The 101,104-nt window shown below is 42.8% G+C and overlaps 3 protein-coding genes and 1 pseudogene across 5 annotated transcripts; 3 read left to right on the top strand and 1 right to left on the bottom strand.

Annotated features, from left to right (window-relative positions):
- Positions 1–36,630: 36,630 nt before the first annotated feature.
- Positions 36,631–47,073, top strand: tmc1 (transmembrane channel-like 1). Its single transcript, XM_070436851.1, has 17 exons — positions 36,631–36,755; positions 37,576–37,666; positions 37,851–37,932; positions 38,222–38,328; positions 38,822–38,920; positions 39,079–39,221; positions 39,561–39,705; positions 41,394–41,588; positions 42,034–42,213; positions 42,659–42,811; positions 43,000–43,128; positions 43,746–43,813; positions 45,196–45,435; positions 45,556–45,681; positions 45,782–45,860; positions 46,305–46,469; positions 46,576–47,073. Exons 1-17 carry the CDS (start codon positions 36,730–36,732, stop codon positions 46,741–46,743), a joined length of 2,196 nt encoding a protein of 731 aa, XP_070292952.1. The 5' UTR covers positions 36,631–36,729; the 3' UTR covers positions 46,744–47,073.
- A 7,517-nt stretch (positions 47,074–54,590) lies between these two features.
- tmc2b (transmembrane channel-like 2b) lies at positions 54,591–77,660 on the top strand. Of its 2 annotated transcripts, none has more exons than XM_070436949.1 (20): positions 54,591–54,633; positions 54,914–54,955; positions 55,295–55,733; positions 58,601–58,750; positions 63,109–63,199; positions 63,456–63,537; positions 63,640–63,746; positions 63,889–63,987; positions 65,026–65,168; positions 65,567–65,714; positions 66,783–66,977; positions 73,356–73,535; positions 73,954–74,112; positions 74,296–74,424; positions 76,045–76,112; positions 76,221–76,460; positions 76,536–76,661; positions 76,841–76,919; positions 77,077–77,206; positions 77,437–77,660. In XM_070436949.1, the coding sequence occupies exons 1-20, from the start codon at positions 54,591–54,593 to the stop codon at positions 77,658–77,660; spliced, it is 2,874 nt and encodes a 957-aa protein (XP_070293050.1). The 2 variants fall into 2 exon arrangements, with proteins under 2 accessions (XP_070293050.1, XP_070293049.1); XM_070436948.1 differs by having other exon boundaries at positions 55,295–55,738; positions 58,585–58,750; positions 77,431–77,660.
- Positions 77,661–77,957: 297 nt separating this feature from the next.
- LOC111958080 (aldehyde dehydrogenase 1A1) lies at positions 77,958–88,732 on the bottom strand. Of its 2 annotated transcripts, none has more exons than XM_023979265.2 (14): positions 88,330–88,732; positions 86,648–86,784; positions 85,053–85,157; positions 84,728–84,868; positions 84,407–84,536; positions 82,596–82,657; positions 82,259–82,387; positions 81,317–81,430; positions 80,981–81,083; positions 80,645–80,829; positions 80,192–80,356; positions 79,907–80,064; positions 79,519–79,593; positions 77,958–79,412 (listed from the first exon to the last, which is right to left on the bottom strand). In XM_023979265.2, the coding sequence occupies exons 1-14, from the start codon at positions 88,385–88,387 to the stop codon at positions 79,340–79,342; spliced, it is 1,635 nt and encodes a 544-aa protein (XP_023835033.1). In that variant the 5' UTR covers positions 88,388–88,732; the 3' UTR covers positions 77,958–79,339. The 2 variants fall into 2 exon arrangements, with proteins under 2 accessions (XP_023835033.1, XP_023835032.1); XM_023979264.2 differs by having other exon boundaries at positions 86,648–86,787; positions 88,330–88,731.
- A 4,408-nt stretch (positions 88,733–93,140) lies between these two features.
- LOC111958109 (cytochrome P450 1A1-like) lies at positions 93,141–98,332 on the top strand (annotated as a pseudogene).
- Positions 98,333–101,104: the final 2,772 nt, after the last annotated feature.

The raw sequence follows: 101,104 nt of genomic DNA, 5'->3' as shown, positions 1-101,104 counted from the left end.
GGTCTCTCAGTAAAGTAGTGAATTTCAAACACAGATTCAACCACAAAGACCAGGGAGGTTTTCCAATGCCTCACAAAGAAGGGCACCTATTGGTAGATGGGTACAAAAAAAAAAAAAAAGCAGACATTGAATATCCTTTGAGTATGTTGACGTTATTAATTACACTTTAGTTTAGTGGTGTAACGGACCGTAGTTGATCCGTGATCCGTACAGATCACCTCCTACGTTTCGGCACGCATGTGAACCGCTGATTAATTGCACATTTTAACCATCATAGTGTGAAATGGAGTTTTACTGCCGCTGTTACTTTTTAAAGTAATAATTCCCTAAATCTCTATGCAGAGTTGCAGTGAAAAGATAAAGACAAGACAGATGCTGTGTTTTACTCTGAAACCTGAAGGTTGATGTTGATTATTTAAAAAAAACAGTTGTGTGTACTGTTCACGTGAACGGGGCAAGTTGAATCCCAAGGAATCAGTCCTGGACGCTCGCATTGCAAAAAGCAAAGAAGACAAAAGAGCAGTGACAGCCATGGCTAGCGGAGGAGCTGAAGAACTGGAAAGCCTCCTGCTTCATTTAAGTCTCATGTATGGGAGCATTTAGGCTTCCCTGTCAAATATGATGACGGAAGAAGGGTGGTGGACACCACCACCATTACGGTGTGTAGGCATTGTGAACACAAGAAAGCCATATGATCATGGAAAAACATAGAGCATGGCCACACATTTAAAGCGTCATCACCTTGGTGTGTCAGTAACGGGAGGCAACTCAGCCAAGAGACAACAACTTCTCACCGCGGCATTTAAGCAGCCCTTTGCTGCAGAATCAGACCGGGCTAAAGCCATCACCAAATCTATTGGGATGTTTATCGCTGCAGACATGAGGCCATACTCTGTTGTGGAAAACAAAGGGTTTAAAAATATGATGAAAGTGCTTGAGCCACGCTAGGAAATCCCCTGGCGCACTGAGCACTGAAACTGCACCGTCTGTGTCCATGATCCTACCTCTGAAAACAAGGATTCTACAATCCATGGCCCCGAGTGAGGAAGACGGCACCATCACTAGAGATGTCAAGGCTGCCATTAGAGAGAACCTGAACCCCAGATGCCCTCCTAATGTACAGGACTATCTTCATAGATCTACTGCACTGGATCCAAGGTTAAAGTCCCTGTCTCACCTAGACCCTGCCCCACGCCAGAGGATTGTGGCCACTGAAGAGGTCCAAAAATAAGAGTGAATTACTTAAATAATAAATATATTGCAGTATAATCTTAGTCTATACTATTGCTATGAGAATCATCCATTTTTTATTTGGAATAATAATGGCTTTTTTTAAATGTTGTTGCCACAAATAAAGTTCTATGAAATATGAACATAAATCATTTGTTTAATAGATCAAGTCATTTTTTCTGCAGGGTCAAGAGACAGAGCCGACAGGAGCAGACTCAGAGGCATCTCCTCCACAAAATAATTCGGCCATGAAGGAGCTTTTCGGGGAGACCTTTGCGAGCAAGGACACAGGCAAGACGTTTGCCAACACCATCAAAGAGGAGGTGGCATCCTACAAGGCAGCAAGCGGCATTCCAGTGGATGGTGATCCACTAACATGGTGGAAAAGCAATGAGTGTAAATACCCTCACATTGCCATGATGGCAAGATGCTACCTGGCTGAGCCTGGCACTTCAGTTCCTAGCAAGAGGGTGTTCTCCACGACAGGGGACATAGTGATTGCAAAGAGGTCTACCCTCTCCCCAGACAATGTAGACATCCTCATCTTTTTGAAAAATAATTTGAAGTTATAAGCACAGGTCTGCTTTGCTTTCTTTCTTAACTTTTTTTTGATGATGTTGACACAGGCAATTTTTTCATTCACTATTGTTCATATTGCACTTTAATTTAACAATTGAGTATTGAATATTTTATTTTAAGATTTTATTTAAACATTGAAAAGTTCCTTGCTTTGTGTTCTTTAAGTAATAAATGGAAAGCAAAGTTATTTTTGTCTCCCTTTTTTTTGTTGCTGATCCGAAAAATGATCCAAACCACGACTCAAAACCGTGATCCGATCCGAACTGTGAGTTTTTTGATTCGTTGCACCACTACTTTAGATGGTGTATGAATACACCCAGTTACGTTTGCAATCGCAACAAATCTGCTCAGATCCCAATCAAGGAGCATCAAAAGCTGTGCTATAAATTCTATATTCCTAGATGCCCTTCACTCCACCTACCCAAGGACATCAGAGTACAAAATATACCCTAGATGCCCTAGATGCAGTCGCACCCCTAAAAACAAAAAAAGTTTGTCATAAGAAACTAGCTCCCTGGTATACAGAAAATACCCAAGCCCTGAAGCAAGCTTCCAGAAAATTTGAACGGAAATGGCGCTACACCAAACTGGAAGTCTTCCGACTAGCTTGGAAAGACAGTACCGCGCAGCATCGAAGAGCCCTCACTGCTGCTCGATCATCCTATTTTTACAACTTAATTGAAGAGAATAAGAACAATCCGAAATGTATTTTTGATAGTGTCGCAAAGCTAACTAAAAAGCAGCATTCCCCAAGAGAGGATGGCTTTCACTTCAGCAGTGATAAATTCATGAACTTCTTTGACGAAAACATCATGATCATTAGAAAGCAAATTACGGACTCCTCTTTAAATCTGCTTATTTCTCCAAAGCTCAGTTGTCCTGAGTCTGCACAACACTGCCAGGACCTAGGATCAAGGAAGACACTCACGTTTTTTAATACTATATCTCTTGACACATTGATGAAAATAGTCATGGCCTCTAAAACCTTCAAGCTGCATACTGTACCCTATTCCAACTAAACTACTGAAAGAGCTGCTTCCTGTGCTTGGCCGTCCTATGTTGAACATAATAAATGCCTCCCTATCCACCAGATGTGTACCAAACTCACTAAAAGTGGCAGTAATAAAGCCTCTCTTGAAACAGCCAAACCTTGACCCAGAAAATATAAAAAGATATCGGCCTAAATCGAATCTCCCGTTCCTCTCAAAAAACATTTTAAAAGCCGTTGCCCAGCAACTCACTGCCTTCCTGAAGACAAACAATGGATACGAAACGCTTCAGTCTGGTTTTAGACCCCATCATAGCACTGAGACTGCACTCGTGAAGGTGGTAAATTACCTTTTAATGGCATCAGACCAAGGCTCTGCATCTGTCCTCGTGCTCCTAGATCTTAGTGCTGCTTTTGATACCATCGATCACCGCATTCTTTTGGAGAGATTGGAAACCCAAATTGGTCTACACGGACAAGTTCTGGCCTGGTTTATATCTTATCTGTCGGAAAGATATCAGTTTGTCTCTGTGGATGGTTTGTCCTCTGACAAATCAACTGTAAATTTCGGTGTTCCTCAAGGTTCCATTTTAGGACAACTATTGTTTTTTCTATATATTTTACCTCTTGGTAATGTCATTCGGAAACATAATGTTAACTTTCACTGCTATGTGGACGATACACAGCTGTACATTTCAATGAAACATGGTGAAGTCCGAAAATTGCCCTCCCTGGAAGCCTGTATTTCAGACATAAGGAAGTGGATGGCGGCAAATGTTTTACTTTTAAACTCGGGACAAAACAGAGATGCTAGTTCTATGTCCCAAGAAACAAAGAGATCTGCTGTTGGATCTGACAATTAATCTTGATGGTTGTACAGTAGTCTCAAATAAAACTGTGAAGGACCTCGGCGTTTCTCTGGACCCTGATCTCTCTTTTGACGAACATATCAAGACTGTTTCAAGGACAGCTTTTTTTCCATCTACGTAACATTGCAAAAATCTGAAACTTTCTGTCCAGAAATTATGCTGAAAAATGTATCCATGCTTTTGTCACTTCTATATTAGACTACTGCAATGCTCTACTTTCCGGCTACCCAGATAAAGCACTAAATAAACTTCAGTTAGTGCTAAGCACGGCTGCTAGAATCTTGACTAGAACTGTAATATGGACTTGGTCGTTTACCAAATAGGGCTATCTTCTGTTTCCCACCCCTACCTTGTCACAACACACTGATTGGCTCAAACGCATTAAGTAGGAAAGACATTCCATAAATTAACTTTTAAGAAGGCACACCTGTTAATTGAAATGCATTCCAGGGGACTACCTCATGAAGCTGGTTGAGAGAATGCCAAGAGTGTTCAAAGCTGTCATCAAGGGAACGGGTGGCCATTTGAAGAATCTCAAATATAAAATATATTTTGATTTGTTTAACACTTTTTTGGTTTCTACATGATTCCATGTGTTATTTAATAGTTTTGATGTCTTCACTATTATTCTACAATGTAGAAAACATTAAAAATAAAGAAAAACCTTGAATGAGTAGGTGTTCTAAAACTTTTGACCAGTAGTGTATGTAATCAAGATATATTTGTCACGTTCCTGACCTTATTTCCTTTGTTTAGTCTTTGTTTAGTTGGTCAGGACGTGAGCTGGGTGGGTGTAGTCTATGTTATGTGTTTCTATGTGTAGGTTTGTCAATTGGCCTGATATGGTTCTCAATCAGAGGCAGGTGTTTTGCATTGTCTCTGATTGGGAACCATATTAAGGTAGCCTGTTTGCACTGTTTGTTTGTGGGTGATTGTTCCTGTTCGTGTGTGCATGTATTTTTGTGTTCCCATGTTCAGGACTGTAGCTTCTTTGGTTTTTGTCTGTTTATTGTTTATTTGTTCGTGTTGAAAATATTCCAATAAATATGGAAATGTACCACGCTGCGCTTTGGTCCTCCTCTCCTTCCAACGACGAATGCCGTTACAATATTAGTGTTTTATTTTTATTTATTTTTTTATTTTTATTTTTTACAAATGTTAGATTTTGGCTTCCACTTTGACATGAAAGTATTTTGTGTAGGTCATTGACAAAAAAAAGACAATTGAATCGATTTAATCCCACATTGTAACACAAGAAAAATCGGGGAAAAGTCAAGGGTGTGAATACATTCTGAAGGCACTGTACGCTGCTGCTACTGTCTTATCTACCCTTTTGCCTACTCATTTATCTAAGCCATACCTATATGTACATACACTGAACACAAATATAAATACAACATGCAACAATTTCAAAGATTTTGCTGAGTTACAGTTCATATAAGGAAATCAGTCAATTGAAATAAATAAATTAGGCCCTAATCTATGGATTTCACATGACTGGGAATACAGATATGTATATGTTGGTCACAGATACCTTTAAAAAAGGTAGGGGCGTGGATCAGAAAACCAGTCAGTATCTGTTGTGACCACCATTTGCCTCATGCAGCGTGACACATGTCCTTCACATAGAGTTGATCAGGCTGTTGATTGTGGCCTCTTCAATGGCTGTGCGATGTTGCAGGAACTGGAACACGCTGTTGTACACGTCGATCCAGAGCATCCCAAACATGCTCAATGGGTGACAAGTCTGGTGATATATGCAGGCCATGGAAGCACTGGGACATTTTCAGCTTCCAGGAATTGTCTACAAATCCTTGCGACATGGGGCCGTGTATTATCATGCTGAAACATGAATTGATGGCAGCGGATGAATGGCACAACTGTGGGCCTCAGGATCTCGCCACGGTATCACTGTGCATTCAGATTGCCATAAATAAAATGCAATTGTGTTCATTGTCCGTAGCTTACACCTGCCTATACCATAACCCCACCGCCACCATGGGGCACTGTTCACAACATTAACATCAGAAAACTGCTCGCCCACATGACACCATCTGCCCGGTACAGTTGAAACCGGGATTCATCTGTGAAGAGCACACTTCTCCAGCATGACAGTGGCCATTTGCCCACTGAAGTCGGTTATGACGCCAAACTGCAGTCAGGTCAAGACCCTGGTGAGGACGATGAGCATGCAGATGAGCTTCCCTGGCTGGTCTCAGGTGATCCCTCAGGTGAAGAAGACAGACGTGGAGGCCATGGACTGGCGTGGTTACGTGTGGTCTGCGGTTGTGAGGCTGGTTGGATGTACTGCCTCTAAAATGATGTTGGAGGCCGCTTATGGTATAGAAATTAACATGCAGTTGTCTGGCAACAGCGCTGATGGACATTCCTGCAGTCAGCATGCCAATTGCATGCTCCCTCAACTCCCTCATCTGGGGCATTGTGTTGTGTGAAAAAACGGCACATTTTAGAGTGGCCTTTTATTGTCCGCAGCACAAGGTGCACCTATGTAATGATCATGCTTTTTAATCAGCTTCTTAATATGCCACACCTGTCAGGTGGATGGATTATCTTGGCAAAGGAGAAATGCTCACTAACAGGGATGTAAACAAATTTGTGCACAAAATTTGAGAGAAATAAGCTTTTTGTGCATATGTATCTTTTATTTCAGCTCATGAAACATTGTACCAACACTTTACACATTGTGTTTATATTCTTGTTCAGTATATGTATATATTTTTTTTAATCTGTAACTGCATTGTTGGAAAAGGACCTGTAAGCATTTCACTGTTAGTCTACACCTGTTGTTTACAAAGCATGTGACAAATAAAATGTGATTTTGATTTGTAGGCGTCCTGCTTGCTTGTACCCATGATTCTGTGAAAACGGACTATAGTGCTGATAAAGGAATTTATATGTTTAAAGTAATGACTAAAGGATTCCACCCTGAAATCATATAATTGTATGAAATGTGTTAGAGTAATAATTCCATAATGTGTGTGACTTGACCATTGCGTTACTATTTCGCAATATGAGCTGGGTAGATTTGAGACATTCAAGGCCAACTGAACTGTCGACTTGTGATAACTCTGAAACAAAATAACAGGAAAGAGGCCTCCCCAACTTAGGTAGGGGGAGTAACTGTTAGGAAAGGCTTGTAGAAGATAATGAGAAATTATGTGTTAGTATTGTGAAAAAATACAGCCCACCTAAAGGGAGGTGGAGTTTCTACTGATGTGTGTGTGTGTGTGTGTGTGTGTGTGTGCTGTCTCTTATACACATCTAGATGTGTATAAGAGACAGGTGTGTGTGTGTGTGTGTGTGTGTGTGTGTGTGTGTGTGTGTGCAGCTCAGTTTCTACCTCATTTTTATGGGCAGTGAGCCTGTCTTCTCTTGAGAGCCAGGTCTGCCTACGGCGGCCTTTCTCAATAGCAAGGCAATGTTCACTGAGTCTGTACATAGTCAAAGCTTTCCTTAAGTTTGTGTCAGTCACAGTGGTCAGGTATTTTGCCACTGTGTACTCTCTGTTTAGGGCTAAAATAGCATTCTAGTTTGCTCAGTTTTTTTGTTAATTCTTTCCAACGTATCAAGTAATACTTTTTTGGTTTTCTCATGATTTGGTTGGTTCTAATTGTGTTGCTGTCCTGGGGCTCTGTGGGCTCTGTTTGTGTTTGTGAACAGAGCCCCAGGACCAGCTTGCTTAGGGGACTCTTCTCCAGGTTAATCTCTCTGTAGGTGATGGCTTTGTTATGGAAGGTGGATGTAGAATTGAACAGCTCTTTTCTGGATTTTGATAATTAGCGAGTGTGTTATTTGGTGTTTTACGTTGTACACAGAGGATATTTTTGCCGAATTCTGCATGCAGAGTCTCAATTGGGTGTTTGTCCCATTTTGTGAATTTTTGGTTGGTGGACCCCAGACCTCACAACCATAAAGGCCAATGGGTTCTATAACTGTCGAATTTTATGTTCTTTTTGATGGCCCTTCTTGCCTTGTCTCTCAGCTCGTTCGCAGCTTTGTGGAAGTTACCTGTGGTGCTGATGTTTAGGCCGAGGTATGTATTGTTTTTGTGTGCTCTAGGGCAACGGTGTCTAGATGGAATTTGTATTTGTGGTCCTGGCGACTGCACCTTTTTTGGAACACCATTATTTTTGTCTTACTGAGATTTACTGTCAGGGCCCAGGTCTGACAGAATCTGTGCAGAAACTCTAGGTGCTGCTGTAGGCCCTCCTTTGTTGGTTAGAGAAGCACCAGATCATCAGCAAACAGTGGACATTTGACTTCAGATTCTAGTAGGGTGAGGCCGGGTGCTGCATACTGTTCTAGTGCCCTCGCCAATTTGTTGATATATATGTTGAAGAGGTTGGGGCTTAAGCTGCATCCTTGCCTCACCCCACGGCCCTGTGGAAATAAATGTGTTTTTTTGCCAATTTTAACCACACACTTGTTGTTTTTGTACATGGATTTTATAATGTCATAGGTTTTTCCCCCACACCACTTTCCATCAATTTGTATAGCAGACCCTCATGCCAAATTGAGTCAAAAGCTTTTTTTTCAATCAGCAAATCATGAAAAGACTTTGCCTTTATTTTGGTTTGTTTATTTGTCAATTAGGGTGTGCAGGGTAAATACTGTATGTGGTCTGTCGTATGGTAATTTGGTAAAAAGCTAATTTTACATTTGCTCAGGACATTGTTTTTACTGAGGAAATGAACTAGTCTGCTGTTAATGATAATGCAGAGGTTGCTGTTGACGCATATCCCACTGTATTTATTGGGGTCAAATTTGTCTCCACTTTTGTGGATTGGGGTGATCAGTCCTTGGTTCCAAATATTGGGGAAGATGCCAGAGCTAAGGAGGATGTTAAAGTATAGCCAATTGGAATTTGTGGTCTGTATATTTTACTATTTCATTGAGCATACCATCAATACCACAGGCTTTTTTTGGGTTGGAGGGTTGATATTTTGTCCTGTAGATCATTCAATGTAATTGGACAATCCAGTGGGTTCTGGTAGTCTTTAATAGTTGATTCTAAGATTTATATTTGATCATGTATATGTTTTTGCTGTTTGTTCTTTGTTATAGGGCCAAAAAGATTGGAGAAGGTGTTTACCCATACATTTCCGTTTTAGATGTGTTGTTGTTTGTTTAGTATTTTCCAATTGTCCCAGAAGTGGTTATAGTCTATGGATTCTTCAGTTACATTGAGCTGATTTCTGTTCCTTCTTTTACCGTAGTGTATTTCTGTATTGTTTTAGTGATTCACCACAGTGAAGTCGTAGGCTCAGGTTTTCTGCGTCTCTATGTTTATGGTTGGATAGGTTTCTCAATTTCTTTCTTAGGTTTTTGCATCCTTCATCAAACCATTTGTCATTTTTGTTAATTTTCTTTGGTTTTCTGTTTGAAATGTTTAGATTTGATAGGGAAGCTGAGAGTTCAAATATATTGTTTAGGTTTTCTACTGTCAAGTTTACACCTTCACTATTACATTGAAACGTTTTGTCCAGGAAGTTGTCTAAAAGGGATTGAATTTGTTGTTGCCTAATTCTTTTTGGGTACGTTTCCACACTACTTTCCTTCCATCTATAGCATTTCCTAATATTATTCAGTTCCTTTGGCTTTGATGCCTCATGATTGAGTATTGCTCTGTTCAAGTAGACTGTGATTTTGCTGTGATCTGATTGGGGTGTCAGTGGGCTGACTGTGAACGCTCTGAGAGACTCTAGGTTGAGGTCGGTGATAAAATAGTCTACAGTACTACTGCCAAGATATAGGTGTAACTACCATAGGAGTTCCCTTGAAGCCTACCATTGACTATGTACATACCCAGCGTGGGATAGAGCTGCAGGACTTGTGACCCGTTTTTGTTGTTTATGTTGTCGTACTTGTGCCTAGGGGGGCATATGGGGGAGGGAATGCTGTCACCTCCAGGCAGGTGTCTGTCCCCCTGTGTGCTGAGGGTGTCAGGTTCTTGTCCAGTTCTGGCATTTAGGTTGCCACAGACTAGTACATGTCCCTGGGCCTGCAAATGATTGCTTTCCCCCTCCAGGATGAAGAAGCTGTCTTCATTAAAGAATGGGGATCCTAGTGGGGAAATACTGTAGGTAGCACACAGGAGGAAATTTTTCTCTGTTGAGATAATTTCCTTTGAATTTCTAGCCAAATGTAAAATGTTCCTGTTTTGATTAATTTAATAGAGTGAGTTAAGTCTGCTCCATACCAAATTAGCATACCCCCTGAGTCACTTGCCTGTTTCACACCTGGTAGTTTGGTGAATGGGACTACCAGCTCTCTGTAACCTAGGGGGCAACCAGTGGGACCATCTCCTCTATACCATGTTTCTTGTAGGATGACAATGTCTGATTTCTTTGATGAAGTCCAGGTTCCTGCTCTTTAGACCAAAGTCAGATGACCTCAGGCCTTGGATATTCCAGGATGAAATCGAAGGCTTTGTGTTCCATAAAGTGTCCAATGTTGTTAGTCGTGTGGTTTGGCCTCAGACCAGTAAGTGTGACCAGAGCCTTCTGAGCATCTGGTACATGCCATTGTCTTGGGCTAGTGTAAGAGTGGGGGTTAAGCCTGTTTGCCTGCTCACGGCCTGGGCATATGTGTGGCTTTCATGTCGAGGCCCTCTTTGCGGGAGTGGGGGGCAKGGGGTGGGCAGGAGGGGCATAGGTCTGATCTGAGGGGGCCTAAATGGGGTGTGGGCATGGTTGACTTGGGGGGGTGTTGCATTGTTGGGTTGGGGGTGGGGGTGTGGATGTGGCTGGTGGTGTTGTGGTCTGGATGTAGGTCCTCTCGGCGTGGGTCTTCTATGTGTAGGTCCGGGGGGGCTGTGTGAAGTGTGTGAAGTGTTGGGGCTGCCTTTGAGGGCGATGTCCTTTAGGGTCCGGGCGAAGGTGGGCACTGCTGCCTTGTATAGGTGGACCTGGTCGTAAAGGCTGTTCAAGTCCAGAGTGGAGTGTTGGCCCAGGTAAACATTTGGTTTTGAGGCACAGTCACGGGAAATACTTGCGTTTACCCGCTGTATGGTAGCAGGGTGGAAGTATTTTCGTGGTAGCAGGGTAGAGATAACCACTTGTGCGTTGGGGAAAGTAGCTTTTTCAATCACTCCTTTGAGTGCTCTGGCCACCCTTTCCTGCTGTGCTCTCAGGTCATTTGTGCCTGTGTGTATTATTATGTGGCTGGGGGACCCTAGTTGGTCCTCATACAGAAGGTCTAGGGCGCGCTGGGTGTTTGGACACCAGAGTTTAGACACTGTGTGTTTGGAAAAAAGTTAATTTTCTTGTATATATTTCCCGTTTGAGTCCCTAAGGAGTACAATCTGTGGCTTGTGTATGTCCTCAGTGGGTGTGGGGGGGTTGTCAGGAGGGCTATCAGGGTGGCTGACAGGGGGGTTACTCAGAGGGGCGGGAACCCCTGGGCTTGGGGTTCGTCATTTGTCTGTCCTGCTGTGATATCGAGGCTATGGTTTGTGGTGGACTGTTCTGCTGTGGTATCAAGACTTTGGTAGGGGTCTGAGGTGGGCTGTTCTGCTGGCTTCTCTGCGGCGGTGGCCAGCTCTCTAATGGGTTGTTCTCTGTCACACGCCACCCCCCTCACCCTCTCCTCCTGCACTCTGATCCTCTCCTCTAGTGCTCTGTTCTTCTCCTGCTCCTGCTCTTTCTCCTGTTGATGTTGTCTCACCACAGTCCAGAGCTCAGATAAACTCAGCAATAAAAGAAACGTCCTCTCATTGTCAACTGCGTTTATTTTCAGCAAACTTAACATGTGTAAATTGTTGTATGAACATAACAAGATTCAACAACTGAGACATAAACTGAACAAGTTCCACAGATATGTGACTAACAGAAATGGAATAATGTGTCCCTGAACAAAAGGGGGGTCAAAAGCAAAAGTAACAGTCAGTATGTGGTGTGGCCACCAGCTGCATTAAGTACTGCAGTGCATCTCCTCCTCATGGACTGCACCAGATTTGCCAGTTCTTGCTGTGAGATGTTACCCCACTCTTCCACCAAGGCACCTGCAAGTTCCTGGACATTTCTGGGGGGAATGGTCCTAGCCCTCACCCTCCGATCCAACAGGTCCCAAACGTGCTCAATGGGATTGAGATCCAGGCTCTTCGCTGGCCATGGCAGAACACTGACATTCTTGTCCTGCAGGAAATCACACACAGAACGAGCAGTATGGCTGGTGGCATTGTCATGCTGGAGGGTCATGTCAGGATGAGCCTGCAGGAAGGGTACCACATGAGGGAAGAGGATGTCTTCCCTGTAACGCACAGTGTTGAGATTGCCAGCAATGACAACAAGCTCAGTCCGATGATGCTGTTACACACCGCCCCAGACCATGACGGACCATCCACCACCAAATCAATCCCGCTCCAGAGTACAGGTCTCGGTGTAACGCTCATTCCTTCGACAATAAACGCGAATCCGACCATCACCTCTGGTGAGACAAAACCGCGACTCGTCAGAGAAGAGCACTTTTTGCCAGTCCTGTCTAGTCCAGCAACGGTGGGTTTGTGCCCATAGTCGACGTTGCCGGTGATGTCTGGTGAGGACCTGCCTTACAACAGGCCTACAAGCCCTGAGTCCAGCCTACTGCGGACAGTCTGAGCACTGATGGAGGGATTGTGCGTTCATGGTGTAACTCGGGCAGTTGTTGTTGCCATCTTGTGCCTGTCCCGCAGGTGTGATGTTCGGATGTACTGATCCTGTGCAGGTGTTGTTACACGTGGTCTGCCACTGCGAGGATGATCAGCTGTCCGTCCTGTCTCCCTGTAGTGCTGTCATAGGCGTCTCACATTGCAATGTATTGCCCTGGCCACATCTGCAGTCCTCATGCCTCCTTGCAGCGTGCTTAAGGCACGTTCACGCAGATGAGCAGGGACCCTGGGCATCTTTCTTTTGGTGTTTTTCAAAGTCAGTAGAAAGGCCTCTTTTGTGTCCTAAGTTTTCATAACTGTGACCTTAATTGCCTACCGTCTGTAAGGTGTCAGTGTCTTAACGACCGTTCCACAGGTGCATGTTCATTAATTGTTTATGGTTCATTGAACAAGCATGGGAAACAGTGTTTAAACCCTTTTACAATGAAGATCTGTGTTATTTGGATTTTTACGAATTATCTTTGAAAGAAAGGCTCCTGAAAAAGGGACGTTTCTTTTTTTGCTGAGTTTATGTCTCTCTTCACCTCCAGCTTTCCGGGTCTGGTTGAGGGGGTGTTGTTGAGCTGGACTATTTTTTTGTCATGACTGGAGTGTGTTCACCCGCTGTTCCAGCTCCACTTGCCTTACCTCCAGCTGGGTGAATTTATCCATCATTTACATGAGGGAGTAGTACTCTGTGCTGGGAGGTTGACTTTCCGCTTGGGGTTGCTCGTCTGTGGAGTTGTGTCATGAAGAGGTCTGGTCTGATACGCTCGGGTGGTGGTATCTTTCTCAAGAGAGAGCTGGAACCATTACTGTTCCAGATTTGTACACGATCACATTTGCTGACTCAGAGTCCTTGTTGTCTAGTATCCTGAGTTTCCACCCATCGGTAACCCCCCGCCCCTCTCAACAGAGGGGTATTGTGTTAATAATATAGCACTGCGCCATGCAAGGGGATGGTCTGTGTGGAAGATTAAGTTGCTTATGTTCCCATTTTTATAATAGTCAGCAAGAAGTGTCTCTGGATTTTCCATAAGGACCTTCTTTTTGTACTCTTTTCATGCCTTATCATTTTTTTTACATCCAGGGGGTACTGTATTGTAATTACCTCTGAACTACGGGAGGGGGCTTCAAAGACCTCTGCATTTGGGTTGGATAGGCTTTGAGAATCTCCTGCCATTGGCTAACAGTGGGGCTCAAGTGCTTTGTTGTGCTCAAGGGCTTTGACACCTGTCACTTCACACGTCAGTGCTAATTGAAGTTGGATCTCTTCTGTCCTAGCAAGTTTGGTAGCCTTAATTTAGCATTCAGTCCTTATAAAGTAAAGTAAAAATCCTCACAATAATTTTTTTTACTTGGCTTTAACATCGTTTCGGGCTAAACATTACTCACTCAGTTCCAGGTTGGATGGTGTTTTCAGGTTTCTGTTGTTGGTTTGCCAGAGCATTTGCTGTATAGCTTGGAAATAATAATCTTTGGTTGTAGGAATCCTTCCAGGTAATTTTGTCCGAAATCAGGTTGTAGGTTTGGAGTTTTGATTTGGAGTGAAGGTTATGTTGTGGAGGGTAGTATCCTGTATGACCTATCCTGTATATGTCAGAGTTTATCTAACTCTAAATCTATCATCTGCTCATGACCTCTCTCTCTGGGAAGCAAAAATAACGATTGAAACTGTGCCACTCAAGCTTTTGCTTTTGGCACGACATTGCCTTTCAGGGGCCACTGAGTCTAATACGGAGACTGATAATGTGCTTTTATCATACGAATATGGTGTTGTGTGCCATACACAGTCTCCCATTCCTTGACAATGAAACAAAATATGTTCATGCTTAACCCTTGTCTTAAGGGTTAAGGGTCAAAAAGTATCCGCCACTATGTTTAACAGCAGAGAACCCCCCCTAAATGATCCCTTTTCAACTTTAAATTTGATGACTTTTCCTAGATTGACCCCAAATTTAGAAAAAGTGAAACATCGCCTCTGTTCATATTTCCATGAAAGCTGTACACCACCAGGGTACAAAGATTGTGTTGGGATCATTTTTGTCCTGGCAGTTATAACATTTATACACCACAAAAACCACAAAGACACACACACACAATGAGAAATTGAGATTATSTGTGCTACTGATTGAACTCAGCTAGCAGCTCCTGAAGAGGAAGATCACCATGGTTGGCACAATTAGAAAGAACAAGCCTTAGCTCCCCCCTGCGCTTCTCGCAACAAGGGGGAGGGAGGCCTTCTCATCAAAGTTTGCATTCACCCCCACCACCACTCTAGTTTCTTACCTCCCGAAGAGGAACAAGAATGTGGTCCTCCTGAGCACACTGCACAAAACGGCCGAGAACAATGATCGTGAGGACAGGAAGCCAGCCATCATCCTGGACTACAACCACATCAAAGGAGGCGTGGACAACCTGGACAAGGTGATTGGAATATACAGAAGCAGGAGCATGACCGCGCGCTGGCCCCTGGTCATCTTCCATCACATCATTGATGTGTCCTCATACAATGGCTTCATGATATGGAACAAGATCAACCCTACTTGGATGCCTGATAAGCAGAACAAGAGGAGGGTGTTCCTGGAGCAGCTGCGAAAGGCACTTGTAACCCCACACATTCAAATAAGGGAGCAACTCCGCTGCACAGCAGCCTCTGCAGCACTTGTGAAAGCTGTTCATGAGGCTGAATCTTGTCCTGATCCACCTGAGATTGCAGCTGGGGCAGGCAAGAGGAGGAGATTCCAATTCTTCCCCCTAAAGAAGGACTGCAAAACAAATAATATGTGCTGCACATGTGAGTAATTACATCTGAAAAGTCCATGCACACACACTTGCATACTGTACTACATGTGCTAATTAGAGTTGATTGATTTATGTTCTTCACATTTTTGTTTTGTATCTATTATCTTATTTTGTTCTTATTTATTGTTGTTGTTTATACAACTTGTGGGTGGGGCAATGGTTAAAAAAATGGGAGAAGACTAGTATTTTGTAGTTAAATTTATCATTGTACAGTATATAAGAATATATCACTATGTTGCCCAAAAAGTTCAAGACTGTTATTGTTTCCCTTCAATAAAATGCATTCAAAACTACTTTCTGCACATTTTTGCTACTTTCTTAGTCTATACAAGTGCTATCTCTTGCTAAAAATGTTATGTTTACACCTATGCAGTACCTTTAGCAATAATAATAATAATAAACCTCTATTTTAGTAAATAAACAATTATGACAGGTGTGTTGTAATAAAAATGAGTGGTGTACACTGATTAAATGCAGTATTTCTGCATTGTTCAGAGGGAAAACACAGATATTCACAAAGTGTGTGATGAATGACAGGTTGTTTCTTTCATGCAAAATAGATTTGGGGTTTAAAATTCACTTAAGCGGGTCATTTTTGACCCTTAGGACAAGGGGAGTATACAGAATGTTAAGACTACACAAGGGTTAAGCCCTGTTTATGTGTGTGCCTGGGACATACGTGTGAGAGGGCAGAAGCAGGAACATTCTCAGCCTCAGAAGTGATTTATAAGGGATTTTGTTTGTGAAGGTTCATGGGTAACCCCATCCCCCAACTGTCATGTGTAGCATCCCCTATACTGTATGTGAGAATCTGTGGGGTATACAGTAGGTGACAACGTTGCCGTGACAACAGCAACATACAGTGTGTGTTTCTGTATGCATATCTGGAACTGCCTGCCTGTACAGCCCCTGAGCTAAGATAGGCACACACACAGATGGAGAGAAAGGGAGAGACACAGGGCAGTGGTCAGTTATGAGTGAGCGTGTCAACGTCCTCTGTTTATGTATATAGTGTGCTAGACCTGCTGTTTTTGATGTGTATGATGTTCAAAAACACGTTCGGGTTCTATTCTATTCACACACACAAAGGGGGAGAGAGAGAGAGAGACACGTCTAGAGGAAGACACACACAGCGTGTCTGTCTACAGTCAGTGTAGTAACACTGTTGGTAGTGTTGGTGAAGAATTTATTTACAATTGATGTGTACTTAATGTTTGTATCATGAGGTATATTTCATTGAAATATAATATAAGTAATGAAATTAAGTGTTAGTATTAGTGTCTTTTTTGGTGCCTGGTATTGTGCACAATATGAGTGTGTGTGTGTGTGTGTGTGTGTGTGTGTGTGTGTGTGTGTACACGTGTGCATCTGTGAGGGCAGCAGATGTCCTCTGTTCTCCAGACTGGCTGGTCTTTGTTGCTGCTCCCTCATGCAGACGGGGCTGGCCACGTGCATCTGTGTCTGCTGAGTGCTGCTCCGCCTCCATCGGTGTGTGAGCTGTCAATCAGAGCGCTCAATCTCCACCCCTAATCCCACCCTCTTACTATCTTGTTACCTCTCTCGCGCTCACACACACACACACACACACACACACACACACACTGACCAGTTGGACTTACAATCACATGCTCACACAAAGCCTCTCTCTCTTCTGCAGGCCTTCCCTTCCCCCTTCTCTAGCTCTCTGTAAACACAGCCCTCTGTCTTAGGGGACCTGTCATGATGTTTCATAGTTCTCTAGTGAAACATAGTAGTCTCTGCTCCCACTAAGTTCCCCCCTGCTCTTCCAGACTGCAAACTTCTATTATGCACATGTCTACCAAGAAGAGAAAGCTTAGAATAATTTGCACCCATTCTCTCTCTCTCGCTCTCTCCAGTCAATCATAACTACAGGGTCGTTCCACCTCAAAAAGCACAAGAAAGAGGATTTTGACTCCCAACATGTCAGATTGTTCTGAAATCGTTAATGTTGTTAGAAACATAAGATTAATATTCATGCAACACTATTTTGTTGAAATATAATTTGATCTGAGAAATTAAGCTAATTGATTGCATCAAAATGTGCCATTTTAATGTATGGGATTCATATAATATCAAATAAATATAGTACCTGACATTTTGGACCAAACTGTTTTCTAACAATAAGTTAGACATGAGGAATTCAAAGGAATGATGAAAAGGCACCCATGGACCCCCCACACCCCACACCCCATGCCAATCCAACCCCAACAACAAGTATATAGTATCAGTTCTAGTAGTATCAAATCAAATCAAATTGTATTAGTCACATGTGCCGAATACAACAGGTGTAGACCTTACAGTGAAATGCTTACTTACGAGCCCCTAACCAACAATGCAGTTTAAAAAATGACGGATAAGAATAAGAAATAAAAGAAACAAGTCATTAAAGAGCAGCAGTAAAATAACAATAGCGAGACTATATACAGGGGGGTACCGGTACAGAGTCAATGTACGGGGGCACCAGTTAGTTGAGGTAACTATGGTGTTGAACACTGAGCTGTAGTCAATGAATAGCATTCTCACATAGGTGTTCCTTTTGTCCAGGTGTGAAAGGGCAGTGTGGAGTGCAATAGCGATAGCATCATCTGTGGATCTGTTGGGGCTCTATGCAAATTGGAGTGGGTCTATGGTTTCTGGAATAATGGTGTTGGTGTGAGCCATGACCCGCCTTTCAAAGCACTTCATGGCTACAGACGTGAGTGCACGGGTCGGTAGTCATTTATGCAGGTTACCTTAGTGTTCTTGGGCACAGGCACTATGGTGGTCTGCTTAAAACATGTTGGTATTACAGACCCCGGACAGGGAGATGTTGAAAATGTTAGTGAAGACACTTGCCAGTTGGTCAGCTCATGCTCACAGTACACATCCTGGTAATCCGTCTGTCCCTGCGGCCTTGTGAATGTTGACCTGTTTAAAGGTCTTACTCACATCGGCTGCGGAGAGCGTGATCACACAGTCTTCCAGAACAGCTGGTGCTCTAATGCATGTTTCAGTGTTATTTGCCTCGAAGCGAGCATAGAAGTGATTTAGCTCGTCTGGTAGAATCATGTCACTGGGCAGCTCGCGGCTGTGCTTCCCTTTGTAGTCTGTAATGGTTTGCAAGCCCTGCCACATCCGACGAGCATCAGAACCGGTGTAGTACGATTTTATCTTAGTCCTGTATTGACGTTTTGCCTGTTTGATGGTTCGTCAGAGGGCATAGCGGGATTTCTTATAAGCTTCCGGGTTAGAGTCCCGCTCCTTGAAAGCTCTAGCTCAGTGCGGATGTTGCCTGTAATCCATGGCTTCTGGTTGGGGTATGTGCGTACGGTCACTGTGGAGACGACGTCATCAATGCACTTATTGATGAAGCCAATGACTGATGTGGTGTACTCCTCAATGCCATCGGAGGAATCCCGGAACATATTCCAGTCTGTGCTAGCAAAACAGTCCTGTAGCTTAGCATCTGCTTCATCTGACCACTTTCTTTTATTGATCAGGTCACTAGTGCTTCCTGCTTTAATTTTTGCTTGTAAGCAGGATTCAGGAGGAAAGAATTATCATCAGATTTTCCAAATGGAGTGCGAGGGAGAGCTTTGTATGCGTCTCTGTGTGTGGAGTAAAGGTTGCACATTTAACATGCTGATAGAAATTTGGTAAAACGGATTTAAGTGTCCCTGCATTAAAGTCCCCGGCTACTAGGAGCGCCGCCTCTGGGTGAGCATTTTCTTGTTTGCTTATGGCGGAATACAGCTCATTCAATGCTGTCTTTGTGCCAGCCTCTGACTGTGGTGGCTACGAAAAATACAAATGAAAACTCTCTAGGTAGATAGTGTGGTCTACAGCTTATCATGGGATACTCTACCTCAGGCGAGCAATAGCTCAAGGACTTCCTTATATACCGTGCACCAGCTGTTATTTACAAAAATACATAGTCCGCCACCCCTTGTCTTACCAGACGCCGCTTTTCTATTCTGCCGGTGCATTACATAACCAGCCAGCTGTATGTTGATAGTGTTGTCATTCAGCCACGACTCGGTGAAGCATGAGATATTACAGTTTTGAATGTCCCGTTGGTAGTTTAATCTTTCGTGTAGGTCATCTATTTTATTGTCCAAAGATTGCACGTTTGCTATCAGAATGGAAGGAAGTGGGGGTTTATTCGATCGCCTATGAATTCTCCGAAGGCAGCCCGCCCTCCGGCCCCTCCTCTTCACGCAAATCACGGGGATCTGCGCCTGTTCCCGAGAAAGCAGTATATTGTTCGCGTCGGGCTTGTCAGACTCGTTAAACGTTAAAAAGGATTCTGCCAGTCCGTGATGAGTAATCGCAGTCCTGATGTCTAGAAGTTATTTTCGGTCATAAGAGACGGTAGCGGCAACATTATGTACATAATAAGTAACAAAAATTAGTTGCAATCAAAAACCACAATCGGTTGGGGGCACGTAAAACGTCTGCCTTCTTCTCTGGCGCCATTTTATCAAGAGTATGGAGCTGCAGCTCAGAGTATTGTTTCTTCATCCTGTGTGATGTATTCCCAGTGAATTTGATGATTCCCCCATTCAGAGAAATGAGTCATTGAAGTTATTAGGTTTATGTCCCATACTACGTCCTGATATTACCAGGTTCCGACCACTAGATGGTGCTGTTGCTGCTGCTGTTACTAGGTGAAACAAGTTAGATCCCCCCAATGTTTGCCACTGTTTCAAATGCAAACTTTTTTGCGTTTGTGGCACAAATCCAATGCAAGTCAATGGTACCTATATTAGCATGTTCATAGGTACCATTTCACTTGCATTGGATTTGTGCCACAAAAGTTAGCATTTGAAACAGTGGCCAGGTAAACAAAACCAAAGCGTGGGTTGTTGTCATTCCTTATCTATAGACTGCTTACAGGGTAAAGAAACCAATGTCATTTTATAATTGAGCATCACCGCAGTACAAAAAGTGGGCTCCCACTTTCAAACAATCACCGCACATTTACCACATTTACCAACTTTTTCCCTTGTTAGTGATTTCTATGTCAAATTGGACAAAATCATTGCAAGCATTTTCCCCCGTAAATATCACCAAACATCCCGGTGAAATCCTGGAGAGACTGAAATACCAAAACAACTGCGCTACTAAGTTATCATTAACAATAGACATTAGAACTTACTGAAAGCCACCGTTAATATCTGTATGTATTCACTGCACAATTGGCCCAGAGTTGTCCGGGTTTGGCCGGGGTAGGCCGTCATTGTAAATAATAATTTGTTCTTTACTGACTTGCCTAGTTAAATAAAGGTGAAATAAAATAAAAAATGAAATAAAAATGTATTGCCAAGCCCATAATAGCCACAATGACTCCTCTGTAGAGGAAAATAAATTATGTCATGCTGAAACAACACATCAATTGTTCTGACTTCTTACAAGAGCAGTATGTGTGGAGCCCCGGGGAAAAATGTGCGCCATGCCTGAAACTCAACCCTCACCCAAACCCCTTCCCCCACCTGAGACACCTCTACCGTTCACTGAACTTGTCTCTCCCGAAACAAACAGCAGAGTTTGTTTTCCCCCGGGCTGAAACCCTCCATGCTTCTTCATGTTTAGTGTCAACAACTCTTCAGCACTATTGCACAGTAAAAGGTCACTGGTTATGAGCTCCCTACACACAAAGAAACACAGGCAGACACACAGACCCACACATGCATGTACACAGAAACAGACATAAGTGCAATCCTTCATTTACATTTCATCCCAACAGCAGCCCCACCACTTTGCTGTAAAGGCGACAAACGGAAGAAAATGGACTGAAACAGGGAAATATCTGAAAATATCCAAAAGATGCTCATTTTCGTTTTCATTGGCAAAATGTTTCCAAAGCTTTCCATTGTGTGCCCTAATGAATGCAACACAGTTTTCTTGCAATCTGTGTACACCACACACACCTCCCTTTTCTGTTGACGTTTATTCAACCCACATCAAAGAGAAAGTCAGTAAGATAGTTCTAAGGTCTGCACATGGGAACATTTTCTTCCCCCCACAATGGAATCGATATGACTTTTTCAGAAAAACTAGACTGGTTGTTCAACCAAGAGCTTCCTCTGTAAGATTCATCTCCTCAACAAACACTTAAATATCTACAGGGCAAATTGTTCCCTATAACAGATCTGTACCCGGTTTTCCACAAGCATCTTAAGGCTAAGTTCATCCTTCCGGAGACACCTGAAACCCCACCTCTTTAAGGAATACCTAGGATAGGATAAAGTAATCCTCCTAACCCCCCCCCTCCCCCTTAAATGAGTTAGATGCACTATTGTAAAGTGGTTGTTCCACTGGATATCATAAGGTGAATGCACCAATTTGTAAGTCGCTCTGGATAAGAGCGTCTGCTAAATGACTTAAATGTAAATGTAAATGTAAATCGTTAGAACCAATGAGCTCAATAGATCTAACAATGAAAAAGGAAAAAAAGGAAAAATCCACCCAAAACCCCTAATTGCTATAATTTACAGTGTTAAATAACACTAATATGAGAGAACAATATTTTTTGTGAACAAATGTTTCATTTTGTCGTTTTAATAAATTTGGTATCAACATGTGGAAATCTGTTGCAGCTCAAGTCGACTACAAAACCCACAATGCAATGCTCGCTCTATGGGCTGGCTGGCAAGCAAGCAAGCAAGAAATAATACGGAAGTCAATATCAGCATGTGAAGTAGCTTGTTAGCTGTAAAATCTCCCAAAAGAAATTGCACTATCAATTTAGGACTCTACAATCTCACCAGATCGATGTGCCTTGCAGAGTTGAGTCTGACATTTGCAATGGCACCATGCAAAGCACCCTGGACTGAAGAGGTAGACAAGAGGCAGGAGATAAACGATATCCTAACCGCCATCGATAAAAGACAGTACTGTGCAGCCATCTTCATCGACCTGGCCAAGGCTTTCGACTCTGTCAATCACCGTATTCTTATCATCAGACTCAATAGCCTTGGTTTCTCAAATGACTGCCTCGCCTGGTTCACCAACTACTTCGCAGACAGAGTTCAGTGTGTCAAATCGGAGGGCTTGTTGTCCGGACCTCTGGCAGACCTCCGCAGGGTTCAATTCTCGGGCCGACTCTTTTCTCTGTATATATCAATGATGTCGCTCTTGCTGCGGGCAATTCCCTGATCCACCTCTACGCAGACGACACCATTCTGTATACATCTGGCCCTTCTTTGGACACTGTGTTAACTAACCTCCAAACGAGCTTCAATGCCATACAACACTCCTTCCATGATCTCCAACTGCTCTTAAACGCTAGTAAAACCAAATGCATGCTTTTCAACCGTTCGCTGCCCGCACCCACCCGCCTGACTAGTGTAACGGATGTGAAATGGCTAGCTAGTTAGCGGGTACGCGCTACTAGCGTTTCAATCAGTTACGTCACTTGCTCTGAAACCTAGAGCATAAAGTTAAACTGTTACATTGGTGCCGTGACCCGGATCACTGGTTGCTGCGGAAAAGGAGGAGGTTGAAAGGGGGGTGAGTGTAACGGATGTGAAATGGCTAGCTAGTTAGCGGGTACGCGCTACTAGCGTTTCAATCAGTTACGTCACTTGCTCTGAAACCTAGAAGTAGTGTTGCCCCTTGCTCTGCAAGGGCCGTGGCCTTTGTGGAGCGATGGGTAACGATGCTTCGTGGGTGTCAGTTGTTGATGTGTGCAGAGGGTCCCTGGTTCGCGCCCGTGTCGGGGCGAGGATGGCATAAAGTTAAACTGTTACACTAGCATCACTACCCTGGATGGTTCTGACCTAGAATATGTGGACAACTACAAATACCTAGGTGTCTGGCTAGACTGTAAACTCTCCTTCCAGACTCATATTAAACATCTCCAATCCAAAATCAAATCTAGAATCTACCTACCTCATCCCCATATTGTTTTTATTTACTTTTCTGCTCTTTTGCACACCAGTATCTCTACTTGCAACATCATCTGCTCATTTATTACTCCAGTGTTAATCTGCTAAACTGTAATTACTTCGCTACTATGGCCTATTTATTGCCTACCTCCTCACGTCATTTGCACACACTGTATATAGACTTTATTTTTTTCTATTGTGTTATTGACTGTACGCTTGTTTATTCCATGTGTAACTCTGTGTTGTTGTTTGTGTCGCACTGCTTCGCTTTATCTTGGCCAGATCGCAGTTGTAAATGAGAACTTGTTCTCAACTAGCTTACCTGGCTAAGTAAAGGTAAAATAAATAAAAATGAAACATTAAAAAAATGAAATGTGGTGGACCCTATGTTAAATTACAAGTTTCTCTAGCTAGGAATATCGCAAAAAATATGATCAATTGCTCATTCGAGAGAAGACAACCTCCCAAGTTATGACACCGGCCAGTATTGAAATCTGACATGTATGATAGACGTTTTCGCGATCTAAAAGAAGTACAGAAACGATTAAAAAGACAATTGGCAGTTTGGGTGTGTGCAACAGGCTATGGAATGCTTGAATGGAATGGCAAACTAACAGAAATACAAAGAAAAACCCATCACTGTAAAGGCAGTCATTGTTGTTCTCCTCCTCAGACGAGGAGGAGCATGGATCGGACCAAGATGCGGATTGGTGATTAATCATACTTTTAATGAAAACAGCAAACAAGACACTACAAAACAACAAACGTGACTAACCTTCAACCGTCCTGTGTGGCCCAAACACTGACACAGGAACAAACACCCACAAAACCCCAGTGAAACCCTGGCTGCCTTAGTATGACTCTCAATCAGAGACAAACGATACACACCTGTCTCTAATTGAGAATCATACCAGGCCGAACACAAAACCCAACATAGAAATACAAAACATAGACTACCCACCCAACACTCACGCCCTGACCAATAAAGACATACAAAACAAGAGAAAACAGGTCAGGAACGTGACAATCACTTGCTTCAAAAGCTAAATAAGTTACTTTAAAATGAGTCGGTAGTCCAGTTGTCACTCCTTCACAATACCTCTCTCCTCTCCATCCCCACCACTCATGTACAAGAATCTAACAGAAGAACTCTACAGAACAACCAAAGGCAAGTGTACTCCTAGAGGGGTTTCATGATCAACAACATCTTTCCAGAGAAGAAGAAGAAGAAGGAGGTAAGGTAAAAAAGAGGTGAGATGGTAAGACGAGAGAGAGGAAGAAAAGGAGGGAAGATATACAAACACATGTTTTTTTTTATAATCAAATCAAATTTGATTGGTCACATCCACATTTAGCAGATGTTATTGCAGGTGTAGCGAAATGCTTGTGTTCCTAGCTCCAACGTTGCAGTAGTATCTAACAATTCACAACAATAATACGCACAAATCTAAACGTTTAAAGAATGGAATTAAGAAATATATAAATGCATTGACTAAAATACAGTAGAATAGAATACAGTATATACATATGAAATGAGTAAAGCAGTATGTAAACATTATTAAAGTGACTAGTGTTCCATTACTAAAGTGACTAGTGATTCCATGTCTATGGGGCAGCAGCCTCTAAGGTGCATTGTTGAGTAACCAGGTGGCAGCCGACTAGTGATGGTTATTTAACAGTCTGATGGCCTTGAGATAGAAGCTATTTTTCAGTCTCTGTACCAGCTTTGATGCATCTGTACTGACCTCGCCTTCTGGATGATAAGGGCTGTGGCTTGGGTGTTTTTAAAAAAGGGATTTTAATTAACTAGGTAAGTCAGTTATTAAGGACAAATTCATATTTACAATGACAGCCTAGGAACAGTGGGTTAACTGCCTTGTTCAGGGGCAGAACGACCAATTTTTTTACTTTGTCAGCTCAGTGATTTGATCTGGCAACCTTTTGTTACTGGCCCAAAGCTCTAACCACTAGGCTACCTGCCGCCCACAAGGCTACCTGCCGGTTGATGTCCTTGATGATCTTTTTGACCTTTCTGTAACAGCGGGTGCTGTCGGTGTCCTGGAGGGCAGGCAGTGTGTCCCCATTGATGCGTTGGGCAGACCGCATCACCCTCTGGAGAGCCCTGCGGTTGCGGGCGGTACAGCTGCTGTACCAGACTGTGAAACAGCCCGACAGGATGCTCTCAATTGTGCATCTGTAAAAGTTTGTGAGGGTCTTAGGGGCCAAGCTGAAATCCTTCAGCCTTCTGACGTTGAAGAAGCGCTTTTGTGCCCTCTTCACCACCCTGTCTGTGTGGGTGGACCATTTCAGATTGTCAGTGATGTGTACGCTGAGGAACTTGAAGCTTTTCACCTTCTCCACTGCAGTCCCGTAGATGTGGATAGGGCCATGCTCCCTCTGCTGTTTCCTGAAATCCACGATCAGCTCCTCGGTTTTGTTGAGGGGCAGGTTATTTTCCTGGCACCACTCCACCAGGGCCCTCACCTCCTTCCTGTAGGCTGTCTCGTCATTGTTGGTAATCAGGCCTACTACTGTTGTGTTGTCTGCAAACTTGATGATTGAGTTGGAGGCATGTATGGCTGCGAAGTCATGTCATGGGAGAACAGGGAGTACAGGAGGGGGCTGAGCATGCACCCTTGTGGGGCCCCTGTTTTGAGGATCATCAAAGTGGCGGTGTTGTTACCTGCCTTCACCACCTGGACCCAGTTCCTGACCACCTGTCAGGAGGTCCAGGACCCAGTTGCACAGGGCGGGGTTCAGACCCAGGGACCCAAGCTTATTGATGAGCTTGGAGGGTACTGTGGTGTTGAAGGCTGAGCTATAGTCAATGAACAGTATTCCTCTTGTCCAGATGGGATAGGGTAGTGTGCGATGGCGATTGCATCGTCTGACGATCTATTTGGGTGGTATGCAAATTGAAGTGGGTCTAAGGTGTCGGGTAAGGTAGAGGTGATATGATCCTTAACTAGCCTCTCAAAGCACTTCATGATGACAGAAGTGAGTGCTATGGGGCGATAGTCATTTAGTTATTTTACCTTTGCTTTATTGGGTACAGGAACAATGGTGGACATCTTGAAGCATGTGGGGACATCCGACTGGGATAGGGAGAGATTGAATATGTCTGTAAACACTCCAGCCAGCTGGTCTGCGCTACTCTGAGGACGCGGCTAGGGATGCCATCTGGGCCGAGAGCCTTGTGAAGGTTAACACGGTTATATGACTTACTCACATCGGTCATGGAGAACCAGAGCCCACAGACCTTGGTCAGCGCCACTGTTTGATCCTCAAAACGGGCGAAGAAGGTGTTTAGCTTGTCCGGGAGCAAGACGTCGGTGTCCGCGACATGGATGGTTTTCCCTTAGTAATCCGTGATTATCTGTAGACCCTGTCACATACGTCTCGTGTCTGAGCCATTGAATTGTGTCTCCATTTTGTCTCAGTCGACGTGTCCGTGTATAGGTCAATGTTATTCTCAGAGGCTAACCGGAACATATCTCAGTCCGCGTGATCAAAACAATCTTGAAGAATGGATTCCAATTGGTCAGACCATGTGGTTTCCAGTTTGCACAACGTCCAGTGTAGTTCCTTGAGGGCCGTCGTGGTATCGGCTTGAGGGGGAATATACATGGCTGTGACTATAACCGAAGATAATTCACTTTGGAGGTAATACGGTCGGCATTTGATTGTGAGGTATTCTAGGTAGGGTGAACAAAAGGACTTGAGTTTCTGTATGTTATCACAATCACACCATGAGTAGTTAATCATGAAACATACACCACCACCTTTCTTCTTCCAGGAGAGTTCTTTATTCTTGTCTGCGCGAAGTACTGAGAACTCAGCTGGCTGTTTGGATGGGGAAAGTATATCTGGAGAGAGCTATAATTCCGTGAAACAGAGTATGTTACAGTCCCCGATGTCTCTCTGGAAGGAGATCCTCGCTCTGAGCTCGTCTACTTTATTGTCCAGACACTGAACATTAGCGAGTAATATACTCGGAAGCGCCTCCTGAGACGGACTAGAAGTCCACTCTGAATAGCTCTTCTCCACAGGAGGCGTCTTGGAGCATTCTCTGGGATAAGTTAAATTGCACTGGGGGGTACGAACAAGGGATCCAATTCGGTGCTTTGAATCATTGTTCTTCCTCTGTCAACCATGGTTACTTGCAAGGAAACACGTGCCGTCATCATTGCTTTGCACAAAAAGGGCTTAACAGGCAAGGATATTGCTGTCAGTAAGATTGCACCTAAATCAACCATTTATCGGATCATCAAGAACTTCAAGGAGAGCGGTTCAATTGTTGTGAAAAAAGCTTCAGGGAGCCCAAGAAAGTCCAGCAAGCGCCAGGACCGTCTCCTAAAGTTGATTCAGTTGCGGGATTGGGGCACCACCAGTACAGAGCTTGCTCAGGAATGGCAGCAGGCAGGTGTGAGGGCATCTGCACGCACAGTGAGGCAAAGACTTTTGGAGGATGGCCTGGTGCCAAGAAGGGCAGCAAAGAACCCACTTCTCTCCAGGAAAAACATCAGGGACAGACTGATATTCTGCTAAAGGTACAGGGATTGGACTGCTGAGGACTGGGGTAARGTCATTTTCTCTGATGAATCCCCTTTCCGAGTGTTTGGGGCATCCAGAAAAAAGCTTGTCCGGAAAAGACAAAGTGAGCACTACCAACAGTCCTGTGTCATGCCAACAGTAAAGCATCCTGAGACCATTCATGTGTGGGGTTGCTTCTCAGCCAAGGGAGTGGGCTCACTCACAATTTTGCCTAAGAACACAGCCATGAATAAAGAATGGTACCAACACATCCTCCGAGAGAAACTTCTCCCAATCATCCAGGAACAGTTTGGTGACGAACAATGCCTTTTCCAGCATGATGGAGCACCTTGCCATAAGGCAAAAGTGATAACTAAGTGGCTCGGGGAACAAAACATTGATATTTTGGGTCCATGGCCAGGAAACTCCCCAGACCTTAATCCCATTGAGAACTTGTGGTCAATCCTCAAGAGGCTGGTGGACAAACAAAACCCCACAAATTCTGACAAACTCCAAGCATTGATTATGCAAGAATGGGCTGCCATCAGTCAGAATGTGGCCCAGAAGTTAATTGACAGCATGCCAGGGCGGATTGCAGAGGTCTTGAAAAAGAAGGGTCAACATTGCAAATATTGACTCTTTGCATCAACTTCATGTAATTGTCAATAAAAGCATTTGACACTTATGAAATGCTTGTAATTATACTTCAGTATTCCATAGTAACATCTGACAAAAATATCTAAAGACACTGAAGCAGCAAACTTTGTGGAAATTGATATTTGTGTCATTCTCAAAACTTTTGGCCACGACTGTATATATATGAATACACTTTTTAAAGTGATTCAAGTATAAAGTTCTCATAGATTGCCATATATTACCTGTTAATTACCAAAATTACTGAAGATTCTTTAAACTTTAGTAAATTACCGTTAGCTTTGCAACCTTTTTCATGCTATTTTTAGCTCTTTAAACTATCACTCTGCTTTCTACTGGACAGGTCTAGTTACTACTTCTACATTGTCAGTGACCACTGAACAAAAATATAAACGCAACATGCAACAATTTCATTTTCTTTTACTGAGTTACAATTCACATAAGGAAATCAGTCAATTGAAATAACTTAATTAGGCCCTAATCTATGGATTTCATATGACTGGGAATACAGATATGCATCTGTTGGTCAAAGATACCTTGTAAAAAATGTAGGGGTGTGGATCAGAAAACCAGTCAGTATCTGGTGTGACCACCATTTGCCTCATGCAGCGCGACACGTCTCCTTTGCATGGAGTTGATCAGGCTTTTGATTGTGGTCTGTGGGCTGTTGTCCCACTCCTCATTAATGGCTGTGTGAAGTTGCTGGATATTGGCGTGAACTGGAACACGCTGTCATACACGTTGATCCAGAGCATCCTAAACATGCTCAATGGGTAACATGTCTGGTGAGTATGCAGGCCATGGAAGAACTGAGACCTTTTCAGCTTACAGGAATTTTGTACTGACCCTTGTGAAACATGAGGTGATGGCGGTGGATGAATGGCACGGCAATGGGCCTTCATGTGCATTCAAATTGCCATCCATAAAATACAATTGGGTTTGTTGTCTGTAGCTTATGCCTGCCCATACCATAACCACACTGCCACCATGTGGCATTCTTTTCGCAACGTGTCACACCCTGATCTATTCCACCTGTCCTCGTTATTGTCTCCACCCCCTCCAGGTGTCGCTTGTTTTCCCCAGTGTATTTATCCCTGTGTTTCCTGTCTCTCTGTGCCAGTTTGTCTTGTATGTCCAAGCCTACCAGCAGTTTTTCCTGTTTTCCTGCTTTGCCTTTTCACCTTTTTCTAGTTCTCCCAGTTTTGTCCCTTGCCTGTTCTGGACTCTGTACCCACCTGCCTGACTATTCTGCCTGCCCTGACCTCGAGCCTGCCTGCCACTCTGTACCTCCTGGACTCTGATCTGGTTATGACCTTTTGCCTGTCCACGACCATTCTCTTGCCTATTCCTTTTGGATTTATTAAACATCTTAAACTCCAACCATCTGCCTCCTGTGTCTGCATTTGGGTCTCGCCTAGTGTCATAATACAACGTTGACATCAGCAAACCGCTCGCCCACACAAAGCCATACACACTGTCTGCCAACTGCCCGGTACAGTTGAAACCGGAATTCATCCATGAAGAGCACACTTTTCCAGCATGCCAGTGGCCATCAAACGTGAGCATCTGCCCACTGAAGTCGGTTACGAAACCGAACTGCAGTCGCGTCAAGTGTCCCTGTTGAGCACGACAAGCATGCAGATGAGCTTCTCTGAGACAGGTTGTGGACGTATTGCCAAATTCTTTGGCAGTACATCCACAACCGCAGCCCACGTGTAACCTTACTAGCCCAGGACCTCCACATCCGGCTTCTTCATCTGCGGGATTGTCTGAGACCAGCCATCCAGACATCTGATGAAACTGTGGGTTTGTACAACTGAAGAATTTATGCACAAACTGTCTCAGGGAAGCTCATCTGTATGCTCGTCGTCCTCACCAGGGTCTTGACCCGACTGCAGTTCGGTTTCGTAACCGACTTCAGTGGGCAGATGCTCACCTTATGGTGGAGAACTTAACATTCAATTCTCTGGCAATGGCTCTGGTGGACAGTTCTGTGTCAGCGTGGCAATTGCACGCTCCCTCAACTTGAGACATCTGTGGCATTGTGTTGTGTGACAAAACTGCACATTTTAGTGCAGCCTTTTATTGTCCCCAGTAGAAGGTGCACCTGTGTAATGATCATGCTGTTTAATCAGCTTCTTGATATGCCACACTTGTCAAGTGGATGGATTATCTTGACAAAGGAGAAATGCTCACTAACAGGGATGTAAACAAATTTGTGTGGAATTGAGAAATTTGAAAGAAATACGCTATTTGTGCATATGGAACATTTCTGGGATCTTTAATTTCAGCTCATGAAACATGGGACCAACACTTTACATGTTGCATTTATATTTTTGTTCAGTATAATACAATATAAAAAAATATAGAGCCTGCCTATCAATTTTAAGTTCAAGCATTTTTTTGACACTTCTCAATAAAATAAATGATCACATGCCTGTACTGCAGTCAATTTAACATAATTAACCTTTGGTTTTCAGATGTAACAATGTTTTTTAAAACCTCCCCACCTTAGTTACATTGACATATCTGGCTTGTAGTGCCTTTCACCTCTCTAAATCCACCCTGAATCCACGCTTCCAAAGGGATCAAGATTATCCAGATTTTCGGCATCAGAACTTTCCTAATCACTACCCTTGAGTTTTGAAAAAACATTTAACGTCATTTAAAGGTCAAATTTGAATACCAAACCGAATCCCAATACGGGTGATCAGATTGTCTTGTTTCAGATTTGAAATACCCAATTATAAGATTGAATTCAATCCGATTGCCGAAATCCGAGCAGAAAAGTTTTGAAAAACTGAGTCCAGGTTAACCCGTTTCACACATGTTGTATATTTTAACATATGCTGTGCCTGAGAGAGAACCATGTATTACAGAGGTGATTGTGAATTGATATACTAAGGAGCAACATGAAACCCATACATTTGATTTCTTCATGTTATTTTTGATGGACACTGCTTAGAAAAGCATAAAATGGCCAGTTAGAGGTAAAAATGGTAAATAGCAGGTTGCGCTGTGTTCTAAAAAGTACGTTTCACTCTCATGGATTTCTATTCTTTTGCTACTACTGGTAAAGTATGTATTTGACATCTGGTGAGAGTTGCAGGTGGAAATGTTACATGTAACTCATTTGATAATACATGTTCAGAGGGAACAAAATAGGGAAAATACTGTCACGCGGATTTTCGGACAGATCTATGAATTTGGCTGCGTTTGAGAATGGAGCAGAGCAATGCATAATGGAATCTGTGACTCCCATCAACACGTCCCACAGTGTTCCATCGGCAACCCTTTTTAAAGCATCTCCATTCTCCTTCCCTGTATAAAGGCAGTCATAACTCATGTATGAATTATTCACAGGTAGTGAAATTGCGTGGCTCTAGGGTTTCGGGCCTTGTATTGTCCCCGCCTTGGGTTGCTGAGTGGCGGGGGAAAAGTGAACTCCTCATGCGAGATGCCTTATCATGCCCCCCCTCCCCGCCTCCCCCCTCCTCTTCCTCACTCCCCTCCCAGTTTGGGTTGGGTCAGGGTGGGCCGGGATGGGGTGGCTGCTTTCTCCCCCTCTGAGGAACCAGCAGGTAGGTGTAGAGAGGTACATGTGGGACACACACTAAGCTACAGTCGTACTAGACCACTAAGGAGGAGGAGGAGGAGGAAGAGGAGAAAAAAGAGGATGCCACGGGAGAGTCTAATCACCTCAGAGAGTGACAGTAAGATTTCCCGATTTTGTTTCTGTTCATATCTTTCAGACTGCATGTTACCTGGACCCAGGGGACATTTGTAATGATATGTACTGTTTCCGAGCTTACTCAAATGGTAAAATGTTAAGGAGATTTATATGCTTAAAAACTTGGGTCCATTTGCTATTGCGTTTGTGGAATATGTTGTTTATAATGATGCCTATGGCCCTATATTGTTGAATGTCAGTATAATGTTACTGTTTCAATTTTTTTAACTTAGATTTTACAATGAAAACCAGCTCATATTATCAGAGCCCGTTTTATGATCATTTGCGCGATCGCATCGAGTCATGAGCAATAAAAAAACAATGAATTCAGTCCTCAGAATGTGATCACCTTTTGCAGTAAGCTGAAGACTAGAAGAGGATCAGAGGCTTATCCTCACACACACACACACACACACACACACACACACACACACACACACACACACACACACACACACACACACACACACACACACACAACACAGACACACACACACACACACACACACACACACACACACACACACACATATTTAGGGCAGAATTTAGGGCAGGTGGCGTAATGCCCCCTGACCCCTAGTTGCTCCCCTTCTCTCCTGGACTGCTTTTGCTGCAGGCCATGCATCATTAGGCTTCATTGGGTCCTTTGTGTGTATGTGCTCTGTATGTCTGTAATGACCCCTGTATCGCTCGCCACTCCGGTTACTCCGCGGACACACATACAAACGAAATAAAGCCTGTCCAGTGACATCTGTTCACTCTGTCAGAGGTCCCCCTTTATCTATCCCCCAGAACAATACAGTACAGGACAATGACCACGCAAACAATCCACATTTAATGCTAAAATCCGTAACTGTTTTGGTTAAAAGATGAGGGATGGGCCTGGAGAAATGTAACCACTCTCAAATGAATGTTCCGCTATGGATGCAGTGACTGACTATCCATGATATCACAATTATAGTTTTAACCATGTTTTGAGGCTATACAGTGTTTGTTTACATTTACTTTGTTTACAAACATTGGAGTTAAACAAGCTTATATTTTGAGTTCTGATCGGTTAAGACAGTTGAACTAAGCTCATGAGACATTTATAAGTTATATTCTTTAAGAATCAATAGGTAAATCTAATACATTAGAGTCCAAAAAGAATGTAGCAACTAAGGATTCTAGCTTTGATGCTTGACTATGTTTTATTTTGTATACCTTCGACCAAAGGAACGTTGAACACTAACAGCTTATATGAATTCAGACACATGATATGAATTTTGAAATCCCAATGTGGCTCTCGAGCCTCGATGTTGCCCACCCCTTCAGTCAATTATTCTAACATTACGTATACCTCTGGTAAGGTGGGAAGCGATCTTCAGGGGTGGAAGACCATACACCTCTCTGCCCATGATCGACTCAGCGGGCTTTTAAGTCAGATATTTAGCTCCTCTTTTAAGTCAGTCATGAGGATCCTGGAGGGTCTCTCTGCAGGGGGACAGTCACTCTGCAGAAACACACCTCAGCCTGGAGGGTGACAGACACTCTCTGCAGTAACACATCTCAGCCTGGAGGGTGACAGGCACTCTGCAGTAACACACCTCAGCCTGGAGGGGGACAGGCACTCTCTGCAATAACACACGTCAGCCTGTAGGGGGACAGGCAGCCTGAATCCCGTCGAACGTCAGCAGCTTTCTCGTCTGACCCAGACTCTCCTGGGCCCATATTCACAACATGTTTCAGAGTAAGAGTGCTGATTAAGGATCAGGTCCTCCCTGTTCTTATAATCTTACAACTGATCCTAGATAAGCACTCCCATGCCCCGAGACGCTTTATGAATACAGGCTTGAGCCCTCTCCTCCAGTTGACTGCCTTTGAGGTCCTCATATTGTCACCTCCCGCATCACTTTACCTGTCCCTTATTGAGGTCATTAATAAGTGGTAGGTAAAATGATACAGTGGGAGCACCGCACTGCGAATGTTTGCAATGGATTCAGTTGTTTAGATATCCTCGTCTTTGTCATCACCACCATGTCCATGAATATAACATATGAGATACACAACTGTTTTGAATGACTGTTTCTCTTCAACCCACAGTCAGCATTGGCTTGGAGGATGCAGGTGAGTAGATCCTTGGGCTGGGTGATTGTTGATACCTTCTTTCAACTGTCAATCACATGCAGCAGCATACCTTTACTCTCTGCTTCAGCAAGTACAGTAAAATGATGTAGTAGCTTTCACTTCACCAAGGCTGGAGGAGAATAAACAAATTGCATTTTCAAGCCTACAAAATGTTAACTTGGCGTACCTGCCCTGTACAACTGTTGAATTCGAATGACAAATTGAAAAAGTTTGGCGAGATGTCACAGACAGGATGCAATACGCAGCAGTGTGCACAGAGATTTGTTGGTCTTAATGGAAATGCTTTACGGTTGAATTCCACCCAGTCTCTCCTCTTCTGCCCCAGTGAAGGTCACCTGATTTGGCAAGACATGTCAATCCCTCTGGTTTACACACACTTCTAGTCATTCTATTTCTATGTAAAGTATACCAGCTTTCACAGTATCTTATCAGGGGCTGGGTTGGCTGGGGAATACTAGAGAGGGGCTGCTGGAGGTGTTGACATGTGGCATTGTGTCCAAGTCAGGAAACACTCCTTCTCTGCTCCCCACTCTTACTGCCTAAATCCTCGTCACACGACCCTGTGCACTCCTCAGTCCCCCTCTCACGACCTGTGTCCCCAATTACCACCGGATTAATAGGGCTCTCTGACAACAGCCTGCATCGGAGGAAGGGAGGGAGGGAGGGCAAAAAGGATGGGAGAGAGCAGAGTGGGTGGTATGTTAAGGAATAGAGTAAATGGACAGGAGTCACAGTTGATAATGTACAGTATCTTGTGTATGAAACGTGGCTGAAATGCTACCTCTGGAAAGCCAGTATGAAGGTCTGTGCTCGGGCTAGGACTGAATGGGGGCCGGTGTGTGAGGGAAAAAATATCTGTGGAGTTCTGTAGGTACTTGCACTCAAACCATAAAAAGGAAGAAAAAAACAAGACGATGCAAAAATATACTTAAATTGAATTCCCTGCCCGAAATAATACAAAAGGTAACATTGCAAAGTGCTAAAAAGGCTGAACAAAAAAATGAGCCGGTTTTATGGTTTGATTGAGTGCGAGTACCTACTAAACTGAAATGCTGCCTGTGCCTGTCCCTCAACAAATCACAAAACAATCTTCCATTTCAGAAGTGACTCTTGTGCCCAATCCCCAGTCAAGACCCTACCTCTATGAAATTGTGTGGAGATCTGAGAGGATTTGACAGGTAAAAGCCTTATGGTGAAAATTACACCTAGCCTATCAGAGGGCAAGGTGGAGCTAATATAAAATGAACATCTAAATTCCACTCAGATCTCACAGGGCTAGGGGTCCTTTTGGGGTTGGTTATCTGTCACCTACTGGCATGTCTATCTCTTTTCCCTCTCTTTCATCTTATTCTAGCAGTGAATGTGTTTTCAAAGAAACTTTAGGTGGCAGGAGATACCCCTTCATTTGTTTCCTGTTTCGTATTTTTTAATTCTAATATTATTGTTTGGTTAAAATATTAGTATGACGACTGCCATGTCTCTGTTTTGTGTTTTTACTGCAGATGAAGAGGACACAGTTATTGACTCTGATGGGAGGCAGGAGAGGGCAAAAGAGAAGGAGAGAAAGAAAGATAGGCACAGAAAGAGAAGAAGAAATGTAGCAAGAAGAGCTTCCAGTGCAAGAAAAGAAGGAAAGGAATTGGAGGACAGACCAGAAAGAGAGGAGAGGAGAGGACGAAAAAAGAGGGATAAGGAGGGGAAAGGGAAATGGGAAGGGGGAGAGGATGAGAGGCAGGAAGAAGTAAAGAATGACACGGTTGCTAAAATTCAAAAGAATTTCAGCAATGAAAACACCAGAAAACTGGAGCAAAAAGAGATAGAGGTTGTAGGAGAGGAGGATGGGGATACCGAGGGGAAGAGGAAAAATGGACACTCAAAAAAAGATGAGAAAAAGGAGGACAATGGAAGAGGAGAGAAAGTTGAGAAGAAACAGAAGAAAAGAAGGGTTGAGACAAGGTAAGGTCCTGTGCGTACAATCTGGCATTGCATTTTACATTTCAAAACATTGTGGCTAACATTTTGTATGAGCAAAGGGCAGTGAAGTTTTTTTATTTAACCAGGCAATTCAGTTAAGAACAAATTCTTATTTACAATGACGGCCTACCCCGGCCAAACCCTAACCCGGACGATGCTGGGCCAATTGTGCGCCGCCCTATGGGACTCCCAATCACGTCAAGTTGCGATACAGCCTGGAATCGAAACAGGGTCTGTAGTGACGCCTCTAGCACTGCGATGCAGTGCCTTAGACCATTGAGCCACTCTGGAGTTATCCATTGCACGTTTATATACAGCTCACAACCCATCATCACATGTGCATCATGACATTCCTTGTGCAGGGTATTAAACTCTTCATGGTTAAATAATCGGCTCATCATAATGCACGTTGTTTAAAAAGGTTTCACATTAAATTGCGGATTGCAGATAAGAATCTCTATAATTATCTTTTGTGTGACAAAAATGTTGCCCTCTACCTTCACCAACCTTACAAACAAAAACAAAACTACTTTTCTTGCTGTCTCAGTTCAGAGCATGAGTCAACTGAGGAAGAGGAGGATGAGGAAGAGAAAGAGGGAGAGGAGAAACCAGAGGTCTTGTCTCCCGAGGAGTTGGAGAAGCTGAAGGAGGAAGTGGATGAGAGGAAGAAACTTATCTCAACCCTAAGAGGAAAGCCTTGGGCCATGAGGAAGAAACTGCTAACTCTACGGTGCTGAGATAACCCCAACTCTAAAGCGAATGCATTTCCCCCCTAAACTATTACCCCTTTCACACTATTGTGTTGAGTTGACCCATAAAAATGGAAAGAGGGTACACCTATCTTTGCCATTAGACGCCTCAGTGGGCAGTGCCATTGAGTGCTATCGCCTTTTTAATGTTGTCCATTTCTTCTACTTCTGTGGATTAATTGGCGGTTAATAAACAAACTGAAAGGGACATCTGGCTTCCTCATCCAATGGACTTTGAGAAAGAGATGAGGAGAGAGGATGCGAGGAGTATGCAATTGAGAAAAGGCCATCGTCTGAACAGGCATAAAGCCTGGTTTAGTAATTTACTGCCACCTGCAATGCTGGGATGGTTGCCTAGGAGTATGATTCATTGGCTGATCTCTCCTAGTGACCTGGATGGAATTGAGTGATCCTTCCTTAACCCATGGAAAGTCTCACCCAGTTGACTAATGTAGAATGTTGAAAGCCTTCCATGGCACTGTCCATGCTAAAACAGGCTTTGTGGCAAGTCCATCCATCTCTACAGTATGTCTCCATTCCGAAACATATTTTGTGGTCTCAGATATTTCCCTGTCACATTGTCCTTTCCAGCATGGTCCCTGCAATTATAGTCGATGCATAGCCAGGCCAGCACATTACAGCCCGGCTTTGTTTGGCTCTGCTCGGTAGTGTGAAAAGGGTATTAATGTTTAGCACGTTGGAGGAGCACAGAGTAGCCAGAGCATGGAGTATGGTGCAATATGATTATATTTATTTTACCAGTACCGGTACCAGTAACTAATCCTGCCTCATATTTCACAGGGAGTCCCATGAGTTTGTGGAGAAATATGAGGGAGCTCTTGGGAAAGGAAAGAGCAGAAAACTGTACGCATATAAAGTCATGATGTTGAAGGTGAGGACAGTCATCTGTTATAGGTAACAAAGGCATTGATTTGTCGATACTTGGACCAATGTTTTTATGTGTTCTTTATTGTGTCATGTTTATGCTACCAGTTATCTATGATCCTTTACAACACAAGTATAGTCAGCAAGCCTATGTGGGATCTATTCCATGACACTGCTGGTTTTGCTGTTAGAAATGGATGAAGTTTCAGAGGGACTTTGAAAACTTCAAAACTGCTTGCGTTCCATGGGAGATGAAAATCAAAGAGATTGAGAGTAAGTATGTCTCTTACCTCTTCCTTTTGTATCCCTGCAAGGTTTTGTTGGTGCTTCCTGGTTGTCTTTTTTCTCTCAACTTGGCTGAAAAGGTTAGCACACAGCTAGCTACCTCTGTTCCTTACACCCTGTTTCTCTAATTTGTGTATCACTTTTTTGAGGACCCCTGGGGCCCTCTTGCCGATCCCCTTGGAGTCCTTGGAAGTCATTCTGTGATCGACTGATTTATGTAAATCTCCTCAGTGTGATGAAACACAGTACCATGACTGTGTTTTTGTGCCTCCTACAGGCCATTTTGGCTCCTCGGTTGCCTCCTACTTCATATTCCTGAGGTGGATGTATGGCATCAACATGATCCTCTTTGGGCTGACGTTTGGCCTGGTCATGGTGCCAGAGGTAGGGGGCCATTTGATCTTCAAATCAGAATTGGGGCCCGAATTTAAGGCCCGAATTTTGTGACTTCGGTGTAGACATGATATAATTCACATTTCCTCATATACAGTAATTTTATATGAAAATGAAGAATTTGTATTTACTGTATTTATAAAGGAGGCCCCACCCACTGAGCAAAAACTGGTTGAATCAACGTTATTTCCACATCGTTTCAATAAAACAATTCAATGAGATGACATTGAATCAATGTAGAAAACTGATTGGATTTGCAAAAAGTCATCAACGTAAGGGAATTTCATATTATTTTCTCCCAACTTTTCACCTAAACCCAATGACATGGTGACGTTTTTGTCATTGATTTCAGGTTGTATTCATGTTAGTTGACAACTCAACCAAATGTAAATCAAAACTAAACATTGAAATGATGTCTTAGTGGGCAGGCTCTAGTAGCATCTCAAGCACCTACACATGCTTTAAACTCTTTATCTCTGTCTAGGCTCTGATGGGCAGGCCGTATGGTAGCATGCCCAGAAAGACTGTCCCTAGAGCTGACGAAGCCAACGCCATGGACTTTGCTGTCCTATGGGACTTTGGGGTCATTACTAATTGTTTATTTGTGTAATGCGACCACTGTGTAATGTTACCACTAACATGACTCTTTATGTGTGTGTGCCGCACAGCGTGCATGGTGTTGTTAAAGTTGTCAAGAAGTTGTTAATACTGAATGAAATCTGAATCATGTGTTTGTCGCAGGGCTACGCCCAGTATTCTGTCCTCTTTTATGGCTACTACAACAGCCAGCGTGCTATTGGCTGGCTCAAGTTCCGCATGCCCCTCTCCTACTTCCTGGTTGGCGTGGGAACTGTGGCCTATAGCTATATGGTGGTGATAAGGACGTGAGTACCTGTATGTTTACTGGTCTCTCAGTGGTCCTCAAAGCCCCCCCTCCCCCACACACCAGGGGACTTCGACAAGGTTGTGCAAAAACAGGAAATTAAAATAAGCGTTTCGTATTGAACAAGTCCAGGTCCTTCTCTGTTTCAGTCTGTTGTATTCCATTTGGTGCCTATTGAAAATGACCCTGGTGTGTGCACTTTCTGCCAATTGTGACATATATTTTTTTGAAACATTGATGACATTTCCAGTGAGAAACAGATAGAGTCTCAGTCAAATCCGATGATTTCTGATGATGTTATTGTTGACGCTTCTTCTGTTTATTATGAAACGTGTTAAAGTATGGCCCGGAATGCTAATGAGGACGGGGGCGGAGACAACAACAACTTCAATTTCAGCTGGAAGATGTTCACCAGCTGGGATTACCTCATCGGCAACCCTGAGACAGCCGACAACAAGTTTGCCTCCATCACCACCAGCTTTAAGGTAAACACATGTTAGTGTAACAACCACAGGTACTAGGATAGGGCAGGGTCAATAGAGACCTAGGGGGGTATCATACGAAACAGGGTTGAGGAGTTAGCGAGGTAACTTTGGTCAACTTTTGAGTTCAACTCGGGATAACCAGTCATACAAGAGTGGCTCACCTTTTAGCCATGTACATTTCTATGGCAACGAATCCTTCAGAACTAACCGCTCCGGGGCAGGCTAACTCACAGCTGACTCCACTTACCCTGAATGAAATGACTGAGCTGCGAGTAGAGGACCAATGAACTCAGATTCCCTCCCTCAGTCCCTCTCGCAAGGATTCTGTCATCATCCCCTTCATTTGAGGAAGACGACTGATTCAATATTTTATTAAATGTTTTTTTGTGTGTTAAAAATAGTCATGCTAAAATATCACATGACACATTTAGTAATGAAATAATGCACTTTAAACTTCACACAATGTAACTTTTGTATGACTGAATAAAATATAAATAGTGATAGGCATGGGGAAAAGGTGCTAATATTAATAGCACCTTTTTGTATTAATAAACACCCCCCAAATGTGGTAGTCTGGCCCTTCCCTGAGTAGATCTAGCTTGCTTCATAGCATACCCCTCTGAACTGGGTACCGGTATGGAATTCACACAACACAGGATTATCAAAAATATTGTTTATTACAAACAACTAAGGTTAAAATAGTTTACAAGCTGTACAGGCTGACGGGCTTAAAGTGGCAATCAAAAATCAGATATAATAATTTCAGTGTAACATGCAATATGCAATTCTCAAGTAGTGTAGCTCAGGTACAGCACATATCAGGATAACAAGTCTAAGCACAGCAAACTTCACACAACGCATCTAGTAAGAGTACATATCAAAAGGGTCATAAAGACTTAAAGTGCTTTATGCAATAGATAATCAAGCCCCTGTACAATTACACCTTTGCTGGCGGTCTCCAAGTCCCCACAGCTACCAAACACAAGTTGTACTCAGGATATGTAAATCACAGTCCACAGATGCTGAGACGAGATAGTCCAGAGTCCCATTGTGAGGTAGGTATGAGTCCCATATCTGCGTCTCCCAGTACTCGTCCTCTATTCCTTTGAATGTGTTGACAGAAATGTCTTGAGCTGCGCTGATAATTCGAAAGTAGGAATGCCAACCATCCAATATTCTAGAACACTGCTGCATACGTGTACACGTTTGGTACTCTGATAGACCCTTTACAATGAACACATACACAACACAGAGACTGGACAGAAGATTTGTCAACTGTGAATGAATGTCAGTTTGCAGCTAACATAGGTCTGGTGTGGGACTCGGAGACAACAGCAGTTCTATCCTGTTCAGGAAAGGCAGTACCATTTTGTAGGAACAGGTAGATGTGCATTCTCCAGAGCCACTCCTGCAACAAATCAGGTGCACACAAGCAATTAATTCAAACGGACCAATAGGAAAGCATACACATTTCACATGACAACTCTGTATACTTTAATAAAGGCACCTCCACCCTGTTATACATTAGTATGGTAATGTTTGATTGGTTGTCTCTCTCTATGCGTGTGTGTCTGTGTATGTGTGTACATGTGTGTCTGTGTATGTGTGTGTGTGTGTGTGTGTGTTTGTGCATGTGTGTCTGTGTATGTGTGTGTGTGTTCTCTGCCCTTGTGATGCCAACTTCCTAGGAGGCCATTCTGGAGGAACAGGAGAGCAGGAAGGATGACAACATCCACTTGACCCGTTTTCTGCGGGTTCTGGCCAACTTCCTGGTGCTGTGCTGTCTAGCAGGAAGTGGATATCTCATCTACTTTGTGGTGCGTCGCTCCCAGAAGTTTGCTTTAGAGGGACTGGAGAGCCATAGCTGGTGGGAGAGGAATGAGGTACATGCGTGTGTGTGTGTGTGTGTGTGTGTGTGTGTGTGTGTGNTGTGTGTGTGTGTGTGTGTGTGTGTGTGTGTTTGTGTGTGTGTGTGTGTGTGTTTGACTTAGAGGAGGCTGTTGGGAGGGAGTATAGGAGGATGGGCTCATTTTAAAGGCTGCAATGGTATAAATGGAACAGATATCATACACATCAAAGATATAGAAACCACCTGTTTTACTCCGTTTCATCGATTCCATTCCAGCCATTACAATGAGCCCGTCCTCATATAGCTCCTCCCACCAGCCTTTTCTGATTTACATGTGTTTGCAATCAGTACCTTGATTAATTATGTTTATTTGTGGGATCTGTATGCTCTTGCGTGTCTGTGTGACTGAGTTTATATTCATTTATTCATAGGTGTGAATAACAGTATACTGTATTGTATTGCGTGTTATTGTCTGTCAGGTGAACATGGTGATGTCCCTCCTGGGGATGTTCTGTCCCATGCTGTTTGACGTGATCAGTGCACTAGAGAACTATCACCCCCGCATTGCTCTACAGTGGCAGCTGGGACGCATCTTCGCCCTATTCCTGGGGAACCTTTACACCTTCATCATCGCACTCATGGATGAGATCAACCTCAAAGTAAATCTGGAAGCCTGTGGCTAGTTACACCACGTACCCCCATGAAGAGTTCTACCTACAATCCTTTTATCTTCTAATGGTTCTACCAACAACCCTCTAGGGTTCCTTGAACACTTTGTAAAGGGTTTTATAACAATAGGAATACGAATGACCCCAAAACGTATTCTATGGTTATTTTCAGATGATTATTTTACACCATTTTATCATCATCTAGTTTTCACTTTTATTAGAACAAGTGTAACCCTCTCATGTTCCTTTGTTTTTTTTCCCCACAAAGGAAACAAATGAGTTACTAGTCTTAACCTGCAGCCTGGTTAAACCTCTGGTTTAAACCTGAGGTTTTCATACGCAAGTGTCGGCCCACTGTTACTGTAGATGGGAAACAGGCTGATACGACGCCTGTCTTTAAATTGAGCACTAAATGTTTTGTTGTTGTTGATTTAAGCGGGAGGAGGAGGAGGTGCTGAAGCTTAATATGACTATGTGGGAGGCCAGTCTGTACAATGGGACCTTGGGAGCGAATAGCACAGTTCCTCCCATCACCGTCCACCCTGCCGACATCCCACGAGGACCCTGCTGGGAAACCATGGTGGGACAGGTAATGAATGGTAAATTACTATTTGAATCCAGGTCTGGTAATGATAAATAGCTTTTTGTTTGGGTGAATTGGAAGGGGGGCTTGCATTCATGATTATTTTGTGTATGTTAGTGTCGTTTTTACAGCGTAAATGTACTGTGATGATGTGTGTATTATTTGCCATTTAATATACTTTGGGTAATATGTAGGAGTTTGTCCGACTCATTGTGTCGGATACTATGACAACCTACATCACGCTGCTGATCGGTGACTTCTTGCGTGCTGTGCTTGTGCGTTTCCTCAACTACTGCTGGTGTTGGGACTTGGAGGCTGGATTTGTAAGTCTCTGGATTGACCACTTTGCTCTACTCTGTATTTTGGCTTGCCCTCCGTTTAAGCCACACTTCAAGTCCATTTTGTCATTGCATTGACTTGCATTGATATTGCTTTTGGGGCAACACTTTACTTGAAGTCTGGTCTGTTGAATAATGTTGAATAAATGTGGGATGAAGGTTGTTATGAATGATACTGCAAAACCCATAAAGGTGCCATGACTGGTTTCAGAGATGTGTTATAATTAAGCAATAAGGCCAGGGGGGGTGTGGTATATGGCCGATATACCACGGCTAAGGGATGTTCTTAAGCACGACACAACGCAGAGTGCCTGGATACAGCCCTTAGCTGTGGTATATTGGCCATATACCACAAACCCCTGAGGTGCCTTATTGCTATTATAAACTGCTATTATAAACTTAATTAGAACAGTACAAATAAATGTTTTGTCATACTCGTGGTATACAGTCTGATATACCACGGCTTTCACCCAATCAGCAATCAGGGCTCGAACCACCCAGTTTATAATGCCTTATGTATAGCCCCTTCAAGTGTTACTGATTTGGTCATTGATTTGATGAATTGCACCGACATTGACTATTCTTGTTTTCCTTTGTGTAAGCCCTCCTACTCAGAGTTCGATGTCAGTGGGAATGTCCTGGGCCTGATCTTCAACCAAGGCATGATATGGTAGGCAGTTGCTGCTGTAATCTTATTGTGGCACCTCCACGTATGAGAGGCCTTCTGATAGTAAAGTAAGGCTAGGTGTCCCACTGGTATGTAGAATTAAATGAACAGATACAGGGACTGATGTACAAAAATAGACAGATATTATCCATTTAAAAACAAGGCAAGAGCTTCTCAGCAACAACTTAGGGGCTGCAAATGTGCCTTGCATTTAGGCAACCTGGTCATGCATTTGAAGGCATTGTAGGACATTTGGCAGCAGTTTTGCCTTGTGACGTTTGTATATTCAAACCAGAGCGCCCGCGGGTGCAATACACACTTATGCCTTGTAGCTTCTGCGCTCTGCAGTCACATACTCAAAGTCTGCCCCCCGGTGGGGCTGAGAAGCAAGTGTATAGATGATTTGTGAAGCTGCTTATGAAGGTTTAATGTAAGCTATACATTTTTGGTTTGTTTATAGTGGGACTGTCCATTCTATTAATTATAATGTGTGTGCTCTAACTTGTCACAGTAGCCCATGATAGACTAGATATTTCAGGGGAATACACTTTTTGGCCGGTGCTGGTCAGAGCAGTGGTCCAAAATGTTGGCATTTTAAATAAATAAATTGAACTTGCAAGTAAGCAGTGTGGATATCACATTCCAACACACCTGCTCTACGTGACAGTCCATCCCCTATCATATGCAGTTCTTGTTTAAACCCCCTAGAGTCGATGTGCGCGCCCCGCATATATCTAATAAGCATAATACAAAAAATCCCCATAAAAATCTGTCTGTTTAAACTAGAGATATCTATCTTTGTCCGTATCTCAATCTACCGCATCCACCAATGCCGACCTTCCGCATCTGCGGTGGAAGGTTGCGAGCTACAGCGATGTTTGTCAGACCATGAGACATCCCGATAATCGGTCTTCTCACAGAAACGTCTGCAGCGTCCGAACGGTTTGGCCTACAAACGAATAACTCGTCTGAAGTTAGTCCGGTACCAGTTGAACAAATTAATGGAAGTATGGAAGTGGTTTAGAGACAATTTATATATTTTTTTATAAGGTTAAAAATGAATAATTTGGATCATGATCTTAATAATGATAATACATTTCTTGTATCTGTAAAACAAACTTCCTTTTGATAAAAATGTTATTATCTGTTTTTCCATTTCTGAATCTGTAATAAAATGTGTTTCTATGGGCTAATAGTAGTAAGGCCAAATTCAGTGTTTCATCAAATATTTTGTATATCTTTTTTGGTGGATACTTAAAGGATCCTAAAAATCACAATCAAATAGCTAAAATGATCCTTGGTATGACCATCTTAAAACAACTCCATATGTTTAGTAGAACCCCCAACCCCTTAAGGGTTAACTCCCTCCTTTCTCTCTCTGCTAGGATGGGTGCGTTCTATGCCCCCTGCCTGCCTGCTCTGAACGTGCTGAGACTGCATGTGTCAATGTACCTGCAGTGCTGGGCCGTCATGTGCTGTAATGTTCCTCAGGAGAGGGTGTTCAAGGCCTCAGGCTCCAACAACTTCTACATGGCCATGCTACTGGTCATCCTCTTCCTCTCAACGCTGCCCGCCATCTACACCATAGTCACTATCCCCCCCTCCTTCGACTGTGGCCCCTTCAGGTAACAGAAAAACACCTGCATTCTGTATATGACAAGACATGCATGTAAACACACACACACACACACTCCAGTTGTTTGTTGTGTGATGACAGTTTCTCATCTCTGATTGCTCCACTGCAGTGGGAAAAGCCGCATGTTTGATGTGATCCAGGAGACGCTGGAATCTGATTTCCCTGCCTGGTTTGGGAAGGTGTTCAGCTACGCCTCCAACCCTGGCCTGGTGCTGCCTTTCCTACTGCTGATGGTGTGAGTAGTCAGGGCTAATGACCCACAGGGCAGTCCCCAGGCTATATACAAGATAACAATGTAAAATAAAAGATTTGGTATTTGTTCCCCCCCCACACAGTTTGGCCATTTATTACTTGCAGTCTACATCCAAAAGCTACAAGCAAGCCAACCTGGAGTTAAAGAAGAAACTTCAAACCGTAAGTCAATAAGGTTCTGACGCTGATACAGTATCTATTATATTCCGTGTGGTACTTGCACTGACATAGTCTGTCCACCAGAGAGCAGCAATTGCCAGAGTATATAATTTCTCTAAACTGATCAAATCTACACACCTGCATGCAGCTGAGGTTACATCATCTGATGGACAGCCCATTTTGCTCCGATTTCAATAAATATTTCAAAATGTTATAGGGAAGTGTCAGTTATTTAGGATATGAGAGTATATTTAAGCTACAATATTACAAATATCACAAACATAAGCAGGAGGCAGAGAGGCCGGTCATGTATTTTTTCAGGTGGGGAATTAGAGGCAGTTATGGATCCACATCCACACTGCTTAAACTAAACATTCCGTGATCCCTGTAATCTCGATCAGAAAGTTTTGGGCCATTCCTGTATAGTAGCTGCTTCTTTACTTCCAGCAAAATGAAGAGAACAAGAAGAAGACTAAAATTGCAGCACTGAAAGCTGCTATGGATTTAGAGGAGGCTCAAAACGCTCGTTCAGAAGCACCGCGGCAACAGAGAAACAACAACGCCTCTCAGCAATCTTATAGGGGTGAGAAGAATACTGTGACAGGACATTTAGTTAGCAGTTTTGTTTATGTTTAGTATCTGAAAATGTGATTCACACCAAGTTATGTCATCATACCTCTCCTCTCATCTTGTCCCTTTCTAAGAAGACAGAGAAAAGAAGGGTGAGGAACACAGAGCACATCAAGGAAAGAGCGACCATCAAATTCCCCCTTCTGCCACCAGCCCCCCGGCCCCGAGGGGCCACAGAATCCCTGGGCCCCTACCAGGTAACCAGCGGCAACCAGCACCCAGTGTTCAGAGGGTCCCAAACTCCCAGAGACACTGAGTATGACTACTGTCACAGATGTGGAAATGGCAAGCACTTTATAGACAGACACAGACCTCCCTGAATATACAAACGTCACTCTGATTTCAGAGGCAGACCCGAAAGTAAAAGACTGCTGAAGTGACTTTAACACCAGAGGTATCATGACTGGTAATAGTTGATTCCTTATTACCAGGTTGTACATTACAGTTCTAATGGACCTTTATTCAAACAGTGTTATGTGAATTGTGACTGTAAAAATGTAACTTTTTGAACTGGTGATAGATGAATTTCTTGAATTTCTTATTAATTTGTACTAACTATTCTGCACACCAAGCAACATAAAATGTATTTGGCATTGACAGGACCTGATGAGTTCATACATAATATCCTGTGTTATTACATTATCCGGTTTTACAAGGACCTTACATTGTACAGAGTTATTAAAGCACTGAACCAGGGTTTCTCTGTCCTCAGAACCCCAAGGGTGCACATCTTGGTTTTTGCCTTAGCACTACACAGCTGATCCAAATGATCAATTAATCATCAAGCTTTGATCATTTGAATCAGCTGTGAGGTGTTAGGGCAATAAACCCTAACACCTCACCCTTGGGGTCCCCAGGACTGAGTTTGGGAAAAACCTGTATTAAACACTGAAAGACCATCAATTCAGGGAATGTTCTTGGTTGGCCAGCAGTTTAGAAGTTGTCTGTGAGCAGATTATAGGAATAATTCCCCCTCTGCCAATTCTAATTTGAACTGCAGGGTTACATCATAGGGGGAATATCATTCAATGTATGTCACTTTGTACATTTATATTCAAAACAGGATACAATGATCAACTTGAAATGCTGACTGTTTTCAGTGACTTGGTAATGAGAGACAGCTCACATCAACCAACCCTATTAAGGAAACAAGGACACAATTCCCACAAATTGAAGCGTTGGACATGCACCGCAGTTAACTTTACCAAAGGTCCTTGGCCTGAACAAGTATCTCTGTAGTAATCCAAGCTTCACATACTCATTGAGTGTCCCTGTCCTCAGATCCACATACTGAGTGTCCCAATATCTTAACTCTGGTGCACTGATTGGACACAGTTTTTTATCTGTTAATCATCCTGTAATTCCTCCTCTGTGAGATCGGGGGTAATATAGCTACCAGCATCTAATTACTGTAGCTTGCATGGCTTTATAAACCTTAATTTGAAGATGTTGATCTTCATCCCAAACAGTCAAACACAAACTTATTGTGCACTGCTTCTCTGACTTATTTCAGTGTAACCCAACTCAACCAATTCAAAGGAACCATGAGAAATCAATCCTATAATGTCATTAACATTTATTCATTCCAGAACTGGCGCATAGTACAATCCATTAACATTGCAAATGCTCATGTTCAATTCATAGACAGTTATCATTAAGTATTAATTTGAGTTATTTGAGATCTTAAGAAACCGCAGGCCCTTAAGCTCCATTTTTTCCACACAAATGTTTAAATGATTGGTGGTCCGGTTGGTTTCTTTGGTGAAGAAACATTTGTCTTTAGTCACAACAGAAGACACGAGCGTGGTTCATGCATTTCTTGAGCTCATTGTCAAGGTTAGCATAGTATAATCTGGATCATCCAAAGGCACAGTTACCTTACCCCCAATATGGGTAATCAGCTACCATTGTGCCCGCTGTCTCAACCCAACCTCGCTCTGTTTGGCTACCTCCCAGTCTCCCGCCATGTTTGTACAATGGGCAGGATATCTGAACCGTGACCGCATGGTTCTCGATTACCGGATATCTCAATGTTATAGTACAACCACCGGTAATGAAGAGCAGAGTGAAACGTCAGAGCATCACAGGCACTGATTTCTCTCTCCCACCTGGCCTCCTGTCTACTTTATTTTCTTGTCCAATTAGATATCAGAGATTGTGTGCAGAATTTCATACGTTCTCAAAAGGTCCATGACTCAACAGGTCTATAAACAGTAGTTAAGAACTTTTTGTAAATGGAACCATGATCCCCAGGTCAACTGGTCCAGGAAAACATGCTGAACAGGAATCACCCTGCATCCAATTGCTGGCTTGCCTTTGAAGTTAGCCGGATCGGTCCTGGTCGGTCCCTGGATGGGATACCAGATGTTACTGGATGGGGTGTTGGAGGTCCCGTAGGGGGAACTCGTCCCTCTGGTCTAAGGAGATCCCAATTCCCCAGGGTAGTGAAGGGGACATTGCCCTTCGAAGGGTTCTGTCTTTCGGATGGGACGTTAAAATGGGTGTCCTGACTCTCTGTGGTCAATAAAGATCCCATGGCACTTATGGTAAGAGTAGGGGTGTTAACTGTGGTGTCCTGGCTAAATTCCCAATCTGCTGCTCATACCATCATGGCCACCTAATCATCCCCAGACCTGCTAACTACTGCTCCAATAAGGGTTAAGGGGGTAATTGTAACAAGCCTACCTATGCAAGTTTTTTTACACCACTTATAGAGACCACTTAATCCTCAGATTTCGATAAACACTGGCAAACACCTTACTTAGTTTCGCGCTCATCATCATTATCCTCCTACTCCTTACTTGATAGATACTGTCCTTACAGGGCCGTAACCGTGGTTTGCGTTTTAGTGAGGTCCGGAAGTGTCCCCAGCCATTATCACCTTGGCTGCTGTAGGTTCATTCCCCTCAGTCCACCTATAAACACTTAGCCTATTAGCTATACAATTGTGATGTTATACTCCTGAAAGGCGGGGAATATGAGAAATGATTCACTGACACGTACAGTAGCATCAGCGGCTAAACAAAAACCTACGACATTTTTACAACTGTATTGTTTGCTTGTTGATTGCGTTTTGATGTCGGCCTACAGGGAAGATAGGCCACATGGAGATGTTCATATTGAAACGTCGTTTTTTTCCCTCAATTTTTTCATAAGATAAGATTTTCTCAGGGGATGCTACATGGGCCCCAAGTTTGGGAACCACTGTACCATCTTCTTTCTCGCTTTCTGTCTCCTCTGCTTCCTCCTGCATGCATTGCAGCCTGCCTCAGCCTCATCAACACTGAGCGCTACATCACTGTCAGTCTCAGTAACCTACTCTCTGTAAAGCAAAGTTATTATACTGAACAAAAATATCGATGCAACATGCAACAATTTCAAAGATTTTACGGAGTTACAGTTCATATAAGGAAATCAGTCAATTTAAATAAATTCATTAGACCCTAATCTATGGATTTCACATGACTGGGCAGGGGTGTAGTCATGGGTGGGCCATGGAGGGCATAGACCCACCCACTGGGGAGCCAGGCCCAGCCAATCAGAATGAGTTTTCCCCCACAAAATGTCTTTATTTCAGACAGAAGTACTCCTGAGCCCCCCCCCCCCCAACCCCCCTCAGACAATCCCGCAAGTGAAGAAGCAAAACTGCACAATTTAAAGTGGCCTTTTGTCCCCAGCACAAGGTGCACTTGTGTAACTGTCTCTTATACACATCTAGATGTGTATAAGAGACAGATGCCACACCTGTCAGATGGATAGATTATCTTGGCACTAACAGGGATGTAAACAAATTTGTGCACAACATGGAAAATGTCTGGGATTTTTTATTTCAGCTCATGAAACATGGGACCAACACTTTACATGTTGCATTTATATTTTTTGTTCAATGTATACACTTAGTAGTGTATTTTTTGCTCCTGCTCCATTTAAAGTTGGCTTCATGCTTCATCCTTCTAGACAGAGCCCTTGAACTTTACTGCAATATAAGTCTCTGCAGGCAGCTAGCAACCTGACTGGCTGACATATTATCTATGAGTGACTATTTGTGACTATCTGTCTAGCGGAGTCAATCACCACCTTCCGGAGACACCTGAAACCCCACCTCTTTAAGGAATACCTAGGATAGGATAAAGTAATCCTTCTAACCCCCCCCCCCCCTTAAAAGAGTTAGATGCACTATTGTAAAGTGGTTGTTCCACTGGATATCATAAGGTGAATGCACCAATTTGTAAGTCGCTCTGGATAAGAGCGTCTGCTAAATGACTTAAATGTAAAAATGTAAATGTATTTACCAGTTGTGCATTCATTCTCCGAGACAGTTTTTGTTTGTTTTGGTAATGTAATGTCTGTAGACACACTGTCAGCAGCATCTCTAGTTGCCTTTTTGAACCAACTACGAGCTGGGGTAGTTTGTTTTACGTAGCGGTCGGAGTTAGCCGTTTGAGAGAGTGGTGAATGTGCTGCTAAAAAGGCAAATCCGGGAGGAAAATTCGGCGAACATAACTAACAAACTATTGTTCATGATTCAACTGGTTCACAAAGAAGCAAACGCGATTAGAACTCAGTCAGATCAAGAATATAAGTATTCTGAGCTTTGATCAACGCTGGGAGCAGTATTTAGATTTTGACCAGTAATTGATTTCCTTTATTGTGTCCTATGTAGTTACATAAGGCCAGTGGCGATTTTAGCATGTCAATCTTGGTAGGGGAAACTCCCCCAATTTTTTTGATGCATGCCAGCAAAGCCACTACACAACACAACACCAAACAATACATTAATTGCACTATAACGGTGCCAAACGGTGCCCACAAACTGTTAGGGCCTTCATAAATCTGTCCCAACAGCAGAGCTTTCTTTTCAGAACTATGTAGGGAATCCTTACCACTGCTACACCTGGCTATCAGTGGAGCCTTGTCTGGCAGCGAAACAGTTCATTCAGCCTCATTTACTGCCTTTTTAGAAAACATAGCTTATATGGCTGACATTCTTAAACAAATGTGGTTTCTACTGACAATTGAGATGTACAAACTCTGGCATAAGGTGACGACGAGCGGATGAGAGGCAATCTGTAATTTGGATTAAGAGATTAATGAGCGAGCTGGGACGGACGAAGTCAATATAACTATTTGTTCAGCACTATTGAAATGTACAGCGACAGAATTCAGAACATGGGCCGTTCTTACAGTTTTCTCCCTGTACACCAAATCAGAACCGTAGGATAAATATAGGGGGCATATATGCAGACAAAGAAAGCTCTTACAATATTTGATGATGACATTTCTCTAAAACAGGCTATAGGCTACATGTACACCACCAAGTCAGAACAGTAGGCTAAATTATGAGGGGGAAAGGAACCAAATTATTAGGGTGATGCACATGGGCTACTAACAGCTTACTACACAAAATACACTTAGTTGTAATGAACACGAGGGGAGATAGAGAGCTGGTTTCAAGCGCAGGGCGCAGCAGGTGTTTATTGAAAAGGACCACTGTCACGGTCGTCTTGAGGTGAATGAATGGACCAAGGCGCAGCGTGATATGAATACATCTTCTTTTATTTTACGACGAAGATGAACACGAAACGAAACACTTATACAAACTATACAAAACAACAAACAACCGTGAAGCTACAAACTAAAGTGCACACACAAGCTACTTACGTTCAACATAGACAATCTCCCACAATCACCTAAAGCCTATGGCTGCCTTAAATATGGCTCCCAATCAGAGACAATTAATGACATCTGTCTCTGATTGAGAACCAAACCAGGCAACCATAGACTTTCCTAGAACTCTCTCCTGAACACAACCCCATACACTATACAACACCCCCTAAACAATACACACACCCTAAACTAGACAAAACACACAAACTTCCCATGTCACACCCTGACCTAACTAAAATAATAAAGAAAACAAAGAATACTAAGGCCAGGGCGTGACAACCACAGGAGGAGGCAGGTAGCTGGGTCTAGGGGCAGGCAGAAGGTCATACACAGGGGTCCAAAAGGGCAACAGTACAGGCAGGGAAAATGCTAGTAACGTAGTCCAGGAGATCAGGCAATAGGTAGATAACAGGAAATCTGTTAGGCTAAAGTACAGGCAGGGAATAGGCAAAAGGCATCATTAGTGAGGCAGGCAAAAACTATCATACACGGGAGGAGTAAATCACAGGAAAAACAGCGCTCAGAAAGACGTGTGTCACAAAACAACCAATACCTTACAATGATGGGGTGCAAAGAACTGACCTAATAGTGTGTGATAATGACATACAGGTGTGTGAACAGGTGATTAGAATTCAGGTAATTGGGATCTGGAGAGTGAGCTGCGTTCGGGGGATCTAGGTGTTTTACGTCATTTATGCAGCAGCCTTACATTCCTCTTTTGATCTTAAAGGGCTCACTGTATGGTTTGTACTGTTCATCTACAGTGGCGTGTCTCGACAGGAACTTGAGAAGGACAGGGGATGGGAGAAGAAGAGTTACCCAGAGGAGGAGGGATACAGCGGGGCTTAGGTTTCAGCATCATGCCCTATTAATTCCCACATAATCACAGGAAGAGTTGCGTTAGCTGCTTTCGCTACATGTCTCCGGTTGCCATGCATTATTCACCAGGTCATCCCTGACATGTCACCATAAGCACACAAGCTATTCTTGTGATGAAGCTTAATGCGCGAGTGCATTGTGTATTCTTTGTGTAGTTTCAATTTTAAATTTCAAGTTTTTTAGTCGTATGTATGGGATACGCATGGTATACATTATCCAACGAAATGTTTACTTGCAGGTTCCTTCTTGACAATGCAACAACAATAATAAATAATAAAATATAACAATATGAAGATAAAGTAAATGGCTCAGTAGAATAGAATAAACATTTTAACATAGGTATAATACAGGAAGGCACCATTTATAGTCCAATATATACACGTGTATTGGGGGATGGGGCAAGTGTATAAATTGAGCAGTATAATAGCAGTCTGGTAGCAGCAGTTGTGATGTGTGTGTAGCATGAATGTATATAGAGTGTGTGTGTATGGGGGGGGGGGGGCATGAGGGAGTGAATGTGTGCTAAGGTGTGGAGAATCAGTGCAGGTGGTCAGTCCAGTTTAAGTGTTCAGCCGTCTGATGGCTTGTAGACAGAGACTGACTCTGAGCCTGTTGGTATCAGACCTCATGCTCTGCTACGTCTGTCCGACGGTAAGTGAGAGAACAGCTCGTGGCTGGGGTGTGTGGGGTCCATGATGATGCTGCCTGCCTTTCTCAGGCACCGTTTCGAGTAGATGTTCTGAATGGACTTATTGGCGACGAGAGCAGAAATGCATTTTGAGACATGTTACACTAATCTTACAATGGCATGATCTAGTCCTGTCCAAGATGTCCAAGAGGTATCACTAATGGTTATGTTGCAAGCCTCATTCTTTTCAGCCCAATTCCATCTTCACTTTAGCGATATTTCCATGTCAAGAGCCCATGATAGTATTTGTATAGCACGATCATGTCATAGAGGCTGCTTGTTGTCTCACTTTCCCCTCAAGCTTACAGTACTTAAGAGTTCATTGAATTTTAATGAGAACTGTCCTTTATTTCAGCATTTGTGCAATGGTTTCGAATTTCAGGGTCAGAGTTACGTACTGTACATGATGGAATATATTGGTGTGAGTTTTCCAACTGTTGGTCAAAATGAATTATCGCTGCAAAACAGGTGACTAATGGTTATAATGCACCCATGAAGGCATTCAGTTGGAACTTATGTGTGTGGGTGTGCATGTGGGTGTGTGTACTGTATCTGTGTGTCTACACGCATGCTGTAAGTCATATCAACTGATGTTTAAAAAAAATTGACATCCCTTTTGTACCCCTTTATTGTCCCTTTAGATTTTGTCTTTCTCCTTCAGGTTTAAATATTATCATCTCTTGGGCAATATCATTGGTGGTTGTCAGGGAAACAGCCAGTCAAGTAGCCCAAACACAGGTGTAACTGTCGGAGTATGTGAGTGCCTGCACAGGTGTGATGGCTATCTGCTTAGCTGAGGTCTCCATGGCCTGAGAAGGAGAGAGCAGGCTGACCCAAAGAAGATAGTAAGAGGACAACACTCAGGCAAAATGCCTCAGAAGAAAAATGACATTGCAATTATAATGGAAGATGGTGAGTTGGATTTATTCTGTTCCTTTTTCCTATTTTGGATTTCTCTTGAATACTGAAGAATATTCAGTTCTTCAGTTTCTTTGAGGTGTTCGTGGTAAATATGGAAGTAGTACATAGATGTACTACTAGATGTTCTATAACATGTAACAGAATCCATACTGTTAAACCGTAAAGGAACAGTAAGATTATGGTATTTCTGTTGGTTCAAAGACAAAATACAATATTTGTGGATATTCTGAGTGACTGTGGTGTTGCATCACAACGTTTTTGTATTTTATAGTGGGAATTGAAATCGATGGAGAGTTAGACAGTGGGAGTGAGGGTAAGTCATATGATGGAGAAAGTGTTTGATGCGTGTGTTTATGTGAGTTTGCTTACTTCCTGCAAGTGGGTGTATGTACAGTCAAGCTCACTTCGATTGATTGTTGATATTTAAAAATATATTATTTTGAAAAATATGACATTCCAAAGGGGAAACACACCTCGTCAAAATGATGACATTTAGTTGTCAACATTATGGAACAAACATAAAAAAGGAAGTGGGAGGCTACCAACCTGCCTGATTTATATGTTTGTTTAATTGTTCAGGTTTGAATGCAATCTATGGATCTATGAAGCCTTTGTCTCTCTGTTAATATTTGTGTGAGTGTGTGTGTATCAGATGAGGCCAGGTGGAGGGACAGAAACAGGAAAGCCAAAGCCTCTCCACGAGCCGGGGGACGGAACGGCAAACCGGCCACCACTGAGGACGAAGAGGAAGAGGAGGATCAGGACGAGGCACCGAGGAAGAGGGCTCGTAAGAAGAAAGCCAGGGCCCAGGACAGCGAGGATGAGGAGGAGGAAGACGACAGAAGCGTCAAGCGGAAGGGCACAAAGGCTGCGGGCAGAAAGAAAAAGGCAGTCAAGGAGGAGAGTGAGGAGGAGGAGGAGGAGGAGGAGGAGGAGGAGGAACGAGGGAAGAAAAAGAAAGGCGGAAAAGTGACTAGCAAGAAGCAGAAAGACGAGCAGAACAAGGAAAAGAAGGGAGATGCCAAAGGCAAAGGAGGGAAGGACAAAGGGAACGGGAAAGACAAGAAAAAGAAGAATGGAAAGTACAGCAGGTGCAGTATCCTTTGAGAGGGCCATCTCTCTCACGTATCACCACACTCCACGCACCCTCATGTATGAGGGAGGACTCTGACAGACTCTGTTGGTATATGCCCCTTCATTGTATTGAGTTATTGCTTCAGGGAGTTGAGTTATGAAATTGGGTTATGGGGTTGCGCTAAAGTGTTCCAAAATACTATGACAATGACCCAAGCAATGACCCAAGCTCAATGGTTTGCCGCTAACGTTAGCATGACAACGTCCCTGACATATTTTTTTTAAATGTCCCCGGAAAACAGTATTTGATAAACATTAGTAGAAGGACATGCTGTAATGGTTATAACAACATTTGGGAAAATTATCCAATTATGTTTATTTTTTTTACATTTCTAGAATGTGTTAACTAAACTTTTATGGAGAAATCGTTATAGCCATGTGATGGGAACATCCCTAGGGACATCCATGGAAACCTTGGTTACAAACGTGTCAACATGATCAAAATGTCACAACTAAAGTTTTGGAAAGGGACAGTCAACCAGAATTTGTTACCAGAATAGAGTTGGGTTGTAGTGGTATTTGTGCTTGCTCACACATGGGGTAGTGTTAGGTCATAGCATTGCGTTGAGGGATAACATGGTCAGAATGGGGTTGGAGTTTAAGCTAGATTCCTGAATTGAAACAATAACAAAGCGGTACCCCGCCTCTGTTTCACTAGTCTCCTAACCTGCCACGTTAACCTGCTGTGTAAATTCTCCTAACCTGCTACGAAAAGTCACTTCCGGTTGTAGTTGTACACCCTCTAGTCAGAACCCAAATTCTTAGATGCAAGACTGACCATCTATGATATCACAATTATAGTTTTGACCATGTTTTGAGGCAATACAGGTCTGGTTAAAATGTACATTGTAAAAGAGTAAAAACAAGCGTATATGTTGTGTTCTGATGGGGTATGACAGTTGACCTAAGCTCATGGGGCATTTACAATGCATTCTGAAAGTATTTTACACATTTTGTTACATTACAGCCTTATTCTAAAATGTATTAAATTTAAAAAAATCTTCATCACTCGACACACAATACCGCCTAACGACAAAGTGAACACAGGTTTTTAGAAATGTTTGCAAATGTATAAAAAATATAAAGCAGAAATACCTTATTTACATAAGTACTCAGACCCTTTGCTATGAGACTCGAAATTGAGCTCAGGTGCGTCCTGTTTCCATTGACCATCCTTCAGATGTTTCTACACCTTGATTAGAGTCCACCTGTGGTAAATTCAATTGATTGGACATGATTTGGAAAGGCACACACCTGTCTGTATAATGTCCCACAGTTGAGAGTACATGTCAGAGCAAAAAACCAAGCCATGAGGTCGAACGAATTGTCCGTAGAGCTCCGAGACAGGATTGTGTTGAGGCACAGATCTGGGGAAGGGTACCGCATCATTGAAGGCTCCCAAAAACACAGTGGCCTCCATCATTCTTAAATGGAAGAAGTTTTGAGACACCAAGATTCTTCCTAGAGCTGGCCGCCTGGCCAAACTGAGCAATCGAGGGAGAAGGGCCTTGGTTCCTCTGTGGCAATAAGAGAACCTTCCAGAAGGACAACCATCTCTGCAGCACTCCACCAATCAGGCCTTCATGGTAGCGTGGCCAGACGGAAGCTACTGCTCAGCAAAAGGCACATGACAGCCCGCTTGGAGTTTGCCAAAAGGCACCTAAAGACTCTCAGACCATGAGAAACAAGATTCTCTGATCTGATGAATCCAAGATTAAACTCTTTGGCCTGAATGCCAAGAGTCAAGTCTGAAGGAAACCTGGTGAAACATGGTGGTGGGAGCATCATGCTGTGAGAATGTTTTTCAGCGGCAGGGAATGGGAGACTGTCAGGATCGAGGGAAAGATGAATGGAGCAAAGTACAGAGAGATCCTTAATGAAAACCTGCTCCAGAGCGCCCAGGACCTCAGACTGGGGCGAAGGTTCACCTTCCAACAGGACAACGACCCTAAGCACACACCCAAGACAATGCAGGAGTTCCTTCGGGACAAGTCTCTCTATGTCCTTGAGTGGCCAAGCCAGAGCCCGGACTTGAACTTGATCGAACATCTCTGGAGAGACCTGAAAATAGCTGTGCAGCGACGTCTGTATCCATCCTGACAGAGCTTGAGAGGATCTGCAGAGAAGAATGGGAGAAACTCCCCAAATACAGGTGTGCTAAGCTTGTAGCGTCATACCCAAGAAGACTCTGTATTCACTGCCAAAGGTGTTTCAACAAAGTTCTGAGTAAGGGTCTGAATACTTATGTAAATGTAATATTTCCGTTTGCAAACATTTCTAAAAGCCTGTTTTTGCTTTGTTATTATGGGCTATTGTATATAGATTGATGAGGGGAAAAAACGATTTAATACATTGTAGAATAAAGCTGTAACGTAACAACATTTGGAAAAAGTCAAGGGGTCTGAATACTTTCTGAATGCACTGTATATAAGTTATATACTTCAAGAATCAGTGGGTAAACATCATTCATTTATAAGTGCAAAAATAGATGTAGCAACTAATGATTCTAGCTTTAATGTCTGGTTGTTTCAATGGATGGACATGCTTACTGGATAATTCTAGGATGTCTGTCATTAGACTTGCATACTGTATACCCCCTCTTGTCGCCTAATTTCTCACTCTGTTCTCTTTTTCTATTTTCTGTTGGTCTTCCAGATGCTTTTCAACATTATGTGACAAGTCCAAAGTCCTTCTGAGTTTGTACCATGATAATGCGGCACTGTGTAAAGCCACTGGCCACCTCAACTAGAACTCTACTCTGGTTGACACATGATTGACCCTGACTTGACCCCTGGCACTTGGTGACAGCTCTTTCTTCTGACAGCTCTTCTTCTTCGGGCGAGTCAGGGGACGAGGATTCTCTGTCGGAGGGGGAGATGGCTTCTCTGAAGGAGGAGGTGGAGGAGAAGAAGAAGCTGATAGCCACACTCAGGAACAAACCGTGGCGCATGAAGAGGAGACTCAAACTCCTCAAGTAAACAAAATGGACGCATTTCACATGACGTGCATTCCTCTGCCGATTTCCCATTGGCTGATTGCCTTCATGACAGCTCTTGCTGTGCTGTTTTTCTCTTTCCTATAATAGTTTACACATTCCTGAAGGTTTATACCGTCACTTGGCACACATGTCAAATCAAATCAAATCAAAACAAATCCAATTGTATTTGTCACATGTGCCAAATACAACAGTTGTAGACTTTACAGTGAAATGCTTATTTACAAGCCCTAAATCAACAATGCAGTTTTAAGGAAAATAAGTGTTACGAAGTCTTTTGGACCTAGACTTGGCACTCCGGTACCACTTGCCGTGTGTTAGCAGAGAGAACAGTCTGTGACTAGGGTGGCTGGAGTCTTTGACAAATTTCAGGGCCTTTCTCTGACACTGCATGGTATAGAGGTCCTGGATGGCAGGAAGCTTGACCCCAGTAATGTTCTGGGGCGGATGCAATACCCTCTGTAGTGCCTTGCAGTCGGAGGCCGAGCAGTTGCCATACCAGGCAGTGTTACAACCAGTCAGGATACTCTTGATGGTGCAGCTGTAGAAAGTTTTGAGGATCTCAGTACCCATGCAAAATCTTTTCAGTTTCCTGAGGGGGAATATGCTTTGTCGTGCCCTCTTCACAACTGTCTTGGTGTGTTTGGACCATGATAGTTTGTTGGTGATGTGGACACCAAGGAACTTGAAGCTCTCAACCTGCTCCACTACAGCCCCGTCGATGAGAATGGGGGCGTGCTCGGTCCTCCTTTTCCTGTAGTCCACAATCATCTCCATTGTCTTGATCACGTTGAGGGAGAGGTTGCTGTCCTGGCACCACACGGCCAGGTCTCTGACCTCCTCCCTATAGGCTATCTCATCGTTGTCAGTGATCAGGCCTGTTGTGTCATCGGCAAACTTATTGATGGTGTTGGAATCGTGCCTGGCCATGCAGTCCTGAGTGAACAGGGAGTACAGCAGAGGACTGAGCACACACCCCTGAGGGGCCCCCGTGTTGAGGATCAGCATGGCGGATGTGTTGTTACCTACCCTTACCACCTGAGGCAGCCTGTCAGGAAGTCCAGGATCCAGTTGCAGAGGTAGGTGTTTAGTCCCAAGGTCCTTAGCTTAGTGATGAGCTTCGAGGGCACTATGGTGTTGAACACTGAGCTGTAGTCAATGAATAGCATTCTCACATAGGTGATCCTTTTGTCCAGGTGGGAAAGGGCAGTGTGGAGTGCAATAACAATTGCATCACCTGTGGATCTGTTGGTGCGGTATGCAAATTGGAGTGAGTCTAGAATTTCTGGGATAATGGTGTTGATGTGAGCCATGACCAGCCTTTGAAAGCACTTCATGGCTACAGACGTGAGTGCTACAGGGCGGTAGTCATTTAGGCAGGTGACCTTAGTGTTCTTGGGCACAGGGACTACGGTGGTCTGCTTGAAACATGTTGGTATTACAGACTTAGTCAGGGACAGGTTGAAAATGTCAGTGAAGACACTTGCCAGTTGGTCAGCGCATGCTCGAAGTACACGTCCCGGTAAAACCGTCTGGCCCTGACGGCCTTCTGAGTGTTGACCTGTTTAAAGGACTTACTCACATCGGCTACAGAGAGCGTGATTACACAGTCGTACGGAACAGCTGATGCTCTTATGCATGTTTCAGTATTACTTCCCTCGACGCGAGCATAGAAGTAATTTAGCTCATCTGGTAGGCTCGTGTCACTGGGCAGCTCGCGGCTGTGCTTCCCTTTGTAGCCTGTAATAGTTTGCAAGCTCTACCACATCCGACGAGCGTTGGAGCCAGTGTGGTACGATTCAATCTTAGTACTGTATTGACACTTTGCCTGTTTGATGGTTCGTCGTAGGGCATAGCAGGATTCCTTATAAGCTTCCGGATTAGAGTCCCGCTCCTTGAAAGCGGCAGCTCTACCCTTTAGCTCAGTGGGGATGTTGCCTGTAATCCATGGCTTCTAGTTGGTATATGTACGTACAGTCACTGTGGGGACGACGTCATCAAAGCACTTATTGATGAGGCCAGTGACTGATGTGGTGACTGATGTGTCCTCAATTCCATCGGAAGAATCGCGGAACATATTCCAGTCTGTGTTAGCAAAACAGTCCTGTAGCTTAGCATCTGCTTCATTTGACAACTTTTTTATTGACCAGTCACTGGTGCTTTAGTTTTTGCTTGTAAGCAGGAATCAGGAGGAAAGAATTATGGTCAGATTTGCCAAATGTCGGGTGAGGGAGAGCTTTGTTTGCATCTCTGTGTGTGGAGTAAAGGTGGTCTAGAGTTTTTTTCCCCCCTCTGGTTGCACATTTAACATGCTGGTAGAAATGAGGTAAAACGGATGTAAGTTTCCCTGGATTAAAGTCCCCGGCCACTAGGAGAGCCACCTCTGGATGAGCATTTTCCTGTTTGCTTATGGCCGTATACAGCTCATTGAGTGTTGTCTTAGTGTCAGCATCGGTTTGTGGTGGTAAATAGACAGCTAATAAGAATATAGATGAAAACTATCTTGGTAAATAGTGTGGTCTACAGCTTATCTTGAGATACTCTACCTCAGGCGAGCAAAACCTTGAGACTTCCTTAGATTTCGTGCACCAGCTGTTGTCTACAAATATACATAGACCGCCACCCCTTGTCTTGTTCTATCCTGCCGAAAATGCTTTAAAGCTGCCAACTGTATGTTATTTATGTCGTCGTTCAGCCATGACTCGGTGAAGCATAAGATATTACAGTTTTTAATGTCCCGTTGGTAGGATATACGTGCTTGTAGCTCGTCTATTTTATTATCCAATGACAGTACGTTGGCTAATAGGTAAAGGCAGATTACCCACTCGTCGTCAGATCCTTACAAGGCACCCAGACCTACGTCCCCGATATCTCCGTCTCTTTCTCCTGCGAATGACGGGGATGAGGGCCTTGTCGCGTGTCTGGAGTAAATCTTTTGCATCAGACTCGTTAAGGAAAAAAATATATTCTTCCAGTATGGGGTGAGTAAACGCTGTCCTGATATCTAGAAGCTCCTTTCTATCATAAGAGATGGTGGCAGAAACATTATCTACAAAATAAGTTACAAATAACGCAAAAAAACACACACAGTAGCACAACTGGTTAGGGGATCGTAAAATGGCAGCCATCTCCTACTTATCACTACCGCCATTATTTCACGTTGTTTCAACTTAATTTTATTGAAATGACGTGGAAACAACATTGATTCAACCTGTGTGTTATTTATCATCTTATTTGTGATATATATGTTTTTGTTTAATTGAATTAAAGCATAATTGTGTCTGATGCTACATTGCCTGATACATTTTCCTATTTTCTGAGTGTGTGTGAAATCCTTTAAACTACTTTGTGGAACCACAAAGTAGTCAGATTGTCCATCACCTTTTGAACTATTTAGGAGTTTCGTGAATTGGCTTTGCTGATTGATGTTCTTTGAATTGTTGTTTTTTTAGACAGTTTCTCACTTGTATCTCCAACGTGAGTGTATCTCCACTGACCAGTATTAACCTATCATTCACTCTTAAAAGGGTTCTACCCAGAACCATTTAAAGTTATTCAGTTTGTCCCAGTAGAAGATCCCTTTTATGGTTCCAGGTAGATCCTTTTAACTTAACATAAAACTCTTTTAGAACTTTTTTTGTTTCTAACAGTGTTGGGTTACATTTAAAAAAACTAAACAAGGCCTGCTGGACTTGTGCCCTCTGGGACCTGTGTTGAAAAAACACTGTATTCCAGCCAGGGTTGTGAGCTGACAGTCACTTACAGTTCAGGACACAAGCACTGTACAGAATTAAGACAGATGAGACGCCTTGACTTTTTCATGAGCTCAACACTGTCTAATATGCATGCAGTTGTAGCTGCCTGTAGCTTGCCAGTCCCCTCTCATCACTGGTCTTTCCAGGTTGATAATCTTTCATCACATGGCCTCCAAATTTCCCTGACTAGTAATTTACAGTCTTGATTGATGGATTGGTTGTTTTCTCATCTACTTAATTTAATCATGACTAATTCATGATTGGGTCGGCAGGTAGCCTAGTGGTTAGAGCATTGGACTAGTAACCGAAAGGTTGCAAGATTGAATCCCTGAGCTGACAAGGTAAAAATCTGTCATTCTGCCCCTGAACCAGGCAGTTAACCCACTGTTCCTAGGAATAGTTGAAAACATTGAAAATAAGAATTTGTTCTTAACTGACTTGCCTAGTTAAATAAAGGTAAATAAAATTCACCCGTTATAAATTTGAAAAGTCGATTCATTGGTTGGCGGTTCTTCAAGCCAGTGATTGATATATTTTTTTGTTGGTTGACGGGTCATCCTTTTTTATGGGTTGGAATTGTAGAGAATGCCAGGCGTTTGTGGAGAAGTTTGAGGGGGCTCTGGGAAAGGGCAAAGGGAGGAAGCTCTATGCCTACAAAGTCATGATGGCTAAGGTAACTTTTCTCAGTCCACACATACTTCACGCAATTATGCATTTATATACTTTAAGACTTAAGTTATAACGTGCATACAATACAACTTTTAATCATAAGTTCATCATTAGCTTCATGATTTGTCATGACCATAATATAATTAGCAGAATGTTTGTTGCCCTCATCAGTTACAACCTGATATGTCAGTCAGGAACTATACTTTTGTGATAAACTTATCTTTTCAAATATTCTCTCATAACCTTTTTATTTTCCTCAGAAAATGATCAAGTTCAACCGTGACTTTGACAATTTCAAAACAGCCTGTATTCCGTGGGAAAGAAAGATAAAAGAGGTGGAGAGTGGGTACTGTTATTAAACCTATTTGAGTTACTATCTTGTTCATGTCGTGTAGTTTTATCTATTCATCATGTAACTTTTGGAGTTTGACCTCTAACCCTCAGGTCACTTTGGGTCATCTGTGGCTTCCTACTTCATCTTCTTGCGGTGGATGTACGGTCTAAACCTGGTCCTGTTTGCGTTCATGTTTGGTCTTGTGGTTCTCCCAGAGGTGAGCAGCTTTTTACCTTAAGCGCAGAGTCCATTGTTTTGCAATACTGTTGTAGTACATTTGGTCAGTATATGGAGAGATATCTCATTCTCCCAATCCCCACTTCCCTCTCTTTTTGTTTCTCTTTTCCTACTGTCCGGAGGTGATGATGGGTCTTCCGTATGGGTCTATTCCCAGAAAAACTGTTCCCAGAGCAGAGCAGGACAGAGCCATGGACATCTCTGTCCTCCTTGATTTTGGTGTGAGGATCTTGGAGTGACTTACTACTTCCTTTGGAGTGACACACTTCCTTCCAAGCAATTGCCTTGTGATGTCACATTTAGAAACCTTGTTTAGACTTAAACTACTGGATATGACTGGTTCAGGTTTACGTGACATGATTATAGCTATGAAAAAACATACATACATTGTGATGTCATACAGTACTTTTAAAATACAGGTACAAATGTGATTTTAAGACATAAGGTGTCATACATGTTCATGAATAACTGCATGATAAAGCATTGTACTTGCAGGCTTTAAGTTAAGTGTAACACATTTTCAGTAAGAATATATGCCATTTAGCAGACACTATTATCTAAAGCAACTTACAGTCATGCGGCATACATTTTACATAGTGGTGGTCCTGGGAATCAAACCCACTACCCTGGCGTAACAAGCACCATGTTATACTAACTGAGCTACAATGGAACATGTCAGGTTAACTGCCAAGACCCTGCCCAGTCTTAATGTTAATTAAGGCTGTTTGGGCCTGGGTATTGCTATCTTATCTCAGTGCCAGTAACATCGACTGACAACAGGCAGCAACGAAAAGTAAGTCGAGGAAGTTGTCCAAATGAACGCAACTCTGTATTTTACTCTTTTCTGATGGACCCTTGATAAGTTATTCAGTGGGATGGTTTTGCAGGCAGTTTGGTTGCTTGTGTTCTCCCTGTATTTCAGATCTCTGTCGGCTGGTAATGACAGAGGTATTGCTGATTAGAATATTAAACACATTGTTATGCTCTGCAGTTGATGAAAGGAATCCAGTCATATCCACCACACGGTGGATATGGGGGGTCCTGCTAACTATACATAGACCACTGTATCGCCATCTGATCCTGCCATTCTTTGATTGGGTTTGTCGTATGCCTATGTACTTGGTTTGCTGGTGTGTAATGTGTTCGGCAGGGCTGGCCCTAGGCATAAGAACCTGTCACTATCATTTTGCATCTACATCAGCTTTCTTTGAGATGGATTGCTTTCATACATCCATGATTATTTTTGTTAATTTCAACAGGGTTACTGCAAGTACTCTATTCTCTTCTATGGTTTCTATAATGCCGAGCGCACCATCGGAGTCCTCCAGTTCAGACTGCCTCTCTCCTACCTACTAGTTGGTGTAGGCATCTTCGGCTACAGCCTGATGGTGGTCATTAGAACGTGGGTAAAACACACACACACACACACACACACACACACACACAACACACACACACACACACACACACACACACACACACACACACACACACACACACACACACACACACACACACACACACACACACACACACACACACACACACACACACAACACACACAACACACAACACCACACGTACGTGCACACAGTAAATACTAATCCACATTCACACCCCGTATCTAAAATATTGATGCTAGCAACCCTTCCATTGCCAGCTCACTCCCTCCGCATTTTTCCAGTCAGCACTTGGATTCGAACAGCAACCCTCCAGTTACTTGCCCACATCTCTAAAATCAAGCCCCCCCCCCCGCCTCCCAGTACAGTGTATGTCACATCCATCTTCTGTGTTCCTCAGGATGGCCCGTAACTCGGACGAGGGAGGAGACGGTGGGGATGACGGACAGTTCACCTTCGCATTTAAGATGTTCACCAGCTGGGATTACCTCATTGGCAATCCAGAGACAGCCGACAACAAGTATGCCTCCATCACCACCAGCTTTAAGGTAAACACAGCAGAAGCTAATTCCTATCCATAGCTAGTAGGCCAACCTTCTACTATCTTGACGCTGTTGTTTATGACGATTCCACACCAGGACAGCCTGGACATATTTTGTCTATCTCACATAGAAACTTCATTGGGAGGAGGGGGAATCATGATGACAGTGGGCATTTTATGCCCTTTTTAGACCTATATATGCCTCCTGTAAGACCCTATGATCCGTACATGACACAGACAACACCTTGGTGTCATTATACTCCTTATAGTGTGCTCTAACATATGGAGTATGTCAACATTCTGAAATAAAAAAATGTATGACCCATTTTATACATAGAAATGGACGTTTATGTAATTAACCAATCACAGTCCTCCTTTAGGATTACACATTCAGCAAATCTCTAGCAGAAGGAGTTCCGTTTGAATACGTTTTCCCATACACTGTGTTGGTGGTGCTGATAAAATGTATTATAACTTCAAAATTAGCAGAGAGCCCACTCTGTAAATGTGATGTACTTGTAGAGTATATTGTTCCAAACAATATGTCCTAAAATTAACAAAATCAAAAAGGCTACTTTTGAGATTAATATTAATAGTTTCAACTTTGAATAAATGAATGTGAATAATTGTATTTCAGAATCTAGACATACTCCATATGTTAGAGCACACTATAAGGAGAACAATGGCACCACGAAGTTGTCTGTATCATTTACGGATCATAGATCATAGGGTCTTACAGGAGGCATGTATAGGTCTGAAAAGGACACTTTTTTCATTATTTTCTGAAAGATGACTCTTGATACAAATGTAAAAATGATGTCAAACATCTTCCTGCATTGAAGTTTATATGTGAAAATTGCCAGAACAATCTGAGATACCTAAAATATTTTTGGGCTGTCCTGGCGTGGAATCTCCCCATAACATTGTTCTGCAAATATCCGTTCTCCTGCTCTTATCTTCAATCTCCCAAGAATCATATGCACATAAAAAGGTACTACATGTATGAGCCTACACACTTACTATCTTCAAACAAAATATTCTCTGTGTTTCTCACTGACCGGACTGTTCTTGGTAGGAATCCATAGTAGACGAACAGGAGAACCAGAAGGATGAGAACATCCACTTGCGGAGGTTCCTGCGGGTTCTAGCCAACTTTTTAATCCTCTGCAGCCTGGGGGGCAGCGGCTTCCTCATCTATTTTGTGGTCAAGAGGTCTCAGGAGTTTGCCAACCTAGATCAGGATGAGCTTTCCTGGTTTGAAAAGAATGAGGCAGGTACAGTTGTTTTGATCAGATACAGTGCTTTGCAAAAGTATAAAGTATTCAGCCTGTTTGTTTAGGCAAGTCTAAATTAGTTCATAGGCAAAATGTGGCTTAACAAATCACATACAGTGGCAAGAGAAAGTATGTGAACCCTTTGGAATTACCTGGACTTCTGCTTAAATTGGACATAACATTTTATCTGATCTTCATCTAAGTCACAACAATAGACAAACACAGTCTGCTTAAACGAATTACACACAAACAATTATACATTTTCATGTCTTTATTGAACACACCGTGTAAACATTCACATTGCAGGGTGGGAAAAGTATGTGAACCCTTGGATTTAATAACTGGTTGACCCTCCTTTGGCAGCAATACCCTCAACCAAATGTTTTCTGTAGTTGTGGATCAGACCTGCACAACGGTCAGGAGGAGTTTTGGACCATTGCTCTTTACAAAACTGTTTCAGTTCAGCAATATTCTTGGGGTGTCTGGTGTGAACCGCTCTCTTGAGGTCATGCCACAGCATCTCAATCGGGTTGAGGTCAGAACTGGGCCATTCCAGAAGGTGTATTTTCTTCTGTTGAAGCCATTCGGTTGTTGATTTACTTCTGTGTTTTGGGTCGTTGTCCTGTTGCATCACCCAACTTTTGTTGAGCTTCAATTGGCGGACAGATAGCCTAACATTCTCCTGCAAAATATCTTGATAAACTTGGGAATTCATTTTTCCGTCAATGAAGGCAAGCTGTACAGGGCTTGAGGCAGCAAAGCAGCTCCAAACCATGATGCTCCCTTCACGATACATTACAGTTGGGTTGAGGTTTTGATGTTGGTGTGCTGTGCCTTTTTTTCTCCACACATAGTGTTGTGTGTTCCTTCCTAATAACTCAACTTTAGTTTCATCTGTCCACAGAATATTTTGCCAGTAGCGCTGTTGAACATCCAGGTGCACTTTTGCTAGCTTCAGACGTGCAGCAATGTTTTTGGACAGCAGTGGTTTCTTCCGTGGTGTCCTCCCATGAACACCATTCCTGTTTAGCGTTTTATGTATCGTAGACTTGTCAACAGAGATGTTAGCATGTTCTAGAGATTTCTGTAAGTCTTTAGCGGACACTCTAGGATTCTTCTTAACCTCATTGAGCATTCTGCGTTGTGCTCTTGTAGTCATCTTTGCAGGACAGCCACTCCTAGGGAGAGTAGCAACAGTGTTGAACTTTCTCCATTTATAGACAGTTTGTCTTACCGTGGACTGATGAACATCAAGGCTTTTAGAAATACTTTTGTAACCCTTTCCAGCTTTATGCAAGTCAACAATTCTTAATCTTGGGTCTTCTGAGATCTCTTTTGTTTGAGGCATGGTTCACATCAGGCAATGCTTCTTTTGAATAGCAAACCCACATTTTGTGAATGATTTTTATAGGGTAGGGCAGCTCTAACCAACATCTCTAATCTCGTCTCAATGATTGTACTCCAGGTTAAAACTTCTCTAGGATAGGGGGCAGCATTTTCACGTTTGGATGAAAAGCATACCCAAATTCAACTGCCAGCTACTCATCCCCAGAAGATAAGATATGCATATTATTATTAGATTTGGATAGAAAACACTCTGAAGTTTCTAAAACTGTTTGAATCATGTCTGTGAGTATAACAGAACCTATTTAGCAGGCGAAACCCCGAGAACAAACCATTCAGATTTTTCTTTTTGAGGTCACTCTCTTTTCAATGGGTTTTCATTGGGAATCCAGAATTCTAAGGGACCTTCTTGCAGTTCCTACTGCTTCCACTGGATGTCAACAGTCTTTAGAAATTGGTTGAGGGTTTTTCCTTTGTGTAATGAAGAAGTAGCCCTGTTCAGAACAAGGGTCAAGTGAAGTGTACTGTTTGTTAGAGGCGCATGACCAGAAAGCTAGCTACAGTTTGTTTTAATCCGGTATTGAACACAGATTATCCCGTCTTCAATTTGATCGATTATTTACGTAAAAAAATACCTAAAGTTGTATTACAAAAGTAGTTTGAAATGTTTTGGCAAAGTTTACAGGTAACCTTTGAGATATTTTGTAGTCACGTTGAGCAAGTTGGAACCAGTGTTTTTCTGGATCAAACGCTCCAAATAAATGGACATTTTGGATATATATCGACGGAATTAATCAAACAAAAGGACCATTTGTGATATTTATTGGACATATTGGAGTACCAACAACAGAAGTTCGTCAAAGGTAAGGCATGAATTATATTTTTATTTCTGCGTTTTGTGTCGCACCTGCAGGGTTGAAATATGCTTCTCTCTCTTTGTTTACTATGGTGCTATCCTTAGATAATAGCATCATTTGCTTTCGCCGAAAAGCCTATTTGAATTCTGACATGTTGGCTGGATTCACAACCAGTGTAGCTTTAATTTGGTATCTTTCATGTGTGATTTAATGAAAGTTTGATTTGTATAGTAATTTATTTGAATTTGGCGCTCTGCATTTTCTCTGGCTTTTGGTCAAATATCTGCCTAAGTACAATGTGATTACTAGGTGTTACACAGGATTTAGCTAGTTAAAATGAAGTGTATCTTGAGGGGTACTTACTTGTAATTATTGTGTACATACATAGTATATTACCTTCATATATAGTGACCTATGAGAATATGAGCTTCTACTTTAGTCTATTATGTAGATTTTAACTAAGCTAGCTAGCTATCTAGACTAGTTGGTTGGCCTACCAAAAATGGCAGCTAACGTTTGCTAGCTAGCTTGCGAGCTAGTTCTTGGTATTTTGCTGGACAATTTAGGTAGCTAGTTTTCCAGCTAACCAGCCTAGCTAATTACCTATACTAAATCGTCCAGCACAATTTCTGTATCCAAAAAGCTAAGCAAACATGGAAAACCTACCTTCTCTAACATGTATGGGATTTTTTATCTCGTTTACAACACTTTTTTTAGTTTGTGCCAATCTCTTATGTTTGGATTTTGATTTTGATTCAGGTTCTTTGCTCTTTGTTATTACTATGGCGTCACAACACAAATTGTGGGCATGTTCGAGGTCGTCGTTATTTCGAATTCATTGTGCAGATGGACAGATCTTGACATTATGCCTTTATTCCTGGGATAAATAAATAAGTGCACAAATGCATCCTGTCCAAAAGTTAGAATGTTCTTCAACCGTGAAACCATTGCAAGGTTACATGATGAAATAAGCTTTGGTCTTTTAAATACACTTAAAATTGTCATAAACCATTATTCAACCAAGCTTAATTGACACTTGGCTAAGCCTCTCACCCTTGGTTACTGTTGCAACCTCGGACAAGATTTTCCCGGGAAGCCCAATTCAACACTCAAACCGCTGGCGAAATCCATTCACAATTATCTCAAACTGTGTTTTTAATACACAGTCAAATGAAACACAGACAGTGGTGATTTTAGCATGTAAATCTTGGTGGGGCAAACATTTTTAAATGTGGGATGCATACCAGCAAAGCCACTACACAACACAACATTAAATAATACATTAATTGCACTATACCAGTGCTACACCTAGATATCAGTGGAGCCTTGTCTGGCAGTGAAACATTTCATTCAGCATAATTTACTGCCTTTAAAAAAAACATAGTTGATATGGCTGACTTGCTTAAATAAATGTGGGTTCTACTGACAATTGAGATGTACAAACTATGGCATAAGGGGACAACAATCGGATAAGAGGTGAACCGTAATTTCGATTAAGACGTTAATGAGCGAGCTAGGACTGACGTAGTCAATATAACTATTTGTTCAGCACTGTTTAAATGTACAGCGAAAGTATTCAGAACATGGGCTGTTCTCACAGTGTTCTACCTGTACACAAAGTCAGAAATGTAGGATAAATAAAGGGGGCATATAAGCAGACAATGGAAGCTCTTACAATATTCAATGATTACATTCCTCAAAAACAGGTTGTAGGCTACATGTGCACCACCAAGTCAGAACAGTAGGCGAAATTATGAAGTGAGAACAGACCAAATTATTAGGGTGAGGCACATGGCTACTAACAGCTTACCACACAACATACACTTAGTATTACTTTCTTAGCTACAGTATACATATTTACCTGGCATATTATATAATTTATGCAGCAGCATACAAGACATGTTTGGACTCATCTTGTTGTGCTGTGCTCACTTGAACAGGAAGGTGGCGTGGCGGTCCTTCGTGGACAAATTTTGTCATCAAACTTTGTCATCAAAGTCTGGCACTCCCTGGATTTATTGTGCTTTCAAGACAACTGAGAACGCAAAGAAGAAAAAAAGGTTGAATCATTATGACGTCAGTGATCTTCAGGTCGTAGCTCTAGAAAGAGGCCCGAGTTCCTGATTTACAATTCCGAGTTGGGTGAAAGTTCAAAACGTATTTTCCCAGTCGTAGCTCGTTTTTCCTGAGGTCCCAGTTGTCTTGAACTCACTAAAGTCAGATTTTGCAGTTCCAAATCCTGCTTCATTGACAGCATAATTTTAAACTAGGAAAAGAGACCCTTAATCTTAGACTTGGGACCACACAGCCACTCCACTGAATAGCAGGCTAGTGATTGCTTTGCAGTGCTTGCAGTTAGCCACTGATTCCTTCCAAACCACTCAACTTATTGTGTAATGTTTATGTCCAATGGCCGATGAGCACTAATACGTTTTATTTATAATTTCTCTTCATTATTTATCTTCATATGACAACGATTAAAAAGGATTTGCCAGTAGATTGTCGACTTGATTCATGATGATGACTGCTAGCTAAGATTTTGAAAGTATGATGCTGACATGATCAGTCAAATCAAAGCTACTGTAGATATAACGTGATTTGACATCATTTATCTGTTGCCAATGACATTGAGCCTTCTTGGATGGGCACCTCTAATGTAACTCTGTGGCAGCACCCAGGGGGATAGCATTTTAGAACTCTAAATTTAGACTTGGCGGTGACGTAGTGTCCCCATGAGTGAAAGAACACTGAGCCAATCACGGCGCAACGCTCTGTATTTTCTTCTGGCTTGCCCCACCACCATAGAAAGCACTGAGCTAGGCTGAAACACCTGCATTTTGGAGCTGCCTTACTCAAGAAAACCAAAAAGAGACCGTGTTTGTATGCGGCTTTAGTAACTCAATGACATATATTTTATTTTACATTGTTTGCAAACTGATATGTGACATGAATTAATGCCAAAATAACATTTAGCACATTTTTCTTTTTTGTGTAAAGAAATGTGGGGCTCTGCCCCACCTGCACTGAATGACAGGTCGCCAATGAACACAGACTACCAATTGCTAATCACTGTCATTACAACTGCTTCACGGAAACCTGGTTATATTACGTGTGTAGTATGGCTAGCCACTGAATGGCTCTGAATTCACTGTCAGCAAGCAGTCAAAGCTTCTAACCACTTTTGGAGTGAACAAGTGCTCTCAAATCTTATCCTGATGTCAACAGTAGATGGGAGTTGTATTCACAACATGGGTAACTTAGCAAGCTAATATACATTTTGAGAAAAAATATATATGTTAAGTGGCTAGCTAGTTAGCATTAGCAATGTTTGGTGGTCAATGAGACTAAGAGCTAACTGAGCTAGCAAACAATATAACAAAAGTTTAATTTCATATTAAACAATACTCCATCAGCAGGCTCTGCATTTCAGGAATCACAGTAACAAGTATCCCTGGTGAAAGGTAAAATTATTTAGCCATTTAAACAGAATTATTTTAAAGAAAACTCAGTTTTTGCCATTGTGCTCACCGGTTTTCATGCATTTGAAACGTGAGCTTGTCTGAGGTGTTGGACTTGACAACAGTTGCTATCCATTGGAGCGCTGCGATTGCTAGAAAGAATTCTGGGGCGGGGATTGGTGAAGGGTCATTAGGCTCACAATTTGGCAAGCACTGAATGACTCTCACAATTTAAGCCAAAACTGTTTATTAATATGTTAAAAATGTTTGATTGGTGGTTAAGGAAGTCATTCACCCATTGTCAAGCCCCATCCTCATTAGCTACTGTTGCTATCCTGGTCAAATGTACCATTAAATGATTTAACAATTAAAAATGTTGTTTTATGTAAACCCCCCCCGTTTTTGCCATAGCGCTCAATAAGCTTCCATGCATTTCAAATTACATATGTAATTACACTGAAATAAGGACCACTTAAAATGAAGTTTTACCCTGTAAAATGTTACCACGCTTCGGTTACACCGAATACCTTTAATGAATAAGCCATTGAAATGCTTATACAAATGTTATAAATACTTTATAAATTAAATGATATAGGCTATGTTATAAATGTTTATGATTTTAAAGCTTAAAATGCTAATGAATGCTAATATCTCTTTACAAATAAAGTTTTTTTCCAGCCTTCATCCCGATGATTGGTTGTGTTTTGCCTTCCAGGTGGAGTTTGTGATGTCACTGCTGGGGCTGGTGTGCCCCCCTCTCTTTGAGACCATCGCTGAGCTGGAGGAGTACCACCCTCGTATCGCCCTCAAATGGCAGCTGGGCCGCATCTTTGCCCTGTTCCTCGGAAACCTCTACACCTTTCTGTTCGCCCTTTTTGACGAAGTCAACGCAAAGGTACCAGACAGTATGTCAGTGGCATGTACCTGCAAATGCATATGTGTGTGTTTATTCACCTGTATATGTGTATGTGTATGTGTGTGTGGCAAGATGCCACCCAGGGCGGCATCTTGCCGGGGGCGGCACAGGGCGCCCGCACAAAAAAAATTAGGAATGGTGACATTTGCGCAATCGGTTTTCTAGCGCTCATTTGCACATCACGTCAATGATATCATTTCACCGTGTGGGACTGTGGGTCAATTAACCTTGTCGGAGTGGGTGCCCTGATTCTAGTTTGTGAGCTAGGCAGGCGGTTCTAGCCATACAAGCTAGAACTGCCACTGTGTGTGTGTGATGGTGTGTTCAGTACATATTGTGTGCATGTCTATTTGACTTACTCACCTGAACCTGTCTTTGTGTGTTAACATGTGTACAGTTGGAAAAGGAGAAGTCTATTAGGAATGCCACTATCTGGGGACTGAATGAGTACTATTCCAACTATAGCTCCTACCACAACACTACTGACATCCCCCCTCCAGACATCCACCCTGCTGATGTCATCAGAGGCCCGTGCTGGGAGACCGCCGTTGGCATAGTGAGGCTTCCATGCGTTCTTCCTCCGTTTTCCCTTCGTCACTGAGTTTTTCATCCTGGTTTTTCCTCCACCTGACCTGAGCAGGATAAAGTTCCCTTCATTGTGCATCAGTGATATGACTGAGGCTGTCTGTGACATGCCGGGTGTTTCCTGTTTAGTTTTTTTTCTGTGCTGTATCTCTAGGAGTTTGTGAAGCTCACCGTCTCTGACATCCAGGTGACGTATATGACCATCCTGATTGGTGACTTCCTGCGAGCCATGATCGTGCGTTTCCTCAACTACTGCTGGTGCTGGGACCTGGAGGCTGGATTTGTACGTGCTAGGCTATCAAAGCATAACAGAACACTGACATTCTGCTGTGCGTGTGTGTGTTCTCATTTTATTGTAATCGTTTTTGGTAGCATTACATTTTTTACATTTTAGTCATTTAGCAGACACTTAATTAGAGTTACATGCCTTGCTCATGGGCATATCAACAGATTTTTCAACTAGTTGGCTTGGGGATTTGATCCAGCTAGACTACCTGCCACCTTTTACATTACAATATGGGATAAAGTGGTAATAACATGGTAATAGTATGGTAGCAAGGTATAGTTACTCAATATCAATACATCATTCTTCACAGTTACCCCTTCAATTATATTCTTATTTCAAGGTTATACACCGCATAGGTAAATACTCAATACTAGTGTTTTTCTTAGCTTATTGTAAGTGTGAGTACATTATGTGTTTGTTCCAAGTAAAATTGATACCTCACAGCGTTCATTTCGTCAACACTAACTATGACAGAAAATATTCAGCAACAACCTATTTTTCCTTATGAAAACTAATGACGATAACGAGACAAGATGCCCTGAAAAAAAAGACAACTATTACAAATTACTTTTCATTTTAGTTGATGACATTGTAACGAGACGAGACTTCCATGTGAGACTAATGGATATTCATTTGCACATGAAGCTCCGTTTGATCTGTTTGTCCAATCATAACCATGCCTTTTCAGAATATAATACAATCCTCTCATTGGTCTTTCAGTTGCGCGGGCTGCATGAGCTGAACTGCCTGGCCCTCCTCCACGCACAAAGCTACCAGGCAGTCACTTCAGTCACTCGTCTCGCCTTTGAACGGATACAGATTGTAACTAACTTCAACTAGAAAAATGATGTTTCTTACTTTCATATAGGCTATTTTTGCTTTGATCACATCAGAAGCTCAATTACTATGTGCGCTTTTGTTAATCTGTGTTTTGCCGCTCTCGTGGTCGGCTATTGAAAATGCTAATGTTATTGGCTGAATATTAGGAGTACAGTAATAATTCTGGCATCGTTGGAAAGCTTAGATTCCCCATTTTAAGGGAATCGCTGTTATTTACCCCCCATCACAAGGTTATGATGGGGAGAAAATCAGAGCTGTAGGCCTAAATGTTTTAACCTGTAGCCAAGGCTTTGTAGCCTATACATTATAGTAAATCATGGCTGGCATTGGTTAAAATCTGCCACAACAGCAATGTTGCCAGCTATATGAGGGGATAGTAGGCCTAGTTGGACAAGGCTATGTGCACGTGATGGAAATTAGAGGTAAATATGAATGATTTAATGGGGGAAAATGAGAGTAACATTTTACTGAAACAAGACTAAAATTGTCCAGAGTTTTAATCGACTGATAAACTAAAACTACAAAGCATGTAAGGACTAAAATGGGACTAAGATTAAAAGGTATTTTAGTCAAACGACTAAGACTAAAACAAAAAAATGCTGACAAAATTAACAGTGATACCACACAGACATCCGGCAAGATAGGTGATCCTTCACGTAGTGACACAGGACACTGCCCTGTTAAGTTAATTACTATGGGAGAGAAAGAGGGAGAGAGAATAGAATTACGTTTACATTATTTAACATGATTTGCAATATTTTCTGTATGTGATTCTAGCCGTCCTATGGAGAGTTTGACATCAGCGGCAACGTGCTTGGATTAATCTTCAATCAAGGAATGATTTGGTGAGTAAATATGAGACACCACATAAACCATCAACGCATTTCCACAAACCCTGTAAGTTGTGTTGATCTGCGATAAGAGTTACATTTCTATATTTGTGTTTGTTTCAGGATGGGTGCGTTCTACGCCCCTGGCTTGGTAGGGTTGAACGTCTTGCGTCTCCTCACCTCCATGTACTACCAGTGCTGGGCAGTGATGAGCTGTAACGTTCCTCATGAGAGGGTCTTCAAGGCCTCTAAATCCAACAACTTCTACATGGGCCTCCTCCTCCTGGTGCTCTTCCTCAGCCTTCTGCCTGTGGTTTACACCATAATGACCCTGCCGCCCTCCTTCGACTGTGGCCCCTTCAGGTGTCTCTCATACACACGCACAGACACACACACACACACTAGGCACACGTCTAATGCTGATCTCTTGTCTACCAGCGGAAGGGAGCAAATGTATAATGTCGTCATGGAGACTATAGAGAACGACCTACCAGCATTCATTGGGGATATCTTCACCTACGCAACTAATCCTGGGCTGATCTTACCAGCAGTGCTGCTGATGGTGTATGCGCACGCACACACGCACACGCACACACACACACACACACACACACACACACACACACACACACACACACACACATTACAGCAACCCACATATGGTCGTAGTAAAATACACACGCTCATCATAATACATGCCATGTTTAAAACGAGTTAAATAGTTTTCTGTGATCCTGTGGCAGGTTGGCCATCTACTATCTGAATGCGACCTCCAAAAACTATCAAAATGCCAACCTGGAACTGAAGAAGAAGATGCAAATGGTAAATGAGCATTATCAACTAAACTGCTGTCTCTCAAGACTTAAATGATTTACTGTAAACAATGTAATGCTACTAAGTACTTGTTGGTCAATGTGTGCACACAATGCTGATGTGGTGATTGTAGAAACACCAACAGTATTATCTGCGTTGTGTTTAGGCTAGAGATGAGGAGAAGAACCGGAGGAACAACAAGGAGAACACCAACCAGGTGATGCAGGACCTGGAAGACCTCCTGCCCAACCGCTCTCTGCTCCCCCCTGCTGCGGAGGAGGAGAAGCCCCCACCAGGTCAGTTCATATAGCCTACTCTACCTACCTACCTATCTACCGTCTCCACTCAGTGCCACCTAGTGGCTGGATGTTTTTTGGGCGTTCACAAAAAACGACCCACTTAATAAACATAACTTAAGAAACAGTTTGTTTTGAGTGAATTGTATCATAATATCGCTCCTCAGCAGAGCTACATGTATACAGGTGTACATGCACATCCACTCTGTTTTTCGCCTTTTCAGAGAAAGTGCACGAGAAGGGAAGCAAATCTCCCAAAGTGGCAAAACGTCCAGGAGCAGCAGCCAATGGCAAGGGGGTTAATCTTCAGATGGATGTTTTGTTGGATGCACCAAACCCCAAAGCAGCTGTGACCCATCCCCCAGGCCCTAGGGGGCCGTCTGGAAACGCCAGAGGACCACCCCCAGGGCCGGCGAGGGGCAGAGGGAGGGGCACACCTCCCTCTAGACGCTAAACTGGTAAAAACCAGGGTGCTAGGATGTCAATACCACCCTGACAAATCAGGCTGTAGACAAGCAGGGGAAGAGCAGGGTTGTGTTCATTAGGTACCAAACGTAAGAAAACAGACCGAAACTCCAATAAGAAAAGTCCCTTGTTTTCCATTGCAAAAAGTTTGCGTTCCATATACTAATGAACATGACAATAGGAATCTGGCCAAAGATCTAAAGCCTGATTTGTAACACCCTCACAATCATGACATAACAGCATCCTAAATCCCATTTATAAACAAACATGATCAGATATTCTGTGACCAATTTAGGGAACGTTTATTTCTTTTTATTTGTCTCAGCAGAGATCTAAACTTCTACTCATTTCAGTCTGAAATCGTACGTTAATAGTTTGTAAGATATTCATTTGTAGTACTATTTTTGTGCCAGCACTTTACATTCACACTCGCTAATAACAGGGTAATAACTATGTTTTAACTACAGTAGTAGTTACCAATGTAGTTTCCCCCCAATCCTTTCCTGTCATCCCAATTAGCCCAAGGTTTGTTAATAGGAAGATGGAAGTTTCTATGTAATAACGCCGAATCAGTGCTGGAAAATGCAACATTACCTGTTCGTCTTTAGTTCTGCACTGTTAAATCCATTCCCCATAAAACTGTCATGTGGCCTTATTTAGTGCACAGTGTCTTAAAGTGTTCAAGTGACAAACAAAGTCCAGTTCATAATCAGAGGTTTCTTTATTGATAAAAAAAGATATGCACAAGATATGACAAGTGACATTCGGTGACGTGCTGTAACTTAACTAAAAGGAAAAAGACTTCTCGACGAATGAGTTATTGAGCTATTGGTTGGCCGGCGATTTGGTGTCACTTTACACTAAATAAGGCCACATGACGCGTGTATGCGGAATGGATATAATAGAAGAACTAAAGAGAAATGGGTAATGTTGCACTTTCCTGCACGGATTCAACGTTATTACATAGAAACTACCATCTCTGTTTCCTGATACAAAACCATTGGCTAGTTAGAAAAGGATTGGATGCCATGTTATTATGCTGTTTTCAACAACCTGGAATGTAAAAGAGCTACCTTTTTGGTATGACAACCAATAAAATACAAGAGTTACAAAATATGTCTACGAATCTCTATGCCAGATATATCAGGTTTTATATGCTTACTTATGGGAGATTTACAAAAGCAAACACACACACATTTACAGAAATACACAGTCACTATCCATTGACAATAACAACGACAAGACAGTATGCACTATAAACCACACAATTATGATTCCAACGGATCTCAAACTACTGGACTGTTCAAATTGATCACATACAGTGTACCAATTATAGATTATACCAAAAACATTGTCTTTCTGTCGAATTGGACCACAATAACCAGTGGGATGCAGTTTCTATGATAAATCAATGATTCCAATTGATGACAAAGTTAACCGACTGTGCATGCAAACTTGTTTCGGATTAAGTGCTGTCCCGTCTAATGGTGATGATCATTTTGGGCAACCTTGAGCACCGTGAGAGCTGTTTTAAGCAGAAAGTGACTCCCTGTTTTGTCTAATAGCATACAATAGTCTGTGGGTCGTTGCTGAGAATTCCCAGTTGGTCCATAGAGAATTTCGGTGGAAGTCCTACTGAAATACTTGAATGGGACCGTACAGCAAATCTTAGGAGTTCTTCTGTGAGATTTTGATAGTTACAGCCTTGACCTCTGTGTACTCCTGGAGGGCATACTCCCCTCTGAAACCCAGACACATGGTACAAACAATAAGGAAACTAAGATAAACGAATCGTATCAATTAATGTTGGTCTTATTCTAGAAATCTGGAAATCTGGAGTCACTCACAGTTCCCTCCCATTCCCGGACATTTTAAACCCACCGAAGGGACATTGGGTACTCATGGCATTGTAGCAGTTCACCCTATGATAAAGAGGAAATAAAAGGACCAGCTCAAATACCTTTGAAATACAAAATCTGGCAGCGTAAATTCACTTGAAACATTCCTTCAACAATGTGCGTTATAAGGATGTGATTATTGAACTACATTTGAGTAAACTGAATAATCCATAAATAATCACTTCCTTATAACCTACAGTGTTGAAGAGGTGTTTCATATGAAATCACGCTGCCAGATTATAATGAGGTTTACAGTATTTGCACAGACCTGTGGTCTTTTGCCAGATCAAAATGTTGCCCGAACTGGTCAAAAGCTTTTGGAGGTGTCCATACATACCACACCATGCCGGCCTGTAAAGCTGAGGACACGGTGAGGGCTTTGTCGATGTCATTGGTGAAAACTCCGGCAGCCAGGCCGTAATGGGTGGCGTTGGCCCTCTGAATTACCTCATTCACGCTGCGGAAACGCATGATCTGCTGCACCGGTCCAAAGATCTGAGCGAGAGAAGAGAGAAAGAGAGGAGGGGGAGAGAAAGAGAGTGAGACAGATCATTTGTGCATTCTCATGCGTGCACGTATGTATGTGTGTGCGTGCGAGAAAGAGTATGTTGTGTGTGTTTACCTCTTCTTTGGCAATACGCATGTCGTCAGTGACATTAGAGAAGACAGTGGGTTGGATGAAGAGGCTGTTCCGGTCCCAGGGCCCCCCCCCACACTCCAGTGTGGCCCCTTCCTTCTTCCCACTCTCGATTAGCTCCAGGATCTTATCAAACTGCTTCTGATCTATCTGCACCAACAAGGAGAACATCCGACAAATCATCACCACACAAGCTTTGACTGTCATTCTAAAAGTGTTAATATGAAAGCCTCACATCTTGCGACTTTGATATTAAAACTCACTAGACTGTCCTGAAATGTTCGATGATATTCAAATTTACAGATGTACGCGCTGCCACACGGCACGTCTCCTTCATCAAGGCGAGGGTGGCAGGAAAACAAATGTTTCAGGTCCCCGCAACTGTACTGTTATTGTTATGCATTTGAGGAATAACTGTGTTCTACCACAATACCTTACCTGTGGTCCCTGGTCCACTCCTGGTACCAGTGGGTTTCCCAGGACCTTGTTACGGGCCTTTTCCGCACTGCGACAAACAAACTCCTCATAGATAGAGTCCTCCACAAACACCCTGGAGCCAGCCAGACAGCACTGGCCCTGGTTGAAGAAGAGACCACTATGGGCCTGCTCCACTGCATACTCCACTACAACACACATACACACTCATGTTCATGAACACTTACTTGTATACACAGACACAAACTCAACGCATTCCAAACACATATAAACATAAACACACACAGACAGCCAAGCATACGTATGCACAAACACACGCACGCACACACGCACACTCACAGTCACAGTCTGCGAAGACAATATTGGGGTTCTTGCCGCCCAGCTCCAGAGTGACACGTTTCAGGTTGCTGTCACCAGCAGCCTTCTGGATGAGTTTCCCTACCTGGAAACCACCACAGGGAAAAATGCTCAATTTACAACATAACTAATACCAAAACCCCCATCCTATCTGGCAACCATTCACACCAAAGGGGGAGGGCACTGGGACGGTGGTTTAGGAGATAGCAGATTACGTCAGAATCTGGTCTAACAGAAAGGAGATTGTGAACTAAGGGTTGGGTGATCAGTGAAATGTGTCACGATTGAAAGTGAATGGGTCATTCTCTGAATACGTACAGCAGTTGATCCAGTGAATGCTATTTTGTCAATGTCCATATGATGAGCAATGGCACTGCCTGCTGTTGGACCGTATCCTGGCAGCACGTTTACCACGCCCGGAGGAAAACCAGCCTGGACACACACACACACACACACAGAGACCAACACAACATGATCTTATTAACTCAGGTCTATACTTTAAAATGTCTGATTTTGGAATCATTAATTATGGACGTGCCTCAACAACATTATGCCATTAGCTAGTTCTACCAGCTCTCACAGTCTCACTTCAGAATTAGATGTTCCTCCATGTTTCTCAATCGTCAAATTCCGAAGATCTTCCAAATGTCAAATTTCAAAGTGTTTAAGGTTAAGTTTAGGCATTATTTTTAAGGTTAAGGTTAAGTTCAGACATGAACTGGAAATGCTTTAGGTTAGGCATTAACTCATAATGGTTAAGGTAAGGTTTAAGGTTTGGTTTGGGATATCAAAAACAACTTTCTATCACTTGATTGAAACTTGCAACCTTTGGAATCAGAAGCAGATGCTTATGTCCATCCGCCATCCCCGTCCATAACGCCGAAACCTACTTGAAGGTAACAGCGCTCACTGTTGCCCTAGTGGCCGGTTTCCACGTCATCTCCCGACGTCCTCAGACATGGATAGACGTCGAATACTGACTTACACAATGGGGGACCTGGCTGAGCTAGTCAAGGCAATGACTACAATGACCGCAGGAGCCTCTAGGGACAGAGTTAGGCGTAACTTCAAAGGTTTCACATAAGGGTAAAGAGCAGGGCCAGATTAAAACGGGAAAAAACACACTTCATCCTTGAGGTTGAGGGTGAGTAATAGTTGTTGAGTTAAGCGAAACATATCTTGAGGGTACGGCTAATGTGTTGTGAGAATACCTCTGAAGTATTAGAGGTGGATGTGCGTGTTCACATGTGTGTAGTCTACCTCTTTGATAAGGCAGGCCATGTGCAGGGCTGTTAGTGGTGTCTGTTCAGCTGGTTTGATGATTACAGTGTTTCCACAGCACAGAGCTGGAGCGATCTTCCAGGCAAACATCATCACAGGGAAATTCCACTGCATTCAGAGGAGCAAAGGTATGGGTTATATGAGAGCTGAGGACACGCGTGCGTGCTGCGCGGCCCACACACACACACACACAACACACACACACACACACACACACACACACACACACACACCACCACACACACACACACACACACACACACACACACACACACACACACACACACACACACACACACACAGGGCATTTACTTACTGGAATGATTTGTCCACACACCCCTATGGGCTCGTGTCGTGTGTAGGTGAAATACTCTCCATCTGAAGACAATGACATGTGAAGGAATTTGGGCAATAAGTCTGCTGTTCTGTCCTTTGAAAGTATTTCATCATTGTTACAGTACCAGTCAAAGGTTTGGACACACCTACTCATTCAAGGATTTTTCATTATTTTGACTATTTTTTACACTGTAGAATAATAGTGAAAACATTAAAACCATGAAATAACACATATGGAATCATGTAGTAACCAAAAAAAGTGTTAAACAAATCAAAATACATTTTTGATTTGGGTTTTTTCAAAGTAGCCACCCTTTGCCTTGATGACAGCTTTGCACACTCTTGGCATTCTCTCAACCAGCTTCACCTAGAATGCTTTTCCAACAGTCTTGAAGGAGTTCCCACATATGCCGAGCACTTGTTGGCTGCTTTTCCTTCACTCTGTGGTCCAATTCATCCCAAAGCTTCTCAATTGGGTTGATGTTGGGTGATTGTGGAGGTCAGGTCATATGATGCAGCACTCCATCACTCTCCTTCTTGGTCAAATAGCCCTTACACAGCCTGGAGGTGTGTTGGGTCATCTAAGCGCAAACCAGATGGGATGATGTATCACTGCAGCATGCTGTGGTAGCCATGCTGGTTAAGTGTGCCTTGAATTCTAAATAAATCACTGACAGTGTCATCAGCAAAGCACCCCCACACCATCACTCCTCCATGCTTCACGGTGGGAACCACACATGCAGAGATCATCCGTTCACCTTCTCTGCGTCTCACAAAGACATGGCGGTTGGAACCAAAAATCCAAAAATTTGGACTCATCAGACCAAAGGACAGATTTCCACCGGTCTAATGTCCATTGCTCGTGTTTCTTGGCCAAGCAAGTCTCGTCTTCAAATTGGTGTCCTTCAGTCGTGGTTTCTTTGCAGCAATTCGACCATGAAGGCCTGATTCATGCAGTCTCCTCTGAACAGTTGATGTTAAGATGGGTCTGTTACTTGAACTCTTCTAAGCATTTATTTGGGCTGCAATTTCTGAGGCTGGTAACTCTAATGAACTTATCCTCTGCAGCAGAGGTAACTCTGGGTCTTCCTTTCCTGTGGCGGTCCTCATGAGAGCCAGTTTCACCATTGCTCTTGATGGACTGCATTTGAAGAAACTTTCAAAGTTCTTGACATTTTCCGTATTGACTGACCTTCATGTCTTAAAGTAATGATGGACTGTTGTTTCTCTTTGCTTATTTGAGCTGTTCTTGCCATAATATGGACTTGGTATTTTACTAAATAAAATATCTTCTGTATACCACCCCTACCATGTCACAACACAACTGATTGGCTCGAACGCATTAAGAAGGAAAGAAATTCCACAAATTAACTTTTAACAAGGCACACCTGTTAATTGAAATGCACTCCAGGTGACTACCTCATGAAGCTGGTTGAGAGAATGCCAAGTGTGCAAAGCTGTCATCAAGGCAATGGGTGGCTACTTTGAAGAATCTAAAATATAAAATATCTTTTGATTTGTTTAACACTTGTTTGGTTACTACATGATTCCATATGTGTTATTTCATAGTTTTGATGCCTTCGCTATTATTCTACAATGTAGAAAATAGTAAAAATAAAGAAACACCCTTGAATGAGTAGGAGTATCCAAACTTTTGACTGGTACTTTATGTAAATACAATTTTTGATACACGTAATTTAATACAATAGATATATATATTCATGTCAACCAGGTGGATATGATCTCATATTTGTGAGATGGTCAAATTAAAGTGTTTGCGGAGTAACTCACCCACAGGAATGGTTTTGCCTTGTATCTTGTCGGCCCATCCTCCATAATAACGCAGGGTTTTAACAGTGGCCATCAGATCCACAAAGTACGCCATGAGGAAGATCTTCCCTGAGTCAAGAGCCTCCAATGTCTGAGTACATATACATTAAACAGACTCATGAAGAACTCCTCAGCAACATCTAGCAAATGCATAACAAACATTGAGCCCAGGTATGGGACATGTGGGACATATGGCTGTTGAGCACTTGCAGTGTTACACTGTGTGTGTGTGTGTGTGTGTGTGTGTGTGTGTGTGTGTGTGTGTGTGTGTGTGTTCCTCACAGCCAGTCGGAGGCGATCCCTCTCCACCAGGTCAGCCAGCCTGTTGAGCAGCAGCCCTCTGTCGGACGCGTCCATGCATCGCCATGGAGACCCCAGCTGGAAGGCTGCCCTAGCACTCTGGACCGCCTTGTCCACATCCTCCTGGGTACGAAAGTAAAGTTAGACACACACATGCACACAGACAGGCACACATACGAAAGTCACACAGATACAAAAGCACAAACACACACCCTCTTTCTTTCTCTCTCTCTTTCTCAGCCGTACTCAAAGAACCACACAAAAAATGTATTGATTGATTGTTTGACTAATTGACAATGTCACTCACGGTGTCTGCCTCCTCTACCTCACACAGCAGGTCTCCAGTGGCAGGGTTGTGAACTGGCATCTTCCGTCCGCTGCAGGACTCATGCCACTCGTTATCAATGAATATCTGATCTCCCCAAATCACATAAAGACACAACAGCAAAACAGATGACGTTAGTAAAAACCTCACTAATGAATATGCCATGCACACAGACCCAACAAACCCCAAGCTGGTGCTATACACTGAGTGTACAAAACATTAAGGACACCTTCCTAATATTGAGTTGCACCTCCCCTTTGCCCATTCACCCTCTGAATGGCACACATACACGATCCATGTCTCAAGGCTTAAAAATCATTCTTTATGCTGTCTCCTCCCCATCATCTACACTGATTGAAGTGGATTTAACAAGTGACATAAGTAAGTGATCATAGCTTTCACCTGGATTCACCTGGTCAGTCAATGTCATGGAAAGAGCAGGTGTCCTTAATGTTTTGTACACTCAGTGTATACTGTACACTACACACAAACACTCCTGTGTCAATGAACTCCTAACCTGATCCTAGATCTGTTTGTGTTGTCTTGCCAACTATGGGAATTGACATGCCAAAACATAACAAAACAGCGACCATGGGAGTTGGCTATATAGAGAAAACAGATCTGGGGCCAGGCTAATGAACGCCCTCCCTCCTGTCATCCATGACCACGGGCCTCTGGCAGAGAGCATAGTTTTCCATTTCAGGGAACAGACTCCATAACAATGAGTTAGATTTTTATCCTCAGTAGAGCATGTTTTATAGCTTTGTCCTGACCAGATCTCTGTTTATTGTAAAAGAAAGATTAACCTTTGATTAAATCCTTTCACTTGATTAGATGCATCTGAGTGTTGTTAGTAAGTCAATATATTAAAATAATAAATCGTGGTTACTCTACTGTAATAAACTTTCTGATAAGATCACAGTAAACAGTTTACTGACTTCCTCTGCTCCTGGGAACCATCTTGCCAAAGGGATGTAAATACCACACTTATTCTACTACATCTCCAATAGACAGACACACACACACACACACACACACACACACACACACACACACACACACACACACACACACACACACACACACACACACACACACACACACACACACACACACACACACACACACACACACACACACACACACACACACACACACACACACACACACACACACACACACACACACACACACACACACACACACACACACACACACACACACACACACACACACACACATAAAGTATGAAGAACTATTAATGAAATACGCAATTATAAATAAAATGCATCAGAGCATGTAGACGTTTAGACAGCATTTTGTAGCTGAAGATTTAGATAGGGGACATCTGGAAAAAGACTGGACTTCACAACATACTGTGTGATATTCACTGTAGCAAAAGCTTTTTCACCAGCAAATATACTACAAAACACTCCTAAAACTAATAGTGCATAGATGATTTTAGCAGCAAAGTACTCCACAAAATTCAACATTTAAAACAAAAAGCAAAAGAGAATACATAACCTTCACAAACATAATGACATACTACATTAGCTATGAAGATTGTTCCAGCTGACCTTAGTGTACTGGACCTCCAGGTCAGGGACGGGCATGGGCATGGTCTGTTTGGCTGGCCCGGCGTCTCCGTGGCCTGGATCATGGTCCTGGTGGTTCTGGCAGTTTCCTGGCTCGGAGCTCATGTTGCCCTGTTTTCCTACTGGGACAGCAAAAGGTGAAATTGTATGACACTGGGCTGAACACATGCCCCTCTCCCATCCCACCTACCGTCTCCTGCCCCTTCCTCTCATTGAGAGGCACTGATTGGACAATAGGCAAACCTGTGGAAGGGGGTGATTTGCATAGTTCAACCTGATTGGAGGGATGGTAAGAACCTGTGAGAACTTCACAGTGTCGGGTTCTATCAAAGAGATGTGGTTGGTGGACATTTAAGTAAATCAAACCGACCAATCAAGTTTCCAAACTACAAAAAGAGAAAGGCTACACACGAAAGTAAAAATAACACAGTAAAATCTACTAAAAGCAATACAAGCAATGTGTGTGCCCGTGTGAGCGCGCATAGTACACGCAAGAGCAAGTGTGCAAACGTTGTCATCCCTATATAATTGTCTTCCCTGCAGAATATACCATATGAAAATTGTGCCAAATTAGATATTGGCATCTGCTACTGCCTCACACTAAGGGGTCAGAGGTCGCGACTGGCACCATAAAGTCGGGGCTGGCGGTGCCGGCTCCAGAGCCCTGATCTCATCTCATTAGGCTACAGAGGGAACCTGAGGACAGCAGGGTCATGTTTATTAGGCACTAAATTAAACAAAACAGAGTGAAACATGGAGGAACTACCTGGACAAAATGCTGATTTTAGTTTTCCATTGCAAAATGTTTTGAAAATGTTTTCAGTCCACTTTTTCAACCATCATTATCATGTCACCTGGGTTGCGTTCTTTTGGCATCACATGGACTGAAACAGGGAGGAACTACCTGTTGTGTCTCCTAATGAACACACCACTGTTTAGTTATTGTACATGAATGACAAATGTATCTTGTCGGACAGTAGTAGGGCAAATATGTTGATAGAGCTGTTTTTTTTGTGACACAAATTTTTTGACCACAATAAAATTTGACTGTTTTAGTGACCCAGGATTTCATTACTAGTCATGTGTGTAACATTTTCAATTTAACCATTAGTTCAAATTGTGTCTTAAAAAAGTTTATTTGGAAAAAATACTTTAGAAACAATGCATCATATTGACATTGTGTTTGCATGAACAGTATTCTGATTGTAACTGATTGTAACTGATTCTGCATTTTGAAGCACTACTTGAGAAATACACAGAATTCAAAATATATATTAGCCTATTATATTTAATAGATAATACTTCACAGCAGCCTTTTTCATAATCGGCTGACATTCTTATAAAAACCAAAGTCACCTATACAAAAACCGGAACCATTTGCATGTACTCCTGAAGAAGAAAGTTAAAGTTATTTTACTGTCTTCACTTGATGTGAAAAGTATTTTTAGTTTAATTTTAAAATGAAATCCAAATTGTTTCTGAAACCAAACTTTATACCTAACATAATTATGGTATGAGAAGAAAAACAGGTTATTTACACAAGAATAATGTACATTTATTATAACTTAATTAACATTGACTTGTGACGTATGGCATTAGCAGACTGTGAGAAACAAATAAATGACTGGACGCAGTGGGTATGGACCTGAGTTTGGCTGTCTTACCTGTGCATGCAGATGATGCACCTGCAGATTGAACGTTCTCAACTCCAATCACCGGCATGTCTTCAACTCTCCTCACTTCAGCCCCAAATTTCAGAAAGGCAAAAGTACCCAACGCAGACCCACCACCCTTCTTATATAGTTGCACTCACTGGTAAAAAAAAGCCCCACTTCTTACTGGGACCAACAGAGAACCACGTAGCTGTCGCACCCACCAGGGACCCACGCCTTTGGGCCCATACGCTAATCACTGTTCAAACAGAACCAATCCCTATTTTCCACTTTACACACCACGCTTGTTGTACACTGGCCGCGAGGCAAGCACGCATACCGCTCAGCTTCCATGACCGTGAAACGCAGCATGTCATTTTTGATGTGAGGGCCACCTCTTGTCTTTCCCCGTCACCTTTGCATTGGTCCAATCCACTTATCTCTGCCGAAAGGGAAATTTAAAAAAGGGACTAGTTTTACACCACTTTGGGTTATTGCACGCCCGATTTGGAGGCGGTAAACGTAATAATTGGGAAGATTTTAGCTTTGATAAGGGCCCCCTGCTGGCCCGCTGTCTCCCAGGAACAATACCATCGCATAACTGTGTCTGGTGCGGCTCTATTTTGGTGTAGCCTGTCTGGAAAGACGCAAAGTCCTTTGAAAATTACCCCTGGGCTTAGACAACATAACCTTCGTAATTAACCCTAGTTAAATAATGAAAAGCACAGCGGAGCTGCGTTTTGGAGTGTTGTAATGTGCCATGAAAAAGAGCCATACGCTGATGTATTTTTCTCCTTATCGCAAACTCAGCACACATTTTGGACTCACTTAGTAGGCTGATTCTTTGAGCCAATTGCAGTGGCGATGTGGATGATGATGAGGATGATATCCTTGACAGTGAAATTAGGCTCGATGGTGTCTTATAAAACTGAACATCTGTACGCCAGAAAGAAGCAACAAAAGCCCCATCAGTGCTAATTGCAACTAATGACCGCATCCCAACCCAATAGACATTTAATCAGCTCTATGTATGTGATGCGTGCGTGCATGTGTGTGTGAGTATGTGTGCATCTGTGTTTGCTGTGTGTTGTAATGTATGTGTTTGTGTGTGCGTGCCTGTGTGTATGGTAGGGTCCTGGGAGGTTCCTTGGTGGTGTCTCCAGTGAGTCTGGTCTGTGTTGGTTGTCGCCATGGCTCCGTGACACGTGTTGCCCCAGTGGCTGTGCTAATGACGGGAGGGAGGAGGAGTGGCGGGACTGCCGGATCGCTCAGCCTGGACTGGGACTGGGACTGGGCCTAGGTCGGTCAAAGGAGGCGTCGCAGCCTGACAGCACCGGGTGTCCCACAATTGAGCCTGAGTGGAACCGACGACCCATTGGAGAGAGGAAGAGAGGGATATGGAGGGATATGGAGAGAGAGGGGATTTGCACAGACGCCAGAAACATAGAGAAAGCAGGGCAAGTCAGAGTTACAAATAAAGTAAACATGCAGCATAGAGACAAAATGCTGAGTCTGGATTGGTGGCCTGCTTTCAATGTTGATACTGTATCATGAAATAAAAAAGAGTGTTTCCTGCAGTCAATCCTGTACAAGTCTTCCTCTTTGCATTATCTTGTGTAGACTGGATTCCTCGTATGATATTATACACACTACCGTTCAAAAGTTTGGGGTCACTTATAAATGTCCTTGTTTTTGAAAGAAAAGCACATTTTTTGTCCATTAAAATAACATCAAATTGATCAGAAATACAGTGTAGACATTGTTAATGTTGTAAATGACTATTGTAGCTGGAAACGACTGATTTTTAATGGAATATCTACATAGGCGCACAGAGGCCCAATATCAGCAACCATCACTCCTGTGTTCCAATGGCACATTGTGTTAGCTAATCCAAGTTTATCATTTTAAAAGTGTAATTGATCATTAGAAAACCCTTTTGCAATTATGTTAGCACAGCTGAAAACTGTTGTCTGATTACAGAAGCAATAAAACTGTCCTTAGATATATGTATGTAGATATACCATTAAAAATCAGCAGTTTCCAGCTACAATAGTCATTTACAACACTAACAATGTCTACACTGTATTTCTGATCAATTTAATGTTATTTTAATGGACAAGAAAATTGTTTTTCTTTCAAAACAAGGACATTTCTAAGTGACCCCAAACTTTTGAAAGGTAGTGTATGTGTGTCTAAGATAATTCCTTATTGTTTCTTAACCAAAAACTTTTGTTCAAGGTCAACACATTATATTCCAACTCCAAGGATCCTGAGACTTACCAGAGGAACATACAGATGTAGGATCTTAATTTGATCACACTGTTGTTGCAGGAAATGTCCTGTACAGCTGGACATAGAAACTTAGCGTATTCAAGGTTTAAAAAGGCTTTTAAAGTTTATAATTTCCACAAACATTTCAAGCTTCATTTGCCCTAACTAAAAATGTATTGACCCCTACAAAAATGTAAAGTAATTATAATCCACACAATAATTCACATTTCCTGTTGCTGCAGGATTATTTTCCTGCTGTGAGAAACTGGTCAAATTAAGATCTTACATCTGTACCTTATCTGAAAACAAATCGTAAATGTTCCCAAATGTGTGCTGTTTCTATGCTGCAAGACTCAGTCCAGGGTCATATATGCTGCTGTCACTGAATCATTTGATCCCAGACCCACTCTTTTCATGGTAACTCTTGACATTTTAAACCATTTAGTCTTTCAACTTGTTGTTTAGGTTGACATTATACAGATCTGCCAGCTAAGTTAATAATACATTTATCTTGTTTTTCTTCTGAAGGAGGAAACAACCATTTACAAGAGCAATGAAAAGCAGGTATAATAAACTAAACACATAGCATAGATATTTGCATTTGCCAAGGTAGCTGCTACTCTTCCTGTGGTTCAGCAAATTCAGGCAGTTAAACATTACAACAGATTTCACAACACATTAAGTGTGTGCCCTCAGGCCACTACTCTACTACCACATATCTACAACACAAACTCCATGTGTACCTGTGTGTATAGTGCGTATGTTATCGTGTGTTTGTATGCATGTGTCTGTGCCTATGTATTACACAACACACAGAACATTGTCAATCAACAGGGATCTTTTCCACAGTTAGGTGTGTAGGGTTAGGGTAACGGTAAGGGTCAGGGATAGGGTTAAGGGTTTGGTTAAGGTTAGGAGTAAGGATCAGTTTTGATTTTGGTTAGTCTTTTTTTGCAGGTCAGCAATGTCATTATAGTATCTCCTCTTTTGCTACACCCCCAGTGGAGCAGGTAGCTATGTAAGCTCAACTTCCTGGGTTGTTCTGCGGCTCCCTTGATGCAATTTTGGCAGAGATCGCGTAGAAATCTTTGTTTGAATCCAAAACTATGGATTTCAACACTCACTTCACACACTTGCTCAGTGTCACGGGATTAGTTACATGTTGTCAGTAAGTTCATATCAGTACCATGAGCTGGACCAGCTCCAAGTGCCATGTAGGCTCGAAACCAACCAGTGGTTCAAACTACTGGCTCTGTCATTCCCTACGACTACACAGCTGAATCTCACTGACTTACAGAACATGTTAACTGAAGACGACATGGGCGATGAAACTTGGGAAAGCATTCATTTACAATGGAAGAAGTGAAGTGGGCAGGGGGACTGTTAGGCATTATGAGCACGGGCGAGGGATGTAAACAGGGCGTGACCAAAGTTTGGGAAAGCTGAACTTTATGCAAATACACTGTGACATTGCTGCGCTATTGACCAATCAAAGCTCACTATAGCTTCCAGAACCTACTGGATTGATTGGGGATACCTAGCAGTACCTAACATGCTTGCTAGCTTGCAAGCAGCCAAACGAGGGGAAAGCTAGTGTGGAGTGGTGAAATGCAAGTGCTAGTCAAGATGTACTTTGAGTGTACAGTAGTATAGTTTGCGTGTACAGTAGTATAGTTTGTGACTTAATGAATTTCATGAACACCTGGGGCCTCTGTTCCATGGTGTGCTATAAAATATTCATTAGTTTATCTAATTACATTCAATTTTTGGTGTTCCATAATTAAATTGTTATGAATTGAAATATCAAAAGTTTGATGTTTAGATTAATCATGTTATGTTTTCAACTCTCTAGAGACCGCAGGAGCGGTAGAGATACTCTTAATGATCGGCTATGAAAAGCCAACTGACATTTACTCCTGATTATTATTTGACCATGCTGGTCATTTATGAACATTTGAACATCTTGGCCATGTTCTGTTATAATCTCCACCCGGCACAGCCAGAAGAGGACTGGCCACCCCTCATAGCCTGGTTCCTCTCTAGGTTTCTTCCTAGGTTTTGGCCTTTCTAGGGAGTTTTTCCTAGCCGCCGTGCTTCTACACCTGCATTGCTTGCTGTTTGGGGTTTTAGGCTGGGTTTCTGTACAGCACTTCGAAATATTAGCTGATGTACGAAGGGCTATATCAAATAAACTTGATTTGATTTGATTTGATTTTCGCTCTTCATGTTGGGCAGGCTAGATTGCAGTTAGTCAGACAGTCCATACATTTTTAGAGTGAGGAATTCCAAACACCAATTTACAATAATTGTGTATGTTTGGCCACTGCCAAATGTGTGCGGTCTGCAGCCGCTTGTACACAAAATGATGAGAGAATTAAGCTACCGTGGACCACACAGTTAGCACTTGACACACATATTGGGCACGCACAATAATGTCTCATCCTGTTAAAACAACGCAAAGAACAAGAAGAAAATGGAATGCTAGATCAAGCTCTATGAAGCTGTTCAATCGACCGCCCGCTGGTTCGCAGTCTATGTTTAAATAGGCTAATATGTCACTGCCTCTCATGGTACTTGGACCTGCCTAGTGCCAGTCTTCTCGCAGAGTGTATCCAGTCATCGGCCCCTCTGGCAATTTGCTTTGCTGGGAGTCAAACTGCACTCATTAGACCAGTCTCCAACTTTAGAGAACTTCCACTCCTGGAATCCGGTGAGTAACATACAGTATCCTGGCTGGGGCGCTCTGAGACTGCAATATGAGGCTGACGTTTGGGATATTCCCAAAGGATGGCTCCTGTATAACCTTCTCTGGAATCACCTTGGCTCTCTGTACCCTCACCCTGCTCCTAGTGGCTCTCAGGGGCTGAAAGCGAGAAGGCGGGAGCGGCCCCAAAAGGCACTCTGCCCTTCAGGGCCGACCCTGTTGCCCTGGTGGGTAACCTGTTCCAGATGGGAGACCAGATGCACCTGTCACTGACGTGTCTCCGTCTGCAATACGGAGATGTCTTCCAAATGCATGTGGACTCCCTTGTGGTGGTGGTGCTGCAAGGCTATGCCACCATTAATTAAACAGGCGCTGGTACGGCTTGGGGAGGCTTTCGCCAGACACCCTGACCTCTTCACCTTCTCCGCCGTGTCCAATGGCACCAGCATGACCTTCAGCGAGTACGGCGCTGCCTGTGTGCTCCACAAGAAGCTGTGCAAGAACACCCTGCGCTCCTTCTTGCAGGCAGAGCCGCGGGGCGCTGGCACCATATGTCTGCTAAAGGAGCACATGTGCGCCGAGGCGGCTGGTATGGTGGAGGTCATTTGGGAGCGCTCAGAGGGGAGCGAGGGGCTAGGTCTGGACCCTGTTGTCCCGCTGGTCACGTCGGTGGCAAATGTGGTGTGTGCCCTGTGTTTCGGGAAGAGGAATGACTACAATGACACAGAGTTCCTCACTATTGTGCACATCAACAACGAGGTGTTGCGGATCTGCAGGAAACCTGGCAGACTTCTTTCCTGTGTCCCGCTACCTGCCGAGTCCGTCTATGAGGAAGATGGTCGAGCACATCAGGAGAATGAACAGCTTCATGGAACACAACATCGAGGAGCACCTGTAGACCTTTGAAAAGGTATGAGCCACATCTGGGTCATGCAAATTAGAGCACGCCACGGAAATGGTTTAAAACAGAAAACAAAACATGAGTGCTTCTTTTTGGGTCACTCCCTGTAGTCACCCCCTGTTCCAGTCAGTTTTCTTCTGTTTGGTGCCTAATCCCAAGCGGGATTTTATTTGTATTTTTTAAATATGCTTAAATCATACTTCATGAGTATATTTAAATTATCTAAATTGGAACAATTTTGAATACATTTAATGTCCAGTTTATTTTTTATTTTATTGGAATTTAAGTATATTAAATAAATGTAAAGTTATCTAAATTGGGACACTTTTTGTACTTAAGTATATTTTTAGTATATTAGATAAAGAGCAAAACAAATATACGTTGAATACACCTTAAGGTGTATTCAACGTACACCAAAATGGTATTTGAATTAGAATTCCTGTATTTTCTTTACAAAAAAGTGTATTTAAAATTTACATCTACAAATACACTGCTACTCATTAACCACATTAGCTATTGTAATTTACCATGTAAAGGTTACCTTGATTGACCAAGGCATCTTCTCAGCCAACGTTAACATGCCATTCACAAAGCAGTTGTGGCTGGAGCATACAAGTAACACTTTTGAGAACTGTGCACCATTCACATTTCACACTTTAGTTGTTCACATAATGGTAATAAATTAACATTTAAATAAAATGTGTAATGTGTTACATTTGAATGAGATAAATATGAGGAACAAAACTTCAACAGAAAAAGATGCTGGGGGATATGCACATTTCTGTGCCAATGCATTTTTGACAGTATACTTTAAATATATTTTGTGGACATTTAAGCTAAATATACTTTTTGAAAGTATACTTAAGTATATTTTTTTGCAATATGAAAAACTATACTCTCAGGAAGCATGTTCCTCCACTGTGCAATAAACAATCGTTATCATTGTCAACTTTGCACTTTTCTGAACAGAATTTCAGAAAGTACTTCAAAACTCATTATTGGCACTGAACCTACAGTGTAAAAGTACTCATACCCCTTGGATTTATTCACATTTTGTTGTTACAAAGTGAGATTCAATTGGATTTGTAATTGTAATTGGTAACTTTTTGACAACAATCTACACAAAATGCTATAATGTCAAAGTGGAAGATTTATATTTATTTGTTTTCAAAAGATTGATAGAAATAAAAAAACTAAATTATAGTCGTTGCATAAGTATTCAGCTCCCTGAGTCAATATTCTAGAAACACCGTTGGCAGCGATTACAGCGTCTTCTTGGGTGAGTCTCTAAGAGTTTTACACACCTGGATTATGAAACATTATCCCTTTATTCTTGGAGGCAGGGGTAGGAGGCAGGGGTAGGATATGTTGATAGACATGCTATTGAAACTATGGGCTAGAGGCGTATAATCTATCATGTGTATACAGTGAAAAAATGAGTTGACGAGGATAGTTTTTGCAGACATCTCAACCTGGAGAGAAATCTCAGCTTTCATGTGTGACTTTGAGGCTGAACTTGGTAGATTAGTAAACTGTTAGATTAGATGTGATCAGTGCTATCAGATGCTGGTACAGAGGCACAGAAAACCAGTCAGCCATTAAGGGATTTGTTTCAGAGGGATAGATTCTGCTGGGGGGATACACAGAGAGTAAAGGAATAACTCAGGGGTAAAAGAAAGGAAGAGATGGGAGAGAGGGAGGGAGAGATAGTCTGAGGAGAGGTACATGTGGAAAAAGCAAGGTTACTTTTTGGAAAGCATATTTTTGCTTGTGATTTTGCCTCTTCGGGTTGTATATGTGAAAAATGGAAATAGTTGGAAGCTGAAATCGAAGCTACAATATAAGAGACCTATACTCTAGGACAGGGCAGACCAGGCTAATATATACCGAACGAGGCTTTGTTCTTGTGCACAGTGTCTAAAACGCCCGTGCATACTCTTTAATTAGGAATTATTAATCTGCTGGAAGACATGTGCTCACATGTTTTCTAGAAGATGCGGCCATTTTACAGTCAGTCTCACTCTCACAATTTGAGGGTACATTTGATTAGCGGGTCGTGTGCTAAAGTTTTGAAAGGATTACATTTCATTGTGAGTGTATATGGAAACGTAATGGATGTATATAGGCCCCAGATATAACCTGGAGTGGCAAGGTTAGGACTCGTCCTGCGCATTTAATCTGAATCTTAATAGCTGCAGGCATTAAGTAGAGTGTAAAGTAAAGTGTTATGTAACGTTTTGATGATATGTGTGTTTCCAGGACTGTATCCGTGACATCACAGATGCTCTGATTGTACCTTGTGAGGAGCGGCAGGAGGATGAGGACACAGCAGTGCTGTCCAACTCCCTCAAATCCAGATGAGTTCATTTTTTTCTGGAGGATCTCTAAGCCTGGCAGGGATGGGTTGAAGAATACCTTTGAACAGACCAATACTACAGAAATCTCTTAAAGTTGGCATTCATCATACCATGGATATGATGATGGTAATAAAGACGATTGTAACTGATGTTACAATTTTTATTACCCTTTTACATTTCAGGACTCGATACCATCATAGGTGGTTTGCAGTGGAGCCTCTTTTACCTCATCAAGTTTCCTGACATCCAGGTCAAAATACACCAGGAGATCCTCTGTATAGGAACAACACCTCCTGACTCCTCCTGACTGAACAGCACTTCTTATAGAAAACATTAATAGCTTATGCCCTTATAGCGCTATATGGTCTTATTGTCTCCTCATACCTTGTCTCTTTGTATGTCTGCTTGGGTGTCTGCTTTACCTGCTAAGAATAATTCCTTTGTTTTATAAAAATGGATGGGAGTTCAGCTGTTTTATTCCTGACAAACAGCATGTCCTAATGAGCAGAGATCCCTGCAGTACCGCCCAGTTTGACAGTTTGATGGTGTAGATGGGCTGTCCGTGCAGTTCCATACAATGATCTAATCTTTCATAGACAGACCCCCCCCCCCCCCCCCCCCGTTCTGTCCTGTCCTCAATGGCTAGAGACCATTGCTTGCCAGGGTGACACGCAAAAGGTCACTCTAATTTGCTAAAGCCCAAGCTAGTTTTGATGTGGGCTGAGAAAACTGGTGCAGTCTTTTCAGTAGGCACGATGCATTCACAGAGAGAGAGAGATTTTGGATACTTGGACAGTCTACTCAGACAGACACAAAGGGGATCACACACAGGGATATTGCACCGTACGTGAATCACAATCACACAAATCATCCCTTTATTTGAAGATGGAAATTCCAGAATAGATGGCAATAATCCAACAGTCTTTCTTTCTTCTTGGGTCTCACTTTTTCTGTTCGACTCGGCATTGTATCTGATCCTTTTCTCTGCATTTTCACTTTCAGGTACAGTATCTTGTTGTCTTCACCCGAGACATTTAGTATGTTGCCTTTGTATGGTTTAGGCGACCACCTGGCCCTGCCAGACTCCATCGGTTTGTGGACAAGACCAAGATGCCTTTTACCAAGGCCTTCATATACAAGGTGTTCCATCACGTATCCTACGCCCCCTTCACCATACCACACTGGTGAGGCTCTGATAACAGTTACAGTAACAACTTGTAATGTTTATTTCTGCATGGTGCCTGTCTGCTAGTATGTGCAGATCAAAGTGTTAGCTCTGGGAATGGAATGTTGCTATTCACCCAGTTGGTCTCTTTTGTCCTTCTTTTCCTCCCTTTAGTACCACAGAAAACGTGGCGCTCAATGCATACTTCATTCCTAAGGACACGTGTCTTCGTCAATTAGTATCAAGTTAAACATGACATGTGAGTGTTATCTGTATGCGTCTCAAAACACACTTGCAGCGATGAGACAAGACTGTAACTACCAATTGGATACCACGAAATTGGGGAGAAAAAGGAGTAAATAAAACAATTCAAAAATAAGAAATGCTAATTTTTGTTTCCAAGTTGCAAAACATTTTCCGTTGTGTCCCCTAATGAACACAACTCTCTTGTGGTGGTCATCACTGGTTTTGACCGGTTGGAAATGTTTGTCTTCCTGACTACACTGCTCCACCGGCTGTGTATCGAGAATGTTCCAGGACAGGAGCTGGATCTCAGCACCGATTTTGGGCTCACGAAGTCCCGCCCCTACAGGATCGGTGTCTCGTCACGCCTCTAGATCCGTCCTGTCCATTAAACCATACGGCATCAACTACAATAAGGCCACAACTGGCTTGACTGGGCAGCCCCTCGCCCACACCATCATAACGCACAGAAACCATGGCTACTCAGACACCAAAACATAACTACTATACAGACTGAACACAACATCTCTACCTGGCAGTGGCGTCATTATCACTGTAATGCAAACACAGTTGCTAGCTGTCAGAGTCAAGACAGAGTTTAGCCGATACAAAGTGAGCAGCCATATCCAAGGATTTGTCCAGAGCCATTTCCTCATTGGTAATAAAATTGATTGATATTGATATTTACCTAGAAGCATGTTATGTGCTATTGTAGTGATTTAAGATAGGCCTATTCTATATATAACTTAAGTACTTTTATGATATCTGAATACAATGTTAGAATATCTATGCATTCCAAGATTTGGAAAAGTGTATTGTACAGGGTCATCCCCAGTATTATTTTGACTATTAGGGATGGTGATTGGTCCTTCTACTTTCATCAAATGGAATGAGTTTAGAAATGCCTTTTATTTAAACCCCTATCTGGTTATTAATCACAACTAAATGCTTAGGAAGACAGGGAGTGTTGTTTTAGATAAGTGATCAGAGCCTTGGGCACCACGCAGCGTTCACTCAGGGTTCATTCCTACCCGACTCACTCCTCCCCTCCTCTCCATCTGTAACTCCGGGGTTTAAAGAGATCTCTCTATCTCCCTTTCTCTCCCCAATCCCCATCTGAAGTAGTTGCCGGGGCTACTCATAGATAGAGTAGAATCGCCTTTTTACCAAATGCTCTCCCGTCTCTCCAACAGACCGATTAGTCACAGTCTTTGGATCTATCAGACTTATTCCAGGGAGGTTAAGAGGACAGAAGACACACGTCTGAGAAATTGAAATTTGGATCATGTGATGTTCTATTTTAATATATATATATTTTTTAGATAAAACTAGAACTGAAAAGCCATGACAATACATTTGAATAAGATGAGTATCTGATTTCCAGTATATGCTTAGAGAATAATTCAAATCAAATCAAATCAAATCAAATCAAATTTTATTAGTCACATACACATGGTTAGCAGATGTTAATGCGAGTGTAGCGAAATGCTTGTGCTTCTAGTTCCGACAATGCAGTAATAACCAACAGTAATCTAACCTAACAATTCCACACTACTACCTTACACACACACACAAGTGTAAAGGGATAAAGAATATGTACATAAAGATATATGAATGAGTGGTGGTACAGAACGGCATGGCAGATGCAGTAGATGGTGAACTTAAACTTTCACCTTCTCCACTACTGACCCGTCGATGTGGATAGGGGGGTGCTCCCTCTGCGTTTCCTGAAGTCCACAATCAATCTCCTTTGTTTGTTTGACGTTTGAATATGAGGTTATTTTCCTGACACCACACTCGGAGGGCCTCACCTCCTCCCTGTTAGGCCGTCTCGTCGTTGTTGGTGATCAAGCCTACCACTGTAGTGTCATCCGCAAACTTGATGATTGAGTTGGAGGCGTGCATGGCCACGCAGTCGTGGGGGTGAACAGGAGTACAGGAGAGGGCTCAGAACGCACCCTTGTGGGGCCCCAGTGTTGAGGATCAGCGGGGTGGAGATGTTTGTTACCTACCCTCACCACCTGGGGCGGCCCGTCAGAAGTCCAGGACCCAGTTGCACAGGGCGGGGTCGAGACCCAGGGTCTCGAGCTTGATGACGAGTTTGGAGGGTACTATGGTGTTAAAATGCTGAGCTGTAATCGATGAACAGCATTCTCACATGGGTATTCCTCTTGTCCAGATGGGTTAGGGCAGTGTGCAGTGTGGTTGCGATTGCGTCGTCTGTGGACCTATTGGGTCGGTAAGCAAATTGGAGGTGGGTTAGGGTGTCCGTAGGTGGAGGTGATATGGTCCTTGACTAGTCTCTCAAGCACTTCATGATGACGGAAGTGAGTGCTACGGGCGGTAGTCGTTTAGCTCAGTTACCTTAGCTTCTTGGGACAGGAACAATGGTGGCCCTCTTGAAGCATGTGGGAACAGCAGACTGGGATAAGGATTGATTGAATATGTCCGTAAACACACCAGCCAGCTGGGTCTGCGCATGCTCTGAGGACGCGGGGGTGGAATGCCGTCTGGGCCTGCAGCCTTGCGAGGGTTAACACGTTTAAATGTTTTACTCACCTCGGCTGCAAGTGAAGGAGAGCCCGCAGGTTTTGGTAGGGGGCCGTGTCAGTGGCACTGTATTGTCTCAAAGCGGCAAAAAAGTTGTTTAGCCTGTCTGGGAGCAAGACATCCTGGTCCTCGACGGGGATGGTTTTCTTTTTGTAATCCGTGATTGACTGTAGACCCTGCCACATACCTCTTGTGCTGAGCTGTTGAATTTCGACTCGTTTTGTCTCTGTACTGAGACTTAGCCTGTTTGATTGCCTTGCGGAGAGAATAGCCACATGTTTGTATTCGGTCATGCTTCCGGTCACCTTGCCCTGGTTAAAAGCAGTGGTTCGCGCTTTCAGTTTCACGCGAATGCTGCCGTCAATCCACGGTTTCTGGTTTGGGAATGTTTTATCGTTGCTGTGGTACGACACTGTCAATGCACTTCCTAATGAACTCGCTCACCGAATCAGCATATTCGTCAATATTGTTGTTGGACGCGATGCGGAACATATTCCAATCGCGTGATCGAAGCAGTCTTGAAGCGTGGATTCAGATTGTCGGACCAGCGTTGAACAGACCTGAAGCGCGGAGCTTGTTGTTTGAAGTTTTTGTTG

Source organism: Salvelinus sp. IW2-2015, linkage group LG33 (assembly GCF_002910315.2).
Source record: "Salvelinus sp. IW2-2015 linkage group LG33, ASM291031v2, whole genome shotgun sequence".
NCBI lineage: Eukaryota > Metazoa > Chordata > Actinopteri > Salmoniformes > Salmonidae > Salvelinus > Salvelinus sp. IW2-2015.
This window is presented reverse-complemented; position numbering and strand designations above follow the sequence as displayed.

Bases quoted from the DNA above. Each gene is read 5' to 3' on its own strand.
- tmc2b (XM_070436948.1), top strand. From the start codon at position 54,591: ATGCCTCAGAAGAAAAATGACATTGCAATTATAATGGAAGATG. The intron at 63,988-65,025 runs GTGAGGATCTTG...TAATTTCAACAG, and splicing joins CTGTCCTCCTTGATTTTGGT to GGTTACTGCAAGTACTCTAT. The intron at 73,536-73,953 runs GTACCAGACAGT...ACATGTGTACAG, and splicing joins TTGACGAAGTCAACGCAAAG to TTGGAAAAGGAGAAGTCTAT.
- tmc1 (XM_070436851.1), top strand. From the start codon at position 36,730: ATGAGGAAGAAACTGCTAACTCTACG. The intron at 36,756-37,575 runs GTGCTGAGATAA...CATATTTCACAG, and splicing joins AAGAAACTGCTAACTCTACG to GGAGTCCCATGAGTTTGTGG. The intron at 43,129-43,745 runs GTAAGTCTCTGG...CCTTTGTGTAAG, and splicing joins GGGACTTGGAGGCTGGATTT to CCCTCCTACTCAGAGTTCGA.
- LOC111958080 (XM_023979264.2), bottom strand. From the start codon at position 88,387: ATGCCGGTGATTGGAGTTGAGAACGTTCAATCTGCAGGTGCATCATCT. The intron at 80,065-80,191 runs GTAAACACACAC...TCTCTCGCTCAG, and splicing joins TGCGTATTGCCAAAGAAGAG to ATCTTTGGACCGGTGCAGCA. The intron at 79,594-79,906 runs GTATGTATGGAC...TCTTTATCATAG, and splicing joins TTACAGGCCGGCATGGTGTG to GGTGAACTGCTACAATGCCA.